Source organism: Strigops habroptila, chromosome 2 (assembly GCF_004027225.2).
Source record: "Strigops habroptila isolate Jane chromosome 2, bStrHab1.2.pri, whole genome shotgun sequence".
In the NCBI taxonomy this organism is placed as follows: domain Eukaryota; kingdom Metazoa; phylum Chordata; class Aves; order Psittaciformes; family Psittacidae; genus Strigops; species Strigops habroptila.
Window position 1 is genome coordinate 109,212,159 of NC_044278.2, and position 144,179 is coordinate 109,356,337.

Sequence of the window (144,179 nt, forward strand, 5' to 3'; positions counted from 1 at the left end):
GAGTAGACCTCAGAGGTCAGCTCGACCACCTAGCCCCTCAAGGCTGGGTCAGCTCTATCACATTTCTGAGAGATGCTTGTCCAACTTGTTCTTTGAATTCTCCCAAGATAGAGCTACAACAGCCTCCTCAGCCACCCCAAGAAGGCACCCAGAAGAGTAAAAGGTTTTCCTAACCTAAAGTTTACCTTACTGCTATGTAACTGATGACTTCTCCTCCTGTGCTCTGTGATTAACAGATTCGTGGTAGCAGATGCTTTTTACTTGAAGATCATCTTTAGCCATTTAATTAGCTTTTCTCTAGATAAATGGCCCAACTACAGTAATCTCATCTCATCAATACTTTCCTCTGGACCATCTTCAGTCCATGTCTTTCTTCAAATGCTGTCACCAAAAGGCTGACCAGGACTCCAGCTCCTCACGGATACAAACCAGTGCAGAATTGCTTTGCATCTGTTGTATTTGCATTTGTGCATCTCATGAGAGCATATGCATTTCTATAACAGCAAAAAACATATAAAAACTAAATTTTGTGATGTTCTCCTGAGCCACAAAATCAATTTTATCTACTGACCTACCTAATCTTCAGTTCCTGTAACTAGCTATTTCTGAGTAAATACTTGTGTATATCTGTCTTCAGTGTTTGCCTCCGTTTTTCCTCCAAGCACTTCACTGTCTGATTTTGTCTTATAGCACACTCGAAGCCCCTCCACATTTTGTGTATTTCAAAATACAATTCACAAACACATGCAAATGTATTAATACATTTAAATGCACAAAATGGAACATCCCTGCTGAGATCTGAGTACTTGAATAACAGGGAGAGTATAGCATACATTTTTACAGACGACACAATGGAAAACAAGAAAGAAAAAAAAAGAGTCTAAGAATGGCCACTGGAGTCAGTGCTAGAGGCGTTTACTGCACTCAGTTTGCCTATTATGGGATATAAAAATCTCTTTGTTCCAGTAGCAGACTAGGTCCTATGCAAGCACAGCACGCAGTCCAAACGGCTGATTCAAAACCTAAGGTCACAGGCTTCTGACTTCAAAAGCACCCTGAATCAGCTTCAGATGCCTGGCCATCAGCTTGTCATCTTATGTTCCAGTGCTACAGTTCTACCAAAGAAATACCTAGCAACAAAAGTCGTAGCATAGAAAGAGTCATACTCAAGTGCAGAATAAATCCACATGTTAATACATTCTAAAACAGTCTAGGCCCACCCATGGAGGCAGCTTAAATCTTCAAAACCAAAAGAAGCCCCAGCAACTGTCATGGGATCTTTGGGGTGGGGAAGTAATCCAAAATCATCTTAATCTCTATTTAAAAAGAATAACTTGATCAAGTAGCACAGTATGTGCTGTGTATCAGTGGAACATGGCACTCAGTTGTATCAGGCATCCATTAGGGGTTTAATCCTGCCATGAGTAAACATTTTGCTCCATAATGTACCAATTCTCTCTCCTTAACCACCCAAACATCTCTTTGTGTATGCATGTAGATGACTATGCAGTTACAGAATGTGCATATGGTAAGATGCATAGCGTGGATTATGCATTAAACTTGAAGGCAAATTTACAGAATCATAGAATGGTTTGGGTTGGAAAGGACCTTAAGCTCATCCACTTCCAACCCCCTGCCAGGGCATGGACAACTTCCACTAGACCAGGTTGCTCAAGCCAACTTCCTGTCTGTCTCGTCTTAAAAGCAAGAGATGAGCTCCCACAGGAGGAGAGTGACTGGCAACCCATCTTCTTTTACCCCGCTCTTTTGGGCTTGGGTTGTTTTGTGTGCAAGGTGCCTTTAAGTCCCCAAAAGCCAAACTAACTTACGCGTGGCATGCTACCACCACTCCGGCCTGAGTTCTTGAGAGGTAGCACAGCTGAATAGCATGTGCATTTACATTCTGTCTCATTCATTTTGGTTTTCTGATTGAAATGCTCCTACATCACACCTAAAAACCTGAGAATTTAAAAATAAGCAATGGCCCTGCAGACTTTATAACTGGGATGGCACTTTTACTAGTTTTTTTTCCTTATGAGCCTAAAACAAATATAATGCTCATGAGAATCTGAGTTGTCTTTAGGCAGGAAATGAGGTGTTTACATATAGTGTCTATATATAGATATACACACACAAATGGATGCAGCGTTACTCTGTGCATATGCATGTATAATGATGCAAGACTTTTCCCCCCTTATGATCATAATTAATCAACGTAGTTTTAAATCTATAAGATTACTTTGGCTTCCCAGAAAGAAGACCAGATAAAGGAAAGCTAAATCTGAAAAACAGCTAAAAACCTAAGGACTTGGACACAAAGGTTTTCAGAGAAGGAAGAGCTGGTGCACATTAATCTGTCAGTAACAACTGTGCATCAAATACAAGGTAATTCAAGTTAACTGGTGAGTAGCAGGGGAGGGCTTGCTTGAATCAGCTCACCCTTTCTACTGAGTGTTCACTCACCAGTGAAAACTATCATTTGATTCATTTGATATGCACTGACATATTACCTGTCTGTAATGTATTTATAGGTTTAAGCTAGTAGAATCAGATACCTTGTACTACATTACAAAAATCATACTCCTTTGTGGCGATGCCACTCGGTAAAAGACCCACAAAATCACACGTTTTGAGAATGAATGAATAGAAACGACTTAAATAATGCTTTACCCTCAAAGCATTTTGCAAATATTAACATTCCAGCGCTCCCAGGACACAAGTAAAACCACACCACATAGTCCTCCTGGGAACTGGTAAAATGCCACACTTAAAGGCTAAAAAGAAGGTCAGATGTGCCACTGCAAGGTGGGAGTCCTCTCTCTCCAGGGCAGTATGTACCCAGCTGTGTACCTGACTCCAGTTTAAACACCATCTTTACTCTTTGCTTCAGTTGTCACCAATGCACTCACTTCAAAAACATCATCATCTGTTAGACATTAGCGACATTAAAAGTAAAATGCAAGCAAATGTGAAGCCAGTTGCCACAAGGAAACAAGTCCACCAGATGTCTTCACTATGGTAGAAGCAAGACATTTCTAAGAGCAGCTAAGAAACTCTGCCCTCGTACAACAGCACAGGTCTGCTTCCTTCCTGCTCATAGACCTCGCCACACTTTAGTATTTCATTTTTAAGGTGATGACAAAGCAAAATCCACGTATCACAACAGTGAACTCCACCAGCAGAGATCACAGTTGTAAGGAACCTGAGTCTTACTGCAATTGTGGATTTTCAGGTAAAACCAGCTTATTTTCTGAGCCGCAGCTAGTATAGAGAGGGAAGGAACTTGGATACTGATAGGACTGTTTGGGTGATAGGTTTTCTAGCAGTCTCGCCATTAAGATGCAAAGAGAAATTTCTATTTCTATTGCTGTTTGTCACATTCAGATTAATTCTTCAGAGGAATCTATATCTATGTAATTACCAGATCCTGAAAGGCTGCTTGCATGAGCAAAGACTTTTTAAAGGAGAGTCATGTCTTAAGTGAAAAACCAAAGTTAAGAGATAAAGGAAGCCACACAGTTTTACATAGTGGTGTACGTAGATCTAAACCCCAGGGCTTCAAAGCAGCTGTCGGAGTGCCAGGTGGGCAGGGGTAGAGGTGCTGGCCAGCACAGGTTGCGGCAGCAGGGCAGCTTTAACAAGTCCCCCAGTTGGCACCTTTTGCAGGCACCAAAACTTTTCTCTCCTGTACATGGAGCACATGGCTGACAGGTGCTCCTTCTGCCAGAAAACCTTCTGGACCACACAGCCATCCATAGCCCCTGGCAGCCTGCAGGCCACAGGCTGAAGGGCACTGGTCTCACCAGAAGGCATCTCACAGTTACTGCCATTTGCTGTAAGGTATTACCACCTAAGTCATGCAGTTTCTTATAAGCATGGGTCTGGGATTTTGTCATACACATGCATGATCAGTATCTCATTTCAACTGTAGACTTTGAAAGTCCAGAATTACAGGTGAACCTCCAGGTCACGCTCCTCTACAGTGGATGATGGGTATGAAAGGATTATATTGCTCGGTGAGGTCTGAAAAGGGTCACTTGTCAGCCAACAGAGCTGAGACAATTGTATTTGCATGCCTAACAATGCAACTATGAGTGAAAGACTGAATAAAACTGGCACCTCTAAAAAAAACCCACTGTTAACATCAGGCTGAAGTGCTGGTTGGGAACCCTCCAGCAGGACAGTGCCCCTGCTATGACAGACAGCTGGCTGCAGGAATCAAAGTAATGAGATGGGAAAGACAAACTTTTCCAGTCTCTGGGAATTCAAACCAGAACAGGAATCCACCATCATTCAAAAAACCCATGCTTGCCAATAACCACCCTGTAACAGTAGCTGGGCAACAAGTTTGGAGTCAGACTGATTTCTGCATTGTATTACAGACTTTAAATGGTGACAGCTGAATTCCAGAGAGCAAGAACTCTGCTCTCCTTTGGGGACCAACAGCACCTGGTGCTACAGTCCCAGTCTCTAGATGTTAGGCAAATAAAACTCACAGGTGGTAAATACAGTAATTCAAAACCTGCTAGAGGAGTTCAGAAATAATACATATGTTAGAAGGAGAAATGGCATTTCAGGGGAGATTTAACACACCACTTACATGGAGCTCTATTTTGTTGTTGCGTAACAACAAATAAAAGCCGCGTGAGCTGCTCCTGACTTTCTCCCACCCGTCTTTTTTTTTTTTTAAATCACTTGCTAATAAGATGACTGGAAAATCCACTAAGATTACTTTGCCTCTCATGTTCTAATACAAGCCAGTTTCATATAGAAAATATGAATGACCAACTTCACTCCCATATAAAGAAAATACCACCAGTCAGTAATTACCTATATCTGTAGCATTCAGTTACAACCTCTGTCAAGAGAAATAAAAATCATGTTTTCCACAAATACCCTAGGCAGCTTTCTCAGATGTACTGGTATTCATACATTACTTATTCAACATGCTTCCTCAATCTATCTTCTTTAGAGAAAACCATACTGGGTCTTTTGTTTCAGAGACATTTAGTACTGGATATAGTAGTTGGTACAAAGCTCTACTTATTGTCTAAAGACAATTTGTCATTTCATGTCAACCCAAAGTTCTCATGCTGTACAGATGTCTTCCTATTTTGATGATATTTAGTGGGCATGGATAACTATGGTTAGCAGTAAGTGCTGACGAGGAGCAAGAAGCACACTTCTACTCTTCAACAGGGACATATGAACTATGGATGCTGATACTGTAAATAAAATCGATGGCCCCACTTTATCTTGCAATGAGGCTCCAGAACAGGAGGTGCCAGACAGATCACAGCCCCATCTCAAGTAATTATTTTGTTAATGATCCTAGGTGAAAAATGCTTTTTTAGCTGGTAATGTGCACATCAGCATAGAGAAGACTCAACACTTCTGTGGAAGTATACTATTTCTGGCTTACTGAAACAAATACTTTTTTATTTTTAACTAAGTCTTGAGAATATTTCAAAAGGAATTGCCAAGTGAGCCTAGAACACCTGGACCAGATATCCTGCTTTGCTGGAATAGTCTCAATTTAGGGCTGCCTCAGAAGGTCACTCATACGAGTACTGCAGTATGTCACTGCCTTGTAAGTAGGAGAGAGTGGTATCAGCAAATAAAATCAGAGCCTTGTCATGCCCTGGCACAGGCTTTCCAGTGCACCACACCAGGCGCAAGGTGTGATGTTACGTTTAAATTTAAAAGATCTGAGTGACTAAACCTAGCTATGAACTCAGAAGTAAAACACAAAGTGACAGAAGCATCTAGCCCTGGATCTTTAACTAAGGACACAATGATACTGAATTTCACAGTGTTGAGGCATTTCAGTGCTGAATAGTAGTAACTCTGGAATTGCTAAAATGCAAACAGTGTATGACTTCAGCCATCACAAACTGCATTACATTAAGAAACATCTTTCAGAATTTCTGGTTTACAGAAGATTAAAATTAACGAATACTGCCATGATTTTTTTACACTGAAATCTTCAGACACTTTTAAGGTATGTCATCACATATTTCACAATTCATAAGTCAAAACTTGGAAATGAAAATAGTGTGTCTTTATTGATAGTCTGCCACAAATTATCATATAAACTTAAGAGTTAGCCAAAAATGTATCATCTGCTACGTGGGAAGATCCTGAACATTGCAAGCATTATCTGCAAAAAGCGGATGCTTTCTTACAGTAGGTAACAATGTTCTGTTCCCAGCTCTCACTCTAGTGCCATATGCAAGGATTGTTTCACACAAGCTGTACGAGGCTCAGCAGAGTCACTGTCTCTTCATTACTGCAAACACAGAGATGTATACTTTAGTGTTAAGCCTTCGCTGACTTCAGTGGGACTCCTTTGTCTCTTAGGTGAGCTTGGGCACAGTGTTTGCAGGTCTGGAGTGTGACTAAAAAGCAGTGACAAGGGGGACGAAAACAGACGTACTACAATAGGAATTCCAACAATTCAATGCATCCATCTCACTGAAGGAAGTCAGTATCTTTACATACTACTGAATGTTAAAAACAAACAAAGATGTTTAAGCACAAAGTATATATTTATACCAAATAAAACAACTGAAAAAGTATTACATAAAGAAAAATAATGTAACAGAACGTACTAAGTACCTAACTTACAGTCATGCTCATATCTAAAAGTAACATTGGTAACTAATATATGTAATTTTTGACAAGGGTGCATTTAAGAGTTCTCTAACATACAACATTCTAAATGTGGAGAGTATTTTTTCCAAGATACAGAACACATGTTATTTTACACAGGCACACCTGTTAATTTGTATAAAAAACATGCTTGTAAGTGAAAAGGTCACTTTAGTACTAATTTACCAGCTGTGTGAAAGCTATGTAGTGTTAATCATGTTGAAATCGTCTGTTTGCATTGGTGAGTGCCAACACTGAATGGTACAATATTTGATCCGTGTGGTTTACTGACATTGCAACCTGTTGCCAAGCAGTAGCCCTGCCCAGGTGTTGAACAGCACAGTACTGTACAGCCCCATCTGTCTGCATATAGTGTATTTATAACTAACAGCTATTACAATTATTACAATGATTTCTGTTTCAATATATACATCAGTATAAAATACTACCCCAAACACTTTTGCATTTCAAACAATTTTAACCACTTCATCAAACAATGCATTTGCAGAATTAAAAAAAAAATCCAATTTAATGTTGAGTGCCAATAGTACAGCATCTCTATGGTATGTTTCCTAATAAATGAGAGAACGGAAATGTATTAAAATCAATTAAAATAAGTATCACAAAACATAATTAATGTTAGAGCAGTTCAAGGATTCCCAGTTTGTCAGTATCTACCCTAAGCAGTGCTACCCAAACACAGTATAAGCTGTTTAGTGTTTCTACAATGAGAAGAAAACATTCAAATATTAAAGCTGTGACAAACACACAAAAGCAAGGAAAGAAAATTTGTTCTGTACTCCCCGCTGTTGTAGCAAGGTACAGCATGTCAGGAGTCTGCACTCAGTGCATCGTATGTGCTATTGTACCTGGACACAACTGTGGAAGACAACTGAAATGGAATCAACTCTGAATTTCCTTGCTGTTGTGGTTTTATGTCAGACCATTCAAGTTATAACAACTTAGTGTCTTTTTTTTTTTTTTTTAATTTTCCTGAAGGGAATAAGAGAGAAGAATTCATAATGAAATTGTAAAAATACTACTAAAATCCCTATCTTGGACACAATATACTGCTTCAGGAGCTACTGTGTCATTGCACAACGTAAGTGGCCTATTAATTGCTGAATTATTGGTGTAGCAGAATATATTTGTCACTGTGGATGTATTTTGAAAATTGGTATTTTAAAACCTGCCTGTATCCCATAACAAGCAACAAACAATTTTGTGTATTTCAAACACTAAAATCCTTAAAGTAGTAAATGTACATTTATAGTGGCAAATTTAAAATTTCTCTGCCTCTGCTGCTTCAGTTTTTAAAATGAGACTTGATCCAGAGTTTTCACTCTTTACATTATCCTAAACCAGAACTATTTCTGAAGCATTAAAAATCCAAATGATAATAATAGTATGGGGGTTTGTTTTGTTTTGCTGATTCATTCCTCAAAAAATAATCAATATCTTTAAAAAAACCACAAAACAATAAACCCCCCAAAATCTCTCCCCAGGAGAAGTCCCTGCTAGCTGAGATTTTTTTTGAAACCAAGTTTCATGCTTACAGTGTATTTATAGCCATGTTAAACACCCTTGAAAATAAAGGCTCATGTTGAGGATGGTGACAGGCCCTTAGTTATAGAGGTGTTAACTGGTGACATTGTTTTTCATCAGAAAAAAAACCCCAAAGCCCAACAATACTTCATAGCTTATACTGAAAGTTTGATTCATGCTCATTTTGTTCATTTAAAAATACTCTTTGGAAACTGTGTCAACTCCTGCAGACAACTTAGTGATACATCTTTTCCTGTTAAAATAAAGATAATTCATATTCACCTCTACCCCATACTAAGCTCTACCACTAATATACACTTCATTACCTGCTCACGTCACCATCTAACACATATCTTTACATTCTTCTACATATAGTGTCCAGGGCTTATTTTTCACCAAACAGAATTTGATATCTATTACGTTTAAGATTTTTCTTGAGGATTTGTTTTTTGGTGTTCTAGCCTTTTCATTGCAACTTAAGAGTGATATTAATAGTTCATACTTCTTCCATGCTAATTTAAGAGAAACTTTTCACAGTTTTTTCCCCATTAGGGATTTTAAAATCTAAACTCAGTTAGATATCAAAACTGAAAACCAGAAGAGAGATTAGACGCATCTGTCATTTTAAAATTGTTTCTGCTACTTTAAAATGCATTTAAAAATTGTACATATGACAGTTAGGATTCTAACTTTTATATTGCTGCAATCAGATTTAATTAAAAATCTTGCAAATAAACATGAAAAATAAGCCACTGGTCATGAACTCTACTGATTACATTCAAAGCTAGCCTTTAAAAAAATAAAAAAAGTTACAGGCAAAACATACTGGTTTATGTACTCACTAGCTTATCAGGCTACAATAGGCATGTTTTAAGTATAAAAAAAGCAGACAATTCAGATTTAAATAAGACTATGTGAAATCAGAAAAAACCTTAGATTTCACTAATTAAAAAAAAAAAGAACACCTATAATTACTTCCCATCCTACAGCTACAGTTAAACCAACTAACAAAAATAATCAAACTATTTTTGACAAACAAAAGTTAGGCTAGAATATGTGGCAACAATCAAAGTTCATATACGTCTCTATGTAAAATGACTCATGATTTACTATAACATAAAATATGAACAAGAGCACTTTGTGACTAATGAAAGAGCTACTAGTAGAAACACTTAATGCCAAACAGTCTTCAGCCCTCCTTTAAGGCATATCTCCAAATCAGTATTGACTTCTTTTGACCAGATACATCATTTTTGGCTTGTCACCCCAGTATGTCATGTTTTACCACTTGCCACAGGCAGCAGGAGACAACTAGCTGAGCAAACTACAAGCAGTGACATGCAGAAATTAACTCTCAATCTGAGTACTTAGATAAAATGATATGCAAGCGCACACTAGGACAAAAGGAATGGCATTCGTCATCCAAATAGGCTCATCATCCCTCCCCACCCCCCTTGAACAGTAGTTGCAACAGCAATAGAAAAAGATCAAGAAGATGTCTGTTCTTCAGAGTCAACTGTGGAAAAAAGTCAGCAATATGTAACAGCAGCGATGGACAAGGAAGAGCAAAACGAAAGAATCTTGTTGAGTATTTGTTCATTTACTTTTTCTGAACACAAGCCCAAGTGTGCCACACTGGCTTGTTCTGAGCTTCAGATACAGATGTCCTAATCTCCTTAGATCCTTCACAGATTTAGAATTCAGTCTCCCTGAGGCCCCTATAACCAAGTAAGAAAACTCTCTTTATCTAGCTTGGTGGCTGCCAAGACAGATTCCATGTCATTAAGGATGTCAGAGCTCAAAGCCTCTTGCAGACTTGGCATCAGTTCTTCTCCTTCTATATTCATCCCATCTCCTTCCAGTGTCCCAAGGTCCACATTTGTCCCTGGAATGGCTTCAAGGTAGTCTGGGAAACGGTTCTGGTGGGACGGTATGTTACTTTGGCTGATACTGTCACCTAGTTATAACACAAAGCAAGACAGGTATTAAATATACTGGAAGTGCCCAACCCACAATATATCAGGACAACTGTATCTCTTGCATTATATAGCAACGTGATTCATAGAAATCCATCAGAAAAACCAAGGATGACTTGACTGCACGCAGATGTACAAAGTACATGCCTTTGTTTCAACCTTTTCACCTACTGACCCAAGTCTCTACATATCTTTGATGTCATTTAGCTTATTTTAATTTTTATGCTTAAAGGAAAAGGACAATACTGAGTCAAATATTGTGTTAGATTAGTATTAGCAACACTAGATGAGGTACTATTCTTAGCTCTGAACAAGCAATATTACTTAGAAAAGCAAACGGACACTCAAACTCCATATAACAGGAGTGATACTATTTATAAGCAATCCCCCACCCTCCCAACAGAGCTGATTACGAGTATATGTTTCACAAATCTAACCATAATATTTCTATTACAGAACTAGAAGGTGGTAGAAAAACAATGTGGAAAGCATCACAGGTTCTCAGAGTTGCTTGTTTTCATTGCAAATGGACATAAGTGTATTTGTAAAACAGGCATTAAGGATGTACACGAAACCAGACCTGTATCCATCTCATCCACACTGTTCAGGAAGTCATCGGGGGTTCTGGGTACACTGTAACTGCTCATGCTAAGTCCACTGTCTGTGCTTTCATCTCTGGAGTGATATGTTCCACTGTAACAGAAGAAAGGGAGCAACAAATGAGGGTAGTGTACCTATTACAATAAATGCTTGGTTTTAGAACCAATCCAATGGCTTTGAAAACACTGCTGCCACAAGAAATGGTCTATTCCAATCAAAAACTGAAGCCTTTGCCTCTGTGAGACACCTGAATTTTGTTTTATACAGACCTTTTCCAATTAAAACCATATTATTTAGATTCAGTTTAACTTGATGAGAGCATACTTAAGCAGCTTTAAAAAACTGCCTACATGTGTTCTCCATAGTTTTAAACTTTTCACACCCACCCGCAGATAAAAATCATTGGAAGCGTATCACAGACATTCCCAAATTATTTTAGAAGTAAAAATAATAATGGCACACCCTTTCACACTTCTGTAAGGATAAAAACGGTTTCTAACTACTAATGTCCCCATGTTTAATCAACCACTGCAGTGTATTTTTAGGTCACTGCTGTTATAAATAGCAGCTATAGTTGGAACTCCTTTAGCGATTCTTCAATTGCTTCCTACAGTTGCATTACTACCAGTTCAGTCATACATGTCATGGCAAGAGAGTGCCCTGACATAAACCAAAGACTGGTACAGAGCCATCCTGTAAACAAACCCTGTTCAGAACAATCTTGTTGACAGAACAGTTAACAAAACAGTGATCGCATGGGGCCTTACATGCATTCGCTTTCCTACTGCCATCTTACTGCCAGTGGAGCCAGCAAGATTAAGAAAGCTGCAATGGGATATTCGGAATGGGGCAGGGAAGTAAGCCAGTATATTGAGTTTACATGGCAAGGTTTTTGTAGCAGGTGGGCTGCAGGGATGGGCTCTGTGAGAAGACATCAGGAGCTGAACCCATGTCAGACATAGCTGCTTCCAGCTGGCTCCAAAATGATCCTGCTGCTGCCCAAAGCTGAGGCCACCAGTGACAGTGATGGTACCTTTGTGATAATGTATTTAAAGGGTAAAAACATTGTGCAGCAGCATCTGGGAGAGAGGAGTGAGAAAAGCTGAAAGAAACAGCCCTGCAGACACCAAGGTCAGTGCAGGAGGGGAGGAGGTGCTCCAGGCACTAGAGCAGAGATTCCCCTGCAGCCCATGGTGCAGACTATGGTGAGGCAGGCTGTGCCCCGGCAGCCCACAGAGAAGCCTACACCAGAGCAGGTGGATGTGCCCTGAAGGAAGCTGCAGCCCATAGAGAGCCCGTGCTGCAGCAGGTTCCTGGAAGGACCTGTCACTCGTGGATAAAGAGCCCAAGCAGAAGCAGTGAAAACACTACTGTGTATTTACTCAAACTGCTCCAATGTAGCAATTATGTTCTGAGACTTTTTGGATGTTCTGATTATGTAGGCAGTAGAAAATAATTCAACTACCCAAACTTTGGATATGCAACTTTGGTACCTAAAGTTAGAAGGACTGTCTCAGCAGGAACTTCATATATTCCCCATAAAGACAGAAACAAGCATTTCTCTAACTCTGAACTTTAACATAAGAGACATAAAGGAGATCTTTAGGGCAAAACTACTGGACTGCTGTATTTAATTCAGAGATGCATACCCACAAATGTCCTTTTTAAAAATCCCTTGCCCTTACCCACACACCAGAATTAAGTACATAAGATTACCTAAAAATGAACAATGCTCAGACCAAAATGCAAGTTAAGATTCTGAACTCAAGCCAGGCACAGATTTCAGTATTTTTCATGGATAAGGGCTACAATCCCCACCTAGTTAAACATATTTGCAACTAGGCAAGAAATACCTTTTTGCACTTTACAGTAAATAGTCCTTGCTAATTATCAACCCGCCAAAAATTTGTGAACAACATAAATTCGCCCTTTTTTTTTTTTCCCTGTTTCTAATTAGTGGTAAAGATTAATCATTTTCTATTTCATGTGTGTAGACTCACAATGGATAAACTGCACGAGTCCACTGCCATGGCCATTTGAACCTGAAGATGTGTTTCTTTCAGGTCAGAAAACAGGTTTTGAAGATGTGAAGATTATATATCATGCAAGAACAAATTTCAAAATATACCTGGGCTCAACATATGATGGCAACAGCCTTCCGGAAATTCAAGCTAGTATGTTACCATAACACATCAAGGCCATCATCCATCTACAGAGACTTCTCATAGGAGAGCAGGTCAGTTTTAAGATTTCTTGTCCTTTTTATTCCTTGTGGCAGAGTCAGCATAGCTAAGGCTCACACCAGATCCCAGGATGAATTCCAAGAGGACAATCACCCCCTCTAACAAAAAATTTTCTAATCAGATTTGTCTGTGTAGGAGGTAAGTCTTCCTGAAGGGCTTACCCAAAACCTGGAAATACTGCTTACTTCCTTGGGGAGTTTAATAACAAAACACCACTACTTTCTTCTCCACACTTCTCCACATGCAAAGCCTTTCTTTTTTTAACTTGGTTTTCTCCAATATATACAAAGCACTGTGTACCTTCAGACAGAAACTTTTGTCCTGCTCTCACAGTAGCACACACAACACTGGCAGAGATGATACGTCATGCGGTAGGATGAAGCTTAAGAGCAACAGATGTTATTTACATAACCTAAACTATATGAATGACAACAGATTCCACTGGCGAGATGGAGGGTATGTTCTTGCACCAACTCCACTGAACTTTATTAATTTTGAGAATTAGAGTGAAGATAGAGTCTAAAAAATGACAGAGAAATCTCCTGGAAAAAGCAGAAAACAAAACGAACTGAAACTAGGCTGATGAATATCAATACCTGGAAAAGTTACATACAATGACAGTACATCTTTATGTTCTTCAGGTTTTGCATTCTTTAGGCTGCAGAACCTAAGTGTGAGATACCAGCAACATTAAGTTATTTAAAAGAATATGGGAAGGAATTTAGAATTGTGCTGCAGGTTTACAAATATTTTAATAGTTTTCAGTATCTAAAATTATGGCAGATATGTAAGCCTGTCCTACTCTAAAATCGGTTCAGTTCTAACATGATGTGGATTTCTTACCTTCTGAGCAGGTTTGAAACTGTATTGATGTAAAAAACCATGGAAGTACATTGAAAGAACCAAGATGAATTTTATGGGGTTTTCCACAAGTATAGTAACGTTGTACCAAAGAGGAGCACGTTGTTATACTTCATGAGCACATACAGTAAGCATCCTAAAGTTCAACTCACATTTCAAGGTAATGCAGAAAACTAGTGATGAACTCTGGCACATAACTTTTCTCTTTTATGGGAGGAGATACTGAGTTGGTATCAGTTTAGAATGCTGACAATATACAGTCCAATGAAGAACTACGAAAGTAACTACTCCAACTTAAGAGCAAAAACTGATACTACTGAAATGTTAGTAGATTCTTACTCAATTAATTACAAGTTTATGTGGCTTGGAGATTTAACTCTTTTACTATTTTCATCTTTTCTTTCCAGCATGCTAAGCAAAAAATACAGATATGACTTATCTCAAGCTGCAGCAGTTTCTTCAAAGTTGCAATGGTTAGTATGAAGCACTTCCAAGCTGTAATTAGAACCATATTTCCAACAAAACAAACATTCCACCTCAGAAGGATTAAGGAGAAAGTTATATGAAAAAGACTAGCCTATACTGTAAAATTCTAAATCTTGAATTAAAAGACCCACTTCAAAATAATACAGCATTTAAACTGAAACATGCCACTATTTGCAGACCTAACATTAACAAATAGAGTTTGTTTAGAGTAAAAATACTGCTAAATTAAATACCTGAAGTGGAGGGGAGAATAGAGAAACCTTAAAATGAACCTCAAGGTGTAGTCCTAAATGTGCCTCACAGTTCATCTGATCTCATAGCAAGCTATTCACAAATTCTGAGTCAGTAATTTGAAATGACTGTTAGTCAACAGATTATGCAGAGGCAAACATGTTATGACTTTGAATAAAAAACCTTCCTACAAGTCTGAACAGACTACTTCCTCCCACAGGAGACAGCTTTTAATCCTCAACTTTTACTAGACTTGCCATTTAAGGAAAGATTCATTTACAGCTGTGGCTTTTGGCACACACACAGATGTTCAAAATAAACTATTACATGTACCAAACAGAATTTTAAATCATTTCCCCCCCCCCCCCCCCAGTAGCTACTCCTACAAACCTGTTAAGAAAGGGATCAGAACTATTTGTAGTCATTGTTCTCAATTCCTGAGACATTCCAGGAGATGACACGGGATTTTGAGATCCACCGTCTTGTTCCATTGTTGGAAGCTGGCTACGGAGAGCCAATTCCTAGAACAGCAGGAGTGGGAGAAAGAAAGACCATGTGAGGCATTTGAAGGCATTTTTCAGATACAAAACCATGACATTATAGGTAATTGATACTTTTACTGTTTCTAGCTACAAGATTTAAATGAAATTATGTTTCTGAAGACAAGGCAAGAATTTTTACTGTCTTCAATGATAATGAAAGTTCCACCAGTCAAGCCCAGTATTACAGAGACTTCACTATACCTGTATTTATGGATATAAATATCTATATGTTTACAGAGATCTTTTCTAGTTCACTTTAATATCTTCTGCTAAGTCTATTCTTAAGATCAAAAAAAGAACTGTTAACACTTTCTGACCCTTAAGATATGTCTGTCTAGCTGTGCTGACCAGTACTTTTTCCCCCCGTTTCTTTTCCCCCGTTCTGATTTACTCCCTGGTTTCCTTTTTACTTTGCTCACTTTATTCAGCAAAGTTTAGAGTCTGTCTCTACAAGTTCCCATTCACTCCTGTTTGAGGCACACATTTTGAAATTTCCCATTGATCAAACCAGTGATTTGTCCCATATGTAAATCTTAGAGCTCCTTAAATCCCTAGAAATTTCTTTGTCAAACTAAGACACTTCACCTCAGAAATTACAAACATAGATTACATATGTATTTTTATGCATCTGACTGTGCACCAACTTGAATCAATCCATCCATAAAGCTTGTTTAAAGAAAGTAAGTTTTAATATAAAATACACAAAATTAAAGGTGGGTGGAGATAAGCAGCATTTTATGTAATTTCCAGTGCTTCCCCCCCCCCCTTTAAACAAGTAATCCATGAGTTACACATGTGAAAAATACTGTAACTTCCTTCAAGCAACTCTCCTAAAGCATCATTAATGGCTCTTCAAGTCTTCGCTTTCTTAATGTAGGGACTGGCAAAGAAATTTATTCACTATCTTGTTACCCTTGTAAGTGATTTCCAGGCTGTGCCTGGGAAGCTAATATCAAGCAAAACCAACCTTGTCAGTCTTGGCAATACTCAATATTTCTCACTTGTAAAATGAGAAGTCTTCATCCATTCTTAGTTATGACCCTAAGGGCTACCATAGCCTTTTAATATATAAAAATAATCCTTCTCCAATTCTTGTTCAAAGTTGATTGAAATAGATTGTGCCAAATACTGAATGCTTCCCTACCACCTGCTTTCGTTTTCCCTTTTCTAATCTGCATATGCTTCACTCCCATTCCTGTGTATTATTATTCTACAATTCCTTTAATTCCAAGTTTCATGTCTTGTACTAGAAGGATTTCTAAAACCAAAGGTTCTAGACCTCTGTAAAAAGTGCACAAACATACCACTGGTTTTTGTGTTTGTCACACCCAATTGCCTACTCCAAGTAAATCCAGTCCTCTGCTCACCACCACTTACTTGGCCACTGTTCTAATAAATAGTGACAATATTCCTACTCATTTCCAGATCATTGGATGGTAGGCACCTTTTAATAATTTCTATAGGCTTATCCATATAATTTTCATCTGCCATTTATGTATTTATTATGTAATATAACTAAGTGCAAAGACTATATGAGGTCTTACTTCACAGGTAAGTTTACAAACTTCTATTAGTCCCATCAGCCTTTATACAACTACCTGGCTGTGGCAACAATACTGTCCTTTTCCCATTCCCTCTTGCTTCGATCTGTGCATTGCATTATTTCCTTGCGCTGCAGTCCCTGATAAGGATGAAGAAGAGGGGTAAGACAGAGACGAAGAAGAAAGGCAGTGAGAAGAGGGAAAAGGGGGAGAGGGAGAAGAGAAAAGAAATCCCCTTTTCAAGAGCTCCTGACAGCAGGAAAGAAAAAACTCACAATTTTCTCTTCTGTATGTGAATCAAAAAAAGAAAGTCAGTACAGAGGAATAAGCAACTTGGAAAAATGGGAAAGTTACCTTTGTATTTTCTACATCCTTAGAGGGTAAGAGAGATATTGAAGTTTCATCAATATATGAACTTAGGTAGTATGGTAGAAATAAATATAGCTCAGATACTAGCCAGCTTAAAAAAAAAATATAAAAATCACACTTCACTGAAGGCCCACTAAAAAGAGCTGTACTAAACCAGGACAGAGAACTGTATTTTGCCTATTCTTTGGCACGTACAATGGAGTGAAACATGTCCCTTTAATATTAGTACTACTTTTATCCTTGTTTCAACAATGACATTGCTAGAAGTGCAAAACTGCAACTATTTTTAGCTATTTATAAGTAGCATTACTGCTACTTCTTCAGGAAGTTCTGGAGGCAGAACTACAGCACTTCCCAACAGAAAGAATGTTATTCCATTACTCATTCAAGTAATAAATTTACGTCAATCTGGGAGTCTGAAAGAGAAAGGAATTACCAAAAAAGACGAGCTATTCAGAAACAAACACAGAACAATTTTTATTCATACCCTAAGATAAGCAAAGTTTTCTACCATTCCTAAAGAGTGTATTAAGGCTATTTTTCCTTAAAGGTGCATGTAATGGAAGCTAAAATTGTGTTACTTTAACAATGGTCTTTGAATTTCTTCATCCTTATAAAACTGATTGTTTCCTATACTTCAAAAAAGTATGTATGGGAGCATACAAGCCCCTCCCAGATCCAAACAGCGTAATGTGAACTCCAGGCTTTTAGTTTACGCTTTAAAATACATCCTTCATTAGAAGTATTTAAAGTCTGAAGGCAAAAATAAAACCATGACAAAATCCTGGCTTAGATTTCTATTACTTGATCTCATCCTATTTCTGTAAGTATGTAAAAACTTTTTTTAAGTACCTCTGGGAAAATAAAAGCTTAGCATTCCTATTGTTAACACGAAAGCTGAATTTTAGTTATTACATAAAGATCAAAATGATCTGTCATCTCCTTAAGCAAAGTCATTTTAAAAATAAGGTCAGCATTGTGTAATTTATCTGGCTGACCTTACCCTTTTTTTTCCTTTCATAATTGCATACAGATTAAGTTTTACATGAAGTTCCAGGTCATTCATACCATGTCCAAATCAGCTTTATAAAGTTACTCTCTTCAGAGCATTTTTATCTTCATCGTGCATTTGAGGAAAGGTAAAAGGCTTCCTTGGGCAACTCATATATCACAGTCTCATTGTACTGAACATATGACATGCTGCTCTAATTGATATATCTTTTTTATTTAGTTAGTTTAAAAGGGCGAATTGTAACATTTCTGTCCCTAAACACTGCCCAACTATCTGACAATCCACAGGATTCACTGGGATGGGAGAGAAGTGTTAGGGGAAAGAGAAGACCATGGTACTTGCGGGCAGACTCACAGCACCAGTTATTTCTTCAGACTAAGTATTTATGTTCTTGTTTGAGGACCACAAAGTTTCACCATGTGTACAAAAGGAACAGGGAGAACACATGGATAGATGAAGACAAACGAATTCAGCAATAAAGAGTTATGCAATTAGTGAAGAGTAAGGGGGAAACATAAATCTTTTAGTGTTGCAATCATGAAAACCAGCAAAATTAATTTAAGAGGCTGACAGAGTGATAATTAATTGTATACACTTGGCAAAGAACTCAATGCTACATAGAGCAATGCAGGCGCAAGTAAGGCAGCATGAACTGCAACAGGCATTTGTAAATAAAGTCTGGCTTCTTGTCTGCCTTTGCAGTCCTTTGCTGTACCACTGCTTCATGCTGCTTTTGCTATCCATCTGCCATGTCTCCACAGTGCACCTGCCCAGCCAGGAGGACCAGCAAGGCAGGTACGAGTCAGCAGGAGTCAGCACTCACGGAGCCGGTGCAGAGCCGGATGGCCTCCCTCTGCCCGGTTTTGTTTCTAGCAAAAGTTGTTATTCACGGACATCTCACACTCAGGTCAACATGACTCATATCTTCTGCTAACCAATTGCTTTAGCAGTACTTCTGCGATTCAGTTTTGCAACTGCGAGCAGCACCAGTGACTGCATGAAATCCACTGCAGTGAGCTACAGCTCTTATACAGACACAAAATGTGTCCTGAAGCAATGAGGGGCATAAAAACCAGACAAAGGCAATAAACATAATTCTGATTTACTCTACAGACTTTTAGACAGGATATTTATCCATAAAGACCTACATTCACAAGCAAGCAACACAATGATTTTGTTAATCCATAAAGCTTAGGTGCTGCAACTGGAATCAGAGCTTCTGACTTTTCAAGTTACTCATATAATACAAGCATTTTTCCTACTGTTCAACTTCTAGCTACTGAGACTCAGCATTTCCCACTCAGAGCAACAGAGAGTGTGAAATTCGAATTCTACAGCTCCTGCCACACAAACTAATGAAGTTTCACTTAAATCTGTGTTTCTCAATGAGGAATGCAGCTATACTATTTCAGAAGTCAAAGAGCATTCTAAGCACTTAGTTCCCAAGATGGCTGAATAGCAGCAATACTGCTTTTGCAGTAAAACTGAGTTCCACATTTTGTGAATTTTGATGGCAGCCAACATACCCCCAAATCCAGCCACATGAGACTCCCTTTCATTAGCACTTTCCTATTAATGTCCAAACATGCTTGCATTTTCTAGGCTGTATTTAAAGTAGTACCTTAGCATACTGCTCATCAGAAATACCAGACTTAAATTATAATTAGGTCAAGGAACATCTTCCTAATTTCTACAGGACATCCAACTCCAAGCTGAAACTGCAGATGGTTTCACAAAGCTTTCTGTTATATTTAATAGTATTTACAAGTTTAGTTTGTTAGTTAGGGCAGAGGAAGATGTGTGCCTCGATCTCTTAATCACTGTGGGTCACAATCCAGGGGCAATTCCAAAGTGACTTTTGCTGATAGTTACAGATGACCTTTGACTGCATATTCTTCCCCTTCTCTTCAGCTGGAACTAGCATTTGTATGGCCATACACTTAAGTCAGACAACCGACCTAGTTGAAAAATATTTTTTCTGATAGATCAGGTGTCTGATCTGTCCTGCAGTGTAACCACACCAATGCTTCAGCTATGAGATTATGAAAAAACATCAGACGCATCCTGTTCTGCTGCCTTATTATTCTGCTGCCTTATTATGTCTGGTCTCTGGCAGACAGCTGAATTTAATGGCTTAAACTGCTTTTTTAAGCAGTTTTGCCAGAGCATGTCTACCAGACCTCAGTCAGAAGTGATTTTATTAAGAAGTCAATATTTTGCTTAAAAAACACCACACAACTCCCCAGCTGCGGTCTTCACCCTGGTTTAGGACGGCTCTAGACAGCTGGTTAAGTCTTCTTCTGAATTAATTTCTAAAGTCATGGCACTGCATAGGTGTGCTGCCTTATGTGCAAGCCTCATGGTACTCTGTAACAAAGTTCTGTGCAACTGATGCAGAGTGACAGGTACTTGACATTATCTGAACTGATCTTTAGCTACCTAAAATACAAGTGCTTTCCTAGAAACAGATGTCTATATAGAGACAACATGCCAAGGTTTTTCTTACATGATGAATTTACTGCAACAGATTGAAGAAGTCAGTTCATTAATTACAAACATTTTTGGAAGGTAGTCCAGTGAATAACAATGGTTTGTTACCTAATGAAGTAAAATATACCTGCTAACAGTAACATACTAACAGTTAAATGAAAACTGAGATAAACACATACAAACTTGATTTTTGCCTACTTGGAACCTTCAAGTTACTTATGGTATCATACATGCTGCTCAGGTCCTTTATCTGTGTGACAGTTCTCCATGATATTCTGTTATTGATTTTTGAGAGTAAGAAATCAGTAATAATTTCTTTTCACTGTGCAAAAGAAACATCTAATAGAAAACTTCAACCAAAAGGGACAAAGAAAAACTTAGTACTAGTAAAAAGAGCTATCAAGTGAGTAAAACACAAGGGGGAAGACAACATTTACGTCCACTAAAATAAGAAGTTTCAGTTATTATTTGTGACTATTACCTTAAAAAAGTTCAATCGGAAGCAAAAATTTTAAATGGGAAAAAAACTTTGTTGGAAAGACTCCTCACTGTGTCTTAGCTAACCCTCCTCAAAACTTCTCACATAATACATCTCTTCAAAATAAGACTTATTTTCTCTATCAAATACCAAGCAATAAGGCAAATTAAAAGCATGGGACATAAAACAGCTGTGAATTTCCTGCAACTGACTCATCATTTTCTTCCTGCATCTTGTAAATGTAATTTTCAAAAACATTTCTGTATACCAGTGGTCATATCTTCTCTGGCCAAAAAAGCCATGTTCAAAGACCAAATGGCTGGCTTCAGTGCCTTATCTCTGTAAAAAAAACCCAAAACCCAAGCCACAACAAAACAGCCCAACAAAAACCCCCAATCAAACCCCAACATCAAATGCCCCCCCAACAAGAACACACTGATGAAATCAAGAGAAATCATTTATCTTGTTAGTCTAGGTCAGATAACAGAGGGACAGGAGAGATTCAAGGGATAACACTGTTTGGGATTCACTAAGAATCTGTAATAACTGTTGTCCATCATTTCCACTAAGATTTGAACACAAGCAAATCTTGTTATTTAAAGACATATTACAAGGAAGAGAGAAAAAAAAAACCAAACCGAACAACCCAAAACAACAAAAAGTCCCCCAAACCAAGTCCTCAGTAAAGCGTCCACCTTCTCTAACATGATGGAAGTTCAAGAACACAGAATTCAAGACTACAGTTGTTTTTAACGATGCCTTCCTTACTTTCTAGAAAATGTCCCACAGCTGACAGTAACACTGCTTTGTATTGATATATATGCAAAATGACTGAAAAAAAAAAATCTTTTACCAAAAAATAGTGTCCTAAGAAATGAATACTTTCCTGGAATAGATTCTTTGCAGATTCTTCACTGAGTAGGGGAATTTCCAGATTGTCCCTCAAAAGTTGATAAACAATAAGTTTGGGGCAGCAGGACAGAGAATGAGAGAAGTAGTTCATAAAATATAAAGTACAAAAGAATAGAGACAATGAACAGAGAGCACATTCCAGGTATGCAGAACTACAAAGAAAGCAGCACAGAGATAACAGAAAAGTAGTTGGAGAGCACAACTGAGCAAGGAAGCTGGGCTGTAACTAGTTCTCAGACAGGGATCTCCATTAATGCTAGAAACAAGCAGTGCACATGGAATGAGCAAGCATATACAGAGGAACTTATCACATAAACAGCTGTGTAGCGTGCTGATCTTACTAGCAAGTACCCCAATATTAGTGGCAGACAAGCGATCTTCCAGTCTTAGCACAAGAAGGTAGTCTGCACATCCAAGAATAATGCCGTCGGTACCTCAACATTATTTGCCTCTATCTCAGCCATTGTATACTAAAAGGCAAGAAATCTGTTACCTAACATCTAGCCAATTTTATGATTTATACAAAAGTTGACTGACATCTACTTTAGGTGAGACACTGTTGACAACTGATGCCAATTGCAGGAAAATAGAAGGAGAGGTTCTGGGGACAGAAAAATAGTCAAGTCACTCAATCCCCTAACTAAGAGAGGCAGGCATCTTTAAGATGTTCATAGGTAAGTGATGATGATGAGCATAAGTAACTGGACAGGTGTACATCCCTGGATGTACCCATAGCTCCTGTTTATACACAGTAAATATGGAAGTTACAATTTTTGCTTCAAATACGTATGACTTGGCCATTTTTAGAAATACAGTAAAATACATCCTCATTTAAACAAGATAAATACATGCAACAAAAGAAGCAGCCGAGCAATTGTTTAATCTTTTCAGGAGGTATTTAAGTGCCAAGGCCTCCACACATAACACCTGGAGTGTTACCGTCACTACAGGATACTACAGTATCATGGCAGAGAGATAAAAACTGGCAAGGACACAATATTCACTCAGTACCAAAAAAATCCTGGCCAAAGATATCAATAGAACGATGGCACTGCATCCAGGTTACATGGACGAAAATGTCAAGCAGGAAGAGGAGGTTGGTCTGGATGCAGGATGTTGGACTGAAGGACCTTCACCAGTCCCTTCCAACCTATTTGATTCTGGGATTAAGAAAAGCTCAGAGATCGGATTAAAAGTTAAGAAACATTTCTAAGGTTTTTTAATTCATATAAAAGAGATACTTCATTAGAGCCAAGCTTCAAGAATGCTGGTATCATAACATTTCTTTACAAACAGAACACCTCTAAAATAGACTTAGTCTTCCCAGAATTAAGAGCACTGGAGATATGAAGATTTTATTTTCAGTATCCCTTGAAAGAACATCTAAAATTTAGCAAGAGAAATTATTATTCCTCCCCCAAGCACAGCTTCATCATCATGAAAACAGATAATTTCTCTAAACTACCTTTTTTTTTTTTTCGCCCCACAAAGGAAAGAAGGATCTGTCAAAACAGATAAAGTTGAGCAAGGAAAAGTTAGTTCTTTCCACAGATTTTTCACAGATTCTTACAGGATGTACAGATTGGGACTCCAGTAATGGCATCACTGACGAAGACAGACGACATTTGCCTCTATAATACAAGGCCTCAAGAAGCATTTAGAGAACAATTTCCAGAATCAGTTGCACATGTGATTGCTCACTACATGATTGAAGTGATGTGTGAAAACACAAGAAATACATGTAGATGATACATCACAACACAAATAATCTAGCATTATAGAGCTTTTAAGTTGACATGATTGCCTACTTTTCTATCCACCAGATCACTCAAATGCAGCTTGACTCATTAGCAAGTGCAGACTAATAAAACTGATCCCAGGCAGGTAAGTATACAGGTAAGCCTGGTGTGCAGCCCGTTTATATGTCACTGGAATTCTGATTTTTGCATAGATCTTTCAACAGTTCCCATCACAAACACAACAGAGTGACTACTATACGTACATTCTTCTTGCGCTCAGTAAGTGTCCCTTCTGACCTAATTATGGCAGAAGATTAGGTGTTTCCAACTGGTGTGGAGGAGTGTGCTTCTCTGTTTATTCCCTTGTATATCAACAATTCCTAAGAAATTTTTTTCTCCTCCATAATAGGATCTAATATTGATTCACAAGATCATTATGTGGTCAATGCTCTGTAAGTGAATCAAATTATTACATCTCAATTAAAATGCTTCCATTTTAGAGCTGCACTGGTATTACCAAACAGGAAAGTACTTCCATAGTGTCAGTACTGTTTCTAAGGTCTGAGGTTCCTATTTTGAAGATGATTTTCTCAGGAGAACTATTAATGTACAAATTTTTCAGTACTTTTAATAATGCAATAGTACACCAGTACTCATGGCTTCCAAACACAGGATACTTTCTTTTATTATGTTTTTCTTGTGTCATGTGTATAGTGTTTTTCTTAGAAAAACAACTTACAGTATGAGCCAATATAAATATTGTCCTAAGAACCAGCAGATTAGGAATGTTAGCAATAGCAAGCAAGAAGCTCCCTGAATATAATCATAAATCCACTTTCAGAGATTCATTCCATATTCAACTTCTAAAGAGCCTAAACAAAGTCTACATTAAACTTTATTATGCTTCACATTTTGACCAATTGTCTTTTACTCTAAGCTTGGGAAGCTTCTGAGAATTATTGTTTCCTACACAGAAAACGGATCTATGCAGGAACCTGTCAAACCAGAATAATTACATATTATATACCCATAGCAATTATTTTGCTAATGTAATCTCTTAAATAATTTTGTTATACTATGCATGTTTAAAAATCATAAATATTTCAAGTGACTTTTTATTAACTGATTACAGCTATCCTTCTTTAAGATCATACCTGTTTAAATAAACTGATAAGAACATTCACATGAACAGTACTTAAAAGTCACAAACTACTACCTTAGATATAATGGGAGGTTTGCCTTAAATACCCATCTTGATGACATCAGGACTGGAACAGCAGTATCCTCAAGAATGCTAAACAAGAAGGTTGTTTTCAATGCAGAAAAATGTGCAATGAATTCCTCATTTGCTTTTAAGTATTGATATAAAGTTGTGGTAGTGCAGCACTCTTAAAAACTATGTTAGGGTCATGGCCAGAAGTGGTTCAAAAATGTATACGGCAGAGCTAGTTGGGCTTTTTGTTCCTTTGCCTCTTCTAGAATGCCTTCATGTAGTAAAAAGTTACCCTGCTAGCCTAATTTAATGCTTTCATTTTTCTAATTATGCTGAAACATCAGTTAAGAGCCTACCTGATGTTTTGGAGAATTTGCTGTGCTGGGATTGATATTCCGCAATGCCTAAGAGTAAAAATAAGATGGATAAAAATTACTTTAGCTGCATGGTTTGCCTATGCAGGCTGTCTTATAAACACCATCTTGTAGTATCAAGCCCCCAAACAGGCCAGATGAGACAGAATAAGGGAGTCAAGAAACTATGAAAATCATGACACAGTGAAACAGAACTCACAGATTTACTGAGGATGCATATTTGACAGATAAGCTCAATGACCAGAGAGAACAACATGAAGGGAACTGGTTGTCACCTGGTCCAAAGTTAGTCAGGCTCTCAATGACAACTGAGGCAAGAAGACAATTAGAAGGCCTACCTAGAAGCATGCTAGCACAAGGTAGAATGTTTGTTGGTGGATTAATTGCAAAGCAGGAACAGCAGAAGCCCAGGTGCTTAAGCAGTGAGAAAGCCCTGATGCCACCTTTGCAATGTATTCTTACTTGGAGTACTATAAAAGTTAACGGCTGTAAAGATGACCCATCTTACACCAAGAGATGCTGAAGATTCCTACAAAACAGGACTTGACTACAAAGGGGATAATGGGAGTCAGACTTCAGGACAGAATACTGCACGTGATGAAGAATGAGAAAAGCTGTCTTTGAGGACATTAAGATATCATCCCCTCCTGAAACAAGACCCATCACCCAAAGTGAAAAGGGAACAGGGTAAGATTTTAGGTTTTACTCAAAGAAAAATTAGTGCTTTCTCTACCAGCATCAAAAACCCCAAAGAATATCCTAAGTATCTAGCACAGACGGTATTAACTCTTGAAACATTCAGATGGAAAAATTGAAGCAGAAGGCGTAAAGTCAAAAGGAAGTCAAGCCCGAATTCAAAATCCAGTGATTCCAGTGTCCAGTCCTACACTTTAACATTTGATACAGCTATATTCATACAGTAGAAAAATACTGAAAGGAATAGCTGGAAGCCTCGTTATCAAGTTTGAAATTCTTCAGCATAAGAAAACCACAGGTTCAAAATGCAGCACGAGTAATTCACTTGTTTCATGCTCCACTCCACTGTTTAACAGGTAAGATTTTACCAACAAGGCATCTTCTCAATGCATCTTGTGTAAACTTTAAAAGTACTTTGAAATCCTACAGACTGACAGGTTCTAAAAGTGAAAGACTTTCCTCCACTTAAAAGGGAGAACTAAAGCAGCTGTGGGAACCACCTTCTTGCTTTTTGCATGACTCAGAACTCAATGAACATGAAATACAATCTCACGAGGAATATCCAGTCGGATCAACAGTCCATGATGTCATCCTAACAGTAAAGAAGCCTGTTCTTGGAGAGTTTTGTTAGAGAGCAATAAGGGAGGAAAGCAAAATCCTTCAGTTTGCCAAGTCAGATGCTTCCACTACCAAGCTGTTACCAGTAATAGAATGAATTCAGACCTTTTTAGATCTCAAAGCTTTTTGTACAGTCACTGGTATTTAGGACTTACCGAAACAACAACTTAGCCAAAACAAAACATAACATACAAAAGAAATAGTGGAAGTAGGTGTCTAACCTGTGGCCTCACCTGCCGAAGCAGTTCTTGATGCTTCAGTCTCAGCCTTTCCTTCTCCATCTGTAGCTGCTGAAGTCTCATCTGCTGTTGCTGGTTGGAGCTACTCCCACCCATCACACCACCCTGGGGACTCTGAGGGGCCAGAGGAGGTGGCTGTTTCACTGGAGCACTTTGGCTGATTCGCTGATTCATGGCTAAGGAACCAAAACAATAAACATTTAAAAATGAAATACAAAGACACATAAGGAACGTATTATCCTTAGAAGGCATAGTTTTAAAACTTTATAAAATTACAAGCCATGACAGTACAAAACATGCAGCTATGCTGATATTCAGAATGTGAAACGTGTTATTCCTGTAAAATCAATGCAACAATCTCATGTTTAAAAGTACACACTTGTTCCAAAAGCTTCTGAACAGTTAGATGTGTAAGTTGGTGAAAAATTCAAAGTAGTAGTAAAATATTTCAAGTTTAATGAGAAGGACCTGTCTTATTCCTAATAAACTACTCTCAATTTAGACACAAATAATACAAAATAACTTTTCTTATTCATGTGAAATCTTAGAATAATTAAACTTGAGAACACACAGAATGACAAAACAGATCATCTCACTTCTATCAAACTACACGTGATTAAAAGCTACCATTCTTCCCAATGTGGTGCAAGTCATAGAATCAATCATAGAATAGTTAGGGATGGAAAGGTCTTTAAGATCATCTAGTTCCAACCCCCCTGCCATTGGCAAGGACAACTTCCACTAGACCATGTCACCCAAACACCAGACCGTGCCGCCCAAAGTCACGCAACAATCATTCACATCCTTGTCACATCAACTTTTGAGTGTTAGAGGCTCCATTGAGGGCATCTTGACATGCAAAATTAGAGCTGGTACAGGAACAGCAGATGAATTACATAGCCAAAATACTGCCATCAATACAGGAAACATTTCGCCGATGCTTCATTTTCTTTTACCCCACAGAAATACATGATGCATCTTTTCTGGGGTGTGGAGAAGAAAAATTGTCATCTTGTATGCCTAATGCACAATGAGAACTCATCTTCCCTTCCCCCAGAACAGCAAGACATATGACAATTTTATTTTATAAAATAATGCATGACTGAGATGCATCTACTTGACAGCCCTTGATTTTTCCCCGACTCAAGACCAGTATGTTTAAAGTCAGCAGAGGCACTAGAGTTCCCATAGTGAAACAGAGGGCTAGTAGGAAAGGCTGACTGTATTACAAGGGCACTGTTTTCAGGGGCTTTCAGTTTTGGAATTAGCTCTCCATCTTGTTGTCTAGAACAGCCTGTATCTGTTAACATTCAAATATGCTGCAGAATGCATTTGTGGAAGCAGTGATGGGAGAGTGGTACAGTTTTGGTTTTTTTTTCCTGGGAATGAGGATTATGGTTTATGGGAACTAGGAAAAAAAGGGAGTGAGCTTCTTTTAGGATGACAGGCTGGTTTGGTGCAAAGAAAGCCATCTGTTGTGTAGGTTTGAATCAATGTTTTCATCATATATAGAGGATTCCTGGAACACTAACACTTCTAACTATCAGAATAAAGGAGAATTTTCATAAAGAATCTGTATCATCTTTTCTCTGAAAAGCCTTTCAGTCTCCCCTGTCTTATGAGTGTTCAACTTAAGTTACAATAGTGTTTTTCTTCTGTTCCACGAAAGCCTAAATATATTTGTCTCAAAATAACAGCAAAACTGGCTGCTGCTTCTCAGCCTTGCTCCTTTTTCCCCTTCCCACAGCTCTTCTTTCCATTGAGAGGTAACATACGAAGATGAAATGCCATATGCTCACTGGGTAAAAACACAAAAGTAAAAAACAGTTACAGACTCATCTCTCTCTAGTCTATGTTTTCAACTATTCCATAGGTCCAGCACAGAATCAACAGTCTAATGGAGAGATGGGTCACATTTTCATGAGTCAAGTCAAAATAAAATGAAGTGTCAGCTTGAAGCAATTTGAAATACTCCTTTGTGCAGTTACCTGCAAGACAGCTTCATACATATGGTCATGATAAAACTTCCTACAGGTAAGTGAACAGGTAAAGTAGGAATAGAAACTGAATCTCAGTACCAAGTAGAAAGAACAGAGTGAATACAAAGGGTCAGAGGTCCCAGCGGGGAAAAAAAAATAGAGGGAAGACAATGCTGCTGTGGATGAAAGCTTAAAATCAAGCAGTTGATCTTAAAAGACATCCAGTACCACTTCACCATCAAAACAGAACTTCAGGAAGATGTGACCAGGATGAGCCAATCAACCAGCTTTGACATGAGCTGTGGTCCCTAGGCCAGCAACAGGACAGGTTGTTGCTCTGCTGAACAGACACAGAAGGTTCACATACTCCAAGACACCAGGAACTGCAGAAGTTTCAACAGCACCAACAGCTGTCCTGCAAGGATCTGAGCAGTGAACTATTAATTTACAAGCTCCACTCACCCTCCACTGGGCAATCTCTGCTGGAAGATTGACAGCAACTGGAATAGCTACATTTACCAAATTAGGCTGAAGTTGAAGCTACAATGAGCCCACCTAGCAGCTTGACAAGCTGGACACTGGAGTGAGGAATATCTCCTTCCTTCTCTCTTTTACCAAGAATCCTATCAAGTCTTGAAAAAGGACCATGCCTTTTGCTTTTCATATCTTAACTTTTCACCTTAAATGCAGACAATGAAGGGGTTAGTATGGGACAACAGAAAACAGCCTTCTCTTGCTGTTAACTAATTCTGCAACTCAAGTGGAAGTCTGTGCTACATTTCAGAAGTTCCAGGATTCAAACCCTGCTATTAAACAAGATGGAAGGTCAATTACAGTGGAAAGTAAAGAGGGACAAAGGTTAGAAAATAACAAGCACGTGAAAGAAGCACATGTAAGCTAAAAGCAAACTACCTAGCTTGTAAAAATTAAGTACCCAAAGCTGAAGAATGTAAATTTTCTTTTAGTTAAAAAGGCTGCCTTTATGGCCTAGTCTCCAATTTATATAATCATGGTTTTGGAGTCCCTGCCTCATGCAGTTCACAGCCAAGTCATGTTACAGATAACCTCATAAAATTTTAACAGGTTCTAACCTTAGTTAAACACTTAAGTGCAGTATCACTAACATCCCTTCAACATGTTATGAATTTGGTTTTCCTGCATGTACCAGACAAGTATTACTCTAGAAATAATTGCCTTCTCATGCCAAATTCTGAATATTTTATGTATTGTTATCTTTCTGACAGCTGCTTGTATTACTCTGGTTCTCTCTTATCACAGTTGCCTCATTCTTCTCATCTACTGACTTTGCAGTTAAAACTGTAAGAAACAAATCATGTTTGACTGATGTTTTTCATTGTATTCCCTCATCCTAGATCCCTGAAATGTCTTCTAACGTCCATTTTCAAAGTAATGTTTCTAAACTAAAAGTGTATCTAAACCATGAATATCATAAGATACTGCGACTTCAATGTATATTTAATATTCATTAATAAATATTTGGGGAAAATTAATTATATAGTTTTGTAAGTCTTCAGAAACTGAACCTAAAAATTTTCTAGAAACTAAAAAGTTTCTAGATCTTATTCAGGTATCCATTAAAAGGATTTTTCTGAGCATTTTATTTCGAGAATGCAACTGCAAAAGACTTCAAATTGACAAGATTTTAAACTGTCCTCAGAACAGACCAGGGAGATGTTTTTCATATAAAGGAACTATTTTAACTGTGAAATTAAACTTAAAAGTTTGGACATTATAACAAGATACTGCTAACTGAATTTTACTGAGTTAACAACATACCCAAGTGAAGAATCAGGGAAAAAAACAACACTAGTAACACTGAATGATTTTCAGCCATCTTGGCTGATCACTCAAGTATGTTCAAGGGAAACAGGAAAGAAGAATGTAATTCTCTATAGTTTCCAACACAATATTTAAAGAAAAGAGGGAAAACACACTTCATTTCCAGTGACAGGAAAAAACAGAGGGGTTAAAATTTTTATTACTGAGAGTTTGGGTTTTTGTTTGGGTTTTGGGTTGTTCTGTGGTTCACGTGTTTTTTTAATTCTCAACTCTCCATTACTTACTGAGGACACAACTGTAGAAATCTGCACTCTAAAGAATATGCTTATCAACATGATCTCAGATAAGTGCATTTTATTTTTCTACACCTCATGGGTTTGTGAGGATCCTGACATGCACAGCTCTTTTTAAGTACTTTGAATTCAAAGGCAAAGGGCTTCATTTATCTGTTAGTTAGGACTTATCAGTTTTCTAATGCATACTGTTCCTTACCTTCCATGGCTATGGAAAACATTTAAATAAGGGGCTCTGCACCCACACAGCAGAGTCTGCAAAGACCTCACAGGCAGAGAAGGAACAAACAAGTCTTTGTTTCTGGGAGAGGAGGATTTGAGGGAGGAGGAGGAGGAGGGGCAGACAAGTTAAAAACCATGGGCAACTTAAGACAATAAAAAAAGATCTTGCTGTCCTAGAATATGGCTTAGCTTCACAATCTGCAGAATACAGTCAATTGTAATAGCTGCAATATGCTGTTGAAAACAGAGAATTAGTGGTCTTCAAATGTTACACATTAAAAGTTCTATTGCCCGAACTCAACAGCAAAATGCCCATTCTGTACTGTAGCAGATAATATTTGACAGTTACTGAAACAAGTTTAGACTGCTGTCTACATCCTTAATGGTGGGGGGGAGAGGGTGACCAAAACCAAATCAAGAGTGAGAAACAATTACCAGTCATCAGAGTTGGAGAGAAAAGGCCAGCAGATTGTTAACAACTCAAACACAAAAAGCTAATTCTCTCCCAAGATCCTATGCCAATTAAAATCACACATCCCATGGCATCGACAGTTTGCAGTAGCACAGCACCTCACCACCTTTCTCTTATGCAGAATTACATGCAAAGACTGTTGTAGAGCACCCATAATGATTAACAGACACAGCTGAATGTTTGATGAGTTTTCTTTTGTATTTATCATTTCACCCTTCAAAACTAAACCTAATCTTAATCCACAAATTTAAAGACATCATTTATTCGAACAACAACAAAGCTCAGGGTTTGAGCATACTATAACTTACTGTTCTTAATAAGAAGAATCAGTGTTTTCATTGAGGGAAGTGAAAGAGAGTACTTGTCCCCTTCAGCTTCATTTGGAAACTAGACAGCTTTTTTTGTGCATCATTTTTGGTTATGGCCAGGTTTTTGAATGGTGCTAGTTTGCAGCACTGCAACAAAGGCAAAAATCCTCTTTGATTAAACTGAAAAGAGCTGTGAAGAAAAAAAAATTACCAGCAGGATTTGAAAGAATGAGTCTCGGAAGTAATAAAAACTTGTTCCAAGTGGATTTTTTAGAGAGACTTGGCACAACAATTTGTTGTTTAATCAGGATACAAGTCATGTTTCTGGACTGCACTCTTTATCATGCATTGCTATGCTACTTTAAGGAAATCCCAGTTTCAGTTTCATAATGCTGCTGTTACAAAACAACCTAAAAATTAGCACAATAAAATATTCTATTGTTTTCAGTCTACAGTTAATCTGAGAATCTTGGAGTTTACAGTAAGGGAGAAACCTGAAATATACTACTTCTCCAGATCATTTTGCTGTCTTAAGTGTACAGACAAATCCTAGTGTCTCAGGTAAAAATAAATATTCACACACTCCTGAGCTGGACTCCTGGTTAAAGCAAGATATATCCAATGAAAATACCATCTATTACAGAAGCATGTCCGAACTACAGATTGGTTACTCTGCATTTATCAATTACTTGTATTCAAATTATTTTTTTCTTTTTTTTCTTCTATCACTACAGCACATGCTGATTAAAATAATATGAATTACTTTTAAAAGTTCTTTGTTTTCTTTGGTAAAGCTGCCACTGTTTTTAGAAGTCTTCCTGTATCCTAAAAGGCAGAGGTGAAATAGTTGGATTGTTTGACGACCACTAAGACTCTATAGCATCCACAGACAGACTCTTAACACACTGTAAACTAAACTGGAGTAAAATGCTGTTGCAGTTGTTCATGGATCTCACTTTTTCTCCCCCAGAAGTCAACAGTAATATTGAAAAAGCACGTTCACTCAAGGTATGCCAGTTTCAGAAGAACTGAAATATTCTGGCCAGCCAAAAAAGCAAATATAAACGAGATTTATATTATAAGCAATAAGAAACTTCCAGCTCAATAAATAATATTAAGCTATAGCTTATAAGAAACTATAAGAAATTATCTAGCTATAAGAATAAATAAATAGCTATAAGAAACTTCTGCTCAGTGCATGCATATAAAAGATTTTTTTCAATTCTTTAAAAATAAATCAATTTTAATTTTGGAAGTCTAAACAATTTTTAAAATGTTTGACTTTATTTTTAGATCTTCATACACAATGGAACTGACAATGTAAGTATTACACTGTGTGTAACATTACTACAGGAGAACTATGTAAGACACCTCCGCACAGGACAGATTACAAGGAGAAACATCAGCTAATGTCATCAAAGTTTAAACTGTATGTATAAAACACTGAAGATTACAGGAAGTGCAGGACTCTGAACTCATCACTGTCCCATGTCTGTCTGCTGAATATCTGGCAAAATATGTCAAAGCTAGTCCACATTTTAGACCAAAGTTTAATCAGCAAAGAGTCTACATAAGGGTATCAGCTGCAGTTTCACTGCTCAATCACTACATAATACTTCCTGTGTTAATTAGGTCAAAAGACAAGCTTCTGTATAATTGCTTACAAAATAACGTGGAAAAAAAACACCCCAAACCCAACTTTTTTTTTTTTTAATGAAGATTTCCTTTAATTCGAGTGGAACAAACACTGTGTATATGCACATGAACATCTGCATCTCTTTTTTAATGTCATAAACCCATTAGAAATGATTAAACAGAAGTTATAAAATCCAGTAAAAAATACTCTAATTAAAAAAAAATAAATCAACAGTATGCTGTCAAAAACCCTAGCTAAATTGTTTTCTGTATGTAAGAAACAAATCGTGTTTCAACATGATTGAATTCAAGAAGGAAAAAAGCTGACGCTTCTTTGAATTTTAGATTATATATGATTAGATATAGAGTATATAATTATTGTGTGTGTATATATATATTTAGATTACAGATAATGAATGATGTGTTCAAAACGATTCACCTTCAATTTTTAATGTAGTAGTATGCTCATTAACAGAGATGTGCAAACTGCAGTGTTAAAAGGATATCGTGGGAAAAATGCCCCCCTATTAAAAGGGCAGTTTTCTTTCATGGTCACAGCTGTTCTAGCCCAGCACTGAAGGTATGCATTATCTTTACAGGCATAAAGACACCACTACCAAGAAATCTCCTTTCTCAAATGGGATTAAATTATTATGAACACAAAACAAAACCCCAAACAGGTATAAAGTTACATAAACCTACATTTGCCCTGAGAAATCCCTAAAAAGTGAGGGGTTCTTTTTTCCTTTTTATTAGTACATAAATCTTCTACATAAAGTAGGTAACTGCAACCTTACACAAAACTTGTGCACAGATTTAACAATTTCTTCAGTGAACTGCATTCAGTGGAGATATCTAAATATATCCTGCTTTTGAAGAAACAAGATTTCATTTTCTGATGAACATCTAATAAACTTTTATTGTCACGACTATAACGGCAGAATCCCCTATTACAAAGGGATGCTTACCAGTGACATTTAATCCACCTCCGCAGATTTAAAAGCAGCTCATTTTGACACAAGTCACTGGTTCACTGAAAACTGCTGCTGCTCTATCTGACCACATTCTCTGACACACACACCAAAATACAGAAACCTTTTCCCCATCCCAAGCGGCCTCCTGAAATTGTTCTTCTGGAAGACAGAGACAGGGAAGTGAAAAATCTCATACCACTATACCTTTCAGATGAGTCAAATCCACTATTTTTTTTAGAGAGCATGTAAATGAGGATATGCCATTGCATTTGCAGATCAAAACCAAATCTGGCTCATGCTCTGCTTTTGTGCAGAAATGGAAAGCAGATCTGGAACTTAAAGAACCTGGAATGCCACTGTGACCAGGCATAAGATCTGGGCTTTTTGGATTTTTTTTTTTTTGACCAGACAAGGGCCAGAAAAAAATGTTTCCAGTCTAGGGTTCTAGTTCTATCTTGTCCACACATTTGCCTCTGGCAAGGCTCCTACAAACTAATTTGAAGATACACACATTAAAGTGCTAGACAGGTAAAGGTTAAGAAAGCAACAGTATGGAATACTTCCATTTAATTTCCAATACTTAAATATTAGCAGATGCTCTGAATCGTAAGCACATTTCAGATTTGGTGCATGATTTATTTTTTGGGTTTTATTAATGGAAATGATAAGAACATGTTTCAATGAAATCTACAGGTGCATTTTACTTCAGTATTTCTGAACAAGCCCTTTTCATTTCTTGCACTACAAAAAAAGGAAGTAGAAAATTCTGATGTGCATTCTCTGTACTCTGGTTGTTACCATCACTTTTATTCCTTTTCATACTTGTGTATATCAAGCAGCTACTGTACAGAGAGCCCCTATGGCCCTTCGCATAATGGTACTGAACACTGTCTTCCCTTGCCTTCCCCCTTATCCAGAATTCATAAAGAACTTCAAAAAAACATTAACATAATCGTTAAGTGGGAGTGATAAAAATAAAGTCGTGGCAATGATTTCAATCTGAGGTTACATCATTTGCTTTATTCCCCATATGGCAGCTCTGACATTTGAAAAAACAGAAGGAAAAGGACTGGGTGTGTGTAACGCTGGTATGATCACTAGTAACAAATCGGTAAAACTGAAGTCTGGAATAAAATAACAAGAAAACTGAAACAGTATCTTGTTTTACTCCAATTCCTGCAGACAGACTTGTGTGACTTTTCTAATGGAGTATTGCGGCTTAAACACAAGACCTACATTAACCCACAGAACGTGCAGAAATAAACTGCCAGTTTCTGGTATTTTCCCACTTCATGTCCCACCTTAGAATGTAACAAGTATCTTCAAAAGGCAAATTACTTTAGAGTTGCATTTCAAAAACAAGTCCTATTATCTGCAAACTCAAATAACAGTTTAAAATCACATTAATGGTATTTGATACAAAAGCCGATTCTTGGAAACTCGTACCAATAAAACTGAACGATTCCGAACTTCAACTGGTTCTAGGAAATTTGATTTTATAGAAAAAACAGATGTTCTACTTCACCAACTTTAGCCACTCAGAACGCACAGCTGACCTGCTTCCTATCCTCACGTTCTTTTAGTATCAAGGTAACTTATTAACTTATCTGGAAGGCTTAAAAAAGAAAAAAATCAGCAAGATCTGTGAAGAATGACCAACGAACAATAGCAGAAGGTAGTCAAAGACAAACCAGTCCGAAACACAAACTCAATCTGACAGTCCAATTACCTTAAAGAAATAACCTTCTAAATAAATAAATCTATGAATAAAAGTAATTTGAAGTCCCTTACTATGCAGCCTGCAAAGGCACTGAGAAGGTAGGACAGTCATGTTTGTACCAGATGCTCCACTAGACAAGAATCCTGCTGACACAGGACTAAGGACCCCCTCTTCCATCCCCATTCCTTTGATCTCATGTCATCTTTTATGATTGACTGTGTTTGCACAAGAAGACCCTCCTTTCATACGTAGTTCTTTTCTAGATCTTAACTTTTGTGAATTCTCCTAATGCAAAACTGTTCTAAGGTCAAATACGCAAACTAGGCTGATCAATATCTGAGCTACAAGAAGACTTCACTGCCACTTAAGTGGTACAGCTGAAGACCTCAAGCCCACTTCAAAGACGTTAGCTGAGTCTTAGAACAAAGTCCTTATCTTCAACTTGAAGCACCCAGGTTTTAGACCCAGCCTGTTCCATAGCGGGTCTTCTGACTGGGACTCCTACCTGATGTGTCAGTCTTAAAAGCCTGCTCCAAGAAAGAATCCGTATTAACTGTACCCTTTTATTTCCTGCTTAAAAGCACAAATGCAAGACCCAAATTCCCCTTACCAAGTAAGTCTGTAGGTGTGTCCGCCTAAAACAATTTCTTCAAACTGATCCTCCTTCCTCTCTCTTCTCTAGCCACGTTAATGGAAAATTACCAGCACTACTTTCTTGAAAGAAGAAAAAGGAGAGGAAAAAAAGGTATATGCACACATACTGGAGAAAATAAAGATGAATGCAAAGCTTCCATTAGATAAGGAACATACAAAGACATAAGGGCTGTCCCCTGGAAAGTGGGAATTTGGAAGCATAAGGGCAAAAACTCTTCAAACCTTCTGTTTCTGAGTACTGGAACACAAGAGTATGTTTGCACATACCATTCAACAGCTTTATTGTTTTCAATCATTCTTCAGATTCATCAAAGTTGCACTATCAAGGAAGAAATTAATGTCTCCTGTTTCAATCAACATTAGTATCACTGTACTAATCAAAAGCTTCAACATGACAGAGATGAATTCACTTAGGATTGCTTCTGAAAGTGTTAATAGTCAAAAAAAAAAATAGTGAAAACTAAGCCCTTATATTAAAACACAGAGAAAGAAAATGGTATGATGGTCCCCGGGGGAAAAAACCCAACAGGGTTTTCAACCTATATTAAGCACAGAAAGGTAAACTTCTGAGTCATTCACATGCTATTTAGGGTCACAGCACATATTTGTTGAGGATCTCCACACGATAAATAAATGCAAGGCTCAGTAAGCTAGCTCTGTCAAACAGATTTTTTTCTTCTTTACTGGAGTGACTTAAGGAGGTCACAAGTAAGAAAGCAAGAGGAATAAATTTTTTTATTTTCTTGGCTCAAATGATAAAAACATAAACCACAATACAATACATACAACTTAAGATTTCAAGGAAAACCCCTTCAAGCTCAACAGCAGCTAGCAGCTTGTCTCTATTTGCCATCACCCTAGATCAGAAGAGCCCACATGCTTTTTTTTCCCTTTCCTGCCCCTTTCAGTTACACTTGAGCTCTTTGACTGAAAAGGTCTGGAACAGATTAAAAGTCCGACCACAAAATAAAGAGCCTTGGCATGTACTCAAGCCTGTCTGGGATACACATATGCAGTGGGCCCAAAAAGGGAAGCTATGCAGCAAGAAACCCTCATGCAGTCTTTTGGACATTACTAACTTCTTTCAGTTTAACTGCACAGCCCTAACATTTGATGGAGTTTCAGCATGCACAAGACAAGTAGCTTTTGCCCTTACAGTTAAACCATAGTATTTACAGGAGTACAAAATAGTTCTGAGAAACAAGATTCATCTCACTCAATATCTCAGCCAATTAAAGCCTTTTCCACATTCCTTTTTAATTCGAGCTCATCACTGGAAACTATAAAGTAATACAAAGAAAAGAAAAATACATACCCTGCAAGATTACTTAAGTAAATATAATTGACCTGCCTCTTTTAACTGCAAAAGGCAACACTGATTTTCAAGATGACTGCTTCCTTTTCAGCTTTATTCACATATTAAGCAATTGTGAAGTTGCATATTATCCACACACTCCCCTTACAACACGCAAACAGGTCTGCAACTCTGGCTGGTGTTAAAGCCAGCACGGACATTTGCCAAAGCTGACAACCTTCAATACACGCCCCACCTTTGGGCTCAGGTTGCACAGTGGTTCAACCTGTCTGCAAACTGGTGAGCAGTTTATAAACAAAGTGTGACAACCTGGTGTTCTCCAGAAGAGCAAACGGATGTTTAAAGTAAGCACTCAAGCCTACAGAACAAAAACACTTAAATTTCTAACAGCCATTTCAGAAAAACAAAACAGAACAGCAACTGTGAGTTTTGCAGCTCTGTGTTTATATGGCATTCATGGAGTTAATGCCTCTCCCAAAAGGGGCCCACAGTTGTTGTTAGGTCAACCCCTGTAAAGCTTCAAAGGCTTTGTATCCCCTCAGCCTGACCTACTCAGTGATCTGCACACTGTTTTCATTTAGTTGCACTGAGTCCAAAACTAAAGCCTGGAAACCACAATGATCTCTTCTTTTTTTTTTCACCCCTACCGTTTTTTCCATGGCTCTGGAAAAATAACTAAAATCCAAAGGAGTTGAAAATAGTAAGTTATTGGGAAAACAAATCAAGGGCAAATGAATACAGCTAATAAAGCTTACACACACCAGTCATGGCTTTATACAAAAACTAAAGTTGTAATATCACCTTAATTACATCAGAACAATCACTTGTACCATCTAAGACACTGGTTTAGAGTCTCTGAGTATTATATGTATTGCTATTCCTAGTCATCAGTGCCAATGTTTTATTGAAATGTTTGCAGCTCTGCTCTTCATATAGATCAAAAGACATAACAAAAAATAATATCAGTTCTATTTTGTTACATTTTTACATCTAGACATTGTGATCCCTAATTTAAGTTACTATTTCTATTTCCAGTATTACATACTCTTTACCCCACAAGAAGATTATTAAAGTAGAAGCAACCAAACCTATCCTTTCTTTCCATATTGTTTAAAACAAAGTTTTGTCACGATCATCACTATGACAAGCTGGAATTATAAGCTGGTATGTGTTTCAAGTGTATTTAAACAGCATAAATTATTATTTGACAATGCCCTCTTCTTTTAAGACAGCACAAAGGAACATAAGTAAGTGTTTGGGAATTAAAAGATTCTTCCATGGTAAAGTTTTGCAATATTACAGGAAAGAGTGAGTTTGGCTGAAACTGTCTCTAGGTAGGTAATTTCTGAATGCCACCGATTTTGGAAACTGTATGGATCATATGGCAAAATACCAACCCCTAGCATTAGAAACTTTGGTGACATGTACTCCTAAAGGAATTATGCTAATCCATTTAATATTTTTTAAATAATGATTTAAATAAGGTCTCTATAATTCAAATTAAAATCGTACTATATGAAGTTTTCAAAATATGCCTGAAATATTAAAGCTGAGTGAACTGAAGCAAATCAGAAATTCTGAAGTGAGATGAACTTTTACCAAAGCGTGGGTCAAGCCTTGGGTCTAGCCAAGATGTGGTCTTGTTCTTATGGTTTATGTAGTAAATTTCTCCATCCTGGGTCATAGCTTGTTCCCATCCATCGGGGAGTGGGCCTGCAATATAGAAGGAAGTAGTTGATGGCGGGCTCTTGTTTGCTCCAGCTGAAATTGATCTAAAAGAAATTCCAACATTTTACATATATAACAGTACAAGAAACAGAAGAGCTTCAAGCTCATGTCTAACATTTCTGGGATAAGGGCAAGGAAGTGGTGGGTGGGAAATCAAAGTACAGAAAACACTTCTATCACTTTGATTTAGGATTTGGAGTTTAATTTTATAACTTGTTCGCATCCTTTCATATGCTTTTGACACTCCCTGTTGCTATAGTGTTATAGTACAAAACCAGCAATAAGTCAAGCCTGCCAGAATGAAACCAGCACAAGCACCAGAAAAAAACCCCAAGCATAGAGAGATTCTACCTCTCATGGGAAAGTTCATGTGATGATTAAGGCCCGCTAGCAGCAGCAAGGTAACACTGATGAGGCCCTGAAATATTCCTCTGTCTTTCACAAACAAAAGAAGTGTCAAAACTAATCTTCCCTTTACCTCATACTGTTAACTTTCTGTGAAAGTGTTAGAGGCTTAAGCAAGAGAGAACACAAACCTGAAAAACAGGCAGCAAACAAGCAAAGAGAACACCAGCAGCAGACATAAGAGACACAGGAAGGCACAGACAGGGAAGCCAACATTTAGGAAACGGTAAAAGGGAGGTAAGTGATGGTGTTCTGGAGTCCATAGAAAATGTCTGAACACAGAATCTTGAGGTGTGTTTCCCTTAAGTTCCAAATAGCAGCTTTTAAGAAACCACCTTTTGTTGCTATACCATTCATAAGACACTCATTCCCATCTCTATATGATCACGTACCTCTACATACATTGCTTAGACTGAAAACTATTCTCAAAGTTACGTTCATCTCATTTCATCTGGTGCTTTACAAATATATGTTTTTCAATTCTTATACTCACATAGATATGGACTTTTAAAAATATCTAAATAGGATACAGGGAGATCTTTAGATTTAAGTACAAACCTAAGATGATATAGAAAAAGATCCACTACAAATGTTAAGAATGTAAAAGAAACTAGAACAAGACTTGCTCCAAGAAGCCATCACATTTCAACCTCAGATTCAGATATACACACAAAAATATGTGTATCTGATAAATGCCTGAATACCTACTGTATCCATGTTCAAACTACAATCTGCCATTTTGTCCTAAACTCATGCTCCTGTTGAAGATTTCATTGTCTAAAGCTGGTAGGGGAAGGGGGAGGATAGATTTGTTTGCTTAATCTCAAAAGATGTTCTTAGAGAAATGTCAAAAAGAATAAAATAATCATTCATTGCATTCCAGTAATATCCCAAGGAGTAATCAGGACAAGAACTTTATTGTGGTCTTTGAAGAGCCCCTGGAAACTACATTTCTAATTTAAACTCTATTTTGTCTCAGAAAATTATGCCTTTCTCTAGCAACCTCACTACTCCACCACTAGATCTTTCACGTGAGGAAAACCAGTGACCTAACCATTGGACATTTCCTTCTCATCCTTAAGACTCACGAGCTTTAAATGCTGCATACAATTAACAAGAGTACCTCAGCTTTGATCAGAAGCTAGTGAACAGAACAGGCAAGAAAGGGTGACAAGACTGCAAAACATTCATAAATCCTAATATATTCACAGTGTAACAGGATTCTGATTCAGAATTGAAAGCTCAGGTGCAAAGAACCCTGTGCTTTGTTACCATACCCAAAGACCAGCCAGCTAACCACTGAGATGCTGTTGTACAAAACTGGGGCACAGGAGCACAGGAACATGCCCCACATTATCGAAGTGTAGAAGCCAATGAAGAACCAAAAATGTTCCTTGACTGCTAAGCCAACATGCTAGCCATGTGGGCAGACCTTCTTGCTACCAGTCTTCTCAGAGTCCTTCTAAGCCACACATCCCTCAGACATGAAACTCATCAAGAAATTCTCTTTTGAACTGCACAGCAAAAAACCGCAGCTGGCTCTAGGAGAAACAAAACTAGCCTTGGGGTGTCAGTCCTCCTGAACGCTGAGTAAAGTATATACTAGTCCAGCATGTTCCTTTGTAGTAAGAACAAAATGCCTTTGAAGCAGCATGCCAGGAACTGATCAGTCCACCTACCTGGTAGAACAATACTGCTTATGAGATTCACTGATCTGATGAGTACTAGCTTACTAGAGACAAACCTGGGCAAGGTTATCTTCCTAAATAAAATGCACAGCTGTGGTCAGGACAGGAAAGGTCTCTCTGCTCACCTGGCTATCCTAGTAGCAAGTCTTCCCTGCTAAGTGCCATCAATGGTTGCAGAGACAGAACTCTTCTCTCCAGAAACTTTTGGCATTAATTGCGATGTTGCTTTTTACCTTGGCCAGTAAACTACTTCATATTTCTGTTGTCATCTTTACATGTTGAAATGGTATTTCAAAAATTGATTACTATTGTTTTCTATAATTCCTATTTGGTTTTGTGAGCAGTTGTGAAACCAGAAGACTGTCAAGTCTGATTTTGTAACTGACTGTCTGACAAATGCTGTATTAGAGGCAAGTAACGGAGGAAAAATGGAAAACCATGGTGAAGAACAGCAGACACATTTACTCAGAGCATCAAGGAAAATTCCTGTGCAATTACACACCTTCTTCACACCCCCCCCCCCCCCCCGCGCCCCCGGCTCAATAGGAACAAAATTCCCAGCATTAGCTTATGTTTTTAAGTGTCTTAAGTTATTGCTGCTCTTCAGACCTTCTCATCACAATTTCCATAGCTCATATTCTACAAAAACATCCATGCTGGGTCTAACCAAAAGTCTGTTTAGCCCAGGCACCCAGTCTGGGGTAATGGACAGATCTTGTTGCTGAATGCAGCTTGTTTAGTGACTGTCACACTCTATAAACTTTTAAATAAGCACTGAATACACATACAGACCCAAAAAGTGTAGTGGCTACTAATAGTCACTTGGCCTCCAAGTACCCCAAGTGATTTCTTGAGCCAGATTCTGTCTACTTACTAGGTGCCAAAGGATCTCTTTCAAGTATTTTCCAGTCTCCCTTTGAACATCTGTAAGTATTTAGCACCAACAATACCCTTGTAGCATGGTCTCCTACTAGTTTGGTTTGGTGCCTTATAGGTCAGTTGCACACAAACACAACCATAAGCTTAGAAATCTATGAAATTATTTGCACAGGGAGAGACAACCCTTATAAGGAACTCTTAGTTTACTACGGTACTTTTAAAGACAAGGTTATTAAAAAATTAGATGCCAATTTCCAAATGTAAGCCATCCATACAGAACTACTGATAAGGCATACCTCTGTAACAAAATATATAATGCTGTAACTTAACATAAATACATGTAATTTTAAAAGTCTGTGTGCATGTCTCTGGTGAATGAGTCCATTTTTGGTGCGTTTTCACTTTTTCATATGCCATGAAACACAGAATCTTGAACGCAAAGCAGAGCTCACTGCTGGCAGACAGAAAGCAACAGGAAGAGGATACAAAGTAAATCTTGCAAGTCCCTGCAGTCTCTGATATTTATTTGTAAAATAAATGTAAATAAAGCAACATTTTATCAAAAGGCTAATGCATATAACAGCACCTGTATCTAGATACTAAAAGAATATTTATGGACAACCCAGGAACTGGAACAGCTACATTCAACAGCAGGAATCACCTGCATCTAATGCAAACACTAATCTCTAAGAACCTTCCTAATTTTTCTCTGTGAAAGCTGAAATTTCACCCTTCTATCACTATCACTGTGATTACAAAACTTTTTAGAATGGTATCAAAGTCTACAAAATTTACCTGAAGACTTTCATTCTGTCAAATCAGTAAAACTTACAAAACGACACTATTAAAAGGGGGCACTTTTTTCAGATAAAGAAAGAAATGAATGTTAATGTAATGCAGATATTTAGAAACTCCAATTTCACAAAAGATCATATGCAGTGCTGACTGTACACAAAGCAGAATTTGTAATATGACTAGTTACACAGAGGAGAAACCAGCAACTGAAGCGAGCAAGAATCTTAGAGAAGAGCTAGCACATGTTTAGTTATTGGCATATTCTTCCCTACCCTCCTGCCCCCCAAGGGGGAAAAAACCCCTCAGGAGTTATGAATGAGTGTCCATTTTCTTACCAACCTTTAATATGGCACTACAGTCTTACCCTAAGAGGCAATGGAATTACACTAGGTCTACAAACCTACACCAGGAAGCCAAATCCAGAACTGCAGTGTAAGCGTGAAGACAAAAGAGGGCAAAGACAGGTAATATGCTCCAAAGCTCATTACCTAATGTCTACACACAAGCAGAAGATGAGGCTGAAATAAGCAGTGCTGTCAAGCATGATTCAGGAAGTAAAAGCATCTGAAGAATGGAGGTCTGTAAATACAATCACTATCCCATCTCTGTTATATCAACTCTAGTTGTACAAGAAACATGATGTACTTTCAAATTTATAACTTTACCTCAGTGAGAAATGTATAGGAGAGGCTCCTCAGAAGAATAACATACTGTTATTACTTTTTTTTTTTTTTTCTTTTTTAAGTCAAGACAGAACATAGTTTCTCCTGTAATACCTTTAGGGAAAAAATTGTTAGAAACACATACACAAAAAATCTTAACAGTCAAGACTAAATTTTATATATAAGTTGCATACTTAGAAGTAATAGGCTTCTTTTCTTTGCATTACTGATGTGAAGATGCAATCACACAGAAGATTAACCAACAAATGGCATCTGAAAGAGCACTGTTTGTTTCTCTGCTTACATAATGCTTAAACCATTTTAGTTGATAATACGAAGTTCAGCAAGACTGACAGAAAAAAAAAAAAAAAAATCAAAGAAACAAAAAGAGGGGAAACCCTCCCCATCTCCTCACTTTTCACATGCCGATGCCCTCCTGTAAAGGATTTATGCTAACACTCATAAAATAGTTCATTCACAAAATCTTGCTAGGTTCAGATGCCTATTCATTTCCTTACAGAAACATAACTTGCAGCAAGATACCTGGATTCTCATACAGTCTTAGCTGCCTCAAGAGGTGGGATTTCTTAAGAAAAACAACCTAAAAATCTCAACATTATGCTAAATGACACCTTCCCTGTTTTTATTTTAAACACTTTTTTGACTTGCCTTCACCCATACCACACCTTCCGGTTTTGCTTTCTTCCTGTTTTCCCTGAGCTTCACTTACCCTAATTATCCAGAAAAGACAACAGGTTTATATTCAATATGCAGACAGCAGCTTTCCAGGTTCTGTTCTCTCTTGCTCTTCATTTTGCTTTCCTGTTCTTAATTCTAGCTAATGGCTAGAATTGTAATTCTGGCTAAATGGCTAAAGCTTCTAATGGCTTTCAAGACAGCTCCTAAAAATCTTCTCTCAACATTTTACCAGAGCAACTTAACTCACAAGCTGCTATGGCAGTCTGTATAAATATAAATAATAGTATAAATATACTAACACTTGGACAGTAACTTCTGATTAAGGGCTACAATTAATGAATTTTTCCCAATATCTTTCATGAAAGGCTCTCAAAGCACCAGGGTATGTTTCATTGCCAGCAATATTTCATAGCAGGAAACCTCTGTCTTAAAGGTTTCAACTTTATTTCCCATTTCTTGAGGATGAATATCCAAGTTGGAACATTAAGTAATCTTATATTTTTAAATTAGCACTCAGATTTAAGTTCCAATGTGCTGAACTGGTTAACTGTTACTTGATTTTTCCATTTCTCTCAAAGATTCTTTACCACCAAGCCCACCAAGGAAGCGTAAGTTACCATGAACTCAACAGTAAAAAGTAACAGAACCAGATAAAATAGACTTTAGTAAAACAAATACACAGTCATAATTTAAAGTTAGTACATGAAGTTTTGCCAAATTGGGTACCAGAAACAGAATCATAACCAATAAATGCAGGTTCAGTATTATTTAATTCAAACCAGACATTGCATTTTTGTTAAATGCGAGTAAGTTAAGGGTAAGCAGGTGCATCCAAAGAGCCAGTTTCAAGTCATGCTACCTCAGCTGACGTAAGCTTTAAAAAAAGGCAATGCCATATAAACACATAACTTAATATAAACAGAAGTTCCGATTTCTTCATGCACTTTACCAATTCAGAGCACCAGGGGAAAAAAAAAAAAACTTTACAATATTGTCAGTTCATACTCAATTTAAAATAAATTCAATGAACTGGTATTCAGATAAGTGCTTTCTCAAGTCACAAGACAACCTACTTGAACATTTCAACTCTTCTTTACTGGATGAGCAACAATATCGATGCAGGATCACTTGCTCACATACTTACAGTAGTCAATTATATGTAAATTCTTGATTTTCTTTAAAAAAATAATCCTCCTGTACCAATTGCTAGATTCTCTTTTAGATTTTTACCCCTCACAACTAACCAGATTATTTTTTTGCTAAGGACCCTTCATTTCTTGTCAAATACATAAAAAGAATCCTACTTCACTATCAATATTTTTTCTTGTTAATTCTGGCTACAACAGAAGGTTCAAGGAGTTATCTTAAAACACAGAATTTATGTCAATATTCAAACAGCAAGCATCTAGTTTTAGCACAAATAAGATAAGCCAAAGGCAAGAGAGACCAAAAGGATTGTTTCCTCTGTCCTATTCTCTGTTCTTCTGCATTGCCCCTGCACTATTGCTGCAGGTTTCCTGGGATATTTCCAGAAAAAATAATCACAGATATTATATTTTCACACCAGAGCCTGAGACCTTAATTGTTCTGAATTATGACTTCCTGCACTTGAACAGGACTCTCATTTGTTTCAGGATAATCCAACCTCCTGGCCTAGCCGGCAGAAAGTTTGATTAGCTTCCCCTCTAACACTCAGTCATGAGCAGCACAGTTTGGTCACGCCTGTTAATCTTTTGGCATTGTCTGCAGCATATGAATTGCAGCATGAAACAAAGCTGTCTAAACGGACAACAAAAAGCAGCACCAGAGAATAACCTTTGTGAAGTACAGGAACAGCAGACATACACAAAATACAATCAGACTGTGAGAAAGTAAATAAAACATGAACCTCAGCGACAGACAAAAGGTGTCTAAGCATAGGGAAGACCTCAGCAGCCAAACTAGCACAGCACCAAGTTTATCTGCTTGCTCAGGACAAGAGAGCTCTGAAAACATACAGCAGATTCTGCAGCAAAAACAAGCACACTTCTTTACTGCTGTCTAGTGACGGCCTGCCCCAACTACCCGAAAACCAATTCTATATTCCAGGAAAAGACATCAGACTTCCTCAGCTTCAGGAATAACCAAAAAATCAAGAACAAGATTTTCCAGGTGTTTGCTTTATTCATTTAGGGAAGACGGGGGGGGGGGGAAATAAACACGATTTTCGTAACAAATGTAGGAAATGTAAATGAATGGGAATATACCACGCCTAGTAAGTGAGCAAGGGGAGGCAGAAGACACTGCAGAAGCAAAGCAGCTTTAATATAAATTGACACTAATTTAATGAAAATTCTGGACTTCATCAATTTAACAGCATTTCCAGTCAGAAGCAATTAGACAAAAATTCTGCTTCTTTAAAATGTCTGAATCAACCATTTGAAAAAATAAAAACACAAACCAAAGAACTACAGGATACTTTCCGCTGACATCATACATAATATATAAATTCTCTTACCTCACATATCAGCCTCCTGCTTGATGCATCAGGCATCAATAAATTTGAAGTTTAAAACCAGGATAATTAGAAGGACGGTTATGAGATCTGGACTCCCCCTCAATTAAAATAGCTAGCGGTATTTTCATTTGTGTGATCTTTTTCAGAAACACAAATTTTGCTTACCTGATGCTGAGTTCATGATATTCTGCTGCACAGAAGGACTGGTGGGAGCTGTAACATTCATCTGGGAAAGCATGGCCTTCCTAGGATCTTGCCATGTTGTTGTTTGATCAATGTGACTAAGACAAAACAAAGCTAGAGTTAGGACAGTCATGCATTCACAGCAATGTCTTGCTAGCACAGAAAGTTTCACAACAAAAGGTTAAGCATGGCAACAACAGCCACATTCAAAACCAAGAAAGAACTGTTTGGATTCTTTCCAAGCATCACCCTACATCAGATTCCTCAATCCCTTACTCTGGCCACCACCACTTCCTCAACAAACAGGTGTAGCAATCAGAGCTAGAGTGATGGTGAGATAAGGCTCAACATGAGGATCATAATCTAGACTGCTGTACCATAACTAGATGTAACCCTGAACTAAATATTCTTTTCCTTTTCTCATTGATTAGGTACTTGTCATTCGTAACTGTCACTACAGAGTTTTTCAAACCAAGCCAATCACGTCTGGAATCTCAAGCACAGTCCAGTAACTTGGCATGATGAGTACATACTCAAGTGCCTAGAGAGTTGTAATGAACTGGCTAGTGAGTAATCATTACTCTTCCCAAACTTTCTGTGCATAGACCACAACCTCAGATTATTTGATGGACTACTCCCCTCACCACTGCCAACTGAACAATCTCTCTGTGGTAATTTAAGTAACCAGTCACACTAGAGCAGTAATATGAAAGTGATGTGTAGCCGCCTCTCAACCACATGTGAAAAGATGAGGACAGCTGGACTGCCAAGTAACACAGCGAGCCCCCTCCACAACCCAACTACACAACTTTGGGAGCTAAGATTTATGTGTTTTGAGAAAACTGGAAAGTACATTCAGCACTGTCATTCACAAAAGTATTCAATTCAATGAAAATACAAAAGTGTAGTGAGTGATTATGTCACCTTTTGAGTGCGTGATTAGCATGTTTTGCTAATGAATAAGTAATGCAGCCTATTCATAACAAGCATCAACATTATGTTGATGCCATTAAGCAACACTGCTCCCAGAAGAATACTGGAACAAAAATTAAAACTATTAATATACACTGAGCACTGACAAAAAAGTTTGTTATTGATTCATTTAGAACTGGTCTCAATTAAAACTCTATTCAAATAGTACTGTTATCAATTGGAATCCAACACATCATTAACTTGGTTACCATTCTTTCTTCATATTAATAATCCTTACAGTTACTTCTTTTTTTCTGGATTACATGGAATGCCCATTTTCATTTACTTCAGCAAAAACTCAACATGTGAAATAAATCGACTGGTGATCTGAGTTTAAAACTAGGTACTCCAACTCATATCTCTGCTTTGTACCCATGTCTTGCGTTGTGCTTTGTATGTATCTTGGTGGATCAACGTGTGTTTGTACTGGACTATCAATCAGGCTGTAAATTTTCCATTTTTTTGTTTGGATTAAACAATACTTGTGCAGCAACTGTTCCCGATTCACAGTTTCTCTTATTTTAAAGCATATTCAAGTTAAAGAGCTGAAACTCTATTATTTTAGACATCCTAGGGAGATAAATAATTCAGATTTGTCACCTCAACACTAGCATTTTTGTGGACATGGACATCTTACCTTGTCACCTTGCTCTCCAGCTAAGAGAAAGGAACCTACATAAGGTGAACATACTGAAGGTGAATCAGGCCTGTTATCTCCTTCAAGAAGAGAACCTACGTTAACTAGGTCAAATTCAGTGACATTAGAAGAGATGAATCTCAAACTTCATTTAAGTATTTGCATGACCACAATATCCAAAAGCTGTGGTCATAAATTAAGACCTTATCATGTCTGGGTGAACAAAACAGAGTATTATTTTCTTCCTGCCCTAAGCAACTAATTGCTATGCCTAGAAACTTGCTAACAAAAACCTTGACTCCAATTAATAAAAATGCTCCACTGAATTATTAAATGTTTTTAACACTATCTTTGATATTCTAGAAGTTAGTGTTTTCTCTCAAAATAGTAAATTTTGCAACTAATTTATCATTTCAAACAAGTGAAAATCAATAGACACAACAAGTTCAGAAGATAATAAAATGGAGCAGTTGTCACCAAAATAATTACTTACGTAGAATTATTTATCACATTCTAATTATTGAAGGGACTTTTTGTTGTAAGGTAGAAGGCATCACAAAATGGCTTTCAAAAAAGTTTTAAAGATATGCATATTTCACCCTCCCTAAACATGCACACAAACAACTCCAGGTCAAAATGTTACAGACACATTGTAGGCAGGGTCACAAAACAGGCAGGAATGATACTTGTACAAAAATATAATAGCAAACAACGCTCTAATTTGTCTGCATGTGGCAACTACTGACAGTTTTCCCTTGTGTACTGAAAACCCCCCATTACTACAGCATTAATTAAAATGGTGTCACTGCCATGCTGGTTTCCACAAAACAGCTCATTTACTACAGGTTCTATTAAACACACTGCATCTTTGGTTGAATATGTTTTCTGATATTCACTAAGAAACATGCCACATGCAACAATTATTTCCTTTTTAGCCTATTATATTTATAAAAAAACCTATTTATTTATAAGTTTGTATTTATACTGGACTGGACTATACATAAACCTTCATACTAGAGAATATTTTTTCACTTTTCTGCAGGTCTATTTTACAAAGCTGGTAAAGATAATACAGATGTAAAAACACTGCACAGTAATGCTTCACAGACTGTGTGTTTAAATTACAGTACCAGCATGTGCTACTCCTCGCCTCTATTTATGTTACATTTGCGCAACTCACTTCTGGGAACAGTGGAAACTGGGAAAACACCACTGCACCCATGATAACACATTCATTTATTTCCATTTAAATCCAACAAAAATCCATGTAATGCTATGAACTTATGAAACGTCTAAGGTGCATATTTTATAGCCTTTGTTTTCATATGCTGCTTGAGCGTAGAGTAAAAAACAGAAGGAAAAAGTTGTCTCACTGCATTACAGAACGATTTTTGCAGTTAAGTGTAGGAACACGGTGAAACAACATTCACCAGTTTTTCCAAATGTAGCTTGATATGGGATAGCTTGATATGGACTGTGGAAGAAGCAATTTTGAGAGCAAGGACAGCATTATTGACTTCTCAAGACTGCTTAAGCATATCACACGAAGTACAGTTAATGTTCCTATGGAGCTATTAACGTGGATAGCGATTTCAGGCAGCAGCACCTTCCAACTTTTCCCTAGCTGAGTATCTCTTGCAAAAAGTGAGCAAGTCCTTACTTGACCAACTGAACTCCAATCAGTAGTCTTAGAGCAAAGAGACACAGATGAAAAGTCTCAAAGTAAGCAAACTGATTACATTAAAATCATGCTAATGATTGTTCAATAAGGCAAACTCTTTGTTCTCTCCCATTCAGCTCTGTGCTCCCTGACTACACATCCATTTCCCCCACACCTTCCCTCAAAACCTTTCTCTTCAACCTCCATCAAACCACAGTCCTTACAACATATCTTATCTCCATATCCTGAGTTTTTAATGCTATATACTAAGAAACCACATAAAATACATTGCAAAAGATCAGTCCTTTTCCACAACTTCCAAGTCATGCTCATCAAATTATGGGATACAAAGCAGGCAAACCTCCACTTTCATGGATGAAATGTTCAAATAAATCCTAGTACTACGGGAAGGAATACAGGTCTTCATTTTGTTCACATCCGCAGCATGTGCAGCATGGTAAGTTACTATAAGCACTGTGTATTTCTCATTGTCATGTTAAGTATGGAAACAGAACTTTCTCCACAGGTAAAGACCTTTACCTCTGTTTTGAACAGCAGTGCAGAAAAAGTCTAAACGGACGTAACAAGAACACTGACACAAATGTTTCTTTCCCTGCATTAACATCCTGTTTCAGCTGGGATAGAGTTAATTTTCTTCCTAGTAGCTGGAACAGTGCTGTATTTTTGGATTTAGTCTGAGAACAATGCTGATAACACACTCACGTTTTAGTTGTTGCTAAGTAGCACTTACCCTGATCAAGGACTTTCCAATTTCCCATGCTCTGCCAGTGAGAAGGGGCATAAAAAGCCGGGAGGGAGCAGAATCAAGACACCTGCCTCAAACTAGCCAAAAGGGTACTCCATATTACAACACATCATGCCCAGTATATAAACTGGGGAGAGTTACCCAGAAGGGAGTGATTGCTGCTCGGGCCAGGCTGGGTTATCGATCAGTGGGTGGTGAGCAATTGTATTGTGCATCGCTTGTGTTTATTGGATTTTCTTCCTCCCTCTCTATTTCCCATTTTTGTTACTATATTTTACTTTATTTCAATTATTAAACTGTTCTTATCTCAACCCATGGCTTTTACCTTTTTCTAATTCTCCTCCCCATCCCAGTGAGGAAGGTGAGCAAGCGGCTGCCTGGTGCTTAGTTGCCGGCTGGGTTTAAACTACAACATCTAAACAGATCCCCCTCTTCATCGCCTCCCCCAGTAGCTGTGTAACGTGACAACTGCCCCAGCTCTTACATTCAGTACCTTCTATTTTACACGACCTGAGCCGTATCTTGATGAAGTGCTACTACCAACCTCAAAATTTTTAGGAAGTATTAGCAAATTATATCAAATCAATGAAACCTATAAATCAGCCATTACACTTCATACAGTACCATCAAATTAAACTTAAATTTTACCTACTCATGAACTAGAGTCACAGCTCTGTATTGTGTGCACAGAACAGAATGAGTAAATATTCTTGGAATTAAAATCAACATTTCTAGGACAATCAAGGAATGCAAGACATGTTACTTCATAAAACAAATGCACAAATCCAACATCTGACACTATATTGTTGCTCATTTATGTCTAGGTGAAGCAAATCCTTGTTAAATCAGACAGGTACACTTTCCAAGGTATGTTGAGGATTTAATTCATAACAGAATTCTCAGTCATCACAAAAGCTTTCCTCCCCCTTCCCCCCCTTTTTTCCATTTATTAGCATAAAGTCACCTTCTATATGGTGCACGTCTGCTATGTTATTTTTAGCGAGAACTTAGGATCTTCTCAGAAAAGATATTATTAACATAAGCTGGTCAGAAATTGCTGGATTATTTCACTGAAATGTGCCATTAGGAAGAAAAGCAAAATATAGTCAACAGGTATTTTAATTTTAGGTACCAAATTAACATCCTAGATGAAATTTCTTCAACAGCAACAAAAACAGATAAAAGAACAGAAAAAAGGCAGAATAAATCATCCATTGCTTCTTTTTGCATTAGTACATGATTCTTCATAAAAGGACATTCCAAAAAAATAGCCACAAACATTCAGAAAGACAAGCTGTTCTTCAGTATAAAAGCATCACCATAAAAAAGCAACTCTCAGTAAAGTAATCCTTGTGTTTTATAACATAGACAAGACTTATTTTACGCTTGTGAGAAAATGATTTCCAGTCTCTAGTGAATCCGAGATGAGTAACTTGGATTTTGGTTTTCAGATTTTTGGGACTGGTTTAGGAATTCACTGGAAAATCCTGTTTTATTAAAACACAAACACACACCACTGACCGCATCATGACAGACCTACCAAAACTGTTGACTTGGCATTGTGTACTTCTTGTGTTGGGAATGGACAGAAAAGCCTGTGTGTAACACAAGCAAGTGCACAAATGAAGCTAAACCTAATTACTTTCTAAACTTAGTGTGAAATTTCAACTTTTCATTATATCCCAAACATGAACTGCTCCATTGACAAGCATGTCACCTATGATTCTGTTTTACCTTAAATGACCCAGCTAAAGATCCTATTTTATCATATTTTTTCCTCTGTATTCCTAACCAGCTGGTTTCCTCAATCCACATAATGCATGACTTTCTGAAAGGTTCTCCCTTTATATTTCTTTTCATCTAAGAACTTTAAAAATTAGATGAATCATGACTGGAGTAAGTTTCTCCTCATAAATGCCATTAAGGAATTATTTTAAAGCTACCACCAGTACATTTTAGTACATTAGGATTTGATGTATAGAAGAAACTTACTTCTAATCCCTTTGCCAAATCCTATACAAACTTGTCCTGTGCATAGGCAGTGTAGGCTATTTGCAAGATATCTACTATAGCAGGCAGAGAAAAAAAAACAGAATATCTACTTCTGCAGAGGCCTTGGCATGAACTGCTCTGATTATCACTCTCAAAAACTGGAGTGTAGCATGCAGAGATTACGGGGTTATGGCCAATGATACTCTTAGGATGTTACACACAATGGCATGGATTCAGCTTTGCCTAAGGGTCAAAGATGTGACATTCTTTGTGCACCCCTTTTTCTACTCTATTTAGGAAATTTCAAGAATGGGGAAAGATTAAAACATGAAACTAAGTCTTCAGCTATATGAACCATTTTTATTAGGCATTGCTAACTTAAAAGTGAAGCACATTTCTTTGCAAATGGTGTAACAAATTTAGTAGCATTAATGCACTGCTTGAGATGACACAAATCTCAATTCCAAGCAGCAACAGTAAAGAGAACATCCTGAAGGGGAAATGAGACAACTCTGTTGGCAATTATCTCTACCCCAATTCAGTCCTCCATAAACACTCCCCTAAATTTGCACCACTACTAGACAAGGACACACTCTTAAAGTGGCTAAAGAGCCTTTAAGGACTTTCCAGCTGTCTTCGTAAATAACAAATCCAACAAACGCAAAAGCTATTGGTCACACAGCAATGAAAATCTCAGGTGCAAAGAGATGATACTCCACCCATTGCTTGGGAAAGCACTGTGTTTCCACTTGTCCTCTCCATATTAACTTGCAGTATTTCCTTAGGTTTCAGGATTATTACTGCCTAAGATATACACAAAAGCACACAGCAATAAAATTCATAATTTCTTAAACTGTTGCCCAAACAAACCCTAAAGTTTGCAACACAGATTGTCTCTTAAGGACAAGAATGTCTCCAGGCATGGCCTAATTGCCTCGAAGAAAGCAACACAGATAAAAGCTTCTGAATATTCCTGCAACACGTAATATGGCTGTATTTTTGAATTTTCCATATCCATATTCCTGTCTTTCTTCTGCTTCACAGGTTTTTATGTGTTAACTAAACAAAGCTGGTGTTGGACTACTCCATCTATGCTACTGATTATGTCCTCACCAAACCATACCAACAGGCTTATCATGACAGAGAGCATACCGGTGATAGGACGATAGACAGCTCTATCCTACTTTCAGCTTGCAAAAGCATACCTTAAAATCAATATGCAATTGTTCATTATGCAAACGCGTGTTGTGCCATAACTGTGATTCCATTAACTTTGAGAACCAAAATGCACGAACATCCGGTTGACCAGGTGGGAAGAGAGCCTGTCAGAACTCCAGCCCCTTAATCAAAGTTTGAAACAGAACCATATATACTACCATACATAACTGCAGTCTTAGGCAGCAGAAATTCATTCAGCAAATTAATGGTTTGAATCTGAACTAAAACAAAGCAGTTAAGGGGAACTGAAATGCCTTAAAAGTCTCCAACAAAGTCTAATTGGTACAGAAACAGATTTTGCATGCAGTCACTAAGAGTTACACAAGTTTTTCTAAAAATCCCTCTGGAATTTATTCCTAAAGCGGTTGCAGCTTGCAAGATGCTAAAAAGTACCAGAAATTCCTGAAAGCATGGCCCATAAAGTTATGGATACTGATACACGAAATAGAGAGTTTTTAGAGATACACAAAACACAGTAGTTAACATCAAGGTATTCAAATGCAGCCTTCATTAGTACACAATACACACACTAACTATTTAATACTAAGCTTATTGATCTGGTTATAAACATCTTGCTGTTCTGAAGTTGCAGAACAGCATTGCCCTTCTTAGGAAAGCACTCACAGAAATGTCCTTACTATATATATGTATATGTGTATATACATATGTATATATTTATATGTACATGTGTACATATGTGTACGTATGTGTATATATGTGTGTGTATATATGTATATGTGTATAATGCTAAAATGGATGCTGGGCAGCAGGAAGGCTAACCATCCATGTATGACTAATAGAAGAGATGAAGGCATGATATGATGTTCAAAGGTTTACCAAATAGGTCCACTTTTATTACAATGTACTCTTGAAACAATTGCCATTTGTCAGAGAGAAAATGGAAACTATAACACATTTATTTTTGCATTTATTATTCCTTTTCTCCTGTGTGTCAGGGCATGTTTATTTGCAGGGCTTTATCCATACTTCGAAAACTATAAGAAACAGCAGTATTAGAGAGGCTTAGAAGAAAAGTCCTCACTCTTACAGTCCTTTTACCAGTTCAATCCTTTCCCAAACTCTGTAAGGGATTAAATGCTGTGATCAAATTCTGCATCACCAGATTTATTTAATTTTAAAGTTGCAGTCTCATTTCCACAGCACAAAAAGAGGCTACATTTAAAGAAAACCTCCCCTTCTCTTCATCCTGCCACAAAGCTAAGAAGTTTGCTTCCTGTGGCCAAGTCACTCGGCATACTCAGAATTCATCTCTCTCTCCTTAATTTTAAACAAAAGAGATAAAGACATATCACCAAGGAGGGCAAATCTAAAGGAAGAACTGTCTCTGCTGCAATTTCAGGTGAAATGACTGGATTTGTTTAACTTCATAGATATCCTCCTATGCCCTGCTTAGCAAGCACAGAGACCTTCTCAACAATTTTGTCTTCTCTTACACTAAGACAAGATTAAACAAACACTAACTTTCACATTATTAAGGGAAGGGCAGATGATTTTCAGTAGTGATGGGCCAAAGAATCCTTTACCACTTTCTTGTCCTTTTATCTCCAAGATTCTAGCTCATGTCTCTCTCCCTAGTTAGCTCTTAAAAGGAGACAAAGCAAGCAAGAGGGAAATCAAATGCCTCTTTGAATGAACAGGAGCCAGGCAATTTTACACCCCTTTCTATATACCCTATTTCTGTTGCCTGAAGGTTTTCAAGTCAGAGAGGCTTGCCTAAGCGTGCTGCAATAAAAGCTGCTATAGCCAGCTGCCTTAGTATCTAAAGGGGGTTCCTAGCAATCCTGTTGAATAACCCTGAGGCTAACCACCACCAAGGAAAACAAAATATGAAGATAAAAAGATTCTTTAGGTTGTTTCCTTATTGCTCTAAGTAGGAAGTCTCAAAGGGCAGTTCAAACCGGTTCCTTGAGTGTTCAGATAATGATCACTCCCAGATGGCCTTGACAGGATGAGCTGACTCTAAGAAATCATTAGGTTGGACCTACTGGAAATGAATGCATAGCATTCTGCTACAATGAATAAGTGAATCTGGTTTTCTTGCCATTAAAATCATTAATATTGACAACTATTTTTAATGTATGCTTCAGAACTGACACTTCACACCTTAAATTGATCAGCCTTTCAGATTTTCTCAGTTTCAGTCATACAAATAGTTTCCTGGACTATTTTTCCCTTCATTTGAGACTGCAGTTTAGCAAAAAAAAACAAAACTCCCCTATTTCCTTTCTCTACACTTACGTGTTTTTAGTTTGTTGCGTTTTTTTTCTTTCTTTCTTTCTTTTTCATTTCCACTTCCTGTGTTTCTGGGGGTTTATTTCATGTCTTAGGGAGAGCTTTTCACTTTTCCAGTTCAAACACTATCTGCTGCGGAGGCTGGGGGCAATAATTCTTGCCACTGAAGCCTTTGTGGATTGCCATGTAAAACAAGAAGAAAATCTTCCAACAGCAAGTTGCTGCCTGAGTCATGACTAGTGAGGTACCTGCTCAGCAAGGCAATCTTACATACTCTATTTTTCGCCAGCAGACTATTGTTTTTCATCCCCCAGGCTTCAACCCCTGGAGACAGATTTCCCAAGCTGCAATGCACCAGAAGCAACAGATTTCTCGGCACCCAGATACCACACACTGTCTAAAGGCTTTGCAAAGTTGTTTTTATTTACCCGTTTAACCTACAGTGGCAAAGACAATACAGAGCAAAAGCATGAGAAGAAATTAAGCTATTTACATTGTATTATTTAAAATGATAGCTGTAGTAATTATATGTATACTATAGTCAAATATAATAGCCACTCTATTTATTTTTAAAAGTGACCTAAAAATCTTTTCAACCTGAGGATTTTCAGTTCCAGGTTCTACATTTTCCTTCACCAGACATGAAGAGTTTAAAGAGCATCAGTTCAAAAAGTATTTCTGAAGTCCATTCTTAAATAAATAATGCAAAGTAAAACTAATTTTAACTCAAATTTCATTGCATTGTTTCTAAAGTTATCAAATGTGAATTTTCATTTCTATTTTGTTTTATTATTAAGTATTTGGGGAAATAACAGAAAAAGTTTGACAGTGAAATAATCACCAGCAAAACAAACTACTTTTTTTCTAAAAACAAAGACCCATATATTCTTTAAAAGAGGTCTTACATTTTAATTTATTCCATTAAATCAACATAATAAATACCAATACCTCGGCTTTTATGTATTTGATGTGCAGTCATTTGGTTTGCTTTCTGATTCTGCTTCTTTTGGTAGAGAGGTAATTACAAATAGTGATCATAAAAAGTATTAAGCAAGGGACTTTATTTAAAATTACTAATTTAAATTACTAACAGTACTTAAAGTACAGATGTCATTTAGAGATACGTAACAGCTTAGGTTTTGCCTAAGTTAGCAACTGTTATGTTTTGTTAATAAACACTGAAGAACCTACTTAGAACTGTTCAACCCAACCCCCCCCCCTTAGATGCAAAATAGATCACAAAACAAAAATCACAGATCTCCCAACTTTCACTAAATTTCAGCAGGAGATTTGTAAGAGTTGAAGTTCCCAATAATTCCTAAATAACTTAAAATTAACACTTTAACTTAGTATAAGCTTATTACAAATTTAGAGTCTCTGGCATTCAACCACTGGGGCTTTGAGGGAGGATGTGCTGCTGAGTGGGAGAAGGGGGAGGAACTTATTTACCTATTTGCACACATTTTTAAAAATCATACTCATAAAATTTATCTCTAGCATTTCAAATCAAGCTTACTAGTAAAAGGTCTCTGTAATACAATAAAGGTACGCATACATCCTACCCACATAAAAGATCAGTAAAAAGGTCACACCAGAAGTTAGTTGTGTGTCTTTCTTAATGGCTATGAGCATCATTATAATCAAGCTCTCCTTGCAGCATAGTCCCTCCCTACTTCCTTACAGTCCAGTTTAGAGACTTCCCCAACCCAAACTTTATGCTTGAATAGTACAGGGTTTATTTCCCTTTTAGGAAGTGAGGCCAGCTCGTGAGGCCAGCTCTTAATACAAGAACTCCCTTATAGTGTTTGCTGACCATTAGTCAGCACTTCCCTATGACCTATCCCTTTCCTCCACTCCCTTTCAGTTCCAAATGCTGCCATTATCAACTTCCAGCTTTTCCTTTTTTGCCTGCAAAACTCAAACTGTTTTAGAAATTCCTTTCATGGTGAAGAAGCTTTTTTTATAATCAGTATTAACTCAGTTTGAACTCCTGGACAAACTGAGTTCTTTTAATCTCTTCTTTCTGTAGGCCTTCTATGGTCAAAAGTCTTCTTATCACCTTTCTACAGGGCTACATTTGCCTACCAACCAGGTAGCCCAAATTGTTTTAAACCCTTCAATTCAAACAAAATTGTAAGTGCAAGCTCTGAAGGTTGTTTAGGTTTTGTCTATTTGCTTAGGTTTGGCTCATTCAATAGCTTGCACATAAAATTCTGGAGATAAAACGTATTTGTTTCATAACCAGTGTTTGGAAGATACACTGCTACTGATCTCAGACATGCCAGTATGTACTATCACATATCTGTAATTTTACCAGCTGAATAATTAAGACACAACTTTTCTGAATTTTAAGAAGTATATTAGAGAACACAGTTAAAGGAACACTATTCATCTCAATTGTGCCTACTTCTCACAAAACAAGCCTTTTTATAGGCTACCTGATATAAACCTGCTGGGCCAAGCTGCATGAACTGAAATGAACACACAGTTACAACATGGCTCACTGTTACTGTAAGCTTCAGAATATCCACCTTGCCCTTTAAACTAAGTAATCTAGATTGTAATCTTCAAATCAGAAGATAAAAACCAGTACCTGCAGGCAAAAAAAGGATATGTATATCTGGAGGTGAACGAAACACCCAGTATCTTTTTAAATTAATATTCCTTCATGTCATCCACAATTAGCCTGCGAAAACCTAATGCTTTTGTAATCCTTTTGGTCTGCTCTGCTCTAGTAATTTTCAACATTCTCATAAAATGTCCAATCTGTATTTAGTGATCTGAATCAATTGCTTCTAGTCACCACATACTAAAGCCTTTTTAAAACAGATGTCATTTTTTCACATCCATTTTGTATCCAGAAATATGGAAGAAGAAAACAAACCACTTTGTTCTTCATCTCCCAGTTTCTTTGTTTTGAACTAAGAGGCTTGAATAAACCGACAAAGTAAATATTCACTTGGCTAATGCTTTCTGAGCTGTGGTTTAACACTTTATAGTTCCAGGTACTTACCCAGCAACTTCCTTCCAGAATTTATCACTCAAAGTTCAGTAGCAAACATGCACTGTTTAGTGTTATCTTTAGAATTTGTTCTGCAATTACTTTATATCACTACACAGGTCATAATTTTAAACCTTATCTCAAAACCTTTTAAAAGTAAACTCTACATTGAAAAGAAATAAATCTATTTCTAGATACCATAACTCTAGTTCTATAAATTGATACATTACACCTTCTAGTCACTCTTCTCTGATATCTTGGTATCCTTTAAATAAATTTTCAGAAATCTGTTTTTTCAGAAAATTGTTACAAAATATTTCCGTTCAAATGAGAACTGAAAAGGACCATTACAGATTGGACAGTATCATGTTCTTGCATTTTCAAGTACATCAAAAAGAACAAAATGCAACAGCATAAAAAGGGCAAAGATTACACTGTAGAAGACAGACAAAATATTCAGCATGAAACTGAGAAAGCAGACAAGGCCCTGGAGCTGAGCAGCTCCATTTCTTTGTGCTCTGTTCCTCCTCATCTCTGACCTGACTACTTATATTCTGAGGTCTTCAGGATTACAACTGTACTTGACTAAATGGACCTTGATTGCAGTAGCCCTGTAATCTAGCATCCTATCTGGTAACTCACCTACTCTACTACAGGGAACAGCTGCTTGGACGGCAAGCATCATCTAAGCAGCCAAATACCACCTTCTGTGCTGGAGCATGCAGAGAGCTGGCTGGAAGCTGCTGCTGACAACACTGCTTCCACATGAGAGAGGAGGAGGAGGGCCTGGAGGCACACTCCTCCTGTTCACAGAGCAGGCCAGGAACTGCTCTTCGTTGATTGTCAGTGCAGCCAAAGGGATGGTAGTAGGCAGATGCTGGATTTGTCCCTTAAACATAGTAACTGCAGTGAGACCATACCACACTACCAGTAAACACAAGACAAACAAATCCAAGTCACTCTGCTACAATTTACTTAAGACATTCATCAGCGATGAGGGACTTCAAGCAAATCGACTTCCTGGGTATCTTCATCAGATACTAAGTATCTTATCTGAAAATCACTGACTATGCTGGATTAACAGATGTCCTGCAGGTGAAAGCTGCTGATGAACAGTTTGCACAAAAATAAATCATGTCCATTGAAAATGAATTTGCATCCTATCCAGAACTGTGCAAGGATCTAATAAACTGTTTAATTACTGAAAACCTGTAGCTATTTTGTGAGACAATGAAACTAATTTAAATTTCTGCACTTTCATAAAATTGAAGGGCATCACATTCCAAAATAATGCAGATCTGAAAACATGGTTTACCTGGCTCCCTGAATGTGGAGCTGATTATGTGTTTTCAGTCATGTAAGAGAGAAGAAAATTGCTGTGAACCACTTCAGCACAGTACTAGTGATGATTAATTGGGGAGTGGCAGAGGAAAAGATGAAACATCAAAAGAAAGTGAACAGTGGAAGTCTAAAAGAAGAAACATGACTTGCAGAGGAATCTGGCAATCCGGTAATATCAACATCTCCTAAGGAGCCAAGCTTCATGAAGAGAAGCTGAAGCAGCCAAGGAAGGAGGTTGAAACCTGCAAGTTTACAAACCACAGGAGGAATTCTTGCTGAGAATGAACAAACTGTTGAGTTCACTGCACAGAAATATATTGGTCTAGGAGATTAAACTGGGAGGCAGACTCTCACTGGAATGGAAGGAAGTACTACATGAAAACATAATGAATCCTCTTCTACCCTCAGGCAGAGGAAGAATTCCTCTTCAGCTTTTGAAACTTCAGCTCAGGTGGAAGAAGTAACTCAATTTGTGAGCAGAAAACTATCACAGAGGAAGAACACAAGTTATCAGAGAGACAAGGAGCTGTAACAGAGACCAGCAACCGTAACAGAAGGATACAGATGTGTTTAATTTTAGCAACTGAAGAGGAGTAAAAAGAACATAATGAAGGAGAAGTTAAAAGATGGTATAAAGGTTTTTCATTGTAAGAACATATTTTGGTTTTAAATCTGTACAAGTCAAAATAAAACGTTACATACTTGCAAAGCAAAGCGTAAAGCATCTAAAATGCATTGTAGGCATCACTTGAGAAACAGAAAAACATCACCAAAAGCTGCAAAGTGGTAAGTTTTACAGTGAAAAATATATGCCAGCTGCATACAAGAAATGTCCTCTTCCCAATGCTAGAATTATTTTTAAAAGTGTTGTGCAATTCCTTCTTGTATTTTGAAAATCTTTTCCACCCCCCAAAAAAGAAAGGAAAAGTTCCATGTCTCTCAGATCGCAAATTATTAGATGAAACACTTTCACATCACCATAGCTGGTAACAACCAGGACTTTTTCCCTTAGTTTTGAACAGAAGAATTTTCTAAAACTATGCAACAAATATCCCCAGAAATGTACATGTATTCTGTGTAAGGTGGTAACACTGTTCTCAGCACAGAGAAAGCCAGCACTGACTTAGCAGTTTTGTGCACAAAGCTGCCCATTTGCTCCTTGCTCTCCTTGGTTTTGCTCTGCTGATCAAAGGAGTTGCCAAGTTTTTTTCTTTACCATTACAAGGCAGGAAAAATGGCTCTCCTCGGAGAGGCCCCTTGTGAAGGTCACAGAGGTTAGCTCCACAAGCCCTGGAGTCTGCTCTGATGCTGGAGTGATTGGCTGGCTTCCCTGCAGTTACCCTGCATTTCCCCTCCTTCACAATAGCGCACTGGTTATGGAAACTAAATATGAAAGAACGTGATGGGGGAGGAAAGAATTTCTATGGAGACACAGTCAAAAACACTCAGAAGTTCTACTTGTTTGAGCAGCCTGAAAATCTAGCACTTTAAAACATTTCTGGAAAACTCAAAGTAAGAATTTCAGCATACCCCCCCCCCCCCAAAAAAAAAAAAAAAATTAAAGGAAAGAAAAAGTTTGCTTTTTCTTATAGCACGAAGGTATACTGGTCTGGAAAAAGTTATTGAAGATGTTTACTTGCCCCATCCCTGGACTTAATCAACTGGAACCCACAGGTCACACCCTCTTAACGAAGACTGAAATGAAGCCAACTAATCAGGATTCGGATTTATAGCACCTTCCAGCTCCTGAGCAGTATCACACCAGAGCCATTTTTAAAATCTTACAGAATATATGAAAGCTTATTTATAGGCATCAGACTCCAATTACTTTTAGGTCCTAAAGTTAAGTAACGAAGATAATTTGGAATACCCAGCAAAGCAATCATTATGTTTCAGATGGTTAACTAAGTAACACTCTCCATTTTCCATAACTTCAAACCTACCACAGCCAGCCACAACTATTTAGGTTTTTCTTAAACATAACAAATTTAACCTCTAGTGTCTACACTGAAAGCTCTTGCTGCTTCGAAGTTATCTACTCCTAGGAAGCAGATTCAATGCTGATCTAAGTAGGGGAAAGTAGCATAAATTTTGCATATCGAAGAAAGAGCTTTTTGAGGCTTCATATTTTGGGGGCACAATTTCATATCACTTTACAAATAAAATCCTGATTCTCAGCACTGCTCAAAAAGCTTTCTTACCACCCTGAAAGCCAAGCCAGGCTCCTTCCTCTCTATGAAAGCATAGGTGTCAAGTTCCACCTCCAGTGCCATCACCCATATGTTTGGACAGGCGAAGTGAATTAAAACTCAGCCATCAGTGCGTTTGATGCTGAACCTACCTCTGCAGCTGTTTTGTGTTCATTATGTTACCAGGAGCCAAAAGTACTTCCAGAAGTAGTCAAGTTGTACAGCCCCACTAACCAGGTATTCAATCTGTTTAAGTACTCTCGAGATTTAACAGTATCCAGTAACAGAGAGGTTCACAGTACAGCTTTTTCTTCTGAGGAAGAATCAACAGGCATCCTCTTCCTACCCAGGCACCTCTGTTCACAAAACATCTAGGAAAACAAATCCTCTGTACTGGAAGACAGCACTAAATAACTGACAACAATAAGATACATCATTAAAGAAGGAATATCATACTTCTTATAAAAGATAGAAGCGCAAGTGGGATTTTGACCCTGTTACTGTGATCTATTCACCTATAGAAATATGTAACAAGAAGTACAGAGACTTTGAAGAGTCTCCAGAACTGCTTTTACCTCCAAGTCCAAATTCAAACGCAGAAGCATTAGGAGAGCAAGGCAAAATCAGCACAATAGCCAAACTGTAACAGAAAGCAAAAGGTATCTATAGGAAAGAGCTGCACCTGATCATCATTATTATTATTTATTGGAGAAACTTCTAAAAAAGCACAAAAACGCCATACCACATTCCTGTTCTCCGAGACAGCTTTCTTGCCTTCTTTTTAGCTGGTGTAGTAAGAGAGAGCACTTCTGCCTGAAAACTGTACCAAACTTCTCAAGCCTCTTTTGGGGTGGCTTCAAAGACCAGCATACCTAACATCTACCAAACCCATGCCCTCCTCAGCTCCCATACAAATGCCAGGTGCACAAGCACTGGCCAGCAGAAGACACGGTTCACCACGTTACCTGAAACATTTAAAATGCCAACAGACGATGTATCTTTCAAAACTACCAGGACAATAAAACCCAAGAGGAGAAAGAATTGAGCCAAGAGTCAGTAACATGTTATTTTGCTAGCAGGCACATCTTTGCCCACCTCAGTATGAGACAAAAAATCTTATCCCTCTTGGCTGATGCTGCCATGCAGGGAAAACATCTCCCTTGTTATATCCTGTGCCAAGATAAATGCACATTTCCTTACCGTGGCTTTGTTACAAGGCAAAATCTTCCTTTTGCCATCACCCACTGAATCCAGGGGGCTCTGGTGATGTAACAACATTTTCTGAGAGGTACTGACTTCATGACTACATTAACCCACTCCTACCTAAGGAATTAAATTCAGTTACTGGAAAAGGTAGAGCAACGTCACGTTCCTGCAGCTCCTGTATCCTTACAGACACCATGGCTAAGAGGAAGGAAAAAACAAAACAAAACAAAAAATACTTAAAAATCCAAGACTATCAAAACCAACAGATGACACCAATAAATGAAACAAAAAACCCTCCATAACAGCAAGACCAAGCTCCCACCCAAACCTGTAACACGGGAGAAGGCTAAAGTTTAGGACTATGGTTTTGTAAGTTTTTATGTTAAAGGTTCAGATTGCTGTAATTCTTTAATGATGACACAACTGGGCCAAGGAACAGACACACTGCAACCAGCCTCTTCTTTCTGCCGCATGTAATGCCGGAGAAACTTCCAAGATAGCCTTGGAAAGCAACCCCCTTCAAAAAGACATTTTAAGAAAATGCCGAGTAACTCCCTGACACAACACTCAAGCAATACAAGAATGCACCGAGTGGATATAGCACCAAGTGCCCTACAACAATCCTGAAACTGTAAAAAAGATGTGCAGAGCTACCAGTTTTTTCTGAGCAAATGCAAATTAAAATCATGAGAAAATTACTAAAACCAGCTTGAACACCCATCTTTTTCAAAATTTGAATGGAAAAGAGTTCCACGTATGGCAAAAAGCTTAAACATTCCAATAGGTACCTGAATTTCTTTTAGTTTTATGGCTTATGATGAAACCAACAGGTCAATAAGCTCATAATTTCTAAGTTAACAAAAATTTACATAAATTTATCGCACAACACATGAAAAGAGAAGAATAAGGTAAAAAAAAAAGGATGCAGATCAAAATCCCCTCATTTCACACTTTCTATTCCAGCAATACACGTGCTCAACCCACCAAATATCATATTTAACCTCCAAAGGTCAGTCATTAGCTTAAACTATGACAGACTATTTTTGGTATTCAGCCTATGAACACCAGTAAACCTAACAGTAGGTTGTTTAAAAGTGACCAGTATTTCTTGGAAATTTTAATTCTGACATCATAGAAAAGTGCAACTCCTAAAACTTTTCCACCAGAATAAGTGGTGGAAATCAAAGCAATCTTACCACAATTTAATTGTTCACACCAGACAACCTCACATACACCCATGGAGGTAAATCTGATCAGCTAAGAACAAAACTGCAAAAGGCTTTGTTCCCAATGTTTTAAATACAAAATTACATGAGAATACAGAGGTTTTCCAATAGGAAAGGGAAGCAGGACAAAGAACCCACATATTTTCATCTTTCCAAATGAAATCCATTAAGACACACTACAAATACTACCCAAAATTAGGAGCCTAACACTGAAAGCTACTGGAATTTCTGTTGCCTTTCTTCTTTCCTAAATGCGAAGAGAAATCTGACCTGGAGCTCATGCTGAAGGAGATCCAGTCCTGATAATTCTCCACCAAATACCACAGGATTGGAGAGGGGGTTAAAGCAGGAAAAAATAGTTGTTCTAGTACAAAGCCAAGTCTAAGTCCAGAAGACAAAATCATAGCCAGCAATGAAGGCAGGCCTGACCTAAAAGACACAAGTTTCTACAAAGACAAAAAAGGTTTCCCTCATTCACTGCTTGCTGCAGAGAAGGAATCCTTCCATTTGCCACAACTTTAACATCAACTCACATCTAAGGGGTGACCAGTTAGTCACTGATTATCTTGTGAAAACCTCTACCTCAGAGGATGTGGCTTTAGGTTGAAGGCTGCTCTATTAAGAAAACAGAGCTATGACAATTATACAGGTATTAATTTCTTCTAAATGTTATTACTTTTTGCTAGATAAAACAATTAGGTGTTGAGAATGTATATGAGCTAATGAGAAGTGGGATGGGTAGGAAATTCAGTACTACTCTTAAGGATTTCTGAGTCATTGGGCCACAATATTCCATTTCTACATATGGATTAACAGGAAAAAAAACCTATGTGCCTAGGAAAACAAGAAGAGAGATAACATTTTGAACAACTTAGCCTTATTTTGATCCAACACTCCCCAAGCATGTAGTAGTAGTGCCCCAAGACAGTCATCAGCAAGACTCAGATTCTCCATCAGTACAGCTGACTCAAAAAAAACCTGGTAAAGTGGCAGGGGACATTATGGCCCACTCACTAAGCCTACATTTGTTATGTGAGAGTGCTATTTATAATGTCACATGCTGGAACGTGTTCCCAAGCTGGCTAAACCTACATGCTTAGTTGACTCAATAGACAATGCTACATTGTCAAGACTAATCTTTTCCTACAGGCTACAGTTTCTCAGCCATGAAAGCTTTCACACATTTCCATTTTCTTAGCAGTCCCAAAATCAGAAAACTTCAAAATATACATGCACATATATACACACACAGTATGTATTTGTGTGGTTACTATATTGACTACCACTAAAATTCACATATCCATATGCAAACTGAGTCATCAGAAAGTCCAAGCATTTTAAGAAACCTGGGAGCCAGCAGGTTAAGTTCCTATTTCAGACATACAAGACAGAAGGGTCTAAGGAAGAAAAAGCCTGGAAACAGATTCATGTCACCAAGATATGCAGCAGCTCTCACATCACACTACACTTTGACTAAGCCACCTTATGAAGTATTCATTTCAAGTCTACTTCCCAAGAGCGAGATTTTGGGAAGAAAGAAATCTACTTCTAATTAGTTTAAAGTCTGAGAAGTCGTCAATTAAGAACTAATTTAAACAAAGACTACCTGGAATGCTGCAGACAGACTGGATTGCCAATGCCTGCAGACTACTTTTTATTCATATTGATGAAAAATGCTTTCAGGAAAAAAACCAAAAAAGCACATTTAGGATAAAAAAAGAGATAAGAAGATATGAAGTTTTGCACTGTAAACAAGTTTCATGAAGCAATTCAGCAGTGAAACAGAACTTAAGTTTTCAACATTTGTATATCAACTATCAAAGCAATTGCTGAATTTTAGGAATTGAAGTGATTCAATTATTATTTATTGAAAACAGCGAACTTGTTCAATCTCTTCTATAACGAGATTCGGAAAGCTGACATTCCGTATCTCAAGGAATTTTGGCATTTTGTTTTTTGTTTGTGTTTTTTTTTATTTGTGGGTTTGTGGGGTTTTTTTAATATTCCTCCTGCTTTCCCTGAAATTGATGAAAAGAAACACCTTAGACAACACCACTAATAAGTTTCAAAAGCTCTTCAGCAGCTTTAGGAAAAAATAACAAATAAGTAAGAAAAATAATTAAACTACGCCTTCTCAATATACTGCCAGATATAAGCGACTAGCAGAACTGAAGTCTTCATATTATGGCCAAGCAACTCCGATAAGGGCATTTGAGTTCTTTAAGCTGAAAGTCAATTGTAATCAGGTGGTCTAAATACCTATAAACCACACAACTGAATACACCAAACAGTTACCAAAAATACAGAGGCTAGAAGCCAAGCTAAACATCAAAGACATCCATGTACAGATGTACATACATGTTTCTGTAGAGACTGGCTGTTTAGTAAGTGCGTTTCAAATTTTTATACTGAAAAATCTATATATACGAAGACTCTATTTGAACTAACTCCTTCTGTTGCTAGTATCTTGACAAGATAGCACTCAACAACAAAAACAGTCTTCCTCTTTTAAATGGTGATGCTGAAAAGACAGCCTTCAAAAGGATGTATTCAAGTACGTGCAACACTTCTTGAATACAGCAGTCATGAACGACATTGCTGAGCATGTTGCATCCAGCACACTGCTGATAAAACCTGTTTCAGTCAGTCTGCTGTATCTCATGCTTCACTAACTCAAGTTGAAAACAACCTTTTAAAATGGAGGGTTAAATTAACAGCCATCGTGTCCTTCCTCTATAATGCATCTCATTCTAATTTTCCCATACCAAGCAGCTGTGAGGTTTATACCGTAGGAGGATAAAACAGCTTTGCAAAAATAACGTATTATTCCATCTAATAATATGCTGAAGGGCATCTGGTCCCATTTGTTTCACTTTTTTCTGATCTTCACAAGACACAATTACTCAACCTGACTGCAAAAATTAAAAAGTTGTAGATAGAAAACTTCTAAATTACTTAAAGCATAAAAAACGGACTCCAAAAAGCCAAGCCATGTTGGAAAGATGTTCTTTCAATTGCCACAAGGTCTAATGATATTTTGACAAGACTGCAATTACGCTTCTGCTACAAGAACAGATCTTGTTCTCCACATCTTGCCAGGATAATACTGCTTTTAATTAATGCTTTTGTTGTGAAGTGTACCCTCAGGCCGTAATAAGTTTTATAATAATTTCAGTATGGAGCATGTATTTCCTCACACCATTTATTCAAAATTTCTCATCATTAGGCCTCATAGATAATGCCCAACCCCCTACTTCCCAGAATTCTTCAAAACATGGCTTACCACTGCTGTGCCGAACAAGACACTGTTAAAACACGTCTCCAGATGATTGTTTTCCTCTGCTTCCCTCAAGAAGAAAGAAACGTTACATGCCTATCAGACTGGCACAACCACAAGAGAACCCAAATTTCCTTTAAAACAACAGTTCCAGCTTCACTTTCAGGAATCAGCACACACATCTTTCTCTTTTCAAACAGCTGATACATGCTTTCAGAGTACTATCTTTTAAACTGTTAAAACCATTGCCCAAGTGCCATAAGGTGCTGATCTTCAATTATGTTCACTGATCACTAAACCTGGGTAAAAAAAAACCCACACAAATGCAGCCTTTATTCTTACAACCCACCTCTCAGATTTGAAAAGTCGTGCTAAAGGAAGTTACAAACCAGAGCTTCAGCAAACAAACAGGCCATTACTGAAGCCACAGAAATCGAGACACGTATTTCTCCCAAGTCTGAGACAAGTAAAGTACTGTGTGGCAAATGTTATGAAATCCCTGTCAAGAAAACTAGGCCTCAAATGTAATTCACTGCCTCTCTCTACCACAAACAGCTGTGAAGTAACTAACTTGTTTTCCATGTAAATGTTATTAATTCATAAAACATGACTAATTAACTCCACAAGAAGGTGGGAAGTTTCAAACCAATTCTTATATGCCAATTAAAACTGGCTTTACAACGTGTCTGGATAGATTGCATTGATTTTGAAAAGTCAAGTCAATATGCAAGCTGCTGCCTTTATCTGCCACATGTTATCTAACCATATTCTAGAGAATAAATTAAAATTTTAAATCTCATTTCCATTGGAGTATTCACACTTTTTTTTTTTAAAGTAGTGTCTATATTTTAGTAGACTCAGTCCCCTAAAGTGTCCGAGCACTAAAAGCAGTGGTAAGTTTATACCTTCAACAGAGAGAGGAGTTAACATTAAACATTATTTCCATTTATCTTCCATTACTTTTTTATTTTGCTAGTAAAACAAACCAAATATTCTGCCTGACCTCTCAAAAGAGAAATTCATTTCTGAATCCTATCCCCATTTCATGCAGAAACAACCTTCAGTTTGTCCTGCACGGTCTTTGCATGACTTCACTGAAAGTAAATATTTAAATAGAGCAGTATTTGGTAAGAATTGTGTGTATTGTCAACTGCAAAATTCATGGATTAAATTTTCTGGACAAATAGGTCAAATAGGTGACAGCCATCTCTACTGTTTCCAAATTCTCTTGCAGTTGTTGGAAGGTGCATCTGTCTGAAAGGGCACCACTTGAATTCTTTAGCCAGGTTGGACTTGTTTGTGCAGCCCAAAATCTGATGAACTAGTAAAAGCAATAGCAGGTTGAGCTCCAAGTTGTGTGATTTTAATTTGCAAAAGCAACCAGTAGAAGAGTTCCAAGACTTGCAACATGATAGAAAAAGAAGTTATTTAGTATGAACTAATTTTAAACACCTTAACAGACCACTCACACACAAACAATGGAATTGTGTATATGTAATTATTTTTAGAATCAAATTACCACAACTTTGACCATTTGCAATCTTAACTGCCAGTTTCTTCTACACTACTGACACATTTGCCCAGCAAATAACTCCTGATGGACTCAGGAGTTATTAATAACTCACCGGAGAGATCAAAGCCAAATAAAAAATAAAGATGCTAAGCACACAGGCTTTCCTTAAAAGAAGTGGCTGAATTGCCAATCAATAGAAATTTACTGGTTGCCTCTGAACATACATGCTATAAGCATTGATTAAAGAAATTATTCTTTTGACCCTTCCCCTTTTCTTTAAAGCGAAGCCACATGGCATTACTCAGTTCCCAGTATGTTTCTTGGAATGAAGGAAAACAACTTTGGAATGAAAATGGATTCATTGAACAAGCAGACTGAATAATGAGTTAAAATACCAGGCTTCTGATAATCGATCTTTAATAGTATTAACACCAAATAATTCACTAAAGAAGGAAGCAGTCTCTAAAAACCTGTAAACTGGTTTCAATTAACTGTACAATCCAAAAGCTTCTATCTTGACACAGAGCAGTATTAAAAAAGGAAATTCAAGGCATTAATTTTTACTGTCTCCTGTTGTTACTGGGTGTCACTACAGCCATAGAGGATTACATAACCTAGAGTATTAAAAAAGCGTGTAACTCGCAACAAAGATTTCTTCCCTCTATTTATGGATTTTGTCACACTGGCTAAGCTGCATAAAATTACTCTGTAAAGACTATTAAAACCCACATGAAATAACTTCAAATAAAAAATTTCCAGAATCAGAACTACAACCTCTAGATCTCAGGTACACCTGATAATTTCTGCTTTGAAAGAACAGCAATTTCATGCTATACAAAGTCCTTGACTGGATTTTCACACAATATCAAATCTAGCACTGCTATACCTTTTCATTCCAAGGATGTGTCAATCACTGAAATTCTATACTGAACACCGAGAATTTTAATGACACTTATTTCTTAAAATGGGATTGTGTGTTGTACTTCCGACTTCTGATTAGAATAAAGTTGTATACGTTTTAGTTTCTGTAACTGATTGTATACATAGGGGTGAATAAAAGGTTTTCAGATGAGTTGACTACATCTTTCTATAATGAACACACACACTGAAGCTATATGCTCTATCATCATATAGTAGGAAAGTTAATTAAAGTATTCCAAGTTTACTTTACTTTTACACAGCACAGTAGTTAAACCAAGCTGGTCAACTGGAAGAACAAGTCATAAATCAGAATGGAGCTGTGTGTAGCAAAGAACACCTTAATTTTTTATTCTGGTGTTTGAGATGAACCATAACTGCAGTAACTACTTACATAAGGAAGAGAGGAGAAGAGATTTTTTTTAAAGTATCAAACTTTAGAAAATGTGTAAAATACTAGTTTTTTCACACTTTTAAATGTCTACTAGAATATCTGAAGACAGACAATGGTACAGGCTTAAATTCTTCCTTAGTTTCAGTTCCTCCAAGAACAAACCATGACAAATTCCTTCACTAGCAGACCTGCACCTACACGTTTTTTGTTTTCTTGTTTCCCCACATCAACTCCTGTTGGTCAGACACTCAGTATTCTTCACCCTCCTCCTTTGCCTATGGCAAACAAAGCAGCCACCTGTATTTCCTGAGCAAAAAAACAGCATAAAACAAGCCTACCCCTCCTCTTAGGCTTCTATATCAAGCCTAACTTTACTACAGGAAATAAAGGAGTAGCATGCTAGTTTTGTTATTGAAAAGTGTAATACACTGTATGGTATAGGCACACAATTATCCTTTCAAACTGTCATTATTACTTAAAACTAATATTCGTTTTATTGCTTTTGTTGAACAACTTTGCCTCAACACAAGGGAGAAATAACAATGCCAATTCTGCATTATTTTCTGCTTTTGTAAAAGCATTTTTTCCCCTCCATTTTAATTTTAGCATGCTTTGGTCAAACTACTTCTGAGAATGGCTTTGTTCTAACAAGGCAGATATCACAGTGGGAGTGTTACAGACCACCCAACCAGGATGAAGAGGCAGATGACGTATTCTATAAGCAGCTAGGAGAAGTCTCACAATCACTAGCCCTTGTTCTCGTGGGGGACTTGAAGTTACCAAATGCCTCCTCGAAATGCAATACAGCAGAGAGGAAAGAGTCCAGGAGGTTCCTGGAGTGTATGGAAGAGAACTTCCTGACACAGCTGGAGAGGGAACCAACTAGGGAAGGCGCTGGACCTGTTGTTTCTGAACAGAGGACTTGTGCATGATGTGATGGGTTGGAGGCACAGAAATCATGAATATATATGAATATGAAATGATAGTCTTTGATTCCTGGAGAAGGAGGGTAGGGAGCAGAAATGCTATCTTGGACTTCTGGAGGGCAGACTTCAGCCTGTTTAGCAGCCTGGTTGAGAGAGTCCCTTGGGAGGCAGTCCTGAAGGGCAAAGGAGTCCAGGAAGGGTGGACATTCTTCAAGAGGGAAAACCTAAAGGTGCAGAAGCAGGCCATCCCATGTGCTGAAAGGCAAGCTGGCAGAGAAGTCGGCAGGCCTGGCTGAACAGAATTTTGGCTAGAACTCGGAAAAAAAAAAAAAAGCCTAGTACCTATGGAAGAAGGGGCAGGACTACAAGGATGTAGGGGGAAATGGTGACAAAGCCCAAGGAAAAGGCTGAGGTACTTAATGCCTTTGTTGCCTCAGTCTTCGACAGTAAGATCAGCTGTTCTTGGGGTGCCCAGCCCCCGAGCTGGAAGACAGGGACGGGGAGCACAATGAAGCCCCCATAATCCAAGGGGACATGGTCATGACCTGCCATACCATTTAGACACACACAAGTCTACGGGGCCGGATGGGATCCACCCAAGGGTAAGGAGGGAGCTGGCACAAGTACTCACTCAGCCACTTTCCATAATTTATCAGTAGCCCTGGCTAAGCAGAGAGGTCCCAGTTGACTGGAAGTCAGCAAATGTGATGCCCATCTACACGAACAGTCAGCTGGAGGATTTGGGGAACTACAGACCTGTCAGTTTGACCTCTGTGCCAGGGAAGGTTATAGAGCAGATCATCTTGAGTGCCATCACACAGCATGTATAAGACAACCAGTTGATCAGGCCCAGTCATCATGAGATATGAAAGGCACGTCCTGCTTGACCAACCTGATCTCCTTCTATGACAAGGTGATCTGCTTAGTGGGTAAGTGAAAGGCTGTGGATGTTGTTGTCTACCCAGACTTTAGCAAAGCCTTTGACAGTTTCCCACAGCATTCTCCTGCAGAAACTGGCTGCTCATGGACTGGATGGGTAAAGAACTGTTCACGGAGTGGTGGTGACAGAGTTTAACCCAGCTGGCAGCCAGTGACAACTGGTGTTCCTCAGGGCTCAATACTGAGGCCAGGTCTGTTGAATATCATTATCAACAATCTGGACGAGGGGATTTAGTGTACCCACAGTAAGTTTGCAGCTGGGAGTGTTGATTCTCTTGAGGGTAGGAAGGCTCTACAGAAGGATCTGGACAGACTGCATCAATAAGCCGAGGCAAATCATCTGAAGTTCAACAAGTCTCAGTGCTGGGTCTTGCACTTGGGTGACAACAACCCCATGCAACACTACAGGCTTGGGGAAAAGTGGCCAGAAAAGTGCCCAGAAGAAAAGTACCTGTCAGGGAGGTGATGACTGACTGCTGCTGAACATGAGCCAGCTTGTGCGCAGGCAGCCAAGAAGGCCAATGGCATCCTGGCCTGTATCAGCACTAGTGTGGCCAGCAGGGCCAGGGAAGTGATCGTTCCCCTGTACTCGGCACTGGTGACGCCGCACCTCAAATCCTGTGTTCAGTTCTGGGCCCCTCACTACAGGAGAGATATTGAGGTGCTGGAGCAGGTCCAGAGAAGGGCAACGAAGCTGGTGAAGGGTCTGGAGTCAAGTCCTGTGAGGAACAGCTGAGGGAACTGGGGTTGTTTAGTTTGGAGAAAAGGAGGTTTGGTGGAGACCTTATCACACGGAGAGAGGTAGTGTCAGTTTCTTCTCCACAGTAACAAGTGACAGAACAAGAGGAAATGGCCACAAGTTGCACCAGGGGAGGTTTAGATTGGATTATTAGGCAAATTTCTTCACCAAAAGCATTGCCAAGCATTGGAACAGGCTGCCCAGGGAAGTGGTGGAGTACCATTCCTGGAGGGATTTAAAAGATGCGTAGATGTGGCTCTCAGGGACATTGTTAGTGGTGGACTTGGCAGCACTGAGTTAATGGTTGGACTCCATGATTTTCAATGTCCTTCCCAACCTGAATAATTCTAGGATTAAGAGTCACTTGTAGATCAGTCATCAGTTGAGCTCAGTATGTTCTTGCAGTAGGCTTTGAATATCAGGTGTACAAAATTTACAGTTAATAGACTAAAATTAATATTCTGATCTCATTCAAAGTTATCTACACTAAGATGCTAGTTTTGTGTAGATTTTAAGCCCTTTTACATTGAACAGGCTGAAACTCTGTTGAACGCTTGTAGGCTTAAAAATTAAACACACGCAGTGACAAAAATCCAAGTTGTCTTCCTCCCAACTCTCTTCCCAAACCCCACAGTATTTCAGATCATCCAGTCAAGCTAGAGGTTTTTTGCACAACTAAATTACAGGGGGAAAAAGAAAAAAAGATTCTTTACAAAGGCAACAAAATTTTGTTTCAAAACAGTATTAGCAGCATATTATCCCCAATAGCATAACACATCACACTGGCCAACACCTCAGCTCAATGCCCAAGACAATTTTGGATTTTTTTTTTTATTATTTCTTTAATAAACAAAAAAAAAAAAAAAAAAGAGAGAGCAACACACACACAAAAAAAAAACACCACCCAAAACAAAACAAAAAAATCCAACCACAAAACCACCTCACACACACACACCTTGCTGACTTCAGCTGAATCTCGTTCACACATCAAATTTCTAAGTGCAGCAAAGCCAACTTTACATATGTTGTGTGGGTTTTGTTTTGTTTTTAATTACCAATCCTAAGATGCGTATTGGTGGGACTGGAAGAACCATTGTGTCACCCTAGTTCAGTTTCTGTGCAACAGGAAGGTGGTAACTCTACACAGATGTCTGCAATAAAACTTCTTCAGTTTCAGTTTACAAGCCAAACACCGACGCTTTTAATTCCCCCTCCCCCCATGTGGCTCATTAAGAACTGCTTTTCCCCATGATTTTATTTGCTGGGCTTGAAGTTCATATTAAGCTACATATTAATGCATGGGGTTTTTTTACTAAGAAAAAAAAAAACAAACAAAAAACTCCAATAGCCACTACCCCCCCCGCCAAAAAAATCCATCCAGACCAATGATGTTACACCAAGTCATTCGTACAATTGCCACTGACATACCACATACTCCTTGAAAGAAGACTGACATCTTTTGTTAAAGACACTGAAATAAGCCATCATGCACCACATGTCAGATTACTGCATTTGATGAAATCTGTGCTTCTATAAACAGCATGGGAATGCAAATTCCACAACAGAAGATGCTGATCATGTATCTACAGGACCTCAAAAACAAATTTTTGGTTTGGTTTGGTTTTTTTTAACCAAATGTCTCAAAATATAAAGAATGGAATTTTGTAGACATTTTAAGCTAATTTTCTTGAGTATTGCAGTTAATCAGCTCTCTGAATTTTAGATTGAGAATAGTTTTGTTGAGCATCATCATAGCTGCTAAGATGTGAGTAGAGATTAACGGAGAAACCTCTTTTCTGGAGGTTCATAATAGAATCTGCCTTAAAGGAAGACAAGAATAGATGTTATGCCTTATTACTAGCTTACTCTTGGAATCAGTGTTTAATATTCACAATGAATTTGTCTGCAACTAGCAAAAGAATACTGCTTAGAAACTCGAGTTGAATTATAAAGTAACATTCAATAAAGTTTTTTTTAAAGTATATATATCATCTCTCCTGTAAACGTAGTTTTATCATTCAACTATTACTTGAGTAAGTCAGTTGGTAAAAGAGTAAAAACAGGCTTCAGTTAAACCTATTTATTGCAGACAACAGAAATGGATCAAATGCTGTCTGATGCTGCTTAGGACAGAGCAATACAGAATCCACCTATTTGTCCATAGGAAATGGTAACAATATGATTTTGCATTGCAGAGAATAGTATTGACAGTAATTGTGAAAAATAGGCAAATTAAAAAATTAAAAAAAAAAAAAAAACAAAAACAAAAAAAACCCACCCCAACAAAGAACACCCCGCAACCAACAAGCCCATCCTCTAAACCTCGAAATCCATTTAATACCTCCCAAAGAGTAAATCAGAACTGTTTTACTGGATACAAAATTGTATCTGATCTTCTAGGAAAATATCACTATAAATGTGGAGGGATACATAACTGTTCTTAATGGCTTATATCATTTAGTACATTTCTCTGATAAAAGTCACCATACAAATTATTTCAAAACTGAAGAATCAAGTATTTGGGGATGATTATATTGAATTTTAGATTAGCAATACTAAAATGCATCCGCAATACTTTACGGATTAGTGGCTTGTTTTGACTAAAAAGTAAAACTGGATTCCTGCATCAGATGGAAGGACTCCACATGCATCTCTCAAGTGGTTAAATCACTGATTTAAGGCTTAATTTACTTTTGTGCAGTGTCTATCTCTACTTCCTCCTCTAAGTAGTCACACCATGAACTGGATCAAAGAATGGATCCATCTGAAAGGATGGGGGGGGGGGGGGGGGGGGGGGGGGGGGGGGGAAGGTCATTGCAGAAAAAAATTGGCATACAGCTCATGACACAGCTACTCAAGTAGCTATGCCAGCACAGTAGCAGCTATCAAACTCAGGCTGCTTCAAAGTCTACAAATGAAGCTGGCTTCCCCTCCTCAAAGCCAACCTATCCTTACCTAAGAACATCTTTAACCTCATTATGCCCTACTCTCTTCCCGTGAGTTTCCTTATTCCCATCCCACAGGCACTGACAAGTTCTCCAACAACTGACTTGAAGGGCAAAGTTAGAAGAGTAACTCTAGGAACAGGAGGCAGGGCATAGGACCTAAAATAGACCAAGTACCACTGCTGATGAAACAACTGCACCCGTGTATAAATGGCTACCTTGGATTATAGGCCCACTGCTAAAATCAGCTGTGAAGTTAGTGCTTTAAGACTTTTTTTTTCCCCAAAATCAAACTACATTACAAACAAAAGAGTCACTTTCCCAATCGAAATGTTTCTCTGTTCTATCTAGTTCTCTCTTTTCTCTTCTCTGTTCTATCTTGTAGAGAAACCCATAATTACAGAACACCAATGGTACAAATATGGAGGATGATTTCAGAGACAAGCAGCAATTTCTTCTATTTTGAACAGGATTCCCTGCTATTATGACTTAACACACAGCATATAGGTCACTTCCCCACTTCTCCCTTCTTCATGAACTAAAATTCACTCCCAGATTTCCCTACATCCACCGCCCCAGCGGAGGGCATGCAAGGTAGAAAGGGAATGGGGGTTGTGCTCAGTTCACCACACATTGTCTCTGCCACACCTTCCTCCTCAGGGAGGAACTCATCACACTCTTCCCCTGCTCCAGCGTGGGGTTCCTCCCACAGGAGACAGTCCTCCATGAACTTCTCCAATGTGAGTCCTTCCCACAGGCTGCAGTTCTTCATGAACTGCTCCAGCGTGGGTCCCTTCCACAGGATGCAGTCCTTCAGGAACAGACTGCTCCAGCGTGGGTCCCTTCCGTGGGGTGCAGCCCTTCAGGCACAGACTGCATAGGGTCACAAGTCCTGCCAGCAAATCGGCTCCAGCGCAGGCTACTCTCTTCACAGGGCTACGAGGTCCCGCCAGGAGCCTGCTCCAGCGTGGGCTTCCCACAGGGTCACAACCTCCTCTGGGCATCCCCCTGCTCTGGTGTGGGGTCTTCCCCAGGCTGCAGGTGGATATCTGCTCCACCATGGACCTCCATGGGCTGCAGAGGCACAGCCTGCCTCACCATGGTGTGCATCATGGGCTGCAGGGGAATCTCTGCTGGAGCATCTCCTCCCCTCCTTCTGCACTGACCGGGGTATCTGCAGGGCAATTGCTCTCACATATTCACTCCTCTTTCTGGCTGCAATTGCTCCTCTGCAGTAACTTTTTCCTCTTACCTATGTCATCCCAGAGGTGCTACCAGCATCACTGGTGGGCTCAACCTTAGCCAGCAGTGGGCCCATCTTGGACACAGCTGGCATTGGCTCTATCAGACATGAAGGCAGCTTATGGCGGCTTCTCACGGAAGCCACCCTTGTATCCTCCCTGCTACCAAAACCTTGACACACAAACTCAATATAGCAAGTTTCTTAATTACGCCTTTTTTTTTTTTTTAATTTAATCCTAATAAAACCCTACCTAAAGCATGACATTTCATTTTTTTGTTTAGTACAGAAACTACAGCCCATTTAAAAAGTCATTAGGCATGAGCTGTCCATCAGGAGCTACACTAGATGTTTTGCTCTGTTGCAGAGAACAATTTTCTGAAGGAGCATGTTAACAGGAAGAAGCAAGGTTGTGGGATCTCCTTCCTTGGAGGTTTTCCAGACTTGGCCAATCAGTCACTTCTAACCTGATTTAGCTTTAACAGCATTTGTGCTTTCAGTAGAACGCTGGATGGATGGCCAACCTTCACTAAATACTAGGCTGGGTAGATAATAATAAAGACATGACTGTGTTTGTGAGCTGTGAGGGGGAAAAAAAAGAAAAACAAAACAAACATGTCTAAATCACCTGGTAAATTCATGGCTCTTTGAATTTCCCTGTCAACTTAAGATCCTAACAATCCTGAAGTTCATATGCAGAATTAATCAACCTTGACCACTGGGAGAAGTGTCCATCTAAACCACCTAAGTTTTTTTTTTTTGACTCAGACAACTGTCCCTCATTATCTGATTATTTACTAATGCCAAACTTGAAACAACATATTCAGAATCATAAAATCAGCTACAGATGATTGTCAACCTTAATCTCACAAATTTGGAGAGACAGATACTTTTGGTTACTGAAGCATTGTGATATACAGACACATTGCATGGCACATTAAAATAAGGTGTAAGCATCTGGTACAGAGATACCAGCATGGTATGGACAGAAGCTATTTTGTAGTTAAACTTAACAGTACAATATGAAACAATTCCAAAACAAGGTTGAGATCAATGTTCTTTTAGCATTGCTAGAACTGAGTGTATGAATAAACGTTAACCCACCTCCCAAATACCCTGGCTTTGCTTACTTCGCTAATGTCATATCCATTCAATTCAAAACCTACAGATGTGTGTAGTATCAGCCACAAGATATTTTATTCTAGAAATGGATCTTTTTAATGACATCCACCACATCATTTATCCTCAGGATGGTGAGAAGAGCGTGCAGCAAGCTCACTGCCCTGGACTTCAAGAAAGCAGACTTTGGCCTCTTCAGGAGCCTCCTTAGTAAGGTTTCATGGGATACAGTCCTAGAGGGCAGGGGGGCCCAAGACTGCTGGTTGGTATTCAGGATCACCTGCTACGTGCTCAAGAGTGTTGCATCCCGACTAGAAGAAAGTGCAGCAGGAGGGCCAGGAGACCTCCATGGATGGACAAGGAGCTGCTGAGGAAACTTAGAGGGAAAAAAGAAGCTTATAGAAGGTGGAAGCGAGGACAGGCGGCCTGGGAAGAATACAGGAACATTGCCCGAGAAGCTAGGGACTAGGTTAGGAAAGCTAAGGCCCAGCTAGAATTAAGTTTGGCAAGGGATGTAAAAGATAACAGGAAAGGATTCTATAGATACGTAGCAAATAAAAGACAGGCTAGGGACAATGTAGGCCCTCTCCAGAAGCTATCAGGAGAACTGGCTACCATGGATTTGGAGAAGGCTGAGGTTCTTAATGACTTCTTTGCCTCAGTCTTCACCAGCAAATGCTCTGACCACACCACGAAAGTCTTGGAAAGCAAATGCAGGGACTGTGAGAATGAAGACCTTAGGCCCACTGTAGGAGAGGATCAGGTTCGAGACCATCTTAAGAACCTGAACGTGCACAAGTCCATGGGACCTGATGAAATCCATCCACGGGTCCTGAAGGAGCTGGCGAATGAAGTTGCTAAGCCACTGTCCATCATATTCGAAAAATCCTGGCAGTCAGGTGAAGTTCCCGATGACTGGAAGAAGGGTAATATAACCGCCATTTTCAAGAAGGGGAAGGTGGAAGACCCGGGGAACTACAGACCAGTCAGCCTCACCTCTGTGCCTGGCAAAATCTTGGAACAGTTTCTCCTGGAAAACATGCTAAGGCACATGAAAAACAACGAGGTGGTTGGTGACAGCCAACATGGCTTCACTAAGGGGAAATCCTGCCTGACCAATTTGGTGGCCTTCTATGATGGAGCCACGGAACTGATGGACAGCAGCAGAGCAGTTGATGTCATCTACCTGGACTTGTGCAAAGCATTCGACACTGTCCCACATGACATCCTTGTCTCTAAATTGGAGAGACATCAATTTGATAGATGGACCACTCGGTGGATAAAAAACTGGCTCGATGGCCGCACGCAAAGAGTTGTGGTAAATGGCTCGATGTCCAGTTGGAAACCTGTAACGAGTGGTGTCCCTCAGGGATCGGTGTTGGGACCGGTCCTGTTCAACATCTTTGTCGGTGACATGGACAGTGGGATTGAGTGCACCCTCAGCAAGTTTGCCGATGACACCAAGCTGTGTGGTTCAGTTGATACGCTGGAGGGAAGGGATGCCATCCAGAGGGACCTTGACACGCTTGTGAGGTGGGCCGATGCCAACCTTATGAAGTTTAACCAAGGCAAGTGCAAGGTCCTACATCTGGGTCGGGGCAACCCCAGGCACTGCTACAGGCTGGGCAGAGAAGAGATTCAGAGCAGCCCTGCAGAAAAGGACTTGGGGGTGTTGGTTGACGAGAAGCTTAACATGAGCCAGCAGTGTGCTCTTGCAGCCCAGAAAGCCAACCGTATCCTGGGCTGCATCAAAAGAAGCGTGGCCAGCAGGTCGAAGGAGGTGATCCTGCCCCTCTACTCTGCTCTTGTGAGACCCCACTTGGAGTACTGCATACAGTTCTGGTGTCCTCAACATAAAAAGGACATGGAGCTGTTGGAGCGAGTCCAGAGGAGGGCCACGAGGATGATAAGAGGGCTGGAGCACCTCCCATATGAAGACAGGCTGAGAAAGTTGGGGCTGTTCAGCCTGGAGAAGAGAAGGCTGCGTGGTGACCTCATAGCAGCCTTCCAGTATCTGAAGGGGGTCTACAAGGATGCTGGGGAGGGACTCTTCCTTAGGGACTGTAGTGGTAGGACAAGGGGTAATGGGTTCAAACTTAAACAGAGGAAGTTTAGATTAGATAAAAGGAAGAAGTTCTTTACAGTGAGGGTGGTGAAGCACTGGAATGGGTTGCCCAGGGAGGTTGTGGATGCTCCATCCCTGGCGGTGTTCAAGGCCAGGTTGGACAGAGCCTTGAGCCACATGGTTTAGGGCAAGGTGTCCCCGCCCATGGCAGGGGGGTTGGAACTAGATGATCTTAAGGTCCTTTCCAACCCTTACGATTCTATGATTCTATGATTTTATCACACCAGCAGACTCCTGCTTTCTTGGAGTGGCTCCCATATGTAAGCTCGAAGCAAGTGCAGATGACCTTTCCCTTTCAAGGTGAATACACCAACAGAAGTATTAGCACCCCAGAGTTCAGGCAGAAGACACAACTTCTGGAGACACAGCAAGCGTAGCAGGCATTATGTTCCAGAAACTGATGACTAGAGGATCTGAACAAAAAACCCAACACTTGCTGTTCCTAATTAAAAAAAAGACAGAACAATAAGCAGCTACAGGATAAGGACAGGTCCTGATATGAAATGAACAAACGGTTACCAGTAAGAAATTAATAAATAAAAACAGGAGGGGGAATCAGCAACTTCAGCACCAGACCTAAGCCTCTGGTCAACTTCCAGAGGGGCCTATACGCTGGAATCCATACAAGAAAGAGCAGCAGCATCGCAAAGTTTCCCCATGACACAAATTTACTCCTGGTCAACTGCTAACTACAAAGAACAGAGTGGGGGGAAAGTGTACAGAGTAAAAGGATAAGCAGCAGAAGGAATAGAGTGATTTTTTTTTTTTATTTTTTACTTTTTAAATGAAAGGATCAAAATGGTGGATGTTGTAAAACATTCTTAACCTTTCATCTGAAAAATAACAAACTGAAAAAGGCTTACAGAAAGGGCTGCAGGGATCACTGAGAAAAGCTTCTATCACAGGAAGACCCAGCATGTTAGGACTCGTTCAAGTTTCAAAGGAGATAATTTCCAGAGGAAAAGATAGCAATCTTGAGCAGAACAAATATGCATCAACTGTTAATTGTCACTTCCAAAATAAGAACTGGGCTCCACTGAATGAAGCTGATGGGAGCCAAGCTTAAAACAGAATGAAGGCGTTTCTTCATGCATTGGATAGACAATCAGTGAGATTCCTTGCCAAAGCATGCAACAGATGCTGAAGGTTTCTGTGGCCTCAAGGGAAGAGAGCACAAGTCTTGGAGGACTGCTGGAAGCTGGAATAGTTCTCAAGGCATCACAGATGCTTGCACTGTTCATAGCTTTTACAAGAAATCTGCTCATGACCACTACCAGCAACAAGATACTGATCTGGACAAGCTTGGTTTGAATCAATATGGACAGCTTATAAAGATGCTGATAACAAGCTTGCTACCAAGAGCAAAGCTGGCAGGGCCCAGCAACTGCTAGGTTTCTAAACTGAACATCTCATCAAGAACAGCAGATAAAGACTTAGGGAGAACAGTATAGCTACTTCTCCTGCCTTCCTACTGCCAGTATTCCTGGTTTTTGTCTCTACTTCAACCACACATCATTTTCTGAATTTTTCCATTCACCTAATCATTGTAAGTATACCTTAGATGCATTACACAAAAAGATACCTATATGAAACAACACAACATTATCATCTGATACTGCAGCTCAGTCTTGCTACGTCTGCCAAAAGCCAGATATTGGCTCTGCAAGAGCCACTGGAGAGATAGGGCAACAGATAGGAAATTCTCAGCTGATACAAATGCCGGGCAGGAGCACAAGCCAAACAGCTTTGACAAATAAATGGGCTTTTTTTCAGCAGAAATATTGCCTCAAACAGCATAGAAGTGATACATTGACCTAAATGAAAAGCTACTAGTCCTGATGAAGTGCAAATTAAAAGATTACTTCATGAAGCACAATGCAACAGCACCAGCTGATACTTCACTGCAGTCTGTATATATTCATGGAACAGTTTGGGTTAGAACTAGATAATCTTTACGGCCCCTTCTACCCCCTGCCATGGGCAGGGACATCTTCCACTAGACTTTTCGTTTTTGATAAAATAATCGCTTACAAGAATCTGCATGTTATTTTTCCGCTGCTTGAAAAACAGACAAGCTAGAAGTCAAAAACTGAACAGCATCCTACACAATAAAAGAATGTGTGCATCTGCTTTTAAGGAAGGTGTACCTTGCAGTTTGACTAAATGAAAAGATACAAAGTATATGCATATCTACCTACACATGGTTGGAATACTTTCATCAGCAGTGCATATGTAACTATGGTTTGTATTCTAAGCTCTCATAACTTCCTATCACAACTGCAGATAAGGGCAATAACAAATTCAATTATATTTATCTGTAGAAATTGTTCAGCTAGTTATTTCACAAGTTATGAAGTAAAAGCATCATGCATTAGCAAAATTGTAAGTTCACTTACATCTTTCATGTAAAAGATTTTACAAAGTTATAGGTAAACATTACTACCTACAATTGACATTTAATTCATAAAAACAATGAACTGTCCAAGTTCCTCAACAAATATAATACAAAGCTGATCATGTCAAGACCTATCTAACAGCATAATAAAAAATGGGCACAAATTTGAATTACAAACTATTTTTTAAAAGACTGTAATTAAGACTTCCTATGACCTTGTCAATAGGGATGCTAAAATGCTAATTCTTAACTAACCGTTTATGCTAAGGTCTGTTTTTTCTCTTCCTTACTCCTAGGCCAGTGACTAGATCATCAGGATATTGTGAAATATCCAATAGATTTTTTCCAGTTATTAGCCATTACAGAAAAAAAAAAAAAGAAAAAAAAAAAAGACAAACCCAAAAACTCACAAGCATACAGATTATAACAGTTCTCCTAACACCACAAATCTGGAAGCTCCTGTCCTCTGTTACCTAGTAATTAAATGGTGCCAACATCTTAGGTCTGCTTTAGAACAGTTTCAGAATAAGATTCCCGTAAGAAGTGAAAACCTGAAAGACCAGTTATGAAGGGGAACCCTTACTTCAGTCCAAATGTTACACTCACTGGCTGGAAGACTTTAAGTGACATACACAGATGGAAATTAAGGATTAAAAATCACCACTGGATTATGTGTACATTGGATACTTGGGTTTATATAGTTATACGTATATATATAATTATATTAACTATACCATCAGCACTGTTAGTAAATATAGGAAGAAATTTCTCTTTTATCCTATTTCTCACCGTTTTAAAGAGACTATATAAATGTTGGAATGAAAGTAATTTCAGAGGAGTTGCCAATCAGGCTTTTCAAATAGGAACAACAAATAATAAAAAAATACATTGAAAAGTGAGATCCTGTAAGAAAATACACCTGAGTCGTGTTTCTTTCCTTTACCCAAAGGATTCCATTTTGCCTCTACATCCAAGGCTTGTTTACTTTCAGATAATGTTTTATTACGTCATAAATGTCTAATTTTACAACATGTCTGGAAAAGGCAAAAAGTTTACTTAGCATTTCAGTTACAACAGGTAATCAGAAAGGGAAAGGCATCCTTTAAGCAGTAACACTACTTAAATAAACTTGTGTACTGCAGAAAGGCTTCCCACAAACCTCTCCATAAATCAGAACCCATTGAAGATAAACTACCAAGAGTAAATGACCTTTGACTTTCCTATAGAACAGTTCAGTGGAAAAAAATCTGGCTTCACAACCTCCATGTAATAATCAATAACAAACCTTAACCAGTAACACTGATCTAAGTTACCAAACGGCATGTCAGAGGCTCAACAAAAGAGATCTGGTCTTTCACTATGACACAGCAAAGTCTCATTAGTGAAATTAAAGCAAAGTCCAAGACTGTTTTCAAAAGAGCTTTGTCTCCTTAGCAACTGGCATGACTGGCAGGCACTGTCCTGGTAAAAGTCTTACTTTACAAAGCAGCTTTATATTATTAGCTTGACTTAACCAGCAATTTAGAAAACCTAGCTATACTTGCCCCAAACACAGCCTGAAGTAACTTAGTTAAAAGCCAAATAAAGCACCAGCAGAGTGAATCCCAGAAAACAGACTCCAAGAAGCACTTCAGGAGGCAATGAGACAGCAACACAGGCTAGTCACACCTTTCAAAAACTCCCGCTCTCCAAATAAAACTTCAGTTTTACTTACAAAAAAATAACTACTAGGTACAATTTTCATAATAAAGATATCTTGCTCTAGAGTCCTACTTGAATACTTAACCAAAAAAAGAATATATAGTTTATCTGGTACATTTCCTAATATAGCCTTACATCAAAATGAGGTTTAACAAGTTGGTTGTGAGAGAATGTCCTGCCATTACACAGCACCTATCTGTTAACATTCCAATACACAGCCTCCTCCCAAGAACTGTGTTTCACATTACGCTATATACCCCCAGGCTGTCACATTTTCCCTACAGACAATTCTGTCTTTCTCTTGGGTCAACTACATGGTATTCCTGCCCACATCCTGGGGGCACCTGCCAGAGGACTGCTACTCCTGTGAATTTCCTGCATTCAGCCAAGTGACATTTTCTTTAAAATTTACAGAAAAAACTAAGTCATTTAAATATTAGGGTTCACAAAATTACGCACAGATGGGGGGGAAGGGTGGGGAGAGAAAAAGAATAAAGAAAATAACCCCACACACATTAAAAGAAGGAATAATATTTATACAAATAGTGAAAGACAGTGAGTTCCACCATTAATGAGCTTTACTGTGTATGTACCTTGGATTGTACAAACAATAAATGCAAATATGTTGGAATTTACCAAAATAAAAGGACGCAAAACAAACAGGAGAACTGAGTAGCTATCAGTTTCAAAAAGTTAAACTAAATCTAATTACATCATCTGAATTTGTTCCCAGCTATGAAGATAAACACATCCAGTGGTCTGGCCACATACAAAAAGAAGAGAAACATCTCTAGTTTTGGCTGACAGCTCTCTATAGCTGTTTACCTCATTTTGTGGGGGGAGGTGTCTAGTCTTAATCAAGAGCCTGAAAGAAACTGCTTGTAGTTAATATCAGACAAATTTTAACAGTTAATCTTGTATTTCAACCTTGAGTAATACATCTTGCTCTCCTGGATGTCATCCAGTAACTGCTTATGTCTGATATGTGGAAATATTTCTTTGGGAGCAAACTAGGAACTTTAATTTTACACAACCCAATTTAGGTCCTGCAGTTCAACATTTCAGCATCCCCAGTGCTAAGAATTTGGTTTCTCTGAGAGTCTACTGTAAAAATGCATATACTGGGTGAAAAACCCACTTGGCTTGCTCTGTGACAGCTTTTAAAGCTTTGCAGCTGTTGCGCCACAACTGCAGAGGAAACTGAGCACACTATAAATGGAAGCTTTCTATTTGGAATTCATTTCCAGAACAGGAAAGATAAGTGAGAAATGGATCTTGTAAAAGTAGGTATGATTTTACACACATATGCCATTGATCAGTTCAATTGCATTTACCCATTAAAAGTATTTTTTCACAAAAGCTGTTGGGGTAGTGCCTGTCTTACTTTCATGGGAACTTTCAAATTAACATCCTCTTATTATTTTACTGCTTTCTATCAAGTTGGAATTTCCATGATGTGACTGATGGGTTACAGACTACCCTATGCTACAAACCAGATGAATATTAAAAAAAACACAACTGTAATTCTTTGCCATCTTCAACATCCAGAAGAAGAAAGGCAAAAGAATAACAGTCCAGAAGACACTCATCTTGATTTATACCAAATTCTTGTTTGTCTTTAGAAGAGGTCAAAACCTCTGAGAAAACAGAAGTGGTTCCATAGTGGTGTTAATTGCTCTCACAGAACCTAATGCTACTACTTTTAACCAAATATAACCTGATAAAATCTTTAATAAACAGAATTGCAGAAGCATCTTTTTTAAAGATGAAATTCTGATTAAACCTGATTAAGAGGCTTCTCTGTTATCAGAAGCCTCTTATTACTGATTAGAGAGACTAAGATTCTTCTTATATAGAAGATTTGCTAATAAAGATCTCTATCACAATTATAGCTTTTAACAGAATACAAAGTTTTCAGACTTAAGTCAGATAAAACTGATCTCAAATTTGATTCAGGAGATAGGAAAGCATACAAACCAAAACTACACCAGTGTTCGCAACAGCTAAATGAGACATAATTTTGACCAATTCCGTAAGGGAAGTCATCTTTAATGAACATTTCATTAGTACAACCCAATTTTTCCAAGTATGCCATTACTTTCTCACTCCACTGCATGTATATTCAGATTCTATTTAAATTTGTAAGAATTATATTCACATTATATATTCTAAAGCTGGCGCATCCTCTCCTACAGTATTAGAAGCTCTCGGCAGATGTTTAACCCAGTGCTTTCACAGTCTACTGAAAGATTACGACAGGCACCAAATCACACACTATGAAGCACAAGGATTATTTTTATGAGAGAGATACTGAAAGGCCAAACCTGTGGGAGGAAGAAAGGTACAGATAACAGCTGATTAAAAAAAAAAAAAGAAAGAAAGAAATCCTCAGACATAAGAAATGCCAATATTCCTACAAATAAAAGGAAAATTCATTAGCAAAAACCACAGGGTATGTTTTTGGTCTACCTTAAATCACATCTATTAAACTGTTTTTGGAACAGTCTTACGAAATCACCTTGTATGGCAGGGTATTGAAGGCATGGATATCATCCTCTGCAAGTTTTCTCAAGCAAAACAAAACTAAACACAAGAGAAGCACCATGTGCCATTGCTTTCACTGATGGCCACCCACTAAGCTAGCTACAAGTTCTCCGAACTCAGAGGGCTGACTATGTACTTTCATCCTCCTCCCAGCTCAGGCTCAGCACTAACACAAACAAGGCAGGTTTGCCCTTATTCTTCCTCTGCCTGTTTAAAGATACTGTTCTTTTGCAGGACTCTTCAAAGGTAAGAGGTAGAAGGAAAGATATGCACTTAGTAGTACTATGACTGTCTTCCAAGATAAAAAAACCTGAAGTTGCCAAAAACTTCCCACAGCATGTTTTACTTTAAAAGTTTTTTTAACTAATATTTTCCTCCAGCTACGTTCTCAAATCAACAGTGTCCGTTTTCCCCTGCACAGATTTCATAGCTTTTTTTTTTTCCATATCATGGATCTTACGAAGATTTTCATAAACACACAGAAATCATCAATATAAAAATGAAATTAAGTTGATATATTAAAAATAAAATTTAACAAACAAAAGTCTTCTTTTTAGAAGACTATATATACTAAAAACTGCTTTTTTAGTATAAAAGGCACAAAAAAGTGGACAAAGTCATAAAAAAGCAGTGGTTGCAGTTTTGGTTTCCAACAATACAACTCTCTTAATGACAAACTAGGCTGAACAATAGAACCATAAACACAAGATGTTCAGAACTGATGGTTTTGAACATACATTTCCCCAGTATTCAATAAAAAATTCAACTGTGGCAGCAGTTTTTCCTCTACACACCTTTTGCCCTGGAAGACTAAGATTACTTTGAAGGGGGGGAGGAGAGGAGGAGGAAGGGAGCAGATCATATTGGTGGTGTTAGTGGGTGGTTCCAGTCAGGGGCAAAAATGGGATGCGAGAGAAATTTAACAGTGTTGCTGGTTATTTTTCATGTGTGACATGAGAAAAAAAAAAAAAAAAGGCACAGCAACAAACTTCCCTGTTATCTTAAAATTATTTGGTTGCATAACATCCAAAGCCATGCCTCTGACGGAGCACACAACAAATGTGTAACAGCAATCTATTTTTAAGGTTTCTGCCAGATGGGTAAACACCTCAAACACGCCCATAGATACTAATGAAAACCACCTTGGCCTCCTTCAGGAAGTCATTCAACACTTCAGAGAAAAAAATAGGAAGTTGTTGATAAACTGCTTGCAAGAACTACTTCCTGTAGGAAAAATAATTACAAGACTTGTTTGCTGGACATGCAGTTAACTTTTCCTCACACTACAAAATGAGAAGAAGTATCACACAAGCTTTGTAAGAATTAAAAGCGTAACACAAAGTTAAAACAATACAAGAGTAATTCTAAAACTGAGCAAAACTTTTTCCTCTCTGCAAGATGTTGTCTGCTACTCCCATTGCATATTATCTTTTGCCTAGAGAGCAATCCCCTATCTTTCTTCATAGTTCACTGAAATGTCAACCAGCAGCTGGCTAACAGGAAGTGGTTAAAAGCAATGTGGTTGACATCACCACACAAACCAAGCGCATCTCTTTTACTGCATGTTTAAGAATGGGCTAAAGTGTTCCGCACAGCAAGGCTGAGATGACTCAGATGTGACCACTTACTAACCAGGCAAGGCTTAACTTATGAGTTCTATTTAAGTTGCACTAGAAAATAGTATTGGTTTTACCAGCTGTCTAGCAAGCGTGTCTTCACTCACCGGCCAAAATCATCTGTATTTTCACTAATGGAAAACTATATTCCAGAGTTCTACTTATAACAGGGAGATGAACACTAATAACTGGAATTCTGGCAAATCATATTTTGGGCATTCTCACACAGAGGGATGACAAGATGACAGACTGATTTGCAAGAGTAGTTCTGGTTCGGACCGTACACTACCACTCTCACCCTCTTTTAACGCGTATGGGTACATGTGTGGTGTGTATACAAAGTATCTGGCTAAATAACTGTGTGCATGTATATAAATACACAGACAAGTATTTTCTCTCCCATACACACTATTTTCATTTCTTTGTGCAAACTACTATGCTTGCAGTGCTTGACCTATTGATTAGTGAAGTGACTCTATTCCAGTCAGTGCAGTACTCAATTTTTATATTACTCTGTTTGCACTGTAGCATGTTATGATAACTATAACCATAAGGCTTTACTGACATCTGGAAAAAATCTAATACTGTACCTATTCTGCAAAGATCTTTCCAGAGCCTTGATTACCAGACTGTTCATGGAGTAGCTACAGAACAGAGCACACGGAAACAAAAAGCAATGCAGCCCAATCCAACAAAAAAGCTAAATACTTGGAAGACATTACCAAAAATCTGGCATATGGTAGAAGGAACCACATTAAATGTATTTAGCATCAGGAATCTTAGACTCAAACTCTGAGCAAAATGTTTAAGGTATAACTAGACATGATGTGAGCTTTAACGGGCTTGCAGAGACTAGATAGATTTACCACTCAACACTGAAAAAAGCTCCTGAAATATAAACTTGCTACTCAAAAATAATTCTTACATTTCTTTGGATTTCCTAAACATGCCAAGTAAACATTTTGCTAGTACTTGAAACGCTTTTAACAGATCTTCATGAGCTCTAGTGAAGTTGGTGGATCTCACCTGAAGATACTAGTAAGCAAAATTTTAGGAACAACAAATGTTCTTCAGGTGCAAACAGAGCCTTCAGAACTGTCCTTGCTAGACTCTCCCATCCCACAGCACCACTCAATGAAAGCCAAAGGAAAACAGCCCGTTACGCTGTTTAAAATCTCCCAAGGTCAGCAGGTGACCCAGTAGGGAGAGGTTCAAAATGTACAGCCTTTATTTTTTTTCCTAACAACTTGGTTTGTTTCCACTCCTTTCCCCTTCAAGACACATCCTTCACAGCTAGCAGCTCTTTCAATCATTTACTTTGGATGTCTGCTTGAGAACAAACGATCTTGCTCATGCAGATGAGTTTGCCAGACTTGTGTGTACTTTCCAGTCTCAGGCTCTTTATTGTTCTTTCTGAAACCTGACCCTTCGAAATGGATACCAGGACACCAAGAAAGGAAAAAAAAAAAAAAAAGAAAAGAATTAAAAAAAAAAAAAGGGCAGGAGAAAAAGGAAGAGATTTTTTTGTGGTAACAGTGAAACTGCAGAAAAGCTTTCTGGGGGAAAAAAGAAACCAAACCAATAAAAATCTTTCACTGATTTCACCTGAATGAGCATTATTTAATGAAAAATCTGGTACAAGAGTGTGAAGTCATTCTGCATCTCAAACTGTTCTATTTTCTGTAAAATCAGCAGTGTTATCAAAACCAAACATTTGTGACAGTAAAACTTAAAAATCAAGTACCTATTTTTCACGCTTCATAAGCTGCTCTTTAAGAGCTCTCACTAGCACAGTGTCCGAGTTACTGGCTGGGCTTAAACTACAACACACAGTCAAAACAAAGTTTGCTTTTCATTTCCAAACTCAGTTTGTGCTTTCCTCAAGGTCCAATGAGCTACAGCCCTCAGATGGCATAACTTACACAGTTCCAAAAAACCTGTATTTGTGCCCACTGAAGAGCTCACATCCCAGAATACGCCAATTTGTTCAAAATCACCAAAGAAATTATCACATATTTAAGATCTAAAGCTAATGTTCATTTTCACACTCATAATACAGAATGATTGTTTTCAAGAAGTAAACTTCAAGCTCAAATAATAACTCTTTTCAGTAAAAAAGTTATGCTCTCTGTATGGAAACACCATCGATATAGGAACAAGAAACAGTTTTAAGAAGTTGTGCAAGTTCCATTTTCATTGCAGAAAAATTTGGTTTTGAAGCTACAAATTCAACTACTGCAATCAAACACACATATTAATGACAATGTTTTAGCAAGAAAGGTAGGGATAAAGATGTTTTTCTTGGCTGAAACAAGTTTTATACAAATAACACACTCTGCTACCCCTCCTCTCTCCTGGACCTGAAAATTATATATAATGGGTTATTTAGAGACTTGCAGTTAAATAAAATGTTCAAAATATAGTCAAGATATATGAGGGCCAATGCTATATCTTGGTGGGCACACTTTCAGAAAGAAGGACAAGCTCCTGCTGTTTTAGAAAACTCCTCAGCATAAAAGAAAATGCTCCTTGATGGATTAGGTGTCAGATGGCTGGCATGTGTAACCTCTCTTCAGTTATAGAAAAGGTGATACTAATTTCACTGTGTGAAAAAGCTACAGCTGTAGGAACAAGAAATGATGTTAAAAGTTCTGCAATTTCCCTTTCACTGCAGGGAATGTAGACCAGTTTCAGAGTTACAGACCCAACCACTGCAATCAAACACATGCATTCATTCCTCATGAGCAGAGAGCAGGCAAAACGTTTCCGCTGCTTACTTACACTACTGTCCTTATTCAAAAAATATAGTAGTCAATATACTCTCACTACAATAGTTTCTAAAGTTACTCTATATTTTTACATTCTGGATCATAAAAAATGAGGTAAAATGTATTTTGACCTGCATAACAACTATGGCAAGATTCAGCAAATCCAAAAGTCACATTGTGTAAAAATCACTATGTGCATTTCGCTGATTTTTAGCACACAATATAACGGATGACATTCTTCAGCTAAGATTAAGATAGGATAAATATTCACAGAGTACCATACAGTTTTCAGAAACAGCAGAGAGCTATACTGGAGTTGTAGGATCTCCTACTTAAAGTCAGGAGCATGTTTTCAAATATATATTTTAAACACAATGAAATCTACTAAAATTCAAATATTATAAAATAAAACAAACAACAAAAAATACAACAAAAAAAATCACTACCAACAACAAAAAAGCACCAGAGATACAGCTAATTGAAGATAAGTTTTACTTACTTAAGAAAGTATCTCTGTCCAGATGGTGTCTTAGCCATCTCCCAACCTGGTGGCAAAGGCACATCATCAGGGATCTCAAACGAAGACTGGCGGAGATGTTGAGAGGCTGGAGCTCCAGGTCCCAGTCACTACTCCAGAGGGTGTAAGTGTCCCTGGAGAAACAGCTCCCAGTGCAGCGATGCTGGAGAGGAATGAGCTCGGACATGCTGCGGGGTCAGGGCTCCTGCTGTCCCTGCATCAGTGCTAGCCTGTCAGGAGTGAAATTATTCCCATTAAGACTTCTTCATATTCATCAGAAATGCAAGCTGTCAGAAGACATTTCATTTTAAATGAAACTTTCAGAAGAAATTCACAAGTTCATCATTCTAAGGTTCTCTTTTTTCCAGTTGCTGCTGTGAGAGAGCCTCCAACTAGGTCGGTTAATTAGCATCACAAAAGCCCTTGTGTAAGTCAAGAAATATTAACTATAAGTACGTGGTAAGTGCCTTTAGTTTTATTTGAAAAACTGAAGTTCTTACTCCCTGGTGCAGGGTTAAGAGAAAAGCTTTGCCCGCAGTCAGCAGACCTCATACAGCACGTTGCATGGTACACTACCAGACAGCACTCACCCATTCCCATTCGCACCCACTGTCTGATGGTGGAGTTGCTTTTCCACTCTCTTTTAGAAATGGGGGTCAAGGGCACCATACATACACCGTCGGCAAGGGTTTAAAAGATTCCACAAGGAGAAAAGCAACAAAGATATACCAACTGACAGCAGTTGAGATCCAGCAGAGAAGACCCCTGAACACAGCCCATACAAACCACCATATACCACAAGACTGAACACAAAATTTCCTAACCCACACACAAACTGTGCTTTAAGGTATTGGGAGCTTATGAAGAGTCTGCCCATGCTTCATCCAAAGCAGAGCTTCAGCAAACTGTCTAACCAGTCAATCACAAGCGACTCAAACTATCCACCAGTTACCAGCCGTAAGCACACAGAAACTTCCCTGCCAGTAGTAAATGTGTGTGCACTGTTGAAACAGAAAAAAGCAGCTCTGAAACTGGGATTAAATCAATATTGAGTTTTCTTTATATATTTACCAATTAATTTTGTAGATACGCCAGAACAACATGGACACCTATAATAAGATGCATGTATCACAGCCTTGCCACACCTCTCTACTCAAGGTTTTGCACCATAGGTGAGGCCCCACTTCCATTCTTACAGACTGACAATTCTGTTCACTACATATCATGCAAGCACATGCAAAGTTTCACTAAATTGGAAACAAATTAGCTTACATTTAAACAAAAATAACAAGTTGTACATCAACTTGAATCTGAGGCATATTAATGCTTGAGAAACAGGACAAATTACAGAAATGTAAACACTTTTTCTGTTTAAACAGAATATTTCTGTTGGCACAACTAAACAAAAAAGAAAATTAAAACAGTCGTGTTTTAAAGACAGTCCACAATGGAGCAAACTATTCTCTGCTTTAGCCGAATTTCCAGTTTACATTATAGGAACTACCAACTGTTGCAAGGCACAGTGACTCCGACTTAAATATGCATTACAGATGAAGAATAACATACACAAGCAAGACAACGTTAAGCTTAAAAGTACAAGGTGTATGAATGTCAACACATTAAGCGCATTTCAAAACAAAATAGCTATTTCACTGCAGTTACTGTATTTGACGCAGCACCAAGTGTTATGGTGAACATATACCAGAGTTCACATTGTGCACAACGGAACTGTGGTAAGAACCGCACACTCAGGAAATAAACCTTATACAAATAACCTTATTCCTTGGCGGGATTTCAGTACGTTATTAAAGGTCTGCAACTCAGAAGCAAGCAAAACTTACAGGAGCAATTCAGCTCCAGCCCCTTCTATTTTCTTTTCAGTCTTGCAATATGAAGGCCAGACTGATTTTTCTCGTATTTGGAAATGAATTAACTCCTAGGCTGAGAGCACATGCCAAGGTTCAGCCTGGAGTGAACTTCTGAAAGCCAAGTCATAAATCCTTCAAAACAGAAGTTTAATAATGGAAATGTTGACAGACCCTTAACAACAAGGGTACCAGTACACAGAGCAAGTTTCACTCCTACTGGCTACACAGATATAGTGACAATAGCCAATAATAAAACGTATTTATAGCTTAGCAACAAAGTTCATTACTTAATAAAACACTCGAGTAGGCACAGCCACCTTCCAAAAAGTGGTAACTGCAGCCTAAACATTAACTTTCAGTCGCACTCGCACCAACACTTGGGTCTGGCCGCAAAAGTCACTCAGTCGAAGACCAAACGCTCCCGGAGGCCGAGCCCCGGGCCGGCCCCGCATCCTCCCTCCCCCGCCTTCCCCCGGGCCCGGCGCCGCACCCCCCGCCCCAGGCCCGGCCCCGCCGCTCCCGGCCGCGGACTTCAGGGCCGCTGCTGCCCAGGGTGCGACCCCCGACGCCGTCGAACGCTGAAGGGCCCGCTCGGGAGTTAAGTCCTCCAGTTAATGTGTGTATGGGGGGGTTTAATACTACTCAGCCCAGCGCAGCGATGAAATGGTGGAAGAGCTCCATCCATATTGTTTGACGGGGCGCTGGGGGGGGTGCAGAAGTTTGGCACAACGGCGTTACCCCCCTCAACAGACGGGCCGCCCCGCGCCGCGGGAGGCTCAGCCCTCACAGCGAAACCCTCCCCCTCTTCCAAGCGAGAAGTTTTCACTTCAGTTTTAGGGGGTCCCCCCCCTCCCGCTACCGCCGCCTCCTCGGAGAGGCCGGGAGAGCAGCCGGGTCTCGCCACGGAGCGGATGTCGAGTCCGAGGCCCCGCCGGAGACCGGGCCGGGGCCCGCGGCCGCTGGCTCCCCTCAAGGCCCTGAGGCGCGGGCGGCGAGGGGCCACTCAGAGGGGAGGGAGGAGGAGGAGGACGGGCTGCCCCGCAAGGCGAGGGAGGGAAGCACGGCAGCGAGCGCCCCGTCCGGAGCCCCCCGCCCCGCTCAGCCCCGCGGAGGGCGGATTCCCGCTCCGGCCCCCTCCCCCACACGCCTCCCCCGGGAGGAGCTCGGCGGCGGCGGGGAGAGCGATCGCACGGCCGCGCCACCCCCCCCTCACCTGGCGGGAGTGGGCCTTGGGCTCGGGCGGCTTGAAGAAGGAGTCGGGCAGCTTCCGAAGCCGCATGGGCAGCGTGTGCGGCACGTTGGCGCCTTTGGGGTTCATCACAGCGTTGAACAGCGCCTCCAAGTCGGTCTCCGAGTCGCCCCGCACATGGACGATCTGGTGCCCCCGCCGGGGGAGGCCCCGCGCCGGGGTCTGCGCCGCGCCTGACGGGGCCCCCGACACCGCGCCCGGGGGCTGCGGCGGCGCCTGCTGTGAGGCCGGGGGCTGCGCTGCCTGCGGCGGCTGCTGCTGTTGAGGCTGCCCGGGATCCATGGCTCCGTCGGGACCCCCCGGGCCGCTTTCCTGGCGGGGCTCGACGGCTCAGAGCCCGGATTCCCGGCCCCGCATGCCCCGCTCCCCGGGCTGCGGCTCGTCCCTTGCTGTGGCCGGTGCTTCTCGCCCCTCGGCAGGGAAACCGACCCGGCCGCAGCAAACTGCGCAAAACAACTCTGAGCGTGCGGCGCTTCCCCGAGCGCGGCCCAGCCCGGCCGGCGCCTCTGTCCCGGCGGCGGAAACTAACTCGCACAACACACCAAACAAAAGTTCGGAGTTACGCCCGCCCGGATCACTCTCAGCCGCAGGCTCCGCCCCTCCTGAGCCCGCCCGCACCGTATCCGACTGAGGCAGCCCGGCACGGGCTCAGCCCTCCTGCGCGCCGCCCGCCCGCACCGCCTCGCGCCCGGGGGATGTCCGGCGCTATCTGACCCCCCCGACCCCCAAACCGCGAGCGCCCCCACAGCCGCCTTACGCACGCCCTCGTCCGTCACCCCAGCGCCCCTCCTTGAGCGCCCCCCCGCACCTCTCCCGGCTGCCGCCCGCCCGCGCTCCGCCGCCACGGAGCGGTGCCGTCAACCACAACTTTTTTTTTCCTTTCCCGAATTCTATCCCAACTTTCCAGGAGCCGCCCCGCGCCAGCCCGCGAGCCGCCGCCGGGCATGGGTTGCGCCCGCCCGCGCGGTCCCGCCCGCGGGGGGTGGGGGAGCGTGTGGCCGCGACCTCCCCTCTAGGACTCCGTCCGCAGGAGGGCCGCGGAGCCCGGCCTTCCGCGGGGCGAGAGGAGGCCAGACCCGGCCTGGCGGCCCTCGGTCCCCGCCTCACCTGGCGGCGCGGGGGTGCGTCACCGGGCTCCCGCCGCTGTTACCGCGGCGGGACGGAGCGTGGGCTGGGGGCGAGGGCCGGCAGGGAGGGAGGGATGGACGGACGGATGGAGAGAGGGAGGGAGGGATGGCTGGATTCCCGCCCGCCCGACAAACTTTCTCCCGGTTCCGCAGGGATTTCACTGGCTCTGGAGCCTCTCCCTGCATTGTGCGTCTGGGTCTGGAAAACCTAGGTCACGAAATGGCGAGACATTCTAGAGACGAAGCATTTTATTAGTTCAGGGGTGAGGGGAGACGGGACAGATCTTCCGAGGGAACAGCTTCACAAAAACTATGCCTCTTAAATACAGAAGAACTTTTGTCACTAGCAAAGTCACATCTGGTGAACGTGTAGCCCTTCAGAGTGTGTAACCGAGGAGCGGCCCCTCCTCGTGAGACAACTGGGCAGTTCCTACCTGCACCCGTGCAGAGAGGCGGTCACCTCCCATCTGTTAGCACCGGAGAACAGCCCGGTTTGTAAACTAGTCTGTAAACAAGCTTCCACCGAAGCAGTGGTACAGAGTGTGTACGTGCCGCTTGCAGGGTCCACAACCAGGTAGGCGAAAGTCTGATCGTGGCTTTTGCTTGAAGGGTAACATAGGCCATTTAATGTCCTGAGAGGAGTGGAAAAAAACCACAGTAATTAGCGACAACATGGATGCCCACGAGAGGTTCCTAAAATCTGACTGAAATTATCATTTTGTTCCAATTGTAACAGTTTATTTCATGGCAAAATAGAAATAAAAACACCAGGTTTATTTCAGCGGTGTTGTGTCTCCATGAGGATCCTGGCACTACAAAGTGCACTGTTGTTCTGTCTGCAGTTCCAGTTACCTTGAGGGTAAATGTAAATTAATATAAAATGTAAAATTAAAATGTACAATTAAACATATAAGCAGGTGTTTACACAATTAAAGCCTGAAATACAGATGATACAATAATCCAATCGTGTTTCCTTTGAAAAAGTAAAGCTGCTCTATAAGCTGAAAAAAAAATTCTGTAAAGCTGGCTTTAAACTGAAGAGGGATATTTAGATTAGACATTAGGAAGAAATTCTTCACTGTAGGGTGGTGAGACACTGGAACAGGTTGCCCAGAGAAGCTGTGGCTGCCCCATCCCTGGCAGTGTTCAAGGCCAGGTTGGACACAGGGGCTTGGAGCAACCTAATTGAGTGGAAGGTGTCCCTGCCCATGCAGGGGTTGGAACTGGATGAGGCTTTAAGGTCACTTCCAGCCCAAACCATTCTGTAATTCTATGAGTAATTCTTTTTCACTGAACATTTGCGACTGCATCTGTTCAGTTTCAAATGTTTGCGTTTAAGGAAGCCCCCATTACAGCCTCTAACAACTTTGAGCCCTTACTGAAAACATTCTGTGTGCCAGTCCTTGGAAGGGTCTGGAGGGAGCCTAGGCACAGCACCTTGCTCCCAAATCCTCATTCTGAAAAACCATGTTGGGCTGACAGTGCAAGAACTGGGCTCTTTAGTTTCATACCCTACATGTGCACATGTCAATAAAAGCTTCAGTGTTGACAGGGCAGCACAGCTTGGCACATGCCTCTAATCCAGTCAGGATCCAATAACTACACGGGGGGAATTTTGGAGGGTTTATATTTAGTCTAGTAATTGAACATTTGAAAGTTCAACAAATATGTGGCTGGACACCTCCTTTCACTTAAAACATGAATGTCTCCTCCTGCTCCCAGCACCTTCGTACAGCAGTTGAAGAGATGAGGGTTCTGCTCCACTTTTCCACCTGAGGGAAATTGCTATATTGTCCATTTTCTCCAGGAACATTTTAAACTCTCAGATCAAGGACTATTCCAGATTAGAGGCACATCTCGCATGTTCTTTCGTTGAAGCCGTCTTCCTTTGCATAAAACAATCCATCTTTTATTGGACCATAGAAACACGAAACTGTACATCTCTCCATGGTTAAAGGCTCAGCTTAGAAGTAAAAGGTCTGGTTCCTATTTTTATCCCAAGAACTGCTTTTTATGGTGAATTTTATCCCGTGGCTGTTAGTGGCACCCCATTTTATCTCTTGGTGTTTCAAAGAGGATGATCCCCTTTCTGTATGTTCTGGGTATCTCCTTTTTGGGGACTGTTCAACATCCTAAATCTTAAATTAAGGCAAGCACCACCATATAAGCATTGTTTTAAGACAGGTAGAGATTTGACAATGCTTATTCACAGCATTTTCCAATGGTAGTCAAATGCTGAAAGCTAGAAATAGCATGCCTGGTTTAAGCAACCACAGCATACAGCTCTGTAGCTTCCAATTTAAGGAATGCCTGGCTCTCTTCAGGCTGTTTTCTAGAGATCACATGTAAAACCAAACACTGGGATCCTCAAGTGCAGTAAGGAGAGCAAGCTGCAAGGTTTTACAGTACTCAGCATCGCAATGCCCCTTTGGACCTTGACCTATTCCTAACCTAAGCTCATGCACAAAACTGGAAAAGGAGCAAGAGAAGACCAATGTCAAGATGTGGTTGCTAGTTAAACATTTTCCCATTGCTACTGAAGATCCCCTTCCCGCAGTCCTTATGGAACTGACCGAATGTCAGTTGAGTTTTGGCTGTTTAAAGGCAGTGTTAGTACATTAAAAATTTGTTCAAAGAACAAAATGAGTTAGGTTCTGGTGATGAGTCATTTCAAGAAACTCCAGAATATACCAAAGCTGGTATCAGGAAAATGATAAGTACATTCTAATTGTAATGAAAATTATTCTTAAAATTTATTTTAATTAGTAAAAGAGGCCATAAACCCCCTGAAATACTTGAGCATAAAGGCTCTGGAGTTTATACAGACTTACTCTGCTTTTTAGAGCAATAGGGTGGCATGTACACAAATTAAGAATCACACCAATGCCATCTGCAGTGTGGACTTCAGTCCAGACGTTTGGTTTACTGATGTGAGAGTAGGATCAGTTGATTTTTGCTTTGTAGGAACTCCAGATAATCAGCTGATGATCTAAGAGTACATACACAGCATAATCTATTACATAATACTGAAATAAAGATACTGCTGAACATCTCTTCAAACCTGAATCATTTAATAAACATTATTTTTTGAACAAACATGCAGTACAGTGATTTCCTAACACTGCCATAGTTTGGGTTCAGGTAAAGGAAGTTCTAAACTACCAGTCAGCATCCAAACACTTCAGCTTTAACAAGGGTTCATTATATGCAAGCCCCAGAGCTCTCAGGGGTATTTGGAGTTCCACAGAGTACTTGGGCACAAGATTTAAAACTCTCTTGTGATGCTCAGGTCTATAGAGTTGTGATGCTAAACAGATCTGCAGACATGTATAATTACACCTTAATACCTGGAAATATTTACATCTCTAATAGCAGGCTTTTTTAGATACTGTTTCCAATACAAGGGCTTCTTAGCGACAGCTTAAAAACCAAATAAAAAGGAAGGGATGGTGTCAGGACGGTGTTACATACAGTTCTTAATCCCCAATTCCATTTGTACTTCTGCAAATATGCAAGTATATATATTCGTCCACTTGTTAATCCAGCTTGCAAAAATGTGTGTTCTTCTGGTTTCTCAGCAGCTCAAGTCACTTTGACCAGAAAAGCATTTTATTGTTTCTATCAGACTAAGAGGGCATGACCATTTCTTTCAGATACAAACCAATTTCCAAGTAGGGTTTAAAGAACTTTGATCCACATAGCTATCACATAATCTAGACATACCCATTTAAGCCTTTCTCTATTGTGAGAGAAAATTCTTCAGGATGTTCTTTAATGGAAACCAGAATTTCACAACTCTCCTTCATCTTGCAAATGTTCAGAATGTGCAGGAAAGCCCAAATTTTCGCCCCAAGCCTACAGGGAGGAGAGCCTGCTCTGGATTTACACTGGATTTTCTGTTGTCCATCCATGGTTTTGTTTCAAAAAGTTGCCAAAGTCTGTCTTTTCCTTTTCTCTCTTCTCTTCCTTTTCTCTTCTCTCTTCTCTTCCTTTTCTCTTCTCTCTTCTCTTCCTTTTCTCTTCTCTATTCTCCTCTTCTTTTTCTCTTCTCCTCTCCTCTCCTGCTTCTCATTTCCTTTCTTTTTTCCTCTTCTTTTCCTCTTCTCCTTTCCCTTCCCTTCTTTTTTTCTTTTATTTTCTCTTCATACTGATGATATTTAATGTATGGCAAAGACAGTTAGGGAAACTCTTAAAAAATATCATTTATCTACCTAAACGTAGAAATCTGCGAAGTTCATGTCAATACATTTGATTCAGAGATGGGGAGGAAACAGCAATAACAGAAGACCCACCAAGTTACCAGGGTTTTGCTTTCTTATTTTGTTTTTATTACAGTCTGCAACCTAGAAGAAGGGTAAATTTTGATACTCCCATAAAATGCCCTATTTTTCAAAAACCTTTCAAAAGCCTTTTATGAATCACACATAAAACATAACAGACCATGACCCACAGGTAACAACTGAGCTGTTGGCAGCTTACAGGGAAGTCTGAAATGACATCAGCTAGCTCTTTTGAAAGCAGGTACATTATCTGACATTTAATTATTACATATTCTGGTTACTCAAGAAGAATTGGAGGAGTTCATCCCTACTGTAACACTTAAATGACAGATATGCTGAATCTAGTAAACATGCAGCCAGTTCTCAGACTTATCTAGGTGGTAAATGTATGATTTTGCAAGAGAAACAGATAGGAATGAGACTTGACAAGGGAGGGGAAAAGAGGTGAATAGTCATCTCACCTCCCCAGCCTTTCTGTATGCTAAACTTCCCTGCAGTCTTTACAGAAACAGATGCAACACAAGCTATATGGAAAGCTCTAGCAACATTCCTAAAAACAGAACTATACAAAGTCAAGAGTGGATTCTTAATCCTTACTGCTATCTCAAATAGATCTAAATCCAGAACTACTCAGACCTAAAGATATGGGGTTTTTTTTCCACAAACTAGTTTCCGGGTGACTATTACCACTTCAAGTATAATCCAGTAAACCTATTTTTAGTGAGCTAACAAATAAAAACTTAGTTGGTAGCTGTTGATGAAAAGTTAGTAAAGAGGATGAGAAAACAGGATGAGATCAGGGAAAGAGTTCATGAATAAAAAATAACAACTATGGAAAAATAACCCTTTAATATGGAATATTATGATTTCTTTGTGTATTTTCATGTTATGCATGTTACTTCCAGTAAAATCTTGTACTAAAAACTATTAATACTTACATATGCAGACACTCTGAAGACTGTAGAAATAATGCTTATTTCTTTTGTTTCAGGATTCTTTTGAACACTGAAATACAGGGGAATAATACAAACTTAATACATACAGTGGGAAATAATATACTTGAAACACACAGTAACCACTGATTATTAAATCCTACACTTAATAAATACGTTTTTAATGTATGCATTGTGTTCCTGCTCAAAGTTGATCAAGATCAAGTTAATAGTTAAAATTCATCTCATGTCACATTGACCAGGAAAAGGAGTGTTGACCACTGTTAGACAATGTGGATATCATGACATCTTACTGAAAACTGTTGAATGTGTCTTGTCAGCTGAATTGGTTCTATTGTTTTCATCTACTAAATCACAGCAATATTAGCCAGGCCTAGATGACTCCAATATAAAGTTTGCATTTTGATAGCTATGAGAAGTTATTCAGCTAAACATTTTGTGAAAATCTTTTCACATATTCTTTAAGAAAAAATAACACTGAACTGCATCTTAATACAGAGCACAAGAAGTAATGCCAATATTGGTGAAGAAATACAGACTTTAGCTCATTTTAAATTAATACAGAATTATAGTTTAGGTTCATTTTTCCTCCTTTGGAATGTTGCATATATAGACAGCTGTGCAACTTAGGATGGTATTAGTTCTGAATTTTTCATTTCTAGACTGTTTGTTGTGAAGACTGCCATTTCTTGCATCACGATCACTAATAACATGAAGATATTATTGCAAACATCCAGGCATCTCAACATGTTTTACATTTAAGTATTTTTAAATGTGTAATTTTTCCTCAGGTCTGCTTAAGTGATGCTTCCATTTCTTTATAATTTACATCATGTAACTTCTATTAATTTATCTAATTTCACAGATCCCTATTTACATTAACGCATTGTGGAGCAGTTGAGCCTTATAAATTCCAAACTTACACAGTTCCAAGAAGTGCATAGCTCAAAACCTGCCTTGTCACAAACAGGTTCAGTTCCCAGGAAAGGTCCCAATATAGCCCAGTTGCTGGAGTATGTGTGTTAAACACAGCCCAGTTTACACCACACCAGCTCAAGCCATCTGTGACAGCAGTCCCCCTACTATCACTGCTTTCACAAGGCTTCTTTTTATAGGAACAAACCCCAAATCAACCAACATCATCTTTGCCTGATTCAATCTCTCCAACTAATAAAAGAAATTGACTCTCTGATTAACTGATTTCATCTGTAATGGCACAGTCACATATGAATTAAGCCTCTACTGTGGAGTTGTTCTTTCCTGTGGTGAGTCAGTAAGGAGGCTTTCTCAGAACCTTTTGTTGCAGCTGGCATGTTGATATACTCAACAGTGGATTGAGACAGCATTGCTGAAGCTGGTACTGACCCCCGTTGTCTGGTTTATTACCCCTCAGAGAGCACTGCCTTCCCAGCAGGAAACAGCTCACTGACTCATGACTCAGCTGCAGTTTACAGACCGGCATATTAAGATAAACTAACAGGGATATCAGTTTTATGCTAACGTATCAGGCTGTAAACCACAGCAGTTCAGAAGGTCTTTAACCATCTCTGCTGAAAGAGTGACAACTTTCAGGACAAGGTATAAAGGGGGTATATAGTGGGGTCAGCACTTCCCACCATATACCACTACCCCAAAAGATACAATTGCTTTTAAGTTACTCTGGCTTCACATTCTTGTTTTCAATTTCTGGCTTTTTGATTTTTATGTTCTATATATCTAGGATACCAAAGTCAAGGGTGACAAAGAGTAAGCCTTTCTACTTATCCTACTGCCTTGAGAAATCTTCCCCTTATGGTTAGCTTCCTGTAAGTCATTTTCAGACTGTTTATTTCTAGTACTTTGGTTAATTTTTAAGGCAAAAGAATACATCTGCCAATATCAGATGAGATTCTTCCCTTGCTGACTTGAGAGAAACCAGGAGGTTGCCTCTGACAAACTTATTTGCTTTATTTCTTCTTTACTTTTTTTCTAAAAAGGTTTTAGAAAACACTACCTTGTCCTCTTGAAGAGGATAGTGTTGCCTTAAAAATAGCCTTCATACCCCACTTTCTTCTTTCAAATTGTTAACTTCCAAAGTATTCACCAAATATGGTGGTTCCTTCATCATTTTAACGTGTACCTATTCTCCTTTTATGAAGAGCAAACTTCCTCATGGTCTCTCAATTCATTTTGGGTTCTATTTATATCTTAACCTTCCTGGCAATATTTTATTGGGCTTTCCATCGTTAAAATAACAATTCTTTAAATAAATTCATTTATTATGGGGTAAAGGGCATGGAGATGGCACAGAAGGAAGAAGAGGACAATGACTACAAGATACTGCAGCAGCTGTCACCATGGAGAGACACTGCCAGAAAAATCAATGGTTAAGTACAGAAGACAAGACTTAGCAACAAAGATTGGCAGATTATATTTTGATTAACAAAGTTTTTGTCCATGTAAATGTATTTTAACTAAACCAAAATACTACAACAAGGATGTTGAAATTATTTAGGTTATACAAGTTATGACAAGATATGGTGTCTTCAACATAAAAAGGACATGGAGCTGTTGGAGCAAGTCCAGAGGAGGGCCACGAGGATTATCAGGGGGCTGGAGCACCTCCCGTATGAAGACAGGCTGAGAAAGTTGGGGCTGTTCAGCCTGGAGAAGAGAAGGCTGCATGGAGACCTCATAGCAGCCTTCCAATATCTGAAGGGACTGTAGTGATAGGACAGGGGTAATGGATTTAAACTTAAACAGGGGAAGTTCAGGTTAGATATAAGGAAGAAGTTCCTTACCATGAGGGTGGTGAGGCACTGGAAAAGGTTGCCCAAGGAAGTGGTAAATGCTCTGTCCCTGGCAGTGTTCAAGGCCAGGCTGGCCAGTGCCTTGGGTGACATGGTCTAGCGTGAGATGTCCCTGCCCATGGCAGGGGGGTTGGAACTAGATGATCCTAAGGTCCTTTCCAACCCAAACCATTCTATGATTCTATGACACTTAACGCTAAAATTTTGGATGGATTCAACTGGTCACAGACTAATCACTAGTGGATTTGTAAGAGATATAGCAAGTTGTGTATTAATTCATTAGGAAGGAATTATTACTCTTTTTACGAAGGAGAAAATATCTGACATTTAATAGTTGTATTTGGAAGTCCCTAGCTGGGCTTGTAAAATATCCGGAAGGGTTAATTTCAAAAGATTATTGCATTCTTTCATAATAAAGCACTACACATGGAAATGCTTTAATAAAATGATATCTCAAATCTTTTGCCACTATTTTGAACACTGGCACCTTGGAGTTAGAACTCAGGAAAGGCCAGAGAAAAGGCTGTAAGAAAGAGAAGTGGGGGAAAACCCGTACCAAGCCTGCCACTCCCAGCACTAAAGACACTTTTGTGGATGTGCTCATGCCAAGGCTCTTTTCCATAAGAAAACTGTTACAGGAGCAAGCAGTGGTGGTTTATACCTCTACAAGCATATCACTATTAGATATATTTCATCTGTGGGGGCTAATTTTTCAATGCACATCAGCTAGCAACTAGTAATTATTGCACTATCCATTTGGTTTTCACCAAGGCTTCAAGCCCTCAGGATGTAAAAATTAAGAAGAGTACAGTTTACAGAATTTTTAATACCATGAGAAATTTTTAGTATTACTTTACAATAAGTATCCAATGGGGTTGCAATCCAAGATGAAAAGAAAACAGATGGAGGACAGCAGTCTAAAAAAGAATTATTTTTATACCAACAAAATAGTTGGTATTCAACTGAAATTTGAAGGTGATCTGTTCGGTGACCAGAATTTAAGAGATCACTAATCTCATTAGCAATTGTTTACTGAAAATAAGAGGCCATAAGAAAGTAATTTTCATTGCTTTGTTTTCTGGTGTAATTTGTGCAAAAATGAAGTAACACAGTGCACAGCATGGACTAAAAATTATAAATTAAGACTGTGGTATGAGTGTCCCTCTTCAGAGTCGCATTACTTATCCTTTCACTGACCTATTCTCTCTTAAGATGGTGGTAACAAAACAGCAACATAATTTTGGATAAATTGGGGGCAGGTAGAAATGAGACAAAGCAGGAGACAACAGTGATTGTGAAGGGGAGGCAAAGTCTGAAATGTCAAGATCAAAAGCTTTTCTCACGGGTTCAACAGTACCAAAGAAGCAAGAGAAAAGATTTAGTTAAATTTTGAGTTTCTATTTCATCTGGTGGTCAGTGTTAACGCCAGCTCCACTGACAGTGAGAAATCAGCAGGCATTGTAGGCACAGAAATGGAGACACACATGGCAGGTAGATACTGAAAATCAGTTATGTCACATGAACTGAGTAGATGTACTTCAGAACTTTAGAGAATAAGGAAGCTGCCAACTGGGAAAACAACCAACCAAACACTCAAACACCAAAACAACAGAGGAATGGATCTGGAAAGAAGCAGCAGCACATAAGAAAAATCACAGAAATATAAAAAAGGCCAATAGGGAACAAGTTGAGGGTATAGAAAAATCAAACCTTGAAAGCAGCATGAAATCGTGGGGAAGAGTTTGGCAGGAAAAGGAAAAATAAGGGGAAAAGATTTAAGGAGATAGGAGGGTAAAGAAAAGGAGTGGCTTAGAACAAAACTTGAACAAGTTTGGGAGAAAAAAACTCAACGGCAAAGGAAAACAATAAAGTGGAGGAACTGATTGGATTTGTGCTTTGTCCTAGGTTAATTCAACAACACAAGAGCAGAAACAGCTGTAGTCAATGCAGTCAACTAAATCCAGGGATTAGAGTAAGAAACAGCTTGTTCCTAGTGCAGTGCCCCATTTAAAAGAAAAGGGAGGGTAGAGTTGGAGCACTAATGGATCCTTTTATGTCATATTCTGTATTTCTGAGGAACCCACTTGATTTCCATGTGTATGATATGAAAATATCAAAACTAATCAGGCTAATAAGAAAGCTCTGGTGACTAATCACAGTATTCAAATTCATACATGCAGCAATCTAAGTTCATTATTCCTAAACCATCTTCTTGGAATATCACTAACACTCCATTTCTGTTTCAGAGGTTTCTCTAAAAGTATCAACTGTTCTACTGCTACTTTGATCACTTCTTTTTGAGGACCTTGGGCAACAGCATGTGACTAAATCAACTTGCACCCTGAAAAGTACTGACCATTAAAAAAATCTGAAAGCTGCTTAGAAGTTACTAAAGATCTGTAAGCTGCTTTGGTTAAGTATTAGAAAAAAATGCCCAAACCAGCCAAATATTTTGTTTTAAATATTTAATTTGGATACAGCAATCTATACACAAGTGCTACAGAAGTAAAGAAATATTCAGGTGACGAAGAACCACTGGTCTAATCCTTTCACTGTAGTTTTACTCTTAAGTTTATCCAAAGACATTTTAAGAACAGACTTAATGATGAATACATCTTTTACACAATTTTTTCCCTAATATGCGCGTGTATAATCTTAAAATAGGAGATGAAATAACAATTGGCCACCACACCATTGCAAACACAGCTGAGAAGGGAGAAAAATAGCAATTTGTACTTGAAGTAATTTGAAGCCTTTGTAGCGTACGTTGCTGTGCATCACCTAGTATCTACATTAGCAGAGTTCTTGTGCTATCTCTCATTTCAGAGGTCTGTGATTGTTTTCCATTGTCCAGGTTAATATTGTTCTTTTTATTACCCTAGGTTAATATTGTTCTTTTTACTACCCTACAAATACTTATTATTAGTGGCAAATAATAATATAATGTCAAATTTTAGTAGTATCATTCATGATCTTCATATTCCCATTAGCTCAGCTGGGAATTAATCTTTGCATAACTGATAACTACATTCCATTTCCCACTAATCAGGAAAGAAGAAATTTTGTCAATTGGAGAAGTCAGGATATGGATATATCAAAAGGGGGAAAAAAAATGCCTTTTTTCCCACAAATTTGAACCTGTGATCAATCATCTCTGTTACACAGTGTTTTGATAGTTGAAGGTGAATAAGGCTGCAGATTGATTAAATAACAGCCCCATTCCTAAAGCAGTAATGCAAATGAATTTACACAAATTGACACAAAGTATCTATGTGTATGCGTATGTATGCAGTGCATAAACATGCAATTGTATAACACAGAGACACTTACCTCACCAAGTCTTTATAAAATGCTTTTGTAGTTTCTAAGTATGGGGCAACTGCATCTTCAAACTGGCAAAGAGTTCCTCCAATGCAAAGGTGCTTAAAAAGACAGAATAGAAATTCCTGGCGGTCCAATGGACTGAATATGTCATAATGGTCTGAATCTTCCAGAAGCAAAACCTTGTGGAACAAGAAAATAACAAGGAGGTGAAGTACATGAAAATTTCTTATTTGAGATGAAGTTTATAAACAATGCAGCTACTTTGCTGTGTGTCACAGAGTTTATGTCCATATAAAATAAATGAAAGAGGTGGAAATAAATAAGTAATCCTGCCTAAATTCTCCTTCAAATGATGCAGTTATGTCCAAAATTTATAGATAACAGTGTAAAGCAGAATCACTGTCAGATGTGTGCCCACAAGACCTAAGGAAAGATTTTTTCAAGAGTCTTGTTTTTCACTGGTTAGTTGCTCATCATGCTAACAAAACAGTCAATAATCTGAAAATGAACTACCTATGTTTCACAGAATGGTTAGGGTTGGAAAGGACTTTAAGATCATCTAGTTCCAACCTCCCTGCCATGGGCAGGGACATCACACGCTAAACCAGCTCACCCAAGGGTCTGTCCAAGCTGGCCTTGAACACTGCCAGGGATGGAGCATTTACCACTTCTTTGGGCAAAGAAGATTTGGCATGTCAGTTACTGCCATTTAGTTTGTCTTTGGTACCTTTGCCTTTTTTATGGCAAATATGCTTTTTAACTCTAAGTTTACACAGTTATCTCACATTTGTAAAGGAATCCCAAGGATCCCCCAGGGAAGATCACTCAAACTTATACCATTCTTTAGTGCAGACTCTAGTGAGCCTTCATCTGCAGCCTAGATTAACCAGATATGCTATGCAGCTGCCTCTATATGTCTCACCTGCCTTTTGCTGCAATATTATGTGAACACAGAGGACATGCTAGATTAGCCTCAACTGCACGCCCTGGTAAGGGTGGACAGGAATTGTAAGTCAGTGTGGCTACAAGGCCCTTTAGTCACATCAGCCAAACTGGAGATGCCAGCCCAGGCAAACGGGTGAAAGCCAGACATGAGCTCACTGCTCTCTGGCCCTCTTTATAACATCACTACACAACCTGAGTAAAAACGATTCTGGGCAGAAACTGTTGTTGATAGCCACTTCATATGTATCCCAACCCCCTACTTGGTTTGAAGCAAGAGAAGACATGGCAGGTAGGAAAGAAACGTGGAGTTCTGCAGCAGAGGGCCACCCTGACAGCAGCAGACAGACAGTTTCTGCCCCCTACAGTCTGCCCTCCCACGGCACTGGCTGAGTCTATCTCAGTTTTTAACTGAAGTTTCGTTCCTGGAAGATTTTGACTCTTAATTCTTTCTGCCATCTTAGGTCTTAAAAGTAGGAATCACATTTATTTCAAATAAATGTGACTCCTTCAACTTGTAAATGCAGACGCATACATCGTTTCCAAGGGAAGGAAAATGGAAAGAGACTGAAACTCCAATTATTTCTTATTTTAAATGTTGCCTCTAACTTCCCTACATCCAATATACTTAATTTTCAAAAGACATTTCACATGTACCCAACTTACAAATAAATACTTACTATTTTGAACTGTTAGGCTACAAACCACATCTGAAATTCAAACATGAGCTTGAGTTCTCTCCTTTTCCCAGAACTTTACAAGACAGACCAGTATTTCAGGCCACATCCTGTAACCAGTGTCACTGGTTCAAATACATTGCCTTCAAAGGATTTGCCAAGTGCAAATGAGTGCAACTCTATAATTATTAGGTGCTTATGTTGATTATATATACAAGGAAGAGCAAAATCCAGTTCTCCCACACTATGCTTTGCTAATGCTAAACAAACATAAGGTAAAAAAAAAGAATTGTTTTACTTATGAAGTAAAAAGAAACACTTATAGGGAAGACATACATTGATTAAGAAGGTACCACTGAGGGCGATTCTTTTTCAGAATAATCTGCTCTCTGACACCTCCACTGGAGTATAACAAACAGGTTTTACCTTGCAGGCCTGTTCAGGGGTTATATTTAGTCCTTTTCAAGTGTGCACTGAAAAATAATTTCCCTTCTCATGGTTTTCTCTCCTTTGTTTCGGGGACAAGACATGAAGATGGCTTTCCTTAAATGCCTTCACATACAATATGGTCATCATTCCTGGCCAGGAATGCTTCAGGATGTAGCTATCAAGTACATTCAATTTCATCTACTATGTGGAAGGTTGGATGAACCCACAATTCTGGGTGTCATAGAACCTTTCCACTGGCACCACTTGCTTTCCTCTCCTAGGCAAATGAGTAGCTGCATTCCACCCACACACACCCCCAAGCACTGATTACATGAGACAAGGGCTGGTAGAAGGTGGTTTTACCTTTTTCTCCCACCTAAAGAGGAGAAAGGGCCCACCTGGAAACCAGCGTTGCTTTCACACATTCGGACACTGAATGTGTAAGTGCCTTACTCATTTCAATGTCCATTTTTACCATGGAAAATACATATTGTCAGAGAAAAAACCCCACTGAAAAAATGTGTCCTTATGGTACCTAATAGAGTATGAAAAATTGTAAGAAATTATTCATTGCTATACTGACCTTTCTTAATTCATCAGAGATGAGAATATCATCATAATAGTCATCATAGCATTTTACAATATCTCCAGTTTCTCTAACAATTCCTTCAGAGTAGAGCCGATCAAAAAATGACATGGAAATCTCTGTACAGGGCACCAGTGTAGCTTCAATTTTTGTCACTTTGGAACCTGCAATATGTAGGAAGGCTTCACTCCAAGTCTCTTGCAATAAATAAAATGGGTGAATTTCCATGTACTAATGGTTTTACAGTAATTTGATACAGCATGGAAATAATCAACTTCTCTAAATGGTTGTGCGTGGGATATTCTGTAAACAAAGTACAGATCACATAAGTATGACTCAATCACAGAGTCCCTCAGAAAACAAAGCAAGCTAAGAAACAAGCATAAAGAAAACATTAAATTCATCTGAATGATACTTTCCATTAAGGCTCATGTGTCTGCTCCCCCTGTTGGTAATACTATCAGCCGGAACAAGTGAGAGATGAAACACCGTGTGAACTCAACAGCATGTTAGATCACACCCTTAGAAAATCACATTCCACAGCTTAAGCCTTAAAGAATCTGAGGACAAATACCAGATTTGGCCTGATGAAGTACAAAAGTCAATAGCTGCTAACAGCATCCCACAAAGTAAAACCCAAAGTGAACACAGCCCTTACGAATTTTTGGTTTGTTAAGTATTATATCTGAACTTCTTAAAAAGTTATGTTGTAGCCACTGTAAGCTTTACTAACCAGCTATTTCAGAAGATGGAAAAGGTATTATCAGCACCTCCTGTATGAATCTGGAGTATTATCTCTGTACTCATTAAGTGCTGAGTACATTTTTCTATCATTTTGCTGTTTTCTGTGCTTGCAAGTGATCCTGTTGCTCATAAACATCTAGTGGCATTTGAGATACCCTACAGTATTTTCCTTAATGAGGTATTAGTCCATAAGGGCACATATCTTCTTTATATACAATATTACATCTACAAATCTGTATGTGTGGTGTTGGATAACTTATGGCATCTCAAATAGCGTTAGACTCTGTGTTTAGGAAACTTTGGACTCAGTCCAGTTCCATCTGATCTCTATGGTCCAAGTGTTCAGACCAAATGTTAGAACATATTCTCTGCTCATCTCCAAGCCTCCCTGAACACCCTTCAAAGTGCTTTTGGACAGCAGAGGGGAGAACAGGAGAGCATGAGCACAAGTGAGTATGCAACACAAGGGCAATGTGCCTCAGCAGAGATAATATTCACAGCATTGCATCTTTCCATGACTTTTCTCCTCTCTAGGTTCCCTTGATGGGAGACTGCTCAACAACATCACAATATCAAACGGCTTTTGACCAAACAATTAAAGATAAAATTAAGTGTCCTGACAAACTGACCTAAAGGATCACTAAAGACTAGTATTTAGGAAATGTCCAAATTTCACCCTCGATGGCAGTATTTCAGGAACCGAAACATGCCAAAAAGGGATGATGCTTCCCAGAATGTCATTTCATTCTCATCCTAATCTTTGCAAGTGTAGCATAACTTAAAATTTCTCTTCCCCCAAAAAAATCTCTCTGGGATTTCTCCCATGTATTATTACATGGAGACTATTTATTCATAGGTTAAGTAGGGCTAGCATTTAGGTATCTGAGCCCAGGTAATCTGTACCACCTGCCTCATCAACACTAATAAAATAATTAAAAAGAAGTTACAAGTTGATGGCTTGAAAATGTGTCCACTTAAGCTAAAAATACTGCCAAGAAACTTTATAATTATTTTATTGGGCCAATGTGATGTGAAGAAAATTGGCTACAGAGAAAAGCTCGGCATTTAATGGCCTGGCTTCACATCTACAGGTATGACTATGAAAAAGGGTACCATTTATTAAAGAAAAAAGGTTTAGAACATTGTCCTACCTGTCCATATAGTGACTATCAAAAAATAATCAAACTATGTAACCAAAATCACAAGTCAGAAGAAAACCCATGGCTTAGAGCCTCACAACCTACGAAAAAAGAGCAAACTGCTATTGATTGATTTGTGCTTCCTCCCACCCCCTCACCTTCAGACTCCTCTAACTTCCAATTCTCCAGCTTTCTTTCACAGGGATAGAATTTTTATTTTACAAGAGATTTAATAAGAGCCAAATCAGCCTCTAACATAGAAATTATTTGGTAAAGACCTATGGATCAAAAACTCCATGAGTCAAGACAAATAAAAATCAGATGTTAAATAACCTAAGAAAAACAGAGACATCTTACATTTTCCCAGTTATTGAGCTCAAAGTATAAGAAACTGAGCTATTCATAGGCCTTCAAATTGTTAGGATTTTACTGGGGGAGGGGGAGGAAAGGAGACACACTTCTGCTCTGAAACAAGATTTTATAAAAACGTTCATCAGAAAAAAAAAAAAAATTCAAGAACCTTGTAATCTATTCAGTAGTTCAGAAAACCAAACTATAAATGGAAAAGTTTAAATACACTGGAATACACAATGGAGAATAGTCTCCGTTTGAGAGGTGAGATTTGAAATTGGAGATTCAGAATTTCCTGGAAGAGAGTGACCTGTTTTAATAACACTGTAAAAGTGAGCAATAAAATAGGAAGAAGAAATGCCTTGACAACTCTGCAAGTGGAAAACAAAGAGCTGAAAAGTATTGAAGCAGTTTAAGCTTCTTATAACAGCTACCTCTGGAATATCTACGCCACCAGCATACTTTTAAATGAACACACTGCGTATCAAGTATGTGGCAGATAAACCCCTAATCAGGTACATTGAGAATTCCTCTAACGTTTAAGAAAGATTTTTAACCTCAGGGAAACATCTTGCAACTTACTGTTTACAAAACAGTTTAGATAAAACATACATAATGCACATCCAGTGTTCTGTACTAAAAAGATGGTATTTCAAAATTAAAAGGTGTAGGTTGCTGATTTATAGGTTCAAATGACATCTAAAATTTTTGCAAATTATAACCTATAACAGTAGTCTAAAAACTTGCTGATTTAAGATTATCTTCCAGATTTTAAAATCCAAAGACAGCAATTGTTAGAGCTTCAAGTACATATGGCAGCTCAAGAATCCTTCTTAGGCAAATACTAAGTTTTTATTCGCACAGAAAGACAGTAACCCTATCCCTTTGAAGATATCTTTTCAAGTGTTAATTGAGCTTAAGCAGATACAGTCCTGTCTCCCCAAGACTGCTGACAGGTGCAAGGCCAGTAATGTGTCAAGGAAAAAACTACAAGTTTTCATTGCAGCTATTTAAAAATACAAATCTCAAGACTCAAGTTGGCATGCATCAAATTTGTTCCTTTTGCTGCTTCTATTTTTTAAATAGGAGAGTAACAGATGAAGGCAGGGTGGTAGGGGGTTAAAGCACAGGACAGAACTATTAGGTACTTTGCCATGCAGTTAGGAAGAGAGGAAAAAATATCCCTACTACAACAGGCAAAGAAGTGTGGTATGAGAATAGGTCATTAAGAATCTGTTTGATCAGATGAAGTACACTAGAGAATATCCTTGTGTATTGTTTACCTAAAATGTTGAATTTCAAGTAGTGTTAAAGCTGGAGTCCTTGAGACAATGTACTATTGTGGGATTCCACCAGGAATCCCAACACGTGGGGCAGCTAAGAAGAGAGATACATGTTGCATTCCTTGGGGACACCATGTTCTGTGCCACCTTTTAATCTAACAGAGGGATATTGAGGATATTACGGTCTGATAACATGAAGGTGAGGATGAAAAGCAGTCAAGAGAAGTAAAAAATGAGATTAGACATAGGGGAAAAAAGTAATAAAGAACTTTTAAGAACAGATTTTAGGAAAAGCAGATAGACAAGTAACAGAGAAGAGGTAGAGAGAAAAGTGAAAGTGAAACCATGCCACTGAATTAAAAAGAAAAATAAAACCAAATTCTTAGTGAGAAGGTAAAAGGGGACCACAGCCTGGAAAAGACAAAAAGATTATGAAATCAAACACTCATAAATTAATATTATGTTGATGTTTTATATAATGTTGGAATCTTTCTGTGGGACCATAAATACTTTCTGCCCAAACTCATAGTAAGGAGAAGGGAGTTTTCTAAGAACCTATCTAAATCCTACTTACATCATGCATCCAAAATATCTTCCCCATGCAAAAAAAACCCTAACATTTTTGTTTGCAAGTATTTGAATCAACCTAGATTATGTAATTTTTTTCATATTTTCTGAAAAGTAAAATAATCCCATTTCCAGTATTTTCTTTCAAGAACAGGATAAAAGAGTTACTCCACAGTTGTAAGTAAATAGTGTATCTGGATTAATATACCAGCATGTCTGAAGAAGAAAATACTAGAAGATGATCTTTTACCTCCTCCCACTCAAAGCTAATTGTTACTATATTTTCAAAAAATGCACATGAAGACTAAGTATAGAAAAATGTGCCAACATTCCTCACCAAAAATAGGCAAAGAGTGGGAAGATGAAATTTTAAGAGCAAATGGGGTATACCAGCTGTTCAGGATTTAGAAAGAGAACCCTTCCAGTCCTCAGAACAAAATGTATTACTTCTGTGCTGCGGAAGGTTGAGCAGAATCAGGAGCTAAGCTGAGATACTTGGCAAGCGACCCTCCGCTCTTCATGCAAGGTATGTAACCTAGTGACCTGCACTACAGGGACTGACAAGTTCTAGGCTAGATAGATAGCCTAAAGAAATTCCTGGCTAAAGCAGGAAAAGGTTTACCTGTAGTTTGAAATACATTTCTTTTCTTTCTGCTTGCCAGAATGCAAAAGAGATCCCTGACATGGGACTTGAAATTTTTTTTGCATCTTATATATTTCAATTGTTTTAACAGCCAGATACCATGTTTGGAAAATGGATTTTGGCTGACAAAAAGGTGGCATGTCTAGTGCCATCGTATATAGTGGGGAAAACCTATGCCAATTCCAGAGAACTGAAATGGAAAAGGTAGAAAATTCCCAAAGTTCATTAAATATTTACACACAGTAAAGTATTTGCAGACAAGTGAGAAGAACTGAGGATTTCCCACTGTGCTCTTTCAAAATATTCCTATTAATCACCAGAGTTCACATTATGCATAAAATCCCATTACATTATAACATGCAATTTCCATGAAATTGTGTGTCATTTACATAATCAAAAATACAATTTCAAAGTAAAGACATAAAATCATGTGCTGTTTGCTTTTGGTCATTCTACAGACATACTCAAGTGTGGTAAGCAATTAATGATATGGCAACAAACTAGAAGTCAACTTTATGCCATGATTGCAACTAAAGTAGCCTATGACAGGGCTCTTCCTATGCCTGGATCACTCCGTTGTGCAGATAGCACAGTTACAAAAGCTCAGCAGTGTGCTCTATCTAATCTTCTGCTCTCTCAACTTCAGTTTGAAACAGAGCAATAATCTCAGATCTGTCCTAAATTGATTTCATCTATAGAAGAGTGTCTTTCTCCAAATATCATCTGAATAAGATAGCACTATAATTCCACAATTAATGCAGTTCATTAGGTCTGGGTACATGATTGGGTCAGCTGGATGACACAGACTATTTAAAACCAATTCTAGGAGCTTGGTTTATGGATTGATGCAGGGGTCAAGAAAAAAAGTGTAAAATCTGAAAATTTAGTAACAAACTAGGCAAGAATATTTTCTTATTTTTTAGTAGAAGTCATTCTTTAAAATATGGCAACCAGGTAAAGATACACATATAAGAACTGTCATTATTACAAATGGTAAATTAGAAGAGAATAGTTACAACACAGACTTTTTTATTTAAGATTAATTTATTCTAAATTTACCCAATGTAGTCCATTGTCCTGAAGCTGAGAGCAACTTCAAACTGGAGTTCACATTTTGATCATTAAAAAATGCCTATAATATTAAAATAAGAGAGTACAAGTTAATGAAATGAAACATAAATTCATCATTTATAATGCCTTGGATACTTTCAAAGCAAATTATAAGGACCCAATTAGTAAGTAGATTCTGTATGATCTTTCAGCTTGGATACTAAATATCACACTACCAAATACATGGGTTTGTAACTTTGTGAAGCCAGTGTCTTTTACATATCCAAGATATCTTCTTGTATTTATATATGCAGTATTTACAGTAAAGCACTTTTAGTCCAAGAACACACAAAAGGTTGCATGAAATCCTTACAGGTACAGAAAATGGAAGAAAAGATGAAAAAATTCTATCTCTGCATTCAATGTTGTTGAAGTAAAAAAAAAAAGCTAAATGTGATTGTAAAATTTACATTTTGTGAATAAATTTGAAGCTTGGAGAACTGTAGAGACACACAAAAATTATTAAACAGATGCAGAAGAAATCTGTAAGTTAGTGAATGGAGAATATGTTCCACAGTAAGAGCTGAAGTATTCAATCTTAATGATTTATCAATTAAAAAAATAAGACGTACATAGTAATATTGGTGGCTAACAAGTTTAAATGATAGATAACCCAATTAAGAAAACCCACACATATATATGCATACAAGCAGTAAGCTCATAAGAAAATGAATTTTTAAGTCTTTGCATCACCAAATCTTTTTACCACCTCTCTGAGATACAGAGAGATCAGACTATATAATGTAATGGTCCCTCTGTTCTCAATGAATTTCAATTTGAATCAACATTTCAAATTGAAACACTTTAATCGTTTGAAATGTTTATCATTGGGAGATGAAATATTGGTGTACTTCTGTGTGAATTTCTTTAAAATAAAAAGAGGCTGAATTCTTTATCCAGGATAACAATATAAAGTAGATGTACAACAAATCAAAGAGTTGTTTTTAAAACAACAGATGTAAAAACCATGTTTTTTTAAAAACCACAGATTATTATTTTTTTTTGTCTGCAAACATATGAACAGATTTGACTTTGCAGACAACAAAAGTGAAAGATACAAAATCAGCAAAAGACTTGAGTCCCAGAAAGATGAGAGCCCAAAATTTCAGTGTAAATCAACGGTATCCAATAAATTTTAAACTCTTGCATTTTCAGATATGTGGTGCATACGCGCATCTATTTGCACAGTGTATTTACCGTGACAAAGCAGTAATAGCTGTGAGCAAGGTACCAACTGCATGTACACTGTTTAAAGTCTCTCCCTGGGTAGACTTCCCAACATTAAATGCGGTGGCCAAGATCAGCATCTGCTCCAGATTCCCATTCTTGGGAATCTTGAATGACTAAATTGTTTCCTCTTAAAACAGAGTAACATTAGTACAGACTAAAATATTTTTACTGGACAATACATTTAACCCACAAAGGAAGTCTTGAGCACCACACCTAAATCACCTACTTGGAAGGAGACAGCGAGTAGGCGAATAGTGTGCTAACACTGCTACAGTATTTGCTGTTACTCAGCTTTCCAAAGGCTATAATTTCATGGGGAAAAAAGTCAATTTCGAATATAAAAACCTTAGAACTACCGTAACAAATTCATCCTTTTGATAGGGCTTAAACTGCTGGTCAAAACTGAACGCTTGTGCTGTGATCCTGCCTTGCATGGACCTGAAATGATAAAATGAGATTAAATATTCTGCAGACATAATAGGTACTGACTCACTCTGCAAATTTGCGTAGGTACACTACATAAAGTCCTATTCTGACCAATAATTATACTTTTTTATTTTTCATTTTGCCGTTCTCACTTATAACCGGCTCCCGCCCCTCCTTGGAGAGGCGGGGGAAGCCCAACCTCTGCTCAGGCAGCGGCAAAGCAACGCTGCGAAGCTGAGGTAGATCTCGGCTAGCTCTAGAAAACAAGGGACAAGCGGTTTACGTGCCTGAAAAATACTGAGCAAAATTCCAATTTAAGGCGGGGAAGAGGGAACCAAGAGAGACCCGGGCCCGCCGCCACCAGAGCGGGCGCCCGGAGGGCGCGGTGACGGCCCTAGCCCTCAGCACCGCCCGCCTCCCAAGGCTCCCCAGCGAGGCGCCTCTCACAGCGGGCTTTCCCCCTCCCACCATTTGAGGAGCCGGTCCCGGATGTCCCTGTCCTCCAGGCAGGGGAAAGCTTTCTGGGGCAGGGGGCGGAACGCGAAGCCCGCCGCGCAGCGCCGATCCCCGGCAGACATCTTCCAGCGCCGACGGCAGCCTGGCAGTTGCCTTGGACACGGCGCCGCTCAGGCGGTGCGCCGCCGGCCTCCTCCCGCCGCGCGCTCGGGCCCCTCACAAGCGTTCCACCGCCCGCCGGGGCCGCTCTCGGCGGCTGCCCGGGGGGGGGCCGCAAGGCACAGCCGTCCCCGTTCTGACAGGATTAATCAATTATTGCCGATAAACCCCCTGATTAAACATCAGTCCCCTCCCCTCTGCTCCTGCCTATGCACTGGGAAAACTCAGGTTTGCCAAAGGAGAGCCCAGCAGAGCGGCATGCAAAGAGAGGGACTGCCGATGCTGGATTAATCAGCGCCAACCCCGACAGCATAATGCCAAACCGAATTATGAAAAGCACGGAGTTATGAATTCTGAAGCTCTAATGAATCAGGGCTGCTGCTTGCTTCCCAGGGTGGTGAGCTGTTTGGGAATAGCAAGGCTATGCTTTCAAACTCTTCCCAGTGGAAAATTTAAGGAAAGTATGTCATTACTTAAGGAAGTTATTTTTAAAAGTCTGGTAAAGCAAGAGACACCTTGCAAGATTTGGGGAATTTCCTGTCCTTTGCAGGGAAAGCAGTGAGAGTTGAAGGCTGCTGCACATCTCACGCTATAGCCTTCAGCAATCCATCACCCTCCAAAAACAGCTCTCGCTTTGCTGCACGTCTCCAAAAATGTCATTTTCCCACTAGTTTGCTGCTCCATTTCTGAGAAGTTTAGCAGTGGCTTTGTATGTTTCTAATAAAAAAAAAAAAAAAAAATTAAGCTGAATCGCATTCAATTTTATTAAAAAGCAGAGGGAAAGGTGCAGTGTGCCATGACAGCAGGGAGCAAAGCTGAGACTGCCGATGTGCACTCCCTTGTCTCATCAACCTCTAAAAGATGTCCCACAGATTTAACTTGTACGACATGTTAGTCAAACAGGCTTGTACCAAAGAAATCCAGAAGAAATAGTTATCATAAGCCTATTGAGAAACCCTGTTTTAGGATAATTTCAGTAGAACTCATTGCTCACTACATAGTCACTAAATTTTCTAAGAGTGCTTACACCAGCGGGCTGCAGTTCAGCAGACAAAGTAATTGTGGAGCAGCTATGTGACATTTAACAAGATACAGGATAGTCCTGTATATTCTCCATTCTGTTTTCTCCAAGTGTTTCCCACATGCTTCCATTTTTTTTCCCAAAAAATTTTACTTGCAACTAAAAAATTATAGAAAATAAAGCTATGCTATACTTCAAGATGTTTAAATGGTAGAGAAAGTTCAAAAGGGGATGAAGAAAAAGTGTGCCTTTTTTCTTAGCATTTAAATACAATCTGAAGCACATTATTATAACCTTATTCTCAACACGTCTCCGCCTACTCCAGTACTACCCCATCGGTTAAATTCCTCTTGCCACTAATATTACTAGCCAAAGATTAAATAGCCAAAGTGAAAGAACTGGTTTGGGCAGGTAGTGATGCGTAGCAACAACTACCAAACATACAAACTCTCCATTTCAAGTTATGTAGACTCAAATACAGGATTAAAAAAAAAAAAAAAAAAAAGAGTGAAACTTTAGGGCTTTTAGGGCAAAACTTCCTACTGAATTTAGTAAGGATTTTCTCTGATTAAAATGTTGAATCAAGAAGCATATGCTTAAATCCCTTCAAAATCTAGAGTGTTTAAATGCTTTGATGAATCAGGAGTAAGGAAACGAGTAAGGACTTCAGGACTGGCTCAGGAGAATCCGGACAGGAAGCTCTAAACTATGGAATTGATTTCTTTAATGTTGTGCCATCTACCTATCCTAGTTTTATAATTCAACATTTCCAGTTTTAAGCAATTTATAATAATAAAAGTTAAACTGGGACTTTCAGCTTACACACTGACCTCATTATCCTCTGATATCATTTACAACAGCCTGAAGTAGAAAGTCTGGCACAGTACTTTTTTAGCCGCAGACGTTTAACTTGTTTTTTTTTCAAAATAAGGATTTTATAGTCTCACAGAAGATATTTGGAGGGTAGAGAATACATTTTTCTGCTGCAGAATGGAGTCTTGTAAGTATGTATTATTAAGCAATAGTAGTCCCTCACTTTTGACCAGAGTAATTTTCAGCATTGTTTGTTTTCCACATATTTACTTATATGTGATTTTGAAGAGTTTTACAGTCCTGAATAAACCGTGGGCCTTAAGTGCAAAGCAAACAAACCAGCCTTTCCATGGCAAACAAAAATCAAATTACAGAGGACCAGCCCTGTTGCACCTTTGCAAAGTGCATCAGTCTTTAAGGCAAAGGTCAGCTGGTGATGGAGCAGCAGCCTGTTCCAGTCGGGGAGGTAGCGAAGAACCTGAACAGCAGCTCCTCCCTGCCTCCTGCAGAAGTCTTCAGCATCGCTGAGGGATGATCAAGCCACATGAGTTAGCTGAACAGAGAAGGAAAAGGATAATTATCGGTATATATCTGTGGAATAAATTAGTCTTTCCAGTGTTATAATACTGTAGGAAAAACCTGGTGGGAAGTAAATTAAAATCCAGATCCTTGTCTATAGTAAGGAGTATAGTAACTAAACCCCCAGAATAAGAAGCACTGTACACTATGGTGAAGCTCAGATGCCACAAAAGATTTATGGAGTATCAATGTCCAATTTTAGGCACTTGCACTGACAAGAGACTCCAGGTTCAACTCTGTGGGAGAGACAGAAGGTAATTAAAGATATCTCTAAATTAGCAAATAGGAAAGACTGTGGTATATCTGAATTCCCTCTTTTCTCCACCTCCACCCCGAGTGTTACCCTTCAGTAATCCAAGAATGCAAGGCAGGAGTCATTGTCCTGAGGATCCAGAGCCAGGCTCTGGATCCTCAGGGTGAAGACGGGCACCAACACCTCTGCTTGGAGAGAACTGCCAGAGGTTTTCTTTTAAAACATAACCAAAGGGCTCACGGTGGCCATGTGAGCCCTTTGGTTCATACTATGTAGCGAAAGCCCTCACCCAGGAAGAGGGAAATCAGGGTTTCAGCCTCTTCTGACATCAGGAAGTCCAAGGTCACAGCTTTAACATCTAAAGTGCCTCATCTGCTAGGGCTGGTGTCATGTCCCCTGAGTTAACCTGACACTTACCCTAGCAAGCTTATTTCTACACCACAGTGTCAGGACCCTGCAGAGATACTGCAACCACTTTTTCCCAGTAGTGTGGCTGCCTGCACTTAAGGCTGTCTCTGCTGTGACCTTGGATGAGACAGCTGAGAGAAGAGCTGGGTGGGACAGAGCTGCAAGGCATCTCAATGGCAGCCTTGTCCTCTTGGCTTGGGAGCTGCGTTTGAGTCACAGCTGTTGCCCGTACTTCTTGCTGCAGCTGCGTGGACAGTGTGCCTGCGCCTGGCCATGAACCCACCAATCCTGAGCCCAACCTCGGGCTCGACCTGTCTCATCTCTATGGACTGGTCTGGTGATCTGGACTCGTGGTTGAATGTGGTCACTGTCACCAGACTTGCTTTGCTGTTCTGGTTAGGGTGCTGTGGGACGGGGCTGTGTCAGGGAGGGCACTGCCTTACCATTCTCACTGTCCCTATCAGCTCCCAGCTCAGCCCGACTTACAGAGCAGCCCCTTCTTGCTGCTGTCTGACACTGTATGTGGTAAAATGATGGTTATGTTTATGCTAGATTTGTCCATGTTGCCTGTTTTCATTTAATCAACTCAGCATATCTGAGTGACTGTTCCATCAATAACCTCTGCTTTCGAAGGCTGTGTTACATGCTGCTATGTACATGCACTACAGCCTATTATGAAGCTTAATTCAAAAAGCAATGCCTAAACAGATAATTTACAATTTGTATCACAGAAAGTATTTAGAGATAAGTAGTAAAGAAAATATGTGAAGCTGAATACCGAAAGTGAGTTTAGGCATCAAAGCAACAAGCAATGCAATGCCTACATTTTTTTTGGTCCTCAAAAAAGAAACATGAGGTGCTGAAGCTGCACGGTAAGAATTAGAGTGAGGCCCAGGAAACTCAGCACACCATCCGGGCCAGTCTAAGAGGGAAACAAAGAGGATTTGTATTAATACAATTATTATTGTATTATTGCAATTCACGTATTCCCCTGGAGATTCACCACCGTACAGCTCTCCTTTGAAGGCTGGTGTCTGAACACCTGTTCTCTAAATCAGGTACCGGTTGTTATTTCTTTTAAACCCAGCAGAAGAGAAAAGGGTTACTGAGCTGCTATTCCTCTTTTCAAGAAATACATGAGTTATTCATATACACAAGTAGCAATTGAGATGCCCAGTTTCAGGTTCACCTTGTGCTTTGAGAGCTCGGCACTATGCCCCCTTTCTTCTAGGACCACAAGCCAAAACCACACAGCTTACATATGTAGTTTCCACACACAATTTACATACAAAAACTTACAAGGCATCTGGGTAATTGTATCTCAGAAACTTGTTCCCTGTGTAGAAACTAGCATTTCACTATTGTAGGTGGAGAGCATAAACATGAATTTATCTCTACAACTTCTTGGTTAGGACTCTCTTCAGGGAGGGGGCAACTCTGGGGCCTGTCCAAATGCCAAAGTCTGTTTATTACTTTTATCCAGTGGCTGCCTGGCTAATATGATATGTTGAAGTAATCTTAGATTTAGGCATGCAGTTTATTCAGCAATCCTATTTTAAATGCTTTTTACAGATTCTAATTGTGGGGGTTTTCATTATTATTTGTAGACAACTGTGTAGCCATACTTCCAGGTGTTCTGTTAGTTACCCAGCACAGTTTTTACATATATATTAAGAACTAAATTTTGCCTGTATACATGCTTTTGTCTTCATTGATTTTTGATGCTCACATCTCCTGTGTCAAAACCAAATTCCTCTGAAATGTAACAGTTCCTCTCCCTTCTACATGCATGAGTACAGCAGTACCAGGCTACCGGACGTGGTGCTTTTCTCTGGACAGTGATCAGGGTATTTGTAGAAGTGAAGGTCTAGATGCTGGAAGTTTGATTCAATTGCTTGAACTTGGTGTCTGCTGCCACTTAAGATCCCTCAAGGGACTGGAACATCTTCATGGGGCTGCCAGATATAATGCAAGACACAGAGGAGACCTGGTGGCTGGAGGTCAGGTAAACATTTCAGATGGTGCTAGACCTAGAACTGAGAGCTGAGACCTGGGGATGTGTTTCAGCTTCAGAGATTTCATACTAAATGTCTACTTGTAAATGTTTACAGGTCAGCTAAGCTTCCATTATCATCAGGGAAGATTAAGATCTCAATTTAATTGCATAGAGAGGCATTTCAGATGCCCAAGGTACCTTTCAGGTTGCCCCAGATACCTCTTTTCTGATTTTCTGGAATGGCAGCTAAAGCTGAGTCTACTTTAAGTAATGCTATATCTGCCAGCTCCATAAAAGTGATACTCTGCTTTGTTTCAGATGGAACTAAAGTTAGGATACAGGGATGAACTCCAGCTGTGGAAATGCTGGCTGAGTGGCTGAAAAAAGCACACTTGTCCTTTTTATTGTAAATTTACTCACTATCCCTCTTAGTTCTGTATTCATTTTCTCTACCTGTACTCTTGATAAAGCATCTAAGACTATTACCTTCCTCACCAGCATGTTGTACGTCCCAGTTATGCCCCACTCCCTCGTACTTATGAGCACATTACAGCTATCTCCATGATCCCAGTTCCTGTGCACCTTCCCTCACCCTCTCCCACATTTGGCATGTTGCACTCAACCTTGGGTTACTTTGTCCCTTCTTCTCTCACTGACCCTCAGGGGTCTTTGCATCCTATGCTTCTCTCTGTGCCAGAGTGTGTGTGTCTCACTCACAACTCCTTCACTGTACGTACCAAAGCCAGACAGTTGTTGACTATCATTAAAAATAGAGGACAGAAATATCACCAATGTCTTTTTCACCATTTTTTCTTCTCTGAAAAGGCCTATATATGATAATATTACTATATTTAAAAGTATTGTTTCTGTATATTTTGTATTGGACTAGTGAATTAGAGATGAGCTATAAGCTTATTACTAATGTATACTCTTTGGATGCTTATTCTGTTACTTATTCACCTTGATTTTACTTGGCTCTCCTCCTTATTGGTTGGGATTTTATGGGCTTTCCATTTTGGGGTTATCAAATACAAAATTTAGTCAGTACTGAGGGCTTTACAGGGAATGGTACTGCATTTGAGAAGTTTCTAAAAGATTTTGGTGAGGAAAAAGGAAAGTTTCATTTCAGAAGGAAACAGAATGTAGTTATCCAGCAGGATATATTTACCAAAAATATTTTTAGGGTGACTTTGGAGAAATGTGTGTGTGTTGAAATTAGCAAGCAACAACAAAGGCTTGCCAACAGTATTGATTTTACACTGAGAGGGATACATCAGTGATAAATCTCAATGTAGCTTGGCATGAATGCTTTGAAATTAGGATATTTAGGACCCATAGAAACCTTGATTTCTCTCCTGCAGTGGATATGAGCTGAGTGTTTACAGACATGTCCCGTGTATGCAAGCTACCCATCAACATACTTTGCTTTGAAAAATTTACCTATTGAAAAGGAGTGGTCTCAGCTGCTGTAAAGTCAAAGGCTATGAAGGGTTAAACCCAATTGATTTTTTTTCCTCATCAAGAGGGTGGGGTTAAGGCAAGGAGGGAGGCTATAAACATGTAAGATTTGGAATGTAGCACTGTTGCCTAACAAGACCTCTGTCTTTGACATTAAATTCAGTCTTTTTTTCAGGGCTGGCAGGCAAAGCAAGTTCTATTGCTCTCTTAAAAGCTGGGTAAGAGGTCATGTGACTTTTGCTTTCATAAGAATAGTTTTTATTGCAAAATCCAGTTTCCTTTGTCTGCTGTTTATACTGTTTAAACAAAGTTTATGAAGCATTATAAAATACAGTACCCGAATGTCGTCTTCCGTTCAGTCTGACAAGCATCCTTCATTGCATAATCATGAATCTTAACCTAGGCCATCTGAGAGACTGGCAATCTAAACCCTGAACCAGTCTGTGAGGGTGGAGAAACTGCTCTGGTTTCAGATTTGTTTACTAAAATTCTGAGGTCTTCACTGAACTGCGATATTTGTTCTTTGACCTTTATAAAATACGTTATGTTTGGAGGTTTATTTTAAGACATTTAGTCTAAATTCCTATGCAGATTTTTTCTTGCTATTGTTTTCAGTCATGTAAGGCAATGTAGCCTATTCTGTTCTTCCTAGAAAGGGGAGGAAAAGATGGGCTGCACTGTGAATTGCTTCTTTTGGGCTTTGGAGAACTGAAGTCAGTTCCCAATCTGACCGCAAAGCTTCTACTACAATTTAAGCAAGTAATTTAGCACAAGACCCACAAAGGACATAGAAGGTAGTGTTGTTGGGCTGAGAGGTCTTAAGATCCTTTCCAACCCTAACTATTCTAAGATTCTATGATTCTATACGTCTGAGCTACCACTTCAAAAGGCAAATAGTTACAGAGTTTCCCCCCCCAACCCCCCACCCCCCCAAAAAAAAACCTCACTCTAACCAAAAAGATGCCTAAACCAGCCAACAGGAAACAGTATCTGACAAAAGAATTATGAATTATGAGAGCTGAAGTGTGCCCTTGCATTGAAGTCTCCCTGCTTTCAATTGAATACTCAGGCCACTAATTGTACGGTCATTTTTATGCTCTTCAGCCCAACAAGTGTTATGTTTCAACACAAAGATAGTTTCAACAGAGGCTGATGGATATCTGTCCTATACTGCCCTCTGATCTGGATGTTATAAAAGGCGGTACGTGAATACATATTTCCCCTATGGGTAAAATCCAGCTTTACCCACACAGATGAAAGAATAAGGGTAACACAGCCACTGTCTCTCTTGGTTTGTGCAGGATTCTGTCTAGCAGGACAGTTCAAGGAATGCTTACTCAATTGGCCTTGGGAAGCCACGTAAAAGAGGAAAGTCAACACTTTGAATCCTGATGCTATTTAGGTGTAGGACAGATATTTCACAAAGTCAAGATTAATATCATTGTAAGCTTGTCCATGAAAATAAATACCAAGAAAAGCGTCTTTTTGGGGAAAAATATTTTTTTCCTGTATTTGAAATTTTCCAGCTGACTGTTTTTCTGCTTTCTTCCACAATTATGACTTCCACAGCAGCCAGTAGACTATTGGCCAAGACATTTATTTCTTGAGGTTATGCCAGTATCTCCTGTCATGGAAAAGGCAGAGTAAGAGAGATGTTTCATGCAATTTGACCTGCTCAAAGTGAGATTCAGATTCTGCCAGAGAGCTGGTGATGATGGTTTCCTGACTAAGCACCAGGCACAATGACTGTCCTTGTTCACCCCCGTAAATTGAACTCTAGGACAGACAAACATGTTTAGGGACCTACAGATAATAAGTACCTGGAAAGAGATTTGCACCCATGTAAATGTCTGAAGCAAAAGGTTCTTGTTATTCTACTCAACCTAAGAGACAGACTATAGCAGTCAGGACTAATTGAAGAGTGAGGGCAGTCTCTCAAGGATATCTATTTTGGGTGCATTAAGGCAGCACAGCCTTAAGTCAACAAATATAGGGTCAATTTAGGAAACACTGGCGTTGTCAAAACAGAACTGTCAGCTAGTTTGAAGAAAAACTTGACATTTCTACATTTCCTGCAGAAGAGACAGAAAGTAGGTTTGTAAATAGGTAACCATTTTGGTTTGAGTTCCAGCAAGTCTGTGGTTAATTCTCACCTGCTGGTGAATCCGGGGCTTTTTGTCAGTATTGGAAAAAATTATGGAGTTTCTAGTTGTCAGGAAAGCGCCACGGAGTCTCCCAGGACAGAGCTGAAAGTCTAAAACTTGGGTTGCACAGCTTATGATGGAGGTCACCAAGTGTCCAGGCTTTTTCCTCAGTGCCAGGGTGAAGCCCTCATTAGAGTTAGAAATTTTAGGCTCTGGGAACAACAAACAATATAGAGTCTAGAAATCCAGATCTATCTGCACAATAGACCTGTCTTGGATTCACAGACCAGGGAAGACCATCCTTGATTACCCTACCAAGCAGCGGGGGTTTTGTGGCAGGAAACCAGGAGGAGTTTTCTTTAGAATTCTGCACAAGTTTTAGTGGAGTTTGTTTTGGTTCATAGAGATGGAAATAATCTAATGAAAACCTGCTTATCCAAAACCTCCAGTTACACAACAGAATAAAATATCAGAGAATGTGATTGCTACGTTATCTTTGCAAATTCCTCCTCATGGATCAGTTGCTGGTTTTCTTCTCTATTTGCTATTCTAAACTGCTGTGTGATTTGCTGATCAGTGTTAAATACTGATCTCCTGACAGTAGTATGCCTTAGAATCTATGTTGAAGGAAGCAATTTCTCTCCCCAGATGCAGGTCCAAGACTGTGGGGAGCACAGAGCTCTTGTTTATGGGTATGAAATACGTGGCCTAAATCTTGTGCATGTCCTCTGGTAAGTAACCAAATCAGAGAACTCACCGCTTTGCCTACAGATGCCACTAGATGAGAAGATATGTACACTAGTTTGCTTCTGTAATTTATCTGGTGAGAATAAATTTGCACCTGCAAAACAATTGAACAAAAAGCCTGCTGCAGATCCACAGTAAGTATAGCAGGATAGTAAACTTCGCAAGTGCAAAAAGTTCTTCTAGAATCTGCCCTTATGTTGTCTTCCCTACCAGGTGTTTCCATCTCCTTTCAGTCCTCAGGTCTTACAAATCATGCTGTGTAGTTAGAATGTGGGAGTCAATCCCACCTTCCCTTCGACTCCATTCTGAAAGAATCAGTATGAAAGCAATGAGCTTCCTCATAGCCTTCCAAATGAGTGCATATAGCTCAGTTACTAAAGCAATACTGTCCTGATGAGGAAATGACAAGCTTCTTCTAAGATACAAGGTAAGAGTCTCACTTGTTTGTTATTCTGAACAGTATCATTTGAATAAAATGATACGCAAATACTTTCTTGAAGTGTTTCCGAGAATATATTCCTTTTACTTGGAATAACAAGAAGCCAAACTGAGCCACAAACTAGGCAAAATAATGAAAACTAATCAGTTCCATCCCCCACAAAAGCAACTGCACTGTCCTTCCTGTTCAGCTGGGACATGACTGGATTATCTGCTTTTATTCCTTAGCAATGAGTCTGAAAGACTAGTGGCAACATTTTACTTTTTATTTTAATGTTTTCTGTATTTCAATGTCTAAATTAAAATTCTTTTTGCCAGAGTTTGAACTAAGAAGTGATTGCTAAAGGTTTCAACTTCAAAATCAGAAGTCCTAACAGAAGGATGTGAGGTCTTTTTCTTCTGAAGAACACATGATTTACAGTGCCCAGTCTGGCTCACAAAGGGAACAGTAGGATCATTGCTATTTTCTCTAAAGCAGCAGTTGTCTTCCTAATCATGTTGTAGTTCAGCTGAGGAATATTTAGACTACAGTGGCAAGTGTTTAGATATTAAGACTCTCTTAGGTAAATAAAAATGTATCAGGGAAGCAACATTTAGATAAATTATTTATATAACAATGGACCCAGAGATCCTTGCCAAAATATAGACTAATTGTGCCAGATGTATGCATACAATAAAGGAGTTTGCAATCTGAAGGAGAGGTGTTAAGGGATTTCAAGCCTGTACCCAAGACACAAGTAGGGAAAGGATAAGGGCTGAGGTATTCATCAATTTTTTGGGCTCAGTCTTCACTGGCAGTCTCTCTTCCCACACCTCTCAAGTCGATGGACCACAAGACTTGGGACTTAGAGAGCAAAGTCCCTCCCACTGTAAGAGAAGATCAGGTTCATGACCACTTGCGGAACCTGAATATACATAAGCGTATGGGACCTGACAAGATGCATCCCAGAGTCCTGAGGGAACTGGCTGAAATAGCTGCCAAATCATTCTCCATGATACCTGAAAAGTCATGGCAGTCAGGTGAAGCCCCTGGTGACTGGAAATGGGGAACACTGCACCTATTTTTAAAAAGGGTAGAAAGGAGGACCCTGGGAACTACAGACCTGTCAGCCTCACCTCTGTGCCTGGGAAGATCATGGAACAGATCCTCCTAGAAGCTATGCTAAGGCACGTGGGGGACAGGGAGATGATTCAAAGCAGCTAGCGAGGCTCCACCAAGGGCAAGTCCTGCCTGACCAACCTAGTGGCCTTCTCTGATGGAGTGGCTACATAAATGGACAAGGGAAATGTTGCAGATACCATCTATCTGAACTTCTGTGAGGCCTTTGACAACGTCAGCCACAACATCCTTGCTGCTAAATTGAAGAGATATGAATGTGATGGCCGGACTGTTTGGTGGATAAAGAGATGGTTGGATGGTTGCATCCAGAGGGTAGTGGTCAGCAACTCAATGTCCAGGTGGAGATCAGTGACAAGTGGTGTCCCTCAGGGGTCTGTACTGGGACTAGGACTATTTAATATCTTCATCAGTGACATAGACAGTGGGATTGAGTGCATCCCCAGCAAGTTTACAGATGACACAGTGGTGCTGTTGATACTCCCGATGGATGGGAAGCTATTCAGAGGGACTTTAACGGGCTTGAGAAGTGGGCCTGTGCGAACTTCTCGAGGTTCAACAGGATCAAGTGTAGGATCCTGCACCTAGGTCAGGGCAACCTCCTGTATCATTACCAGACTGGGGAATGAAGGGATTGAGAGTACCCCTGAGGAGAAGGACTTGAAGATACTGGTGAATGAAAAGCTGGACATGACGCAGCAATGTGCACTTGCAGCCCAAAAGGCCAATCCTGGGCTACATCCAAAGAAGCAGGTCAGGGGAGGTGAATCTCCCCCTCTACTTTTCTCTGATGACACCCCACCTGGAGTACTGCATCCAGCTCTGGAGTCCTCAGCACAGGAAAGACATGGTCCCATTGGAGACGGTCCAGAGGAGGCCAGAAAAATTATCAGGTAAATCAGCACCTCTCCTATACAGACAGGTTGAGAGAGCTGGGGTTGTTCATCTGGGAGAAGAGAAGTCTCCAGGGAGACCTTTTTGTGGACTTTTAGTACTTAAAGAGGCCTATAAGAAAGGCGGGGACAAACTTTTTAGGAGGGCCTGTTGTGACAGGACAAGGGGTAACAGTATTAAACTAAAAGAGGGAAAATTCAGGCTGGATGTGAGGAAAAAATTTTCTACAATGAGGGTGGTGATGCACTGGAACAGGTTGCCCCAAAAGGTGGTAGATGCCCCATTCCTGGAAATGTTCAAGGTCAGGCTGGATGGGGCTCTGAGAAACCCAATCTAGTTGAAGATGTCTCTGCTGATTGCAGAGGGTTTGAACTAGATGACTGTTGTGGTTTAACCCCAGCCGGCAACTAAGTCCCACACAGACACTCACTCACTCCCCCCATGGCAGGATAGGGGAGAGAATCAGAAGAGTACAAGCGAGAAAACTCGTGGGTTGAGATAAAGGCAGTTTAACGGGTAAAGCAAAAGCTGTGCATATCAGCAAAGAAAAACAAGGAATTCACTCACCACTTCCCATCAGCAAGTGTTCAGCCATCTCCAGGAAAGCAGGGCTACATCATGTGTAACAGTTAGGAAGACAAAATGCCGTAACTCGAAACTTTCCACTCATCCTCCTTCTTTCCCCAGCTTTATATGCTGAGAGTGACACCATATGGTATGGGACATCCCTTTGGTCAGTTGGGGTCAGCTGTCCTGGCTGTGTCCCCTCCCAACAACTTGTGCATCCCCAGCCTACTCACTGGTGGGGTGAGGAGCAGAAAAGGCCTTGACTGTGTAAGCACTGCTCAGCAATAGCTGAAACATCCCTGTGTTATCAACACCGTTTTCAGCACACATACAAAACATAGCCCCAGACCAGGTACTATGGAGAAAATGAACTTTATCCCAGTGAAAACCAGTACAATGGCCTTTAAAGGTCCCTTCTAACACAAACTGTTCTAGGATGCTAGGATTCTGTAAGAGATGTTTGATTATGTTGGAAGCATTGAAGGTCATGTTAGATGTGTAAAGTGGCCTCTGCATGGAAATACTCAGATATTAACAGAAAACCTTCAAGCTTATTGGCATCTAGTTCCCTAAGGAAATTGAAAACATAGAGTTAGCTTATCCCCATTCATTATGCAGTTAGCAAGCAACTTAAAAGGTTGGCAAGTTCTACCTCTTCCCCTCTGGGGAAAAATAAACATAAAATTAAAGTGAATGCCCTTCCTAGGTTTGTTTATTTTGAATGTCTTCCTTATTTCAGACTTTTACCAAAATCAAAATGTTGATTACATCCTAGTGAAGCATTGATAGTAAACCTGAACACTCCTTGCAGCATTATCAGAACAGACAGATTTCTCAAGCTCTCATCCTATCATTGGACAAAAGCCCCTGGCTAGACAATACTTGATTTGTGGGAAAGGTGATTTTAAAAGCCCTAAATTGGCATTAAATGGAGTCAGAATTGTTTGCTCCTTTTCATCTCCTTGAACATACAGACTGTTTGGCTGTGTTTATACTGCTGAGTTGATTCAAGTCTTGAAGCTGAATAGCACTGACTGGCTTGTGTGCGCACTCAACAGGGTCAACTCCCTCTACAACTAACTTCTCTTAGTGACAACTGAAGTGGTCCAAAACAGAGTCAAGGAGAGCAGGAATTAAGCAGCGTGACATTAAGTGTGAATGCCTGAGTTCATTACCTGGTCCTCTTTTGTTGAGCAGTATAGATAGACCCTGAAATAAAGAATACTAAGTTGCTGCGGAAACTTAAAAACAACCAACCAGAGCAACAGTGAGGATGAATCCATTAGATGTGTGAGTCTATAGGGGTACGTGTCACAGCCTAGGAAGAGGGCTCCTCTCCAGGATTTTCAGTCATATTCGTGTCTGAAGAAGCAAAGCAGAGATATACTTCTCAAGATCATGGTCGCAACAATCATGGATCACAAAGAACTCTGCTGCAGCCATGCATACAAGGATCACATATACCTGGCACAGCCTATGAGCCATGTCTGCCTCTACCCAAGGGCTGGCTACCCCTCCTGCATAGGGGGGTATGTATATGTGTGCATATACATATGTGAGACAAAATTCATATGCACATACATAGATACAGAGATAGATATATGAAATAGAACCATCACTGCTCTCCAGTTTGTATAAACCCAGCTTGTGCTATGGCACCCAGTATAATTTTAAATTGCTGCTAAGAAATCTTCCCGACAATGGAGCCATTGGTTTAAGTATGGTCCTTTTAAGATGTTGCCCTGGGCTGCTGTTGGGAAGCTGCTTCACAGGCTGCCAGATATGTCTTTTTGTTGTGTAACACCAAGGGTGGCTTAGGACATGAAGCCATCCGAAATACTGGTTAGTCTGGGAGAAGCCAAATCCAACATGAGTCACACTCATACTGTATCTTCATGCAGTGTGGGGTGGGACACTGGCACACACCATATCTCAGCCTCTGCCTAGTTCTTCCAGCCCAGAAACAACTGAGCTTGCTCCAGGATGGAGCTGGAAGGTGAACTAACAGGCAGCAGGGGCATTCAGGAGATAAGACATGGGCTCAATACTCTAGCAGACACCAACAGGACAGTATAGATGTACTTTTTATTTACTAAATTTGAGATAGCACTTTTTCTATGTGCTGTATCTTATATCTAGAGTAACCCAAACCTTTACAGCAGATTTGGTCAGGTTGGATTGGGAAAACTATTTAGACAACATTGAAAATTCTGCCTTGAAAGATTGAGTCAAGAGACTAGGAAGGTGTAATATCAGAACTCCAGTCCAGTTTAATATTGAACATGCTATTGCAATATTTTGTTTTCACTTGATATGCTCATAGTGTGATAGAATACTGAAATACAGCCAATTGTCTAATGGTGATGGCCAGATTGTCTTTGTTGAAGTTAAACCGTGTCATAGAATCATAGAATCATAGAATCGTAAGGGTTGGAAAGGACCTTAAGATCATCTAGTTCCAACCCCCCTGCCATGGGCAGGGACACCTTGCCCTAAACCACGTGGCTCAAGGCTCTGTCCAACCTGGCCTTGAACACCGCCAGGGACGGAGCATCCACAACCTCCCTGGGCAACCCATTCCAGTGCTTCACCACCCTCACTGTAAAGAACTTCTTCCTTATATCTAATCTAAACTTCCCCTGTTTAAGTTTGAACCCATTACCCCTTGTCCTACCACTACAGTCCCTAAGGAAGAGTCCCTCCCCAGCATCCTTGTAGACCCCCTTCAGATACTGGAAGGCTGCTATGAGGTCTCCACGCAGCCTTCTCTTCTCCAGGCTGAACAGCCCCAACTTTCTCAGCCTGTCTTCATATGGGAGGTGCTCCAGCCCTCTTATCATCCTCGTGGCCCTCCTCGGGACTCGCTCCAACAGCTCCATGTCCTTTTTATGTTGAGGACACCAGAACTGTACGCAGTACTCCAAGTGGGGTCTCACAAGAGCAGAGTAGAGGGGCAGGATCACCTCCTTCGACCTGCTGGTCACGCTTCTTTTGATGCAGCCCAGGATACGGTTGGCTTTCTGGGCTGCAAGCGCACACTGCTGGCTCATGTTAAGCTTCTCGTCAACCAACACCCCCAAGTCCTTCTCTGCAGGCCTGCTCTGAATCTCTTCTCTGCCCAGCCTGTAGCAGTGCCTGGGGTTGCCCCGACCCAGGTGTAGGACCTTACACTTGGCTTGGTTAAACTTCATAAGGTTGGCATCAGCCCACCTCACAAGCGTGTCAAGGTCCCTCTGGATGGCATCCCTTCCCTCCAGCGTATCAACCGAACCACACAGCTTGGTGTCATCGGCAAACTTGCTGAGGGTGCACTCAATCCCACTGTCCATGTCACCGACAAAGATGTTGAACAGGACCGGTCCCAACACTGATCCCTGAGGGACACCACTCGTTGCAGGTTTCCAACTGGACATCGAGCCATTTACCACAACTCTTTGTATGTGGCCATCAAGCCAGTTTTTTATCCACCGAGTGGTCCATCTATCAAATTGATGTCTCTCCAATTTAGAGACATCCTCGCTCAGAGTGTCCTCGCTCAGAGACGTATGATCTGGCTGCCTGGTGGAAACTGTAACCCACATTCACATAGCAGTCTGTCTGACCCAATATATTTCATTAGACTCTTAAACCACCTCTACAGCTATACTGGAAATGTGTAGTAATGCAGGGGATAGGCTAAGGTACTGACCTCTGAATGGTCTGTACAGTTTAACTGGTGGCACAGTCCCTGTCATGGTATGGGCTGTGTCAGCTAGCCCTTTCCCAGACAATGTCCAAGCCCAGCCCAGGACCGGGCACAGTCCTGGGACTCTTCCCAAATGCAATGTGAACAAAGCCACCTGCTCTAGGTGGAAAGAAAGTTTGGCTGTATGGTTGCAAGCTGTAGAATTCCACTTGCTTTTGGAGCTAGATAATTGGTCTGTTTTATTTACTGATAAAGATGTAGCCAAACTCATCTATGCAGAGTCAGCTTAGCTTCTGTACACCCAGTGGACATGTTAAGAATTAAGATGCAGAGATTTCAAACTTCCTTGGTTTAGGTTTGGAAACAGATTTTTTTCATTCACTTGTGGAATCCCAATGCTTCAGTTACTTGGATAAAGGAGAATTGACTGCAAGTGAACAAAATTGTATCTACAGGGACATGACCAATTTGGCCAGGATATGCCACATATCCTGGTGGCATATGCTTTGGTGAGTATCAAGTTCTCACGTTATACATGCTTTTGTAGCTAACTTGGGTAATCTCAGTTCAAGATCTAGTTTAAAAAAACCCAAACAACACAACAGTAAAAAAAAAAAGTGAAGAAGTCAATAGACCTCTTCTGAGCCTGCCCACAGGTCATCTACCTTCCACACAATGCCTGTGTCTGAGCTAGTCTCTAAGCCCTCTTTCAAGTTATTAGAGACATATAGGTACTTTTAGAGACTGATTCATCTGACCTGTTTTAGATATATAGGGACAGATGAATCGTACCTTAAAATTGTCTGCTTCTCTCCAGCTGTTATAAAGGAAGTACATGGCAGTTATCTCACACATAATTTCTACACATCTGCAGGAGACATAGAAAGCTTCTAATTCTTCAGTCTACAATAGTACCGAACAATGGTGTTTAATATTTTCTTCAAACTTTCTGAATAAATCCACACACAGCAGCAGTAGATCACCAAGGGGGAGCTTTTGTGGTGGCCAGGCAGTGAAGCGTAGGGGTGCAGACCTCGATGGGTTGTGGGTGACACATGGTGGCCTGGAGACAGCTTGGGGCCCTCCTGGGTGCCCGGAAAACACAGTGGCCAGGACGTGGTGGGACTTGGGCTCTGCTACAGCTGCAGAATTATGGCACGTTAAACCTCCAGCTACCCAGCTGCCAAAGGAAACATGAGCAGCCACAGTAGTTACATTCCTTATAGGAAGTGAATAAGCACAAAAGGGCCATCTGATACCCCACATGCTAATGGTGAGTACTATCTTATTAAGGACAAAAGAGACCTGAGAAACAGGCAGAGATGTCATATGCAGTAGTCCTGCTTTTTAAAATATGCTAATAACTCCATCTTCCTTAATCCTTCAGTTTTTCTCTTCCGCTGAAAAAAAAAAAAAAAACCCCAAAAAAAAAACCCAAACCCAAGAGTAACTTCTAGACTCATTTGGTTTAAAATATTTTGCATTTAATAGTACCATAAGGATCTTAAAATGCTGGCTTAATTATAGGCCAGATGTTGTATGCAGTGCCAAGCTAAATTGATAGGACTGTTCAGAGCTGTAAGTGCTGTGCTACAAAGTTACGTGGTTGTAGTCAGCTCTCAGAGGAAGTATGGCTCCATACTGCTGAGAGAGAATTTTGACCAAGGCAGATGAGAAAATCTGTATGATTTTAAGAATTGCGTTATTTTTTAAAGTCTCTTTTTCATGATTTTTGGAAGGATTTACACTTTGCTATTCAGGAACTGAAATTGGCATTTCCTTTGGATTCACCTTGATCTACAGTGATGTGCTCTGTACAGTTACCACTCTTTTTGGGTGCTGTTCAAATGCTGGGTTTGTACTTGGTTTATAAACCATACCTGAGAGATTAAAATCTTCCCCAAAAATGTGGACACCCAATTTCCGTTAAAATGAATGGGAACTTTGAAACCTGTCCCTTCAGGGGAGGCCTAAATTGAAAATAAACCAAGCTTATTTTAACTGCAATCAGAAATTTTTGAAATATTCACCTATATAGCCACCATCTATGTACCTGTGTAGCCACTGTCTTGACATGCAGTTTCCTTGTTAGAAATGGTCTCAGTGCAGTGTTAATTGTAGTGCCATCTCCGCTCCTTTCCTGTCATGTCCTCATAGCCAGGAAGAGCATAAGCCAACTACCAGGTCCCTGAAAAGCATGCAAGGTTGGTGGGTATTGTGAGCATACCAGGGCTCTCTCTTTTTGCAAGTATGTATTTTCTATCCAATTACTTCTTTGAATATGCCCTGTCTAACAGCACATGAGGATGTTGTCCCCTGGCAAACAGCACTGTTGTGTTTTTACTTCTAGTGCTACCCATGACGAGGCTTGTAAGTCAGAGCCTTGAGGTGCCCCAGGTCCCAGCCGAGCTTATTAACTAACACGATCTGGGCTGTGAAGTAGAGCTGAGCCACAGAGATGTAAATCTCCAGAGACAGGGAGGATGGACAGATGAGGACCGTGACTCCTTAAGTGGTCTAAGGTATTTGAGAGCCCAGATCTACATGTCCCTGCGTATATGTGCTCTGAAAAATGAGGTACCCTTAAAGTACACCTAACAGATGAGGTAACACAAAGCACACACCAGAGCAAGGTGGCAAGGATGAGGTGGCCCTAGTTGCCTTTTGGGTAGGGCTCTAATGATCAGAGCAGTCCCTCAGACACTGAGTTTGCCATAACAATTTGCTTTTACCAATAGGATCCTTTCTGCCAAGTTTATATTTTTCAGAATCAAAGTGTGTGGATCTGATAACATGGTTCTTATCATTTTGATTGAGTGTGTGAATATAAAATATGATTTATGAAAACACGTAGTGGAGCTTGATTCCAAAGCTAAGGCCAGAAGTTTTTGCATAGTGCTCTCCTGCATAAACTCAGCCTTGCTTTTCCCGCTCTGGGGGTAGGTCCTCAGAAACATGGAAAGTGCACTTTCCAGTGAGGAGGCTTGGTGATCCACTGGTAAGTGCTGTGGTAGGAAGGTGTGAATGGTGCCGAGAGCTTCCCAAGAAGGGAAACATAGAAGACAAAACATTTTTTGATTGCAAAGATTTAACATAGGATTCATTGCTTTAAGCACTGCCTCCTCAGATCGTTGCACTTTAACAGAGCTTGAGTAGCTGGAATAGTCAAACTCTCTGGATAGTGTCTTCCAGCTCTTCATACCAAAGGAAGTGTAAAATGATAGAAATCAATTGCACTTGGATAGGAAACTTGTAAAGGAGAACTTCCTCAATGGAAAAGATTTATGGAAAGTGTGGCTATTGTGGGGGATAAAGAATAGTTAATAAATTTGGGGGGGGGGAAAGAAAGAAAGGTTCACATTTTTCTGTCACTTAACACTGAACATTCAGCCAAAGGGAAAAAGGTATGGATTAAGCAGAAGATTGCCAAAGTTAGTTATAGCTTATCATTCACATATTGCCTTAGAAAATGTCATCCATTTCAATCCTAATTATGCCATAGTTGGGCTGTCTGGCATTCAGCAGCAAGTCATTAGCAAGACAGAAAAGCTGCTAGTGCAGCACAGTCTGAACCCTGCTGGAAAAAGCTTTCAAAACAATGAATAGCACAGAAAAAAAGTAAGATGTTCCTAGTTTCCCAGGCCCACCAGAGAGCAAAGGTACACGATATGCAGCTGAATCCATTTAAAAATCTATTTTAAAAATGAAGGTAAAAAAAATACTGTGGAGCTCTTCTATAACAGTAAGGCCAGGAGCTGATTGGAAGGATGTTGCATTATTTCTTTTAATCTCTACAGGGAGTTCGGGCAGAGGAGACCAAGAGGACAGTCTAGCTACAGTCCCACAACAGGACAGAGGGATGGTCTTTGTTGCTAATTCAACGTGAAAAGACTCAGCTGTCGTACCTTTACGGGGGAGGAACCACCTTATTTTCACAGTAGAAATCAAACACTCCAAAGACATCCCTGTCAATCTTCACGACACCCACTTTCCCCCATGCTACTGCTCTGCACAGTGTTACTCTCCTTATTTCTATGTGTGATGTGGATGATCCAGGTTCCCTGCAACAGTAGATGCTCTTTAGCAGCATTTTCCATGATGTGGAGCTGGCTGCCCTCTGAATATTTGCCTGACATGTTTCTGCTGCCCTGTCTCATCACCTGCTCTCAGCTGTTTAATATATGTAAACTGGCCATCGAATTTGGGGTTGAGCAGCCTCTCATCTGGCGTGTTCATCAGCTGTCTGGGAGAACATAGCTTATGGGAGTATTACTACAGCACTCAATATTTGACAGGACTGTGAATAACAGGCTGATTGCACTGCGTGCTTATTTGTACCAGCAACAGCACAAAAGTCACTGCAGGTGGAATTGGGAAGTCAAATGCCTTGATAATGGTAAACTGTCCATGTTTCACCAGACAATGAAAAAGCGGTGATGACAGCTGGGTGGCATTTAGTGGCTTTGAAGCCAGAAGACTCCTGTATTCCAGATATGCTGTCCTTTAATCTCCTAAGAGCTGTGCTGGATTTTGCTGTGCTCTGTGTGACTTCATCTCTTGCTGTGACACTCCGAGACAGCATCCTGCTGAGGCAGCAGAATTGGACTGCAGGCTTCAGAGCCTGTTTTCTAGTGGTGAGACAGGAAAAGGAACTCCATTTCTTTCTTACTGGTGGTCAGGCCAAATTGTCCAGCAGCATTATTGAAATATTAATCAATGTTCTGCATGCACAGTGACTACTCAACTGTCAGTGAAGAGCAGGTTCCTGGCCATGTCTTTACATCCTTTTATTTAGCAGAGGCTCTGGGGTAGCAGGAGGAAAAGCAGCTCTCAGGATATTATTGCTATTCCTCCCACTAATGGTTCTTCTGCACTGGAAGAACTTTTTTTCAGTGATTATGTATTATTTGCAAATAGTAAGCTATCTTAGAGTGACTGAACTGTGAGGAAACATGTGAAAAGGCATTTTAAGCCGAGCCTCCACTAATCTTTAGATGTAATAAGCTTGAGTGTGAGGTTTGATCCAGTACTCATTTTGAGACTTACTAAGGCCAGAAATATAAGCCATCATAAGTGCAGATTGAGACCACTCTGTGTTTGACTAGCTATTTTCCTGAGAACTTTCTGACCTAAGTGTGTGACAGAAGCTTTCTTTTTTAAATAACTTTAGGAATGTTTGCTGGCATGGCAAACCAAAAGAGCAAGATACAATAGCCTCTTGGTATAAATCTCTGTTAATGAGATCAGGGCTAGAAACCTCATTGTTCAACTCACATTCTGTCTGAACGCAATCTGCTTCTCAAATTATAAATCAGGGGCAAGACACTGTACCATTGTGTAACCCTACACCCCGGCTCTGGAATGTTTTCTAGTCACAAGAGGATTGTCATCATTTCATTTATGAGAGAACTATCAAGCAGGCTTGGGCCATATTTGGTCTACGACCCCCTCTCAAATGAAGACAAATCCCCCGCCTTGCAGCAGGGTATTTTTGCATCAGCAGCACAGAAGCTTGCATTATAGTGTGCCACATCCTGAAATCGAAAAACAAAAGCTATTGTGTCTATCACTCTCAGAAGCAGCGCTAATTACTAAGGATTAAGAATTTGTTTGTATATGCCCTGTGTATCTCCATCCATTTAGAAGACAAGCACACATATGTGTAACAAGATCATTGAATTGGAAGGTTTAGCTGTGTCTGCAGAGGCATACTATGTGTGCAAAGCCTCTGCTGTCCCACAAGACCTGACAGCACATTCTGCTTTGGAAAGCAGATCCCTTCTGATGGTCACAGTCAGAAAGAGGGACTTAATCACAGGGTGCGGATGGTGCAGTAATTTCGAGAGGTCTGAAGGACATAATTGCTTTCACATTTTCATCCAGTTTTCTAGCAATCCAAGAAAAAGGGGAAAGACTTAGTCTATTAATTCTGGCTCAGCAGCTGTCTAAGAACTCCCAAGCTCACTCTTCAGCTCCACCAGATGTAGGCCATGATACACTTAACCCAAATGTACAATCTCTCTGGTCAGCCAAGTCACCTTGTGTTTCAGGTAGGACTCAGTCTGAAGGAAGGGAATGAGGGTCACCCTCAGCAACCCATGGTTTGCCTCCCTAGTTCTGTCTGCTGTTAAAAGCAGTATCATGAAAGGTATGTGTAAATACTCGTCCTTCGCCCCATACCACTTCCAGCTGAAACCTCCCTGTGCTGTTCTCAGCTACTGAGACCATCTGTATTGGTACTGCCACAGCAGCTGTGCAAAGCAGCACCACACAGCTCTGTTCTCCGAAGGGAGACCATGGGCATGGGCTGGCTAGAAAACAGGGGTCAGTGTTGCAACATGGATAACTAAGATAAAATAACTCTGGCAAACTGACCATATGATCTCTGAGGGCCATGTTCTCCAGTGCCAAACCCTTTGCCTACAGCTAGAACAGAGTTCAGACCACTTAAATAGATCATGCAAATGATTTTTGCTTTTTATTAGATGGCCAAACTGAGAAATCAGAAGGGGAAATAATTTCCACTGGCAAGAAATTGCCAAAATATTTAAACGGACCTGAATCAAAAGCTGAAACATAGCTTTTGGCTAATCTGATCAAGATCAATTTAGTCTCAAAACCTTATCCTGAAGCAAAAAGTCAGACTTCTAAATACAAACAGAAATATTTCAACTTCAGTGATTTTTTTTTATCTTTGACCAAAATGCTTTGCTGAGTAATAAGTATTTTCAGAGCATTTCCTTCTTTAGAAATAAATATTTTCATTTATTTCAGTTTGCTTAATGTCGCAGTTCTTCAACGACCATCAAATAACAGACAGTGGTCCATTCTATCGGCATTTTTACCTAACTGCATCATGGCAGGGACACCTCCCACTAAACCAGGTCACTCAAGTCCCTATCCAACCTGGCCTTGAACACTGCCAGGGATGGAGCATTTATCACTTCTTTGGGCAACCTGTTCCACTGCCTCACCACCCTCACAGTAAGTAACTTCTTCCTTATATCCAACCTAAATCTTTCCTGTTTAAGTTTAAACCCATTACCCCTTGTGCCCAGTCCCTGATGAAAAGTCTCTCTCCAGCATCCTTGTAGACCCCCTTCAGATACTGGAAGGCTGCTATGAGGTCTCCATGCAGCTTTGTCTTCTCCAGGCTGAACAGCCCCAACTTTCTCAGCCTGTCTTCATACGGGAGGTGCTCCAGCCCTCTTATCATCCTCGTGGCCCTCCTCTGGACTTCTTTTTTAAATTTTATTTTTCTTTTTCTCTTTTTCTTTTTCTCTTTTTCTTTTTCTTCCTTTCCTGCCACTCTGAAAGAACATGAACTATTGGATACAGATTAAAGAAAAATGTTGAACAATTCCTTCCTTCTCAAAATAAACACAAAGTTAATATATACAATAATAGAGACTTTATATGTAAATTTCTGTCACCCACAGCCACTTCTGTCACCTGGATCATTGCCACCATTGTTGCTGGCTTGGGTTTTATATTCAATATTGAAGGAATCCTGTGGCTATGATTTGAAATACAATTCCAAAAACATTGTGGAGTCATCACTAGTTATATGGGGTCAAATTCACTCTGGGTGCATTCTCTCCTACAAAAGCAGTGGTGTTAGAGCAGGAATCGTTATGAGCCAGACCATTATGAATATTCTGATGAGGATGATTGAAGGATACGGAACCTCCCATCTACTTGATTGAGCAGATTTAAGTGTTTCAGTGTGTTTGATGACAAGCGAGGCTGATTATTCCCACACAGCAACAGTCATGTTTTAGGTGGCACTGCTCCTGCTCACTCTGCTCATATTTTGCTGATTTCTAATGTGCATTGTCACTCCCGTTTAGTCTGCAGAATCTGACA

General features: G+C 39.5%; 2 protein-coding genes across 3 annotated transcripts; both read right to left on the bottom strand.

Annotated features, from left to right (window-relative positions):
- Positions 1–6,039: 6,039 nt before the first annotated feature.
- Positions 6,040–97,505, bottom strand: YAP1 (Yes1 associated transcriptional regulator). The gene is given in 11 exon segments (XM_030476785.1): positions 6,040–10,153; positions 10,753–10,865; positions 14,984–15,114; positions 25,246–25,293; positions 26,811–26,992; positions 39,788–39,901; positions 47,707–47,822; positions 93,844–93,965; positions 93,967–94,016; positions 94,019–94,091; positions 96,943–97,505. Coding segments are annotated over 11 exon segments (1,506 nt in total). The 5' UTR covers positions 97,261–97,505; the 3' UTR covers positions 6,040–9,914.
- An 831-nt stretch (positions 97,506–98,336) lies between these two features.
- On the bottom strand, positions 98,337–120,178 carry CFAP300 (cilia and flagella associated protein 300). Of its 2 annotated transcripts, XM_030476786.1 has the most exons (7): positions 120,047–120,173; positions 119,509–119,590; positions 117,872–117,944; positions 112,083–112,249; positions 109,458–109,630; positions 103,324–103,390; positions 98,337–98,737 (listed from the first exon to the last, which is right to left on the bottom strand). In XM_030476786.1, exons 1-7 carry the CDS (start codon positions 120,154–120,156, stop codon positions 98,606–98,608), a joined length of 804 nt encoding a protein of 267 aa, XP_030332646.1. In that variant the 5' UTR covers positions 120,157–120,173; the 3' UTR covers positions 98,337–98,605. The 2 variants fall into 2 exon arrangements, 1 of the variants encoding a protein (XP_030332646.1); XR_003990120.1 differs by lacking the exon at positions 112,083–112,249 and having other exon boundaries at positions 98,340–98,737; positions 120,047–120,178.
- Between the last annotated feature and the right edge of the window lie 24,001 nt (positions 120,179–144,179).

Bases quoted from the DNA above. Each gene is read 5' to 3' on its own strand.
- CFAP300 (XM_030476786.1), bottom strand. From the start codon at position 120,156: ATGTCTGCCGGGGATCGGCGCTGCGCGGCGGGCTTCGCGTTCCGCCCC. The intron at 119,591-120,046 runs GTGGGAGGGGGA...TTATCATTTCAG, and splicing joins CGGGACCGGCTCCTCAAATG to GTCCATGCAAGGCAGGATCA. The intron at 98,738-103,323 runs GTAAGTATTAAT...CACTCCTCTCAG, and splicing joins TCTTCAGAGTGTCTGCATAT to GACATTAAATGGCCTATGTT.